This window comes from Dermacentor andersoni, chromosome 11 (genome assembly GCF_023375885.2).
Source record: "Dermacentor andersoni chromosome 11, qqDerAnde1_hic_scaffold, whole genome shotgun sequence".
In the NCBI taxonomy this organism is placed as follows: Eukaryota; Metazoa; Arthropoda; class Arachnida; order Ixodida; family Ixodidae; genus Dermacentor; species Dermacentor andersoni.
The window spans coordinates 82,921,835-83,043,730 of NC_092824.1; the positions used below are offsets into that span (position 1 = coordinate 82,921,835).

Genomic DNA, 121,896 nt, shown 5'->3' on the forward strand with positions numbered 1-121,896 from the left:
CACGTGATCGCATCATGATACTGTGTTAATTAAAAAAATTTCTCCATCTATTGATATGCAATATCCAGTCCTTATCCAGTGGTGCGATTGATAGCACTTCACACGGTTAGAACATACTGTACGTGACAGTGTAACACATGAGCACTGTGGAAGGAATTTTATAATACACTTCGCTAAAAGAAAGATCTGTTGTAATGAAGTATTCATTTGCAGATAACCAGAGGTTGTAGTTCGAAAGATAACGTTGACACTACATAACGTTTGATGTCCTGTTCGGAACAAACGGGCAGAACGGTGCCTACGAAGATATCGGCAAAATGCACACACCTGCGTGAGCCTGTCAACAAACGAAATGTGTCTCGGCGATCAAAAACGCGGAAAGCCAGCTTCCACCCATTGCGACCTCGGCGAACCAGTTCACACCGGTCAGGAGAAGCTGGGAGCAAAGTGATCATTATCACCCCACTCTATCTCGTATCGCGGCACTTCAGGGTAAAAAGAAAACATCAGCAGAGATTGCAAAGGCGTACGCGATCACAGACCGTTCACACCCTGACGTCCTTCTGGTCACGTGTTTCGTTCTTGCCGAAGCTGGGGAGCAACCGCTGCTTCGGACGTCCCACAGAAGATTCCGAAGAGCAGAGCTCTCAACGCCTCCCGAACCTTCTTTTGCTTATCACGGTGGCTTTTTATGCGCAGGTAACAAGTGCTCTTAATGTTCAATAGCTTGGCAAGGGAACAAGAATTCAGGATCACCAGTCAACCTCTATAGAGTCTGTGCATGAGTACGCTATACCTAGGTCAATTACTTACAGGAGACCCTGATTATGAGAAGGAAATTTACAAAAAATAAAAATAAAATGAGTTGGAGTGCATACGGCCGGCATTACTAAATCCTGGCTGGGAACTTACCACTGTCGTTGGAAAGAAAGGTGTGGAATCATTGCCTGATACTGGTACTAACATACGGGGCAGAAACATGGAGGTTAACAAAGAAGCTCGAAAACAAGGACCGCACAAAGAGCATGGAACGAACAATGTTAGGCATAATGTTGAGAGAGGAACAGAGCGGTGTAGATCAGAGAGCAAACGGGGATAGCCGATATTCTAATCGACATTAAGAGAAAAAAAATTGAGCTGGGCACGCCATGTAATGCGTAGAGTGGATAACTGGTGGACCATTAGAATTACAGAATGGGTGCCAATTGAAGACAAGGGAAATCGTGGACGAGAGGAAACTATTTGCGGTGATGAAATTAGGAAATTTGCAGGCGCAAGTTGGAATCGGTTGGCGCGGGACAAGGGTAATTGGAGATCGCGGGGATAGGCTTTCGTCCTAGAACGGACATAATTAGGCTGATGATAATGAACACGGGTTCTCCGCCCTTCTTATCAATGCACAGGCAAATACCGCATTCGACCACTTAGAAGGCGTCTGTCGGGAGCGGTCTGGGTTTGTTGCTAGGTATAACGACCAAGTGGCGTACCAACTATTTCACAAGTGGGGTGGGAGGGGGGGGGGGGGGTGTATATATGCGACCTTGGAGAACTACAACCCAATTTCCAGCGAAGCTGCTTCTTTCGAACAGTTGCAATAAAAATTTCAGTTTCCTGCAATTACATCGCATAGATTAAAAAAGTTGACCGTATATGGCTGTTCCGTTTAAAACCTTGCCCGCATGTAATGCTTCGGAGCACTTCTTCTTGGGAATCTTTAAAAAGTCAATAATTCATCAACACACATGTTACTTCGCCGTGACATTTACCATGGCGTCCTCCCTCCTCTCCGCCTCCCCCCACTCAATTTCCGCTAGATATGGTATCGGTTGAGTTCGCAGTTCTCCCAGGGCAGCGGGATAAATTCTGCTTTGTTCGCGAAACACATTCATAAAGCTCGGGTCGCTTGCATGCGTAATTTACTGCAATTATCATAATTGATCCCCTCTCTTTGAAGTTTACCCACATAGTGCCCAAAGCGCTTCCCCCTTCTCTTTCTTTTGCCACATATAAGCAAAGTGTCTTGTTTAGTTCACCGAGGACATCGCTGAAACCAAGTAGGAGCGTCTTATGACGCATAAAATTAAGGGGAGGGGGGGGGGGGGGGCGGGAAGATGGCTCAGTAATTATTTGCAGCGCATCTAACTGGAATAGCAACTTAAAAATTTTGTTGCAAATTGCACTTACCTTGACACACCTCCCCTTTCTACGAAATATAAACCTGTTCTAGCCTATAGCTATGTCACGACACTGGAAAGCATAGTTGATAGCTGCCGCTTCATACTCTCTAACATCCAAACGCAATTAACTTCGCACAGAGAGTTTGCATAGCGTACCACCAATTTTCGCTAAATTTGGTCTTGGTGTCTACAGTTCTGCCAGGACAGCGGGCTAAATTCTTCCCCGCTCGTTAGACACGCTTATAACGCCACACAGTGCCTGCATACGTACTTTATTGCGAAAGTCTCAATTACCCGTCTATCTTGAAATTTATCTACACGTCACCCATTACCTTATCCTTAGAGTCACCAAACATAGCGAAGCTGCCTCTTCGAGTTCAGTGAGGAAACCAAGCCAACTTAATATGTGATGCATGAAAAAGTGAAAAAGAAAAAAAGAAGAAGACGGTTCAATACCTATTCGTAACCTTCGAAATAAGTCAGAAACGTTAAAACTACGCCAATATAATCGCAACGATCGGCGGCGAGGAGGAGGAGGCGGATGCAAGATGATAAACTGCGCGCGTGGGGACAGTGTGCGCTCGTGTGTGCGAGCAGCGTGCGGGCCACGTGACCACGCATGCCGCTCTCCCCTTTCTCTGGCACATTCGCAGAGAGCAGCACTAGGGTGGCTCCCTAGCAGCACACACCCACGACGAGTTGTCGAAACCGCCACGGACGTAGGGCGGAAGAAACGCGGCAAGGACAAACGCGCCACGGCTGCCGATACTCGCGCCATCGCGCGGTGGAAGTGCGCGACTCATCTCTCACTGCGCGCGCAACGTATTGGCCATGCCCTTTCGCGGCAACGCCGTGGGCGCTGCCACGTTTTATCACGTGGTGACGCGTCCATTGGCTGCCTCAACTGCCTCCCTTGCCTAAGCGTTTACAATGGATGTTTACAATGGATGGAGAGCCCCCCACCCTACACATGTGACGCCGGTGCGACTTCGCAAACCTCGGTTTCGGAAGGTATCGTAGACGATGACTGGATGGAACACACGAAGCTTTGGTCGGAGCTTCAGAGAACGTGTAAAAGAGCTTTCGGAGCCAATTAAGCTATGTCCAAACGGCGTGAGCAGCGTAGTTAGTTGGTGCTTGTTCTAAAAGCGCGGCTAAATATGTGTTCCAAGCTATCCAAACTTCGCTTATGAACTGAATCAGGATCAGCGTGTTTTGCTCTTCGTTCTTTGTTTGGCAAACACTTTGAAGCAGCGGCTTGTCAGCGGCAAAAAGTTCCTCGGTGCTATCGCTGTGATTATTTTCTGCCTAATAGCTCGCGGGTGAGCTCAGTCCCAATAAATTTGTTCCTACTGCGCACAAGGCTTGAAACGTAGCTGTTTTGTGCATTGCAGTATCTTGTAGCAAAGATGTCTTATCGCCAGTAACTCGCTTACTTTCGTGGTCTGTCACGAAACATTCATCTTCCACGATTCGTATGCTCTCAGTGTAGTCCGCCATTAATTGTGAGTATAAGTGCGTATATACAGGGTGTTTCAGCGAACACTTTCAGATGTCAAAGTCAATGTCAAAGCTTGCCTGTGGTAGGTAGCACAATTCTAGTCCATGAGCTCGTCTACTCGAAGAGGCGGACATTAACTGCACAAAAAATTGAAATGCATAATCGACTAATTAAAAAGAATAACGAGTTAAGTTTTCAACTAAACTACCTTATAGCACATGTTGCAATTAACAAATTCTAGCAGGTGAGATTCCAAGGCATATCCAATTGAATATATTTGTGTGGATGACATCATTTACGAAATATGCACCGTCAAACTTGCAGTAAGAATGCAGCGTCGTTCCACTGACTTTCTTAACAAAACGTCGTATGTCGTTTTATGCATTGAAGCACTAAACTGAAACGCCGCTGCATTTCTCCGCAAAGTCCGGGAATTAATATCTCGAAGCTGGTGTCATCTTGAGAACTCGTTCCAAGTGGATCCGCCTTGCGAACTCCCCGGCTAGAATTTGTGAATTGCAATATGTGGCATTAGGTAATTGGTTAAAAACTGATTACCGATTTTTGTTAATTAGTCGATTATGCATTTCAATTTTTGTGCAAGTGATGTCCGCCTCTTCAAGTAGCGCACGTCATGAATTAGAATTGTGCTATCTGAAACACGAAATTTTTTAAAGAATTTGAAAGTTTTCGCTGAAACACCCGGTATTCGAGTGTGCGCCATTTCACTTATTCCTGATGCCTTGGCAACAGAATGGGGATGAGTAAGTATGCGGGCCAGCTGTGGTAGATGTGTGTAGGTAACGTGCGCGAAACCTACTATGACAGGAAGCGGCGCTATACTCCCTTTTTAATTGTTTAACAAGAGATACTCACTCTTGCCGATGTTCCGGTTGAAGTTGAAGTCCTTTCTTCGGAGGATAGCGGTACAGCGCTGGCGAATGAGTGAAGTATTTTACTCTCGGGGAAAGTTTGGCGTCATGAAGGATCGGCAACACTAGGCTGTCCTTATGTAGCAGCGGCCCGTGAGCTTGGTCACAAAGATTTATTCCATTCCTTAATATGCGAGTCACTAATTTCGCAGCCAACTACTGCACACGTCTTCAATCCACCGCTCCAAAATTTTAGCACGACTAGAGCACAGTGCGTTAGAGAAAACACACCTACATTTCCAACAGCTGATCGCACAGAAGCAAGGTAGAAGCGGTAATGCTTTCGTATTCGCGCGCTGTCGCTGAGGCCACGTGTGGCGTGCCGCCGAAAGCGCCATCTCGTTTCTCTAGAACAAACTGATTCTCCGCGAAAAGGGTCGATACTTCCTTGAACGCGCGACTCGCTATCCGGCTATACGCGGGCGTTTAGCGAGAGATTAGATTCAATTGCACCGGGGAGTTTTAAAGCGAAGTTTTCTCATGCGAACACCCCGGGACTTTCATAAACGTAGATGCTACGTGCTTCTGCTGCTGCCTTGCCAAATAGCTTGCACTTGAAAAAAAAAAAGAAAGCTGAATCACGTGTTCGATAGTGGGATCGAACCTCGGTCCCCCAGTACAGCAGCCCGATGCAATCACACGTATACTTCTTCGCGCCAATGGCAACCGACTCTTTGCCATGATCGCCGCGTGTGTCACATGAGTACACGGGTTCGCGAGGGCACGTGCGTGTCCGCGCGCGCCAGTTTTTCTTAAAGTGCAAGAATGATGTATAGGCGAATGTACAGCATTTGATTAACCGCTTCACGAAAGCTTCGCTTCCAAGATGCGCGTTGGATCTGCATAATTTTTTTTTTTTTAAAGAGCGACCTTCGTTTCGAAGGGATCGTTTCAAAGGGCTCAGTGCTCACATAACGTCATTTCTACAGCCACTTGAGCGGCCAACGTCAGCCCGAGTTATGCTAAAAGCGCTAGTGTCTGTTTAAAATTTAATTACACTGAGATCTGGGGTCTTACCCCAGATTAATTTTGACCGCCTGGGATTCCTTAACATGCGCCTAATTCGAATAGGTACAAGAACAATCTTTTTTTCATTTTTTTTTTCATTTGGCCTCCATCTAACGGCGGCGGCCACTGCCGGGTTCGCAGCCACACGACCTCGAACGTATAGCAACACAGCGCTTTGTTCCCTATAAGCTATTACCGCGGCGGGTTATATTTAAGAACATCGGGATTGAATGAAAATGTTGTCGGCAGGTGGGTTGCTCGGGCTTGTGTGGACAGACTCTTTTCTCCTCATACATACCTGTCCTCTTTTCCCCAAAGCGGCGTACTCCTCCGGACAAATAAGCTGATTAATCTCTCTGCCTTTCATATCTTGTTTTCTCTCTCTTTGATATCAACATCGACCAATGTATAATTCAGTATTTTCTGGAGCGGAGATTATATCAAGAAGGTGAAACCTGGGCCGCCATTTTATCTCGATCGACGAAACAACTGTGTCCGCAGACAATTATACACCAATCCAATTACGTACAATTGAAGTATTAGGAAACTCACACGATTAGCGTGTAACGCGAATGTTCGGGCGTTAGCTGCGGCACGGCGCGCTAGCTACCGATCTGGAGCTCGCCGAACCGCTTGGGGGCCCTGCAACCGCCACGACGATTCAGTGTAAATGATATTGTAGGCCCCTGGTTTAAACTACTACGCTCCCCTCCGATGCTAGAGTGCTCGCCGGCATCCTATAAGCGCGCACTTGCGCAGCCGAGCACAAAGCAGCGCGCCGAGCGAGCTCCCGTAAACAACATCTGATAAGTGCGACGCGACGCAAACGTCCCCGCCGCTACCGACTCACGAAGGGAATGGCGAGGCGTGAACGCGCCGCGGCAGAGCTTCTGCGATACTGCGGTCGCAATTGGAGCGGTCCTGCCACCCGTGATGGCGTATAACCACAGTATAACCACTAGAAAAACTAGCGGTACACGGAGAGCAACACCAACCGCTACGTTGTGGAGGAAACCGAGCTTTGCGTCACGTGATCGGCTTCTTATCTACGATTGGTGGAAGCACCTTAATTCTGGCGCGCTGCCACGGTATGCACTAAAGCCCCTTAAACTTCGTAAAGTAGTGCCACGCTTTGAAGGATGCCGCCTCCTCCTCGCGCGCTCTGTCACAGAGAAAGAAAAAAAAGTATTTTTCTTTCTCTATGGCTCTGGCCGAGGCCGACGCCGCGTCGCTATTGGCCTATAGCATCACGTGGGCCCTCGCGCCGTGCATCAGCGCCATTTTTGCTCGAGAAGCGTCTACGGAGTGGCGAGGAGCGCATGTTGGCGCCGTTGCTACGCTCGAGCAGTGTAGGCGGCGCCACGGTCGAGGAAGGAGCGTGAAAGAGAGGAGAAACGAGGAGAAGTGAAGGCGGAGGAGGAGAGTGTCGTTACTTTACGAAGATTAAGGGGTTTTAGTATGCACTGCTCTCTCTCTTTCTCTGCGGACGACGCCTTCACGAAACAGAGGAACGGGTTAGAAAGGCTAACGTGGTGAAATTGGGCAGAAACGATCGCATGATCGTCAAAGTCGAGCGATAGCTTCTCGGTAGACTTGCCGACGTGTGCTGATGAGGGACTTATTGGTTAGATCGATCTGTCGGTCAATGCTGTGTGGGTGCTGTGACGTTGCACTGCCCCCAAAGTCGGCCTGCGTCTCAAGCACCACTGAAACCCTAGCGTGGACACACGTCATGCAATTGGCCCATCAAGTCGCCACCTCATGTCTGTGGGACCGTTCAGCCGCCAGAAAGCCGCATACACTCAAAGCGGAGGGAAGAGACAACGAAAGCTTTGCTTTATAGACGGTCAGTGCCGCTTTGTCGCACTTAAATACTACGTTTGTGACATCATGGAGAGCACGGAGAACATATGTCGGCGCCAAGAGTGAGCTTACTCAGAAACATTGCGGTTTTGCCACAAAATGCTACCCTTTTGGGATCAAATGGAGCGCACGCGAACTGCAGGTGGCCCCAGCTCCTATACCTTCGAAATTCGCGTGACAGACAACAGTAATATTATTCACCATCTGCTTTTGTGCAAGTGATAGCTGACATGGCAAAACAACAAATGCGAGTATTTTATCTCTCAGAAGCACGGTTCTTTTTTTTTTATCTTGTCCCGGACTGGGTATTCTAGAAACAAAGGTGCACTAAAAGCCTCGCAAAGCCCGGCCTCTCCTCATATCACGTCTCACAAGATAACTCTATCTCATCCCAAGGTGGAGGTCCTTTCAGTGTACGTCACGCTCACCTCCGTCTTATTGTCGAGGCTGATGTCCGGCCCTCCGAGTCTTCGACGCCGAATGTGCCTAGTTCCGACACTTGTGATACGAATGCCTCCAAAGCCAGGATATCAGCTATATCAATATAATGCTTCATAAAAACATTCGTTCAGTAAAAGGTTACAGCTGCGAAAAGTGCGATGACCGGGCGTATTTTGGCTTAGGCAACCTGAAGGCGCTGCAATTTAATCATAATTTACTTTGATATTCTGCTCTCAATTGACGTGATGATAAATGACGGACGAAGCTGTGGCGTCTTTAGAATAGCCGTGCCATAATTTCTGTTTTATATCGCTAAAGACAACAGTGCAAATGTTTAGTGTTTTAGAATAGTAAGCAACACTTCTATGTTCCCCTTTGCAAAATCGGTCATTAATTCTGTTATCCGAACAGTGACGCTTACTGCGCTTGCGCAGTTCCGCAGCACTCGTTGATTGCGTTCTCCTAATCACCGGCTTTAACAGATGCTGAGCAATCCACACAGCTGCAGTTGTCTCCCGTCGAGCATGGGCGCCATTATTGTGAAGTTTTGTAAATTTCCTATAGGGGCAACTTAATTATTGCTGAGTAGCTCAATTGCGGTATAATTAAACTCAATGCCGAAATTTATTTATTTATTTAACATACTGGCGCACCAAACGGCTAGCACATGAGTTGGAAGTACAAGATACTGTGCAAAATCAGTGGTCCACAATATATGAAAGGAATTCCAGCAGATGATTAACATTGGACATGACTAGGTAATGCTTCTTCCAGTGCTCAATATAGTTGCCAAAGTAACTGTATTCGTGAAAGGCGTACCTTTGCTTCTAGAATACAGTCTAAGTAAGGCGAATATTCAATGCATGATAGCGTCCAGAGGATGTTCTAGCGGATCTGATGTAGTTGTTGAATAGGGAAAAGCGTGGAGAGTTATACGAAGAAATAGAAATGAACAAAAAGTAATGGCTATTGTTTACCAGAATAAATAATAGTGTGGGAGCTATGGGTCTTGCCTATTTGTTTGATTTCCTTCCGTCTACGTTAACAGCCAGTAGAACGATCAACTATATCTCAGGAGTAACCGATACTCAAATTCATTTTGAATCCACCTAAAGCCCTGCCTCCCGCCACAACAGCCTCCCTTCCCTTGTTGTCCGACCACGACGCATTCCGTTCCAGTCGCTGTTAGTGTGTGTACACAACATCGCAATGTCAACTAGGGCAGTGACTTGACCTTAGAGCACCAAGGGTCGCCCTTATCGAGTCGGAAGCTTCCTGGCACGAGCCCGATAAGACCACTGGCGTCGCCGAACAGCACAAGGGGTTTAGCGTCGCCCTAAACACGATCACGCCACGTTAGGGGAAAGCAACGGTATGAGAACGGAAGGGGGCGGGGGTAAGTAGGGTGCAGGATTGCGCTGGAGAGGGTCAAGACTCGTGATAAAGGCGGGGGGTCTCCGACTACGTGACATCACGGCAAAGGAAGGAAGGAGCGGGGAGCGGCAAAACAAACATCATGGTTGTACCCGCTTCTCCTCACATGCACTTTCGCGCGACGGTGGATATTGCTTGTCTACAAACAACGGGACTCGCATTGCCTCGTCACGCGGTCACACATGCTTGTGACAATGGCCGTGATATTACGTAGTCCAAACATGCGACTTATCGCTGGCCGCCCTTTAAGTGTGTAGGCGTTGCACGTGTTGAGCAAGAAAGGAAATACAACTTTTGAAGTGCGGAATTCCGGGAGCCAAGTCGGGTGACTTTGCTTTACCGTGTTAGTGCAATCATGCACAACATTTTCCGACTACCGATTTCATTTTCCTTTTTTCTTAAAATTCACCACGCTGAGTGGTCGATCTCAGGGACAAAGACGGCACGGCCCCGCGACTTGCGAGTCAATGGTTAAAGGCAATTTCAGAAGGAAAGAAAGAATAACGAACTAAATGGGTCGATATAGAATACCATCCCAGTGTGCTTGGAGCACCTTCCAGCGGATGGCAGAACACAGCAGCGTTGGACGCTTTGCCTTGTGGTTTGCGCTCCTGTGTGTGTGTGCGTGTGTGTGCGTGTGTGCGTGTGTGTGTGTGTGTGTGTGTAAATGGTGTTTTTTAGATGCACCAAATTTTTTAAAAATTGCCTATGGCAGATAGCACAATTCTCAACCTTGATCTAAATTACTCAATGAGGCGGCCATTACTTCTACGAGAAATCAAAATGTTCAATTAAATAGCCAACGTAATTACACAACGCAATCAACGATTGCACTGCCCGCGCCGGACATGTCTTCTTCTCCTTCTTTGTTTCCCTTAAAGACCCTTGACTGGAGGGATATTACATAAGGGGAGGGGTTTGCATACGCCTCGTATGTATGTCAATAGAAGGGACACGCAAATGCGTAGAAATAAATATAAACATAAACTTGCATGAATACACATAAGTACACCATGTAGCCATTAGCTTTTCGTCACGGTAGGTAATTAATGTCCCCGGCATCTGCAAACGCGCATGCGCGCAGGTGATTTCCGCGATGTGACGAGGCAGACCGTACTAGTCCGTAGCTGTTCGAAAAAAACAAAGAGGGTGAAAATGTGACGGAATGGCAGCGTGGTCGGGTGACTTGTCAATGATGTTCTGTGCAGCGTAAAAGATGTGCAGGTGGTGCGCGGAGAAATTGACTGTGATAACAACTTATGGGACAAACAGAAGCTGCCAATTTGGCGACGATAGGACAGCGTGTGTAGGTCGGGTTGTGCTTCTTAAGATGAAACGCTGACATTGCGCACGAGTATGAGGAATGAAGTGAATGAATCTGACTGCACGGTTTTGAACAGATTCAAAGTATTGTGATTAGATATGATCGATGAGGGCTCCATGATGGCCGATCCATATTCAAGTTTGGGACGTGCGAGCGGCTTTGTAGGCTAGCATTTTAACGTGTTCTGGTGCGTGTCGAAGATGTCACTTCAAAAAGCCCCAGTGTTTTGTTATCGGCGGATACGATGTTTGTAATATGTGCTAGCGAGTTTAGATCTTTGGAGAGGGTGACGCCTAAATATTTAAATCACTCGCCTGTTTCAAGAGATGTTTTAGTAATACAGTAAGGAATACTTAAGGGGTTCTGGCGGGGAGAGAAAGTAATTGTTTTACATTTAGTAGGGTTAAGGGTCATAATAAGCCAGTTGTTACGCCAATCTTGTACGTTGTTAAGGTCGAGCTGTAGCTGCTGTTGGTCGGTACTATTGTGGATTGTTCGGTAAATGGCGCAGTAATCTGCGAGCATTCGGATTTGTTAAGACACCTGTAATGCAGTGTCGTTCATCTAGATCAGGAAGAGTCGCGGGCGCAGAACACATCCTTGGGGAACGCCCGGTGTTCATGGAGGAGTGGTTATGGATGTGGACTGGCTCAGAACGATTAGTAAGGAACTGTGCGATCCGTTTTAGCATGTCAGGGTGCAAGCTGTTTGGATAGTTTTAGTAGTAAGCGCTGGTGAGGTACTTTGTCAAACGCTTTAGTAAAATCCAGAAGTATTCCCCAACTCTCAGCAGCCACTTCCTTTGCAAACTCGTGGATCAGCCTGCTAGCATGTGCCGATCGGTGATACGCTTTGTATGCGCTCCGTCGTGCGGCTGACCATGGCCCCCGAGATTTGCCGGCGCGCGCGATATCGGCACGGGTCACGCGCGCTTGCCGCTTTCAGAAGTGCGAAAGCTTCTCAACCAGGCGACCACCGATCGGGAACGCGATCGTGCAACTGTACCTTTCCATCCACCGCGCATCTCCTCCACGTGACCGCGTCGTTTGCTCTCACTTCAGTGCCACATTATCGCGAAACGGTAGCAAAACTCGATCAGATAACCACAAGCCGATACGGCCAATCTAAGGGCCCGGGAGCACTATGGGAGAGATTACCTTCGAAGGTCGAGGTCTCGGTGTTTCTTTTGATATGGAAGCGGGGAGAGGGAGAGGGGGGTGACGGAGATACAGGGACCGCTAGGTAGAGAGAGGCGAAGGTGAAGAGGTTAGAGTGACACAAGGAATGAAGAGCAATCGAGAGTTCGACACCGGGCTGTCCCACGAATGGAGCGGGCCCAGTCGCGTTGCAGTGTCAAAGATAGGCGCACGCGCGCAACACCAACATAGAAACACACACACACACACAAAATAGAACGGCTGCAATGAGCGCAAACAAAGGTAGCGGACAGTGCATGCTGTCCTCTTTTCGAGTGGGAACGCACACAGGAGATCGTTTGTGGCGCAACAAAACCTTTTCTTTTTTTTTGGAAGCCTCTCTCAAGGTCTCACGTGTAAGCACAATTTGCCCCGTTTCGCTATCTGAACGTCTGAGTGTGTAGAAAACACAAAAGGAGTGCCTGCTCGCACAAACAGCGTCCGCGTGGCGGTTCGGGAGCAACATTGATCCCACGTCGTCGAAGCAATCGACCGACACAACCGTTGATAGATGACAAGAGTATCTCATGTGGGAGTCAAGAGAGAGAGAGAGAGAGAGAGAGAGAAACAGCTTTTATTGAAAGAAAGGCAGAGAGGTCGGCCTGAGCGATAGAGTGCTCTAGCCTGCTAATCTGCACAGAGTGAAGAATGGAAAGGGAAAAGAAACAAGGGAATGGGTGACGTTGCGGGCAGATTAGTGGCATGACAGATGCACGATCTTGCAGCATTGCCAATGCCGCGAGCCCACTTGGACTAATTAACGTTAATGCTAATGTTACAAAACATCCCTCCAATGAACTCTTTTCGAATCTTGTCAAGGCGACCCACTGGCGCAAGAATAGGTCCTCGTAAACCTTTGGATGGTTAAAATTCGGATGAGGTGGCGCCACTGTGCATGGGGCAAATAGGTGGATGTTTTCAGAAAATCAAGTTGTTGAAGTTAGCGTATTGTGGTGTCGTCGCCCTTCTGCCCTTGTTCGCTGGCGCTAAATATGCTTTCCAACTCGTATTACCTGTCGGACACCGACACGCATCAAGAGCATAAACTGCTGGCTAGCACTCATTCAAGGCCGCACGAAAGGCTCGTAAAAATCCGAGCTTCGTAAGCTGTTACGGAAGAGCTGCAATGAGCGGCTCCAGTGCGGCTGGCACGTGTACGGCAGATTTAAAATTACGGGGTTTTACGTGCCAAAACCACTTTCTGATTATGAGGCACGCCGTAGTGGAGGTCTCTGGAAATTTTGACCACCTGGGGTTCTTTAACGTGCACCTAAATCTAAGTACACGGGTGTTTTCGCATTTCGCCCTCCGTCGAAATGCGGCAGCCGTGGCCGGGATTCGATCCCGCGACCTCGTGCTCAGCAGCCTAACACCATAGCCACTGGGCAACCACGGCGGGTGTGTACGGCAGATTTAACAGCCAGCGTCTGGAAATCAGAAAGAAGCGCGCGCATGCGTAGAGTTTAGTAGACGTTTCAGCATGGTTCTGAATCTCTTCTTTCTCGATGGTCTCAGTCCCTTTCTGGCTGGGAATGGCTGGAAGCACCAGCTTATTCATCAGCTTGTTTGTTATTCCTCTCGTGCAAAGGAGCGGTGCGGTGTAGGGTGCAGGCATGCAGGTACACCCATGAGATAGGCGTTTGGTGGCCATTTAGAGACAGCTCGCGGAAATTCGAATGCACCAGTGTAACTGAAGGCGATTAAATTGCGCGAAGGTTGTGAAGCAACTTGTTGCCGCTTTCCACAGAACCTTTGTGGGATACAAAGTCTAAAAAGGGTAAAAAATGAACAGAAGAAAGGAAGAAAAAAAAAAACAGAAGACAGAGCGCCTGTATTCACAAATGCATAATCGTCGCCCGTGGTTGGCCATCGGTGAGCCGGTTGTTCTACTGTCACGCTGAACGTTGTCATTAGTGGAAAGCTGTTGAACGCATGCTGCTGACTCTGGAGTTACACAAGACGCGCTTATTACAGCTACACAGCTCATTAAAAGAGGTAAATATTCACTAAGTGCTACAAGTACAGGTGCGAAGATTCGACGACGCACAGTATTCCTTGTTAGACCACTCCTTCACGGCCCATGTCCTGATCGACCACTCAATGGTGGGCGATTTCTTCGGATAATCTCATGATGGGCCACCCTTTGATGGTTCATGCCTTGAGGGTCCATGCATGCCTTGATAGCCGTTCCTTGATGGGCCGCTGAATGGTAAACGATTCCTTGATGGACTTTTCCATGACGGACCACTCTTCCAGGAAACAATTCTTGTTGGGATGTCTTGATGTGCCATTCCTTGATGGACCATACGAGCGCATACCGAAGGCTTCATTAAGAGACATGCACGTACGGAATAGATTTGTCGCTTTGAGACCTTCTACAGTAATTCGCTGTTAAACACCTCATCTTGCGTATCTTCACCTTCGCTGACCCTGCCTAAAAGAAGCCTCCAGAGTAGCTCCTTGCTTCCCTTTAATCAACTTCTCCGGAAGCTTTCCTGCTGTAGTTTGCCGACGGCGAGTTCTCGGGGTTGCACGACTGAAAACGACGCCCTCGAAGAGCGAGATATTGAAGACGATGCCTTAGGCGAGTCCCGTGATTCTTTAAACTTGACGTTATAGGCGGATCACTTGCCGAATCACGAGTATTGGAAGACGGATAGCGCTTGTATCCGTCGTGGGTGCTTGCGGTTACAAGTATCTAATGTCCGCTGGTGGGATAATTAGGACAAAAAAAAAAACACGAAATATATAATAACAGACGTTATGCAGATTTTTGTTTTCCACTGAGAGACACCATGATGCAAGACGCGTTGGGTATGTCACAAGCCTCGACACTCGTCCAGGTCAACGTACGATGCAAGCAGACAAGAGTCGAGATAGGCAGTATACCGACGCGTGAGTGACGCGCCGAAGACCTAGACGACGACCAGACTGGAGGCAGAAGCGCACCAGGATTCTAAAACAAGAGCTCCCCGACGAGGCACTTAAAGCACAGAGGGGACAAACCCGTCGAACGATCTAGGACTTTGAAAAAGAAAAATGAAAGATGGTAAAGGTCCAAAGAAGCGAGTAGCACGTGTAAGAGACACAAGTCGGTGCGGAACCGGGCAAAAGGTGCGTCTTGGACAGACTCCAAATTGGCGGGAAGGCGAACTCTTTAAAGCCGGCTATGAGACGTCGTTTCTCAGCCAAGACGAGCGCCACACAGTCTGGTGAGGAGCCCAGCTAAGACGAGCTAGTTTTGGAGGCTCCTCAAGAAGGCAGCCACGTCCAAGGTAAAGTGCCTTGAAAGTCTCCTTTTTCGTTCGTTTCTTTCTTATCCGAGGAAGAACTTAGTCAATTATTTCGAAGTTGGGACAGCTACCACTTTCCCAGAAGCGATGTCTGTAAAGAGTGTTGCAGATAGCGTGTGAGTATTGAGTAAAAAACTATGTATGTCTGAGCTCACTAAGAGAAAAGAAAGTTATAAAAACGCGATACTTTCGTAAGAGCAGGTAATGGCAAATGTAATTGGCGAACTAAGCCATAGCGAAGGCTTCAACCCACGACAAACACTCCTTTTGGACGAAATGATATGTGAACACAGACTCGTTCGAGTCCAATGTGCGCGTTGCAGCGATATTTGACCCGAATGTTCTTTGAGAGGCTGGCTACAGGGAAAAATACCTCTCCCGTGCACGTGAGTCATAAAAACGCTTGCGAGGCAAAATACACTGCAACGTACACCAGATAGGATATGACGGTCAATAAAAAAGAACTGTATGTGTTCTAACACTTCGTCATACATGTGGCATATGGTATATGAAGGCAGTATTTGAAGGTGATACGGTATTTGAAGGCGACAGACTTGGGTGCCCGTCTGTAGTTGAGCGTTGTCTGCAGTGCGCGTTGTTTATCTGAATTCATGCCTTCTCAGGTGGTCTTAGGAAAACGCGGCGGTTGGTGAAGGAATAGTTCCGTTCAAATTGACTTAATAGTTAACACTTAGATACGGTACCGTGGATGTCAAGCGTGTCCCAATTGAGCATGCTTTCATGGTGGTAATGCTAGTGTTAATCTGGTACGAGTTAGTTACACAGCATTATTACGGATAGCTTCTAGTTTATTATCAAGAGTTACAGACTCAGAATCCCATACTACAGCAGCATATTCCAAGATAGGGAGAACACTAGAAAAATATAACACCTCTTTGGCTTCGCACGATGCTTTCCTCAAGTTTCTTCTCAAAAAGTTAAGTGCGCGGCTAGCTTTTACGGTTACGTCGTTTATATTGTTTCTGTTTCTTCTATATTGTACTCCGGGGAGCTAGGAACTAGTCAAGCTGACTTGTCAGCTTTCTTTCCCGCATCTTCATGAGTGAAATAAAGATTATTATTATTATTATTATTATTATTATTATTATTATTATTATTATTATTATATAGTCGTTCCAAGTTAGGTTCGATGAAAATATTACTCGAAGGTATTTCGCTTTCTCAGTTATTGCTATTTGTTAATCATTTAAATAGTAGCAGTTTCATATGATTTCACGCTTTCTACAAAGCCGGACATGATAGCACGTGGAAATATTTAATGTCATATTCCATTTGCGGCACCACGAAGCTACTTGGTCGAGATCTGCCTGTGGTGTGTACGTGATACTGGATTGAGACTTTTTATCAGTAATTGTAGTACACGCCTTAGCCGCCAATGTTTGCATGATCGTCAGCAGCACAAAAAGTAAGCCATTACAGCTACTGCTGTAAAATTATGCAACATTTGTTGAACAATAAGGTAATTGCAGGCCGGCTGGCAGATATATATATATATATATATATATATATATATATATATATATATATATATATATATATATATAGAGAGAGAGAGAGAGAGAGAGAGAGAGAGAGAGAGAGAGACAGAAGATAGATAGATAGATAGATAGATAGATAGATAGATAGATAGATAGATAGATAGATAGATAGATAGATAGATAGATAGATAGATAGATAGCCCTCGCAAAGTGCACGAAGCGCCCTAAGAATGCCAGCGCATTAATATCTGCGTCGTATGTCACGACAGGCGACGAGTCCGGGCATATTCAAGCCAGATAGGAGCGCGTAAGAGCAGTTCTCCTGAGTTTTCCCACGTAAAATCTGAAGACGCTACCCCCCCCCCCCCCCACACACACACACACACAAACACACACACACAACCCAACCGCACGCGGGCTCCACCGCAGGTACCTTGCAAGCAGAACCAAGGGCGGAAGGACGTACACAACCATGTGAGTCAACGGGGCACCGTCAAGCCACGACGAAAAAACAAAAGAAAACGCAATAAAGATAACGGACCAAATCTCATAAGACGATTTCCGCGAGCTCTCTTTCAATGCAACGCACTCTGCCAGGAGCACCTGATCCATCAATCCTCCCGGCCCGGCGATAAGGGCATTATCACAACTGGTGACTGCCCCACTCCCCCTCCCCATGCATCGCTGTGGGCTGTTCACATGCTGCACGATGGCGCAGCATTCGAACAATGGGAGCTAGTAAGAGATTGATTGTAACCGCCGGCAAAGTTGGTTCTTTAGGTACAGCTGAAGGCGTTAAATTGTAATGCTTAAAAGTGAAGAATCTAACATGAGCTGAAGTGCTCTATTGAACCATGGAGGAACGCACTTTGCGAAACGAGAAAGTGTGTTCATAAGATGTCTCAAATTAACATAAAATGGGTGGTACATGAAAGAGAAGGGAAATAATGCAATTGACATATTAAAAGATATATAAATAAAATAATGATAGACACCGGCTAGCTTGCTTTCTTCGTGTTATCACGACGGTTTTATTTCGCACATTCATGCGTTTCAGTGTGAAGCGGCAGTTTCCCTTCGCCTTTCTGTGGCTGTTTTTCTTTTTTCTTTTTGCAACCGTGTTCCTAGTATTACGACAGTCTTTTACATCCCGAATATATCTTTCGTCAAGGTTCGGAACTCATATGCGTGTTCGATTCACCACCTCGCGAAAGGCTATGTTTGTGTGAACGCTGTCGCCATCGTTTCGAGTCTTATCTAGATCACGCTACCCTGCGTGCCGCGTTGGTTCGTTCGCATCTGTCACACGCTTTCGCACAACGACGCTGTTGTCATCTTGCATCGTCCACATGATGTACAGAACAGCCCCTTCCGCTTATTCCTAAGGCATTCACAAAATCAGTTTTAGGATTATATATTGTATTGCACTAGCAGAAACTAGCAGTTTCTGCTAGTGCAATATGTTACCGTAGTCCCGCGATGACGACTACGGTAACACTTTGGTTGTGATACGGCTAACCGTATAAAGCTGGTAGACAAATAGGCCGTGGAAAACGCATGGTTGTTACTAAATATCGAACCCCACGCTTCCCCTCATTCTTCTGAATCTTCTACATTGAGGTGTACGAGAAAGACCCCTGATAAGCGATGTCGAAAATTCAATCGCAACCGCGGATAATCGCCGTAATACCTCACGGCCCAGAGCTAAGCGAGGGGGTCTGTAATGACTTTAGTTTCTGAAGACATGGCTTCTTTTTGCTTTAGCAGGTCGATAAGTTACAGAGGTAATCAATTCTATTTATGAGGAAGTCCGCTAGCTGGAATCCGCAGAAAATACTCGCCGCCTCACCAACGACTTAGCGGGGAAGGGAACGCCGACTGGCGCGAAATGCGGACTGGTGTATTCCGCCATCTAAAGATGGTAAACATCATGTATACCACTCGCTATAGGAGCAACTGCCCTCGGTGCGGTGGCATACCCACCCTAATACATGTAACCTGGGAGTGCACTAAGCGCCCTCATAGGCCAAACAGCAATGACACAATAGAGTAGCGGGAGGCACAGCTCGCCCGTCCCGATTTGGCGGGACAAAAGTCCTTAATTAGCCAGGTCAGGCAGGCAGCAGAGGCCAGTGGGGCCCTGGACTAAGGAGCTCCGAGCATACCTCCTTAATATATATATAAAGAGAGAGAGAGAGAGAGAGAGGGTAACCAATTCTATTTCTGCGGAAGTCCGTTAGCCGAAGGCACAACTTACCGCAAAGTTGGCGTCTGCGTGGATTACGACATAACAAAAGTGAAAGGTTAGGGAATAGTTAGTCTTGCCAACATTTTGTCGCGTCACTCGGCCAAACTTTCTCGAAACTTCTGAGTGTCGACTGCACTTTTCCTGGTTTGAAGAACTGATGGTTTCCTTGCCGCATATACCTATGGCATTTACTGACTTCTCCGTAATTACGTTTTCTCAACGCGATGACCGTAAGATATCGCGAGCAGAGTTCTATCTTTCGGTCACCCCACCATCAGAGCAATCAGAGAACGTCACGTCTGTTGGAAACCGTAGCTTTAGCATGGGCATTGTTATTTTAATCGCTCCTTCTGTACGGCTCCTAATAATTATAATTTTAAAAAATGAATGAATAAGAGAACATTTGGCTACATCCGCTGCTTCGAGTCGAGCCTCAACTATAGGAGAGCTTCTAGCGCTTTTATCGCACCTTCTCGAGGTAGGCTTATTGGCTAGGGCCCAAGGACACGGTAGGCAGGAGGTAAAAGACTACCATTATCAGGCGTACATACCCCAAGCTACGAGAAGCTAGGTGCGGCCTCTTCAAAGAAAATACTCTTAGCGATGGCGTAATAACCCTCATTCATCGAATGTGTGGTCTCCTGCGAGGGAGCACATCTACAACAGCAGCTTTTCCGGGCAGAAACGTCGAGCAGAAGCGTAGTGGAGAACACGTGGCTAAGAGTCACAATGAAATTGAAAGATACAAAGGTTCTACAACACGCGTTGAGTTCTTTATCAAACGAGATGACAAGGGCCGGAAATCCCATTTAGCAACCTACAGCAAAGCGTCGGCTCGAACGTTGGAGCATCGTCGATACGCCGTGTGCTTTATGCGTTGAAGTAAGCATTTTGACGGCTAGAGAGAGAGAGAGAGAGAGAGAAAGAAAGAGGTACTGCGCGTTTGTGCTGATCACAAGTTCAGGGTGAAGCGGCCTTGTCCCTTAGAGCAACGTCCGTTTCGGCGAGTTAAAAGAAACCAAGAAGAAGCAGTCCGATGACATCGAGCCAACGTGTATCTCGTGTCCGCATGGTAACTACTGCGTCACAATTAACATAACCGTGCCTTTCGCTCGATTCCATATCTCTCTCACCACCCACCGCTTACGACCAGCTTATCTTAGTGCCGAAGCGGTAAAGAATTGGATAAGAATCGTTGTTTCACTCCTGTCCATTTCTCTAACACGCTTGCTTTCGTAGAGCCACGCGCACGTTTAAATTTGGAAGCGATGCATGGCGTCATGCTGACACACTTTTTTATCTCTTTTCTGTGGCCGGATACAAATCGGAGAAGACTTGTGCGACCTTGAAGAACCGCAGCCCAGTTTCCAGCGAACCGAGCCAGGCATTATAACAAGGAAATCTGGTTTACTGATTGTTATTCCGTGAAAAAGAAAAAAAAAATGGAAGCCAGGACACATGGCCGTCTCGACTGGGTCAAATCAGCACTCGACTTTTAATAAAGAAGTCTGGACTGTTCCGCTAAATTTAGTTGGCAACCATTGTTGCTGAAGATGATGCGGCTGAGATATAAGCACCAGTGTGAACTGTACTGCCTTTACATTGTAGGTATATGTGTAAAGTCAGCTGCCTTGGGCCGGGAGACATGCGATTTCTTCGTAATTGTGAGTATATAGTTGAAACTGCACACACGGCTTTGGCAGCCAGGTCCCATAAAAGTGCTTTATGGATCTCGTCATGAATCAACCTGAACGTATCAGTCTCTCGTGACGTAAGCTTGCACTCACGGTTGTCATTCGGGAGCGACAACAAGGAGTGGAAATTATGTCGGGCAAGTATTCGTACAGTATAGGTAGACGCGAAAAGGCTAAAACGACACATGGGCTTTAATGGGGCAAGGCCGTTCTTCCGCTCTTACGCCGTTAGTTGAGGTCCTGCACGGCAGGCTTAAACATGCACAGCTTCCGTGACACTTAACTCGAACACGCCTTAACTATTTCATTAACATCGGAAAAATTGTCCTTTTCTGAAAGTTTTAGTAGTGATATTTAATTGAATATAGCGTCATGGTTACCATAACATGCTAGAAAACAATACAGAGATAAAGAAATGTACCTTTTGAAGATGTAAACTTCAAGAACACACGCTAGGACATAATATATAATTTCTGAAAAACAACGTTTACTGAAAGTATATACATTTTTACAATTACGCTGACAACATTCTTAAAAATCGGTAAAAGAATCCTGAGTACACAAAATGTTTCTACTTTGCTTGCCCACAGTGCGTTAAAAGTTTCGATGTTCAAATTCATAACGAATGATACTTACAAAAGTCGCTTTCAGCCTAGTAAAAAACCGACTATTCCCAGTAGGTGCCCAAAATATTGTGCAAGACTTCACACTCCTTTGTGCTTGCGGCAGCAAACCACCACCGCATGCCGATGAGATACGAAAAATAAGATATATATTATTGAATGTTCAATACATCTCTGGTGACACAAGAAATGTCATTTGTCGACAGGTAGAAAACGAAACTTGGCGCCAAGCAGTTCATGGCAGCACGGGCTAGTTTTGCAAGTCTCCATAGTCCGAATTATAATCTCATGCCATTGTTGCAAGAGCAACAATGGCATGACATTGTCTGCCATCTTCGCAATCACTGGATAACGGAATAATAATAATAATAATAATAATAATAATAATAATAATAATAATAATAATAATAATAATAATAATAATAATAAAGTTTACTCCTTCGTCTGCGCTCTAAATGGCGCAGCGAGACTAGAGCTCTGGGAGCCTTAAAATTGAGCGTAGCGTTCATGGGCCGCATACGACCCACGCACACGTTCAACCATGGGTAAAGCATGACCCATGTCCACGTTCAATGACCGTGGTAAGGAAATATAATGATTTAGGAGATTTTTGCTTGGGGTTCTTGCTTCGAAGCTCTTTGATGTTCGCTCCTTACAGCCTGAATTTGTTAGAACTACGCCGCTAGAGATGTGCCTTGAGTGTGGTTGTGCTCAAGTGTATATAGTGCACGCAGGCAGGAACGGTGCGTGCTTGCGAGCACCAGCATGCCTGCAGAGCGCACGTCACCTGCGAAGATCGAGCATCGGGAAAAGTTCGAGCAGGAAGGATTCAGGAGGGTCCATGCTACATAATAACTGCAACAACGTGGAGACTATGTATTAATCTACCAAGATTGCTCTCCCGTGATGCGATATATCTTGACCAAGATAATCCACGGAAACAACGCCCTCAGATCGTGATGTACTAGAGATATTGCTCTGTCGGCGTGCAGTACCTCTCGCTGGAATCAGGTATCGCTGCTGTGTTAAGTTCCCATTTGCGGAATAGCTAAACTTCCTGTTCGACTGAAATAAATAAATAAATAAATAAATAAATAAATAAATAAATAAATAAATAAATAAATAAATAAATAAATAAATAAACTTGCATTTCTGTACGCAAATATGAATCCAGGAGAGTGAAACTCCAATACAATAAACTGTATTTTAGCTATAGCTGGGTATAGGGGCAGAACCCACCTCACGATGACTATCGACGTTAATGCGACTAGCATTCAAGCAGTGTAGCGACACACAGTATTGTTGAAGATACCTTTATTTAGAATCGGTAGTGGTCATTCTGATATTTCCATTGCTTCGGCTATAAACGATATACACTATCTGCGGGATCGGCCCACTTTCCTATGACGCTCGTTCGCCAGCGTTGGCCATGACCATGACGGCACGAAGAAGAAATGGCAAAAAAAAACTTTATGGGGTCAATGGAACGCCGAAAGCGGTATGATGACAACGGAATGCCGACGAGTGTATAACGATGTCGGCATAACATAAATAGTATGATGGCGCTGGGATGACGGCAATAGAACCACTACGACGGCATCACGGTGACGGTATGACGAGGAATTTACGACGACGACTATAATGACGACGCAGTGATGACGGCGGCCTGACAACGGTGGCACAATCACGATTGAATGACAACATGATCATGATGGAATGACGAAGAAAAAATGACGTCGATGGAACGACGAAAACGGTAAGACGACGATGGCAAGACAATTCCATGACGTTTTCGAAATGATGACGATTGTATGACGTCGGCGCGATATGACGACAGCATGACAAGAGTAGGATGACGATGATGGAACGAACACGACGGCATAACGACCATGAGCAAATACCTTGAGGCCCAAGCCAGTAGATAGCTAGGGTCACTGACTCGGCGTAAGAGGTCAGACAGATACACTCAATGCGCCTCAAGCGGGCAAAACGATGCTAATCGCGTTAGGATGCGATGGATTGCGAAGTCTTTTCCTGGCGAGTGAGTCTTTGCACTTGGGTGCTTCTCGTTCAGCGCTCAAGACAATGACACTAAGGCTGCTTGCATTTCGATGACGTCATCTTTTCATTCTCTCTTTCCCGTCCCCCAGAGCAGGAGCCAACCATACGCATTTCTGGTTAACATCCCTGCCTTCTCGCTTTATTTCCTCTCCTCCTTCTCCTCCTCCTCCTCAGCGATATGCGCAGCGACGCACCTTGAGGGCCGCTGCGCATCTATCAAACGCTTGCACATGCACAGAACCGCGCCTTCGGAATGACTGAGGCGTTGCACGAGAAGTGCTTCGACTATGTATATACACGGCCTAGAAAGATTATAGGAAAGGCCGCCTGTGTATGGCTTCAAGTCTGTAACTGTCACCTCGGCTGCCGTTCGGTGAACGAACGATATCGGAATGACGGCGGTTCCCTATAGCTGCTCCTATAAGGCAGCTCGCTATACAAATCTCATTATTCTATTTATTTATTTTTTTCGCGACACAAAGACATCCCTACTACGGCTGCTTTTTGAGACTACGGGGACGAATAACTGCGCCAAACGGGAGCATTTACAGCTAGTGCAATAACAAAATCTATTTAAAAAAACTTTTTGTAGAAATACCACCTTCTTGGTGATTTATATTTATCTGCGCGCTAAATTACTTCCGTTGGCCGTATTTGTGTAACTGCTCTTGCGATATTTCCATGTATCTTTAACGCATAAACATATTTCTGGCTGTACATATCTCACGCGAATTTCTTCTCAGAATATGTACCAACAACTACGTCACCACAAGCGCGCATCTGAACATCTGCGTTCCCTTACACTGGCGCACCAGAACTTCTATGACGTGTTACGATGTGTACGTTACCCAAGCGCATAGTTATACTGAGTTCATTTGCTTTGGTTATAAAATCATGAGCCCCATGTACTAGAGAGAGAGAGAGAGAGAGAGTAAACTTTAATGAACACCAGCAGTTCTGTCGGCTGGGCCTAGGCCTCCCACGATGGGACGTCTTGGTCTTGCCTCTTCGCCGCTTCGTAGGCCTGCTGGGTCCCTTGTACTAGTATTACTAGTATTATTTTTTTAAGACGAAAACCTTAAGTGGCTCATTGCGATGGCTCATACCCGAAATTAGCGGCGTCTAGTGCAGTGTGACAAAAAATATCATCATCAGGAATGGTTCGTACCCCCGTAAACAAGCAAAGATGCAACGGCTGAATATGAATGAAGAAACGAAAGAACAAGGAAAGAAAAAAAGAAGGAATGAAAGCCGGAAAGAAAGAGAGAACTAAAGAACGAACGATAGTACCTTTAGGAGGAGCATTAGGCGCTCACATGTGTCGTTGAGGAGATCGACCTACAGCGCCATGCGTTTTTTTTTTCTTTTCTTTATTATAGCGCCATGCGTTTACTTCACACTGCGGCTAGTTATGCCTTGCAAGAAGTCTGACCTCTTTATTCGTATAACTTAACAAATACACTACCACGTGTGCAGCAGGCTTTCCCGCCTTCACGTGTTACAGGAGTGTAACATGCTGCCGAACTTTTTTTCTGCAACTATACGTTTGTGCGGAAAAAAACGCACTGGCTCTCTCCCTACCGTGGCGAAAATAGGTGTTTCTTGTAGGTTACGCCAGATCTTTTTTTCTGAAGGAACAACTGCACTCAATATTTTTGTAATATATAAACAAAAAGCAGAATGAGTGCGCTTTTCAAGCATAAAAGTTTTATTAACGAGATGCGTGTCGTAAAAAAGATATAAAATGCCAGAATCAAGATTGTGGGATAAAATTCAACAAAATTTGTAAGGACACGCTTGTATCTACTAAGAAAACGTGTAAGAAAAATTATGAGATATACAAAATGTATTGCCGTCTAATAGGCACTATTATTCACTTCACATTCACATTGTATTCCACTACAAAAATTTAAGTGCAACCACTACGGTTTGGCGTGCCGGACTGTGGCCACCGATGTTCCGGGTTGGCTTGCGTCGTTGTCGCTCTCAGAGTGAAACTCCGACGAAAAGGTAGCATCTTCAGGTTCGCTGCTGCTCGATCCATCGATAAAATCAGCCGCAGACGCAGCGCAATCGCGAGATCTGCGATCTTTCGAAGGGCGCACGCCGCTCCCGGAGGCGGCCATTTTTGCTTCCTACTTTGACGATTGCGAAAGATTGGAGTGCGCCCAGAAATTAACGCCTGGCGGGGAAAAAAGCGAACTGCTTAGAAAACAAGAATATAGTTCTCCTCCTTCATGTCCCATGGCGCAGAGTGTCCGTGAGCAGCGCGGAAGGTCTAGAAAGCGGCGTTTCAGACCATCGATAGCGGGCGGCCATTTTTGCTTTCTGCTTTAACGATCGCGATAAGTTCGGAGCGCGCTCAAAAATCATCGCCTGTGGGAAAAAAATCAAACTGCTTAGCAAGCAAAAATTTAGTTCTCCTCCTTCACGCCCGACAATGCAGTGCGTCCGTGAGCGGCGCGGAAGGTCTCGAAAGCGGCGTTTCAAACCATCGTTAGCGGGCTAACGATGCCCAATGGGCGCGGTACGGAAAGAGTAAAGACCCCCGAGGGTTACGCGGCCCCAGGCCGAACCGCCAGATGATGAACGGGTCACCCCTCTTTCATCTTCCAGTATCACGGATACCTTATCGCATTGTGTGCGGGAAAGAAAGTGGTGCGAGGAGTGCCCATTACGCGTGCCTCAGGCGTGACGCAGTTGATGTGGATTTGGTGCCTACCGGTGGAAAATTGTTTTCGTCCACTTTCATTTCCCTATACGTTACTATAGTTACTATACGTTACTATTATGGCTGGGGTCCTGCGCATTTTTCGTGTCGGCCAACAAATCTGCGTGAGCAAAAACTATCATCACCAGCAGTGGCTCGAGCGTCGTCGCCTTCTTCCACAACTGGCTCCGTTGCTGCTCATCATTCTATAGCGTAGAATTTCACTTCTCATCTGTCGACGTAATGAAAAGGCCGCGTTAAAATTATTTTTTTAATTTACGGAGGCATGAGCCATTGCTTAAGAGGGTATGAGCTATTTATTGCCTTACGTGACGGACAAATTTCTCGTTGGGCAGGCATAGAGATGCTTGCGCATTTAATAACAGATGTTATATGATAATGTGTGTGCGTACCTATCGTCACGATGACCACCGATCAGGACAATAAATATGTTCGTACCTTTGTTCAAAATTCTGTGTCCACTCTGTGTCGTGTGCTAAACAGCTTCACTGGTCATCCACCTTCACAGAGCGGAATGGCTTGATTTTATTTCTACATTTCAATTAAACATAACCATTAACTTCCCCCTTACTTTCTGTGGCTTCATTGTCTGTATAAGCTAAGTCGTATGATTGTGACTATATATATATATATATATATATATATATATATATATATAGGACATGTCCCGCATAACTTTAGCCAAGCTGTTGGACGAAAAAAACATATTGAAAAGCACCATGCAAAGACACAATTTTAAGACCTACGTTGTTCGGTCGTTAAAGGTCTGACGACCGAACATCGCAGGGTTTATAATTGTATGTTGCAACGTGTTTTTTATCTATTTTTTCGTTGAACAGTTCGGCTAAAGTTACCTGCGACAACCTGTACTACATAGGGGAGAAGTGGGGTTGCGTACGAAAAGAAAGCAACTTGCGCGGCCTTCATCAGAGTATTCACACACACACACACACACACACACACACACACACACACACACACACACACACACACACACACACACACACACACACACACACACACACACACACACACACACACACACACACACACACACACACACACACACACACACACACACACACACACACACACACACACACACACACACACACACACATATATATATATATATACGAAATATTCAGGACAAAACGCTTACCTTCCAACAGCTTTTACTCCAAGAAACAGCTATATATATGCGTATATGTGTGTGTGTGCGTGTGCTCCCATAGAGACGTTTGCTCTTACGCGCTTAAAACTGCAAGAGACCGCTAGGTGGCGTATGGAGTCGCAGCGAATCAGCGAATCGAGACTATGCTGCAGTATTGTATTCGATCATAGTCACGCTTTGCAACGAAAAGCGCAAATGAATGGTAAAATTGAAAAAAGAAGGAATGCAAGCGCATCAAAGAGGATTACTCTAGCCTATATCGGAAAATGGGAAAAAAAATAATATTCCGGACAAAAGGCTCAACTTCCAACAGCTTTTACTCCTAGAAACAGATATACATTTACACTCTTCAGTGACGACGCATGACACGCATGCATGCGTCGTCTTCGATGATCACTTAAAACGTGCCACAGTAGAGGTGGTCACGCCGTCTTAACACAATCCCCCACCCCCCCTTCTGTTGTTTTGAGTGACCCAAAGTTGCAATTTCATCGAAGGTGATGTAAGCATGCTTGTCACATGTCGCACGTTACTGAAGTGTTTCAATTGCTGTTCCGATAGAACCCTATATTCCTATAGTTTAGGGTTCTATGTCGACCATCTTTTCTCCTTTCTCTGCGCTATATATACACGATTTCTCATACAGAAACGGCGCACCAGCAAGACCTAATTGTCATGACCATGTAAGCACCTTTGTGCACTGCAGCCTTGTGCGTTTGTATCATGCAGTGTCGCATTAATTTATGCCACCGCTCTGCAACGTTACGCGACGACACCGCCGCACTATGGTAATTCTGGGCGGAGAATGCCAAACGAGAGGCGGGCGGATTCTCCTTGCCGTTTTATTTTTCTCGTCGCACACGGCGAGCTCCGATAGGGCAGGCGCTGTGACGCGAGCCGTCCCCAGCTCCTCCCACGCTAGGCCTAACGGGGCGCGCTTCGCGCGACTGGTGGCGGCGTTGCTTATCGCGCGGAGATCAAGTCCGCCCGCCCCCCCGCGGCGTGTTACAACCTCGAGGTGGACGTCGATAGCGGGCGCGGGAGAGGCAGAAATTCATAACGGCCGAGAGAAGGAAAGACGAGGAAAGAGGTGCACACCCTTCCGTTATCTTGGTTATCTCTCGATGCAGTGCTCTGCCTCCTCCGCACATGTACGCTTACCCGATCGCTCCCCCCCATCACGACCGGAACGCTTCCAACGCGCGAGACTCCGCAACACAGTACAAAAACATTGAGAGGCTCCTATCCGAGTCGCATATCGACGAAAGTGCGCCGCGCAAGCTGCCGCCGCGGTCTCTCGGCCAAGTGGAGCGGATCACGGCGGCGGGTGTATACGGACGACGCAAGTATTTAGTCTGCGCGCGCGCGCGCGCGGAGGAGGCGAATCGTTCACCGCGAGCTTGCGTAGATGCAAATGGTGGTCCGGCGAGCGAACGATTAGCGAACCGTCACGCCTTGCTGCGAGAACGGGGCACACAGTCACACGTGCGTCGAACCCTCCCGGGACAACCGCTCAGCGTGATCGCCAGTGATCGTGCCGAGTCCACGACGAAAACCATTCTGCCAACTCCTCGAAGAGGAAAATCGCGGAGAGCTGGTCGGAGGAACTACACCTAACCCGCGTAGGACGAACTCTCTCCGGCGTGATTGACGGTGAACGGGCGCGCACCGTGCAAGTTTGCTCTTGGAGTGTTCGTTGACGAAGCCAGAGACAACGCAGACGCCCTGCAGGCCGTCCGCAGTTTAAAGCATAGCCGGAGTTGGCGAAGAACTGCCGGAACCTGACGGATCCCCAAATTCGCCCGGTGCAAGGGAACGCTTTCGTTGACCGGTAAGCGGAGTACGAATTGACGTTTTTACTTTCCAAACAGCCGGCGATTATGTACGGCCACAGGTAGCACGGCGCCTCTAAATGGCTTACGTATACTCCAGTCTACCTAAGTACAAACAGCGTCTAACTGGAGCTTCACACTTTTATTGTCGTCACAAGCTTGAGCAAACTTCAGAGGTTGGTAAACACAAATTAGCTCTTATATCTGTATTTTGCTGTCTTAACAATAACTTCGCTAAAACTGGCGTCTCGCGATGCAAAGGACATTGCAGACTCTTTTCTTCATGACGACCACTGAGAAACCAGCTCACTTTTGCATTATACTGTAAACTAATAGGAGTCATGTATCAGAACAGCGTCAGTTGAGAGCGAAGCCCTAAAGGCCCACATGTGCAAGTATACTCCCCATCCCTTACTTCCTCAAGCCAACATAGCTTCCTTACCCATCCCTCATGGAAAAAGGTAAGGGTCGAAGGCGGCGGCGATAGGTGATCATGCGGATTAGTCCCCGAGGAAACTGGCTATGTCGACTGGAGTAAGCAAGACAGGGAGCAGAATCGTTAGTGCGCAATTTATATATCTGGTGCTGAAGTCCTTCAGATCCTTCCAATGCGCGGAGGTTTACACGAAGGCCGTTATTATAAACCTCGATTTACTGATTTACTGGCTGCCGCGGTGCCCTCCAGAACTACCGAGGTCCACTGCCACTTTGGTTACGTTGACCCGAGTGTGCCCATCCGCGATTTCAAGGTTCCCTGCGAATTTGTTATAATTACTTCCTGTATTTGGAATTTTAGCACGAACACCTAAATGAACTCAACAGCGCATGCACAAGTTTCGATCAGCTACCTCAGTTCGCTTGCATGTGCGTGGATTCTTTGAACAATAAGTGCCCCGGCGCCCACCAAGGTCCGAACGGCCATGACAAAGCGTGGATGAGCTGAACTGGCACTGTTAAAAGAAAGTAATTGCTACGTGACGCACTGCGTAGGTTCCCGTCAGACTGTATAGTAAAAGTAATCTACCAGAGCCAACGTATCTCTACGCAACGCAAACTCCCGTGCTGTAGAGTCACGAAGAGCTGTGCGCGCGAACTTGACAAAAAATTATTTGCGCAAGCGCAATTTTCGTGCAAGCCAGACAACACTGGAACGACTAAGTGCAAAGCTCTACTTTAATCTCAGCGTGTCCTCGTGTGTTGGCCTTCGATGTTACAAATGCAAATCGATTGCCCTATGCGATATCCACTTGAAGGAATCGTGTTAGTGGCGCGGAGCATCGACTGGCACTATACTCTAGTCTGCACGTTGACGTTCCCAAAATACAACCAGAAATCCTTGCCTTCGCTAGCTCTATCCTCAAAGGGCAGTCCTGACGTTTGCTCAGCCGGTGCATTCGACTTTAAAGCGACGCTCCAGGAAGACCAGAGATTTAATGCATCGGAAACTGCATGTCCCTGCGACAGTCGCAGGTTATCATCGGTGCTACTCACTAACAGGGGATGCGAGTCACACAGTCTCGAGTTTCACCCATGCTGGGTTAGTCGAAAAATTAAACGCAATACAGGGCTGCAACGGTTTCGGTCATACTATGCGTACTCTATACTACGCCTGACTAGTTGCCTCGTGATTAATGTAACGATGAGCGGCAGCGCAACAGTTGTAAGTGTATTATCAATGCAGAAAATGTACTGCACAAGAATACAGAAACAATACTACGGAAACTACAATTAACAAATTTTCTCTGCAAGCCTTGAAATTTATTGCATTCTGACCCCTAGCCTGTTGTGCTGCCTCCAGGGATTAAAATACTTTTCTTCCTAAACGTTATTGCCTGGGATAGAAACAAAACCTGGAATGCTACAATTCCTTCTGTCCAGTAGGTGCACTGAGCCTCCAAAGAATGGCGCGCCTTGCATGACCTTTTTGCCATTGACGTACTTTGACTTTTTTTGCAGCGCAATTACCACGTGCATGGTGCACGGACATTGTGCATGGCGGTTTAAAAACTTATAGTAAAAGAAGCACACAAAAAGTTATCAGCTCCCTCGTCGACGCGATCGACATTGGACGCTATATGGTTTCAACTACGTGACCGCACCGGGAGACCATAAAAATTTAGCGGATTTGATTGATTGATTGATTGATTGATTGATTGATTGATTGATTGATTGATTGATTGATTGGATTGATTGATCGATCGACATTACGTGGAAAAACTGTAAGCTGACCTATACAGGTATGATAGGGTGAATAAACACTAGAGTACCTTCGTTCCTGTAAGGGAATACATCTACTTAGGGCAGGTAGTGACCACGGATCCGGATCATGAGACTGAAATAATCAGAAGAATAAGAATGGGCTGGGGTGCGTTTGGCAGGCATTCTCAAATCATGAACGGCAGTTGGCCACTATCCCTCAAGAGAAAAGTGTATAACAGCTGTGTCTTACCAGTACTCACGTATGGGGCAGAAACCTGGAGGCTTACGAAAAGGGTTCTGCTTAAATTGAGGACGACGCAACGAGCTACGGAAAGAAGAATGATGGGTGTAACGTTAAGGGATAAGAAAAGAGCAGATTGGGTGAGGGAACAAACGCGGGTTAATGACATCTTAGTTGAAATCAAGAAAAAGAAATGGGCATGGGCAGGACATGTAATGAGGAGGGAAAACCGATGGTCATTAAGGGTTACGGACTGGATTCCAAGGGAAGGGGAGCGTAGCAGGGGGCGGCAGAAAGTTAGGCGGGCGGATGACATTAAGAAGTTTGCAGGGACAACATGGCCACAATTTGTACATTACCGGGGTAGTTGGAGAAGTATGGGAGAGGCCTTTGCCCTGCACTGGGCGTAACCAGGCTGATGATGATGATGACCTTCGTTCCAAGTACAAGAACGTTTAATCATTCTTCCCCATCAGATTAAGATCTCTGAAGCAAGGAATCGTACCCGCGGCTTTGTCAGCAAAATACCGTAGCCTTTATTTGATATCTCATACACTCTGCTCTAGACCAATTACTAGACCTTCCCGTTATAAGTTTTGTCTCTTCCCCCCTTTCACCATCATCGCTCATCTTGTTCCCTGTTCCCTTTCTCCCAGCACAGGGTAGCAAGTTAAAGGAATCTGCCTCTGGGCGACCTCTCTCCCGGTCTTTAAATATTTTTTTCTCTCTCTACCAGAAGCAACTATCCCAACTTTTCACCGTACCAGTGATCAGTATATTGCTTTGAGAATTAAGATGTAACAAAGCGGCGGCGACTACTACTGTTCATTATACGCAACTCGGCTTGCGAGACAACTGGCACAACGTGAAAGGACTGGGGGTTCTGTGCCATTCGGACAAATAGAATACTATACTAACGATGCTTTTATGCATGCGTTTATTTTCTTGAGGCTCGCGAAAACTGATGGCCCCTCGTTGGCTATGGCACCAACGATTACTCCAAGTTTCTGACTCGTTTGGTTTTTCTGATTCAGTGAGACAGAAAACTGTGTAAAAAATTCAGAAGAAATAAAACAGCTTTTAAAGCGAAGCTACGTTTTCTATAACCCCCTAGGGATTTGGCGCGTCGACAACTGTCTCTCCGCGTAAAAGCTGCCGCTAAATTTTAAAAAAATTCACCGACGATCACGATACTATACGAAATTTAAGCGCAACTCTATACGTGTTTTCACTTCGCGATATATTGACTGGCGCGGACAATCTGCCTCGTGCGGCACGTCGCAAACGGAGCGAAGTGTGGCACGACTGCCTCGCTAGTCTGGAGATCGCGAGAGGCAACGCGCGGGTGACGCGTGCGCGCGATCTACTCCGCCAGCAAGTGAGCCACGCGCGCCGTACCTTGAAAACGATTTGCAGATGGCTCATACCTTTGTGCGTGCCGCCTTCTCGCCGCTCAGTCTGCGTTGAAGCGACAGACAGCACGAAGGTGACTTCGCTCGCTACTGCTGCCGCGCTCGCTCACGCCAGCGTTTCGACAGCGGGGGTGCGCGGTCATCGAGTGTGGTGCGTCCATGTCTGCTTGTGCGCGCTGGCACCACGCTGGTTAATTCGGTTAGAAAGCGAATGTTTCCAAGTTTATACAACCGATAATGCTATCCTTGCTTCGTATAGCTGCGTACTAAGTTGCTATCGCAATCGATGCTTCGCGGGCGGAACTGCGACTTTTTTTTTTTGGTGTAATCTGTTTCGCGTGAGATATAGCGAGATTTCTCAGTGGCGGTCCTGGAGGTTACATAACGCGTTAATGAAGCTGGAAGCATTCCACCACACTTATATTGCACACCTTATACATGAACGCGCACAACTAGGACACGTCGTGTAGTTTCGTCTGAAGTCCATGCTTCATCCAAAAAAGCTTTAGTGCGATATGCCGAAGGCGTAGACGCAAACAGCAGCGTTCGTGGCTAAATCTTGACGTTTAGTTCGATCACAATCGATCACAGAAAGGAGTAAAGAATGTCGTCGTGAAGGGTTATGTCGCTGCCGATACCCACATGCAAGCGAATACGTGAACAAGTAGTAAAACTCGCTATAGCTGAGCAATTAAAGCGCCCCGCGATGTCCCCGCCGGCCCTGGTGTTTTTGTCCATGTATCCGAGAATACATGTCAAGCTGAAATTACTGACGTTGACAGATCGAGTGCCGGTGCACAAGTTTTCTTCATTACGCTCCCTTCTGCTGGTTTAGCTTAGATTTAGCCAGCAGGCGTGCCATCTATTCCTAATAATGCGCAAGTTGCCAAAAAGCACGACATTGCAACGATGCGCACGTTCCCACGTGATTTTTGTATATATACGAATGAGCCCTCGAACGTAGTTAGTACGACGACGATAAAAACCACTCCACGAACTTTTTCCGAGGACACGATTGAGTACTAGTATTTCCAGTCAAATCCATATTTTTTTTTTCATCAAGTCAGTCGTCCAGGCCGTCGGAGGAAAGCTTGGCCTTCCACGTTCCAGTGGTGGCATTGATGTGCCTTGAGTTGGGAAGCTCTTGTGCTTCTATGGGGCGCACGTACTTGTTTAAAGTCGTCTTGTGGAGCTTGTGAGGTGGGGTCAGTGGATGTGCCACACAGTGGGCAATCTTGAACCATGTGCTGCAGGGCGCCTCGTCGCCCAGGCCAGAAGGTTCCTGGAATAAAGAATCCTCCCACCTAGCATTACCTGGGTCCTGACTCGGATTACCGTTTCAGAAAATAAAAGTTTATCTTTCTCTTTCTCATCGAGTCCGTCAGTGCACGTGCCTGCTCTTCTTGCCGGCAGATCTAATCAGGACTGATAAGTCAAGATGCAGGTCGTATAGGTGCGATGGCCTGCATCCTTGCCTTCTCCAGGACAACCACGAATTAGATTCATGGTCAACTCATGTCATTTGTCGTTCTTGATGTTGAATGATGCACATGAACTTTGGAATATAGTGCTGCCAGCGCTTCGCGTGCTTGATCTCTCTTAACCGCCAAACTGACCTCGACTGGACAATTTAGTAAGCTCGCAAAGTGTGTTTATGTTGCGCATGAGATGGCACAAACGTCATTTCTTGCTCCATTTGCATATCATTTTGAGGAACATATGCTGGGCATACACGAACAATTATACCAAGGCAATACCTCTTCAGTATTAATCAAAGATCATCTCTCTCTTCATTTGTCTGAGTGAGAACTGTATGCTAGAAGAGTTTATTGTTGGGCCATATCGTTTGAGGGAACGCGCGCAAAAAATAAACAAAAGGAGGATAAGGGCGCACATACGGTGGCTCATGTTACTGCATGTGGGTGTGACGCCCATTTTCTGAGACTACCATTCTGGGCAGGAGCAGCAACGCCTCTTCTATAGACTTGCACTGGAGGCCTTCTTTATCAAGAACAGAGATCGGTGTAGAAGTGAGCCTTCTATCTCATGACTTGATACTGAAGTTGACTTCTTGCGCAACCGCCTTTGATGTACATGTGACCGGTCTTACTGCTCAGTCTGCACATGCGTGACAAGAGAATATATATGCACAATTATTTACTTCCATTAAACAGTTGTGAGTGGCGCTTGTCCTTGTCCACCTTTCTTGTGTACGTGGTTCTTATTGTGCCAACTTACTTGTTCAGTTATACAGAACTGTATGGTTCGAACCTTAGTTGGGGAAACGGAACAGGGTTAAGCGTAGGTCACTATAGTGGAGGACCTCGCTCCATGTGGTCTGTTGGTGTCTCATTGGCAGTGAGCTGCGGCCAAATCCAACGGCTGGATCTTGAACCTGTGCTAGCATTTTAACTACAGTTTTCGACTCCATGTTAGCCGTACCCTGTTCGCTTCGTTTACAAGAATGCAGATTGTCTCATAGGCAAGTGTCTCACTAAGCGACGTCGTTCGCTTTCTTCTGCGCAGGACACACGCACCATGATGACTCGGAAGACAGTCGCCGCGGCGCTACTCTCCACCGCTCTGTTTCTGGCGCTAGCCAGCACTCGCGCGGGTTGCCGCGCCATGCCAGCCCAGCAGTCAGCTGCATCGACGGTGGACACGGGCAACTCGGTGGCCGCCGCAAGCAACTGCACCAAGGACTCGCGTGCCAAGGCCATCTGCGACGAGTGCATCTATGTGACCGGCGCCAGGGAGTCGTACGAGCCGTGCTGCGCCAACCTCAACCGGCTGCAGGAGTATTGCGAGCACTTTTTGCGCTACTCGCCAGACTCCAGTGTAAACGAGACCGCCACCAGAGAGCGCCGCCAGCATTGAACACACCAGGTCACCTCGATAGCAAGGGACTAAATGCTGCGCGGAATGGCCATCGCCGCAGATGCGTTCCACCCGAGTGCAGCAATTGAAGTAGTTGCCGACTTTCGATACAACTCCAAGAAAACTTTTCTAGCTGTGCACTGAGAAAACCCTCGTGCGTTCTCACTATTCCGCATGTTTTCTGCACTGTTCAGGTGCAAAAAGCAGAATGTGCTTGGAATGTGTATCATTTCTGTACAATACGTAAAGCATGGGAAAGAATCCTGAGAACTAATATGGAACCTTTTCTGTAGCGTACAGTCAAATTCCTTGTGGCTGCCTGGCTGCTCTTGGCTGCAGATCGCACTTTTTTGAGCTCTCGCCTCCGTCAGAATATTCGTAGAGTAAGATATCCGTACTGCTTTAGCGACTACAGTCACTCCGAGACAAGCAGGGTGGAACGTACCGATATGGGAGTACAAGAACTGTGGAAAATGAAGTCAAATGTGGGAAGTGCGGTAACTCCCGTAGAAAAGGTGTTCATAGAACTCCTTTCGCAATTAAGGTGGTAACATGCAAAATCACGTGGCCTGCGTTCTGTCGATGAACGCACTGATAAAAAATTACAAGGAATACAAGAAATGTGGGAAATGAAGTCAAATATATATTTAAGAAGCGCAATTACTCCCATAAAAAAAGAGGTGTTTCTAGAACTTCTCTCGTAATTATCGTAGAAACAAGGAAAAGCGCGCGGCCTGGGCTCTGTCATTGACATCGATGAGAATGCAGTTGCACCGGACAATTTGCAAAGTTAAGCCTGTGGTACGCAATTTTCAGCACTGCACCGCCCAACTTGTCTTACAGAGATCACGCAGGATCTATACAAGAATGAGTGGGGTGCCAAAGCTCCCCAGTTAGCTAACGGCGCGGTAAAGCTACTAGATCTGTAATGTAGACCACTGGTAATCCACAACTGCTAAATATCCGGCACAACGGAGATAGGTGAAGCCCATGAAATTCGCAGCATTTGTTCATGGGGACTTGCACTGGTGTCGCCCTACAGTTAAGTTCACAAAGATCTTCAGTGCTAACTCCGCAGTGAAAATACTCCGTGCGAGACACGTAGCATGTATATAGGAATGTAAATAGTATAGTGTTTATACGCGGGACCTGTTTCATTTTGTGTTGTTGTATTTAACTACTGTCATAAAGCACCTTACGAGAAAAGAACTTCTACGCATCAGCAATGTTTGCTGCTGACTGTCTGCATCTGTATAAAAGCCCATGAAAAGTCGCTTTCAACTTGCACATTTAAAAGACAAGCCCCATCACCATGATTTGTCCGCTCACTGATGTACATAATGCACAAAAGTGTTCAAATTGTCCATGTTTTGCAACTTTTTAAACGTGTTGTTGTTATGAATAAAGATGATGCATACCCTGTAGTGAAAGCTAAAGCCTTTGTGTCTCTTGTTCAGCTCTGTCATTGAGATTAACATTTTTTTCTTCAAATAATAAAGCGAAAATAAAACCCTTTTCAAGCTTAATAAGCTATTTTGTAACACTTTCCCAGGCCTATATAGTATGAAGCTCCAAACTCGCACAAGAAACAATGTAGTTTCCCCACTTTCTGGGTGAACAGAAAAATACTCGTACAAGATGAGAAGCGAAAAACTAATAAGGGGAGATTAAACTCTAGACGCTGTATAAGTTTTGTCCACCTAACTTTATTATAAACAAAAATGGCTCTCTTGAGGCATATCTCCTTTTAAGTGACTCGAAATTGAGTTCTCTTACACCGCAACGTAATCACTGCTATCATCGATAAAAAGTGAAGTCCAATGCCACTTGCGTCGCGGTTAAGTGAAAAAGAACTGCGGAAATAATGAGCTTGTTCTCCTGAAGAAGTTCCAGGATTGTCATCATAAAGTTACTTTTGCATGTCTTGAATCGCTCGCACATCTATCTGAATGCAACTTGACCTAACCATGCACCATGAACAAGCCCCGGTGCCTCCACCTGCTGTCTTCGGTACTCGCAAAGTACCCCTGTAAGAACAAGGTCACCTACAAAGGCCTGTTAAATCAATGAGAGATCAAACCACCAGCCCAGCTACTGCGAAATATCAAGCTGAAATCAGCTGCACTATCTTGTCTGAACAAAAACATCACGCAATAGGAAGCCCGTTTCATAGCAACCCCACAGCTTGTATAGTGAGAATATCAGGCCAGCTAAGCTTCAAAAGCCTCGAGAATGTGAACCTGTCACAACTGAACGTCTGTTCATGAATACAGAACTTGGCAAGTTGGGATAAATTAGTGCTGTAAAGTGCAGAAAAGATGCAGACAAGAAAAGACTGGGAAACATACAATCATCTTTCAACTTAAGATTTATTAAAAACATGCGACAGACAAACCAGGTGCAAAAATTGCTGGCAGCAAATAGAACAATTCTAATCCTTTAAATGTATTGCTCAAGGAGGCAAACATTACTTGCACGAGAAATCGAAATTTGATTGAATAACAACACTTTGCTCATTTTAAAACTAATTGTTTACGACTCATATTACATTTTAGAACTTGTGGCCGGTGAAATATGACAATGCATAGCTACTAGGAACAAATTCTGAGGATGATACCAGTTTTGAGATATGCTCCATCAAACTTGCAGTAAAAATTCAGTGTTGTTCCACTTAAGTTTTTAACAAAACACCGTTTTATGCATTGAAGCACCACAACAGCTGGGATGACACTGTATTTCATCGCAAACTTCAGGAATAAATACAGTCAAATGCCTTTATAACTAAGTGCTTGGGACCCCCACAATCCTTTGTTATACATCGCTTTGTTGCAAAGATCATACATCATACCGCCCACCATAGAGCAGACTAAGACCATTCAACAAGAGAAAAACTATACGAGAGACACTTAGTGAACCATGATGTAAATTGTCTGTGCCCACTTCGTCTGAGCGATTTCCACCCTAGCCGTCAAAATTCTTGGTTCGTTTACTTATTACTGCTGCAGCTTTTGTTGACATTCACCCTAAATGACTTAAAAGGGCTCATTGGTCTTGGTTATTACATCATCACGTCGTCAACTGTGATGTATTCGTTAGCCATCTCACCTGCTGCTGTGATAAGCAGTGCACTAATTGAATGATTCCTGGAGCTGTGCAGCAGGGATGTTCTCTCGCTGACATATGTGCGCTCGTCAAGTGCTTTGCTAGTGCTGTCATAACAGAGAGTGCAGCTCATTGGCACATGTGGAAGGCAGTGGCTTCATCGTACCGGCAAATCCGTTGTCTACAACAGATTACTACAATGAATTTGCCTGCACAACAAAGGAATTTAGGTGCTCCCAATGGCTGGTTTGTTGCATTGCAACGAACACACTGCCACTGCCCTTCGCACACACCAATGAGTTGCCCTCTGCACTCCCTAGAAGCATTTTCATCAGCTATTTCCTGTGTAACAAAGACTTTCCATTGGACATGCGCTTGCAGCAACTGTCATTGTGCACAATCGAGAGTAATCAACAGGCCAGCAATGCACCTACGACCGTGAATGCCATGCGCACATGCCATGTGCGATCTGGGAATAAGCTTTCAGCAGGTTCGATTGAGTATAAACTTAAAACCTCAAAGAAAACAAAAACCTGTGCCAACTCACAAAACTCGCTGTGGTTCTTAATCCCTGAGAAAACAGCTTCACAATGTGACCTCAAGATTTGTTTCAGTTTGCAATGAAACATGGCTGAGATGTATAAAAACTGTTTATTTACACAAGAGCTCATGAACAATGACAACACTATGTGCTTTCAACTGCTGGGCTCCGGCAAAGGTGCCAAGCAGTATGTGCCCCTTTGCAGCTCACGGTTTTATAGACAAGTACAGTTTTCCTTTGATGGTCTGCTTTTCAGGGTTCAGTCTTTTCAGAATCTGAGCAATGGTGTTCACAAGCTTTTCACTGCTCATGCCAGTCTTTTTTGACTTGAACTTCTGGAGGAGCTCTGTTGTGGTCATGGGCTTCCGAAGTAGGTAGCGCCTCACAGACTCCTCGGTGATGCCTTCCGTGCTTGATGACCAGCTTGGTGTAAAGGTACAAATGCAATTATGACCAGAAGTCTTCAAACCACATGGAGTATAAATGTTAGATCGTACGCAAGGGCACACTAACACCGCATTCCTCAAAGATATAAATGTCAATTTATACAAGACACTTTGTCATAGCTTTTCTCTACAGAGCAGAAAAGTGTGCACTGATAAATGATGTTACTGTCTTCTAACATTTCTCCTGCTTCACATGCTCCCTCCCATACTTATCAGGCAACACTGCAGAAGCTGCAAAAGTAGTGCAGCAATAGAAGTATCACTCTACATTTCGCAGTGCAGTCGCTCTTAATCTGCCATGCGTTCTAGGAATAATGCTTCAAATGCATAGAACTTCAACATATAACAAATTAGTGGACCCCTATGTGATCCCACCTTTATACAATACCCAACGTGTAACCGTCCGGGCAATAAAGAACCTGTGAATTTAGTGGATATGATGAAGTAAATCAGAAACGCTTCTTACCGATATCGTTGTGTAAAGAACATATAAGCTTATAACGAAAGTATTATTGTGACACTATAATGAAGTTTAGTTGCATTACAACTATAACTTATCAATGCAGGGTTGCATCAGGCTATGTATTATTTGTGCATCTTTGTGCTTCTAGTATGCAAAATACCATGCTTCAGTCGCTGCTCCCATAAACATCTCACTCTGCTCATTTGGTGGTAAACAGCTTCAAATCTGTGATACTCTCTGTTAAAAAAGTAAAAACGAAAGAAAACCTTCACATTTTGCAACGGAAAAGTACGAAACTTAACATTACAACAAACTACATGACACATACCTATGTCTTGCTTTCCCATGCGGCACTATTTTTGGTGATGCACATGCTGCTAATTAGCAGCCTATGCATTATAAAGATACTAATGCTATAGTGCACTATATTTTTTAGAGGTGCCCCATCTCTGCTGCTGCAACACCAGCTTAAAAAGAAAAAAGAATTTCAAGGTCTGCAAAATAACATTTAAAAAGACTACAAGAAAGGAGTAAATTAATATGAGGTCAGGTATGTACACTGCATACAATATATCAGAGAATGCTTGCTCAAAAAAGCCAAAATGTGTGAACTGCATTAGTCAGCAGAAAAATCTGAGAAAGGCACATTCTAGGTGCACTTATCTGGCCGAGCACTACTGACACTTCCTTTTGTTGCCAGCAATACGCGACTAATTGAAATGGAGACACAATGAGTATACCAGAGGTTTGACCCCAACAAAAATCAATGACTGCTGATTTTTCTTGGCTACCATTGGACATAACAGGCAAAAACAAATTGATTACACCAACGTGTACACCATGTCTGATGGGGATCAAGTACAGTTAAACCTCGGTATAACAAACTTCAATATAACAGATTATTTAACTTTTCGTAACTTCTTGTCCATAGAACATTATGTATTTAAACCTCTTTATAACGAAGTGTGTTTGTATGTGATTTCAATACAATAAAATTTCACTGCCACTACAAAGGAATGCCGATACAATAAACAAATTTCTGCGGATGCAGATGGTCAAATTATTGAACTACAAGCGGCTGCTTGCAAACGCACCTATCAAACTGCACGCGCGACAAGAGGGACTGCCGAAGTGGAGCCGCATCATGCTCCATATAAAGTCCAAGTGCATGCTGTTTGCTTTAGGTGCAAGTGAAAGTGCGAGGGTGAGACAAGAAAGATGGTGGCTCCACAAGTGGCGCCTTCCCACATGAGCAAAGGAAAAGGGGAGGGGAGTGAGTTCACGGTAACACGATCAAGCACGCACGAGGGGGCAGAGTGGAGGGTAAGTTGGTGCGCGTTGCGGCCGTGGCTGCGCATGGCTGCAAGCGTGGCTGAGGGCATACGCAGCCGCGCACCCTGGCTTAGAGGCAATTTGCCGCGTGTGCAAAGAGCGTGCCAGGAGGGTGTGGCATCATGTTAGCTGCCTTCCCACACATTTAGTATTAGAGGTTGCGTAATCTCGAGTTTCGTTGACCCATTGGTGCAAAGAGGCAGACGAAGCATTCGCTCCCCACTGCTGGCGCTTTTCTTGATAGCGTCGTCCCAGTGCGGGCGACGCTATCAGCCATGGGGGTGGAGCGCACGAGAAAGCATGGCACCCTTCGCTTAATTCGCACCGCCAATGTGAAGATATCGCCAACGTGGTATGAAACCATATCATTCATAGCCGACTCCCAGATTCATCACAATGAATCGTTTTCTCATTCAAGTTTTCATTTTTCAAATGCCCGATAATTCCAAGGCCCCTTTCCGTGTATGAGAAAACGATTGGCGACTGTACTTATTTGCATAGATGGTCGACTTTCAATACAACGAAATTTTGATATAACGAAGCAAACTGCTGATTTTACTGGCTTCATTATATCGAGGTTTAATTGTACTTTCTTTTCAGCTTGCGCAATAAAAGTCAATGTACATGTTGTCGCAACAAAATCTCAACTAAAGGATTACAAATTGGGCAAGTTCGAAAATGTTCATGATGATCAGCCTGTAAAAAAATGAGGCCAGCGCTTGCTCCATGTTTTCCTATTCTTGGTCTCATCTTTTAATGTGCTGATCAGGGATAAAAACCTCAATGTAGGCTATGTTTAGTACGCCAATACTGCCATTTAGAGAATTTATTCTGTATCACTATTAGCATTTTGCAGTATCAACAGGCACGCAAACTTATCAAATTGGCTTTTGGGACCAATTCCATGTCTTCTTATCTCCCAACCAAAAGGACCATATTTGTTCGATTATACAGCGAGGGTGCTGTTGGGGGACCCAAGAAAAAAATTAGGTATGCACGCTAATATAAGGCAATATAGAGCAGCTGACAGATTATTCGAACTCGGCAGGGGATAGCCCAAAATATTGAATAAGTATCACAGCCAAAGCACAAAATGGTGACCATTAAAAGGAGGGAGGGGGGGGGGGGGGCTTCAACACACAGAACGCCGGTTATATGCAAATTTTGCCCTTAGGTGTGGCTTCATGGCTCTGCAAATTTCACGTTATAATGTGGCTTCACAGCATCGCGGTGCACACTGACATAATGCCTCCCATAAGGCGAAATTCGTGCTGCCCTGCAGCCACACCTAAAGGCAAAATTTGCATATAAGGTGGGGGTGACTTCGAGGCTAAGGATTGTGAGCAAAAACCTCGTCTTATGCAGTAAAACCTCGTTAAACCGTACCCACTTAAACAATAGTTCGTTTTAAAAGTAGTAAAGTCAAATCCCCGACTCAGCGGCCATTGAACATAATGTGTTTTGTATCCGCATAGACCGTACCAGCTTATTGCGTACGCATCGGTTAAAACGTAGCGTTTCAACTTTTCGTCGCGCAAACACAGCGGTGTGTGCCGTCTCCATCGGGCGGCCCGGCAGAACAAGCCTCAGAGATCGGAACAACGGCCTCCAAGCGCCCTGTGCATTTGCGCGTGAAGCCACATCAACATCAACATCATTTCGACGCCGTGCCAGAGAGCCTTATGTCGTCGTGCAAGCGAGGACTCGCGTCGTTCCGAAGCTCGGATAAAAAATACGCCAGGTGCTCAGCATAGCAGAAAAATGAGACATTGTCCGTGCTATCAATCATGACACGAAGAAGTCGGCGCTGGCACGCAACAGGGATCTGCTGTTGAGTACAGTGTGTAGCATTTGGAAAGTGAAGAAGTTGCTTGGCAGCGCTGCTGCGACCGTGAAGACATGTCGGCTACGAGGTTCGACTTTTCGCCATCATTGCCTGTGTTGTTGCCGAAGTGTCGACTAGCGACAGTGATGAGGATGACACGGAAAGCGACAGCACGGGCGATTCAGGCCCGACAGTGGCATAAGCTGCGCGTTACGTCAGCCTCATGAATGCAATCGTCGCAACGAGAACAGGGGCGCGATAACGTAACTCTATTCCAAATGAAAAGTATTCCAAACTCCGGCACCTGGCAATGAAAAAGGCGCCCCCGGGACTTCTGCAGCACTACTGCGCACGTGCATGGAGAATACTTAACGCCAACGAGGAATCGGCCATGCGAGTGTTTGCCGAGAAGAGGGGGCTGGCTGAAAAGCTGGCACGTAGCTTCAGTAAGCTTGAGGCCGCTGTCGTCGTCGTGCTAGGCCGCCGCGGCATCAAACGAGAATAACACTCTTGTCGCGCAAAGTGAATAAATACTGCATGTTTTTTTCCCTTTCATTGCACTCTCTCTGAGTTCCGTTTTCGACAGGTAAGTGGGCGATCTCATGCTATTTCGGTTGAACAGTACTACCGTTTAGTACGTACATTTTCCAAGCTCCGGCCAACTGCGGTTTAACGAGGTTTCACTATTTATTTATTTATTTTCACAATACTGCGGACATCTGTCCAAGCAGGAGGGGGCTACGTGAGCAAATACAAAAAAAAGCATACATACATATATATACAAGGGATACAGTCAACAAGATTCATCAAGTGGGTGGTTGTAACCAGTGGAAATTTCCAGGTAGAGCATTCCAATCAATGATTGTTTTCGAAAAAAATTAGTTTTTGAAAAGGTTTGTTCGTGCAAAGATTGGTTTTAAATACTGGCTGTGCTTGTGGCGGGAAATTTGAGATGTGTCCTTAATAATACTATAGTCACGTGGTTGTACTATTCCTAGTTTCCCGTAATAAAGCTGGCGAAAGAAATTTAATCTGGCAGTTTTTCTTCAATCAATTAGTGGTTCCAAGTTTGCGGCTTCCGGCATAGTCGTTGGGGAATCACGTCGTTTGAAGCGCTTATAAATGAAGCGCGCGGCTGACCTTTGAATTCTTTGTAGTATTTCAATACCTACGGCTGTGTGAGGATCCCAAACGATACTCGAATATTCGAAGAGAGGCTTAATGTATGTTTTATAGGCTCAAATAAATATTCAAATAAATATGGTAATCAGTTTCAAAGCTAAGCGGAGAATAACTACACCTGAATTCTAAAACATAACACACATATCAGAAGCACCCTGCAAGTAACCAAGAGGCTGTAACACGCAACACGCTATGAAGGCGGACGCAATCATGGGGCGAGCGAAACGCCACGTGTCGGGGCAGCGGCGTACATTGCGAGGAGCGGGTCTTCTGTGTTTGCTGCAAGATGGCTCTGCGTGTGCGCAGAGCGCAGAAGAAATGTAGCGGAAATCTACTTCGCTACTCATGTAACTACGACTTCTGTAATTTACGTGCTCATAATTACCGATATACACTGCAGTATAACTTTCTATGGCACATTACTAAGGCAACACCGCATTCACTAGAGGCGCTTTTGTCCCTCTTTGAACTATCGAACTCGTGGCTGAGTGGTAGCGTCTCCGTCTCACACTCCGGAGACCCTGGTTCGATTCCCATCCAGCCCATCTAGCAAATTGTTTATTTATGAAGTGCCTTCCCGGATTTATTGCTCACGGCCAACGCGCGGACGCCGACTTTTCTGCGACACGAGCTCCTTAACGGTATCGCGTTAAAATTTGCTATGGGACCTGGTGAGGGGCCCTTTAACACCAGCAGGGACTGCATGCCATAGAGCGAATTCTAGTTTTCATACATTTAATCTGCTTTTGACGTGCTGCCAGGATTATCTTCTTTTTTTTTTCCTCAGCTATCAAGTGCCTGCGTTCTTGCACAAGATGTGCTTGTAATATCAAGCTATTATCTCGTCACCAGTGGCGAAGCTTCTTGCCCGACAAGCCTGCCATTATCAAACATACAAGGTGCACACGGCACATTTTAGAAATATCACAATGACTGCTAGTTAGTCCAACACACACAATGACATCATGCAAATAGTGGACCATCTCTGCAGGACTGCTGAGCATTTGGCAAATGCAATTTATCTAAAAAAAAATTCTTTGCTCCTTGACTTTGCAGCCATTGCCTTGATAGTGTGTCACCGCCACTTGACAACAACAGGCGAAACTACAAGATGAACTTGAAAATATGACGCCAATTGTGAGACACTAGATGTCAGTTGGGATGGACTGAAGCCCCCGTGTGCTTTGTGGACCCTGGCCACTTAGTAGGCCTGGAACGCTATTACATAAAGCAGTCCAATAGCTCAAAATTGGGAGAAAGAGAAGAGACTTACCTGCTAGGCATGGAAGGTGTGGAAGGAAGGTTTGATTCACTACGCGGACGTTTTGGTGCCGACCCATCTGTTTTTCCAGCAGATGGAGATTCTTCCATGATTTTGCGCTTGAGAGCTTTGCTGCTGCCTGGAAAGACAAACTTTACGGTCACTGTGTGTTCAGCTGATATGGTGGATTCACAAGAAACGCAGCCCGCTGTTGAAAGGTTAGTCCACGTAGTGCTTTATTTCCACAAAATAAGATTTTATTTCTTGCGACGTGTTAAAAAAAAAAAGGTGGTGCATGAGGTGAAGGTATATATTTATATGGGAGGTGAGTGCTCAGACTGGGGTAGCTAGGAGGACTAGGTGGTTTGTTAAGGGCAGATTAGCTAGACTAGTTAGTGAAGGACAGATTTATGAATTTCTAAGTGAACTAGTGCAAATTATTCCACTATACCTAACTCTAGTGGCATCTGAAGTACTAGTTAATGTTGGTTTTATGACTGAACTTACTGTTTCCTGCAATCAGATGCAAATGGTGTGTCTGAAAACTGACCATGGCTGAACTGGATCATGTAGAATCCTATGTCGTTACTTATAGCACTAGTTGTGCAGTTGCATTCCAAACAGCTTGAACTTAGTGCAGATTGTTTTGAGCTCCAAGTTTCTAGCCTACTAATTAGCGAGTCATAATGCATGCTAGAGTTTTGTTATACATTATTTTTTTTATTAACAAACAATTTAAAGTAATAAGTACTACATCATATATAAAGCAGTTAAACTTATGCAAATGATAAGTATGCTATAGAGCACAAATATGTATTTTTATTACTGCCAGTCAAGAAGTAAGCAAAGGCAGGGGTGCAACAGCTGAAATAGGATTAGGAGCAATATCTGGAGCAGGAAAGCATTTTGTAGCACCAAATTCCAAATGTGGAGCAATTCAACAGAGAAGAAATTATGCAGAACCCATCAATGATAATTGTAAATGTAAGCAAATAGCCCAAACGAATGAGCAAGCCCACTTCGCAACTCAGTTGCCGAGAGCACACTCCTTTTCTCTCAGCATGTTCTCTTACCTTCTCTCACTTAAGTTCAGCCACTGTCGTACTACTGATCTACCACGGAAACGGCTGGAAGAGCCAAGGAAGTACGGTCGCTTCAAAAGCTACATTGCAACCAGAAAGCAGCGTTGTAAAATAACTTTCTGGGCGCCCAACACTAAGCGTGCCTGCACTAAATACTCTATTCGCACCTTTTCGTTGCTGCATCTCCTTGACTGGATAGGGTTGGCAACATCTGGCACATGAATTGATGATGGAGAAACTGTAGACTGCCAACATGGCTCTTATCTTCTACTAAATCTAGTGTGACTAAGAACGTTTGCAGCTAAGTCAAGGCATTTTGGTGCACTGTGGCACAACTTCAACAAAGTTGAAGCTTTTCGCGCAGCTTGGCACAGAAATACGCAACTGCATCAAAATGGCGCAATTGGCGCAGCTGTTGCACCCCTGCAAAGGTAACCATGCCTTTCTCAAGACTGGGTTTCGAGTTCCACAGCATGTGCAATTGCTAAATTGTGCAACTTACATTGCTTTACCTAACAAAGGGTGAAAAACAATTGTGCAATTAAATTGTCAAGATACTTATCACTGTCCCATGGTTCTTGGACCACACTCCCATGCCCTATAAATAAGTTGAGAATAGAGATAACAGTTGCTGAGTTGTTAGGCATGCATGCAAATAATGAAATGGTGATTTAAAAACAAAGTTGATAATGATGATAACAAATGAGAGACGGCAGGCAGGCCATAATGGAAGCTCTAAGATAAGTGAGGAAACATTACCTGCAGCCTGCAAAAAGGGGTTGTGTATCATTAGCCGGTCCCCCCCTCCCCCTTCAAACAAAAAAATACATTTAAAAGATCACCAACGTCAGAAGCTCAAGGAAATCCACCTTTATTTTTCTGCGTGCTTCTAAATACTACTAGACATTCACATGTCAATGCGTGTGGTGCAACATGAACGCTCAGACGGCAAGTCAAATGTCTGCTGACAATAGACTTTCTAACCAGGCCCACCATTAGCTTTCACCGAACTAAACACCAAGAGCCCACTTTCACAAAACATTTATTTTTTCCAAACATTTCCAAACATTTTCACAAAACATTTCCCCAAGCGGCCACTATGGCAACTGCATTGCCAATCACTATTACTAGCGGTAGGAGACAGAGCGTCAGTTAATAATACAATAAATGTTGGAGGTATGGGCCCACAGCTGTGTATAGTCCACTAATAGCATTAAGCTTGCATTAAAATATATATTTAAGGAAACGAGACGTGTTCTTTAACAGTGTCAGTACTAATGTCACAACTGGTGATTTTACTCACACTTTCGGATCTTTTTGTCCACTTTCATTTTCCCTTTTCCTCATTATTTTCAACCTTTTTATTTCTACCACGGCTAATTACCTCTAAGGTTTCCTTGGATTCATTGCCTGTTGGCTTTATATGGTCATGATTGACAAAAATCGGAACCTCCATTTCCCTTCTTCTCATTCAAGGAATATGTGCATAGGTTAGAGTACTATCAGCAAATGGAATAGTGATCCCAGCACGTATGAGAGACCCCACACTCAGGTTTGACTGCCCCACAATTCCAGATAAATAGACTCTGCAATCTATGCAAGGACACTGATAAATTTGCCATGTGCACGGAAGAAGAAAGGCAAGAAGGGTGCATTCACATTCACAAACCAAATGAAGTGCCAAAAATTAGGCCATTCACTTTTCCAGTTCTTATGCTAGTAAGTACTATTATACAATGGGTACTGGCCTGCATTAGCTCAGGCACAAAAATTAAGAATCAATTACAAAGTGTACTCTTGTAGGAAAACTTTTAAACACTGTCTCCTAACAGCTCAACTAACTAGGGCAGTTTCAGTCTGCTTTTGCATACCTGTGTTTACACAGTAGTAGATGAAGACACTAAAGCATTAATCAGTTATTTTTGCATTGCGAGTATAAAAATCATGTTATTTATCAGTGCTGAAAGAGAAAAACAAACATGAGTAAATTTAGCTTGCTTTAGAGTTCACCAACCGGTACGTTTTTTGAACAAGCTTGAGATTTGACCAGCTTCACAACAAGCACACTAAGCTCGCTAAATATCCCTGTGAACGAAGCTAACAAAACTGTATCAGTTTCACGATGCATTCACTCAATGCCCCAGAGCTGGCTAGCTTTCAAGAAGGCAAAAGGCGATACAGAAAATGAATATGTCATAACTTGTGTTCCAGAACTTTTTTTTTTTTTTTCCATTACGGATGGATGAGTGGGTGGAGGTGGGGGAGGGTGTGCAAGATTTGGGGGACGTTGGCTTATATTCAGAGTTGACTTGCACATGGCAACATACAGCAATTTATAGTTGAACGTCGCCTTAACCACATTACTTTAACAAAGAGAACAGGGGGATTGGATGTGGCAGGGAAGAGTGGGGACAAAAGGGAACTCCACTTAGGTTACTACATATTGGGAGTAATAGTACTAAAACTTTAGGAGGGGAAGGGGAGAACAGTGAGTGGAAAGTACTTTTCTCCACTTGGCTTGCTCATCCGATAACAATTACAGTCGCCTACCGATAATTCAGACTTCGCGGCGATCGCAAAACAGTCCGAACTATTGAATGTCTGAAAAAATGAATTCGGCAAGAAAACACTTATTTAGCTACTTGTTACAGCACCTGAGCCTCAAAAAAAAGCTGTTCAATCTGTTGTTGAACGGAATTCCGCTTGCGTAGAACCAAATCTGCTTGAATTCGGGCAAGCGTCATGTCCTCACTGAAGCACGACGAAAGCACCTTGATGGCTTGCACAAGGTCCCCATTCGATGGCCCCACAGCACACGGTATGCTCTCCTCAGAGTCAGAGTCGTCTTCCAAGGACGTGAGTAGTCGATTAACAATTTCCTCATCATTAAGTTTGGCACAGGACACTGTGGCACTGTCCACATCAGTGAAGTTTCCAAAGTTCACTGTGGGCAGAATCTGCGCGCTGCTGCGTCGCAGATTTTCAATCACCCACCTCTGCTCACATCCGGCATAGTAGCTGGCAGTTCAGGTGCAGGGTCCTGCACTTCAGCGTCCAACTCAACGCCAGCAGCAAATCCTGTGTGGCGGAAACAGTCGTGGATTGTGCCTGCCAGGCATTTGCAAGAATGTGAACAGCTGATAACAAATCTACACTGTAACTTTTGCCACTGTCGACGCACAGCACCATGCGATGTAGCAGGCGTGATCAGTACAACACTTCCAGATTCTTGATGATGCCCTGATCCATGGGCTGGAGGATGCTCATGGTGTTTGGTGGCAAAAATTCGATTTCGATTGCCTTCAAATTAATGATTAGGCCATGGGGACCGCAGTTGTCAACAAAAAGCAGTACCTTGCGCTTTTATGCCTCAAACCTTTTATCCAGCCTGCACATGTAGCCTTCTAACAACTGTTGTGCACTCCAGGCTTTAGTGTTCACTTCGTACCACACGGGCACACTTCTAATGCCTTTAAAGCATCTTGGGTTTCTGGACTTTCCTATAACCAAAAGCAGTAGCTTTTCAGTTCCGGACATGTTCACACCTCAAAGTATGGTAACCCTTTCCTTGCTATGCTTCCTATCATGGCAAGGATACCCGAAAACAGCAAGAGTCTTCTGTGGCAGAAGCTTAACAGTCTGGTCTCGTCACAGTTGAAGACGTCGTCTGGCAAGTAGCGGCTGCGCAAGGTCTGCAGCTTGTCAGTGCAGTAATTCGTAACTAACGTGTTCTCCACAGCACCACTTTCACCGTAGACATTCTTGAAGACGAGTTCATATAGCTTCTTAAAAGTTGCGGAGCCAGCCGTCACTAAACATGAAGCTTACGATTGCCACCCGTGGCGCGAGGGTCTCAGCCTTTTGCTTCAGCAGGTCACCATATATGGGAATGCGCTGCACAACCATGGTGCCTAGCCAGATATTCAGAGCCTCTTCAAGTTGGGAGTACGAGCCTTGACGGAGGTCTTTCTTCTGGGCTGAAGCACATTTCTCAGTCGCTCCAAAAATCTTAGCTTTGTTCTTAGCCCGAGATAGCCTACTTCGAAATGTCAAATTCCCCGGTTACCTTAACCTGTGACCGGCCGTTCTGTACGAGCTGTACAACAGCCGCTTTCCACGTCATTGTCACTGTCTTGTACTTGCAGCGCTTCGTACTAAGCACTAGCTGCAAAGGTGGAGTAGGTGCCATGTTCCGCTTCTTATAGATACACACGATGTTACCTACTGTCGAAGTTGCATAAGGAAAGCATGAAAAACGGTGATGGAACCGGAAAATGATGGCGATGGCAATGCAATTACCTACTAGCCTCACATATTCTAGCCTGTTTGAAGATCTCTGAGGCTCTAACCTCACTCAACAGTTCGGTGGCCGTACTGGCGTTAGCTGGCAACAGCCCCCAATAACAAAAAGTGTGGCACAGACGGAGTCCCAAAAATCAAATGGCGAGTCCTAGATGGCGTGAAATTTCGGTCATTGTTATGCATAGCGTCTATGGGGAGAATGGCAATGCCGCAAGAAAGCATGAATTACTAAGCATGTCCAAATTTTCGGTCGGCGACAGTATACTGAACCTTACAAATATAGGGTAGTGCTCAAAAGCAAGAACAACCAGCCATTTCACATTAAACATTTGTAGTGAAATGGTGAAATCACTCCAAGTGGCAGCTGGACACTTGCCTATGGCAAAGTGTCAAATGTCCCAAGCTGCACCCACCTCAATACTATCACAGGTATGTTTTGGAATATCACCACATTGTAGTTATGGTAAAAAAGCCAACCAATGCCAAAAGTATGAGCTAAGAATCCAATGGTTTATTGGGTAGACTGATGCGCAGAAAGATGAGCAACACTCAAATTACAATGATAATGGCAAGCATAGCTGTTGGCCATTCAATATAAATCTCCCAGGTCGAGTCATCCACTATTTATAATGTCTTATCACATTCTAATGTCTAATGTCTAAATTCTAGAATGTCCAATGCACATTCTAGAATGTACGACACTATTCATTCACGAGGCGAACATGTGCATGTCTCCTTTGCTATAGGATTGGTGAAAATGTTCAGGAAATTTCTGATACTCTAGGCATGTCTTGCGCTGAGCGACAACTTAATATGCCACAATATGAACAAGCTAAGTGCTTGCACTCACCTTTGCCCTTCTTCTCGTCACTCACGTGCTTGGTAGGTGTGTTTGCACGACTGCTGTTCGCACTCTCGCAGCCATTCTTCTTCTTTGGTTTCTGACGAGCAGAAGACTTCAATCAGAAATGATGCTGTACTTATCACAAAACACACGAGCGGAAAGACGTGGAAACCGGGCTGCCATTACCTGCATGAACATGGCTGACTGGAACTTGGAGTCGTCGAAGTCAGAGTCTGAAGACTCAGAGCTGGATTCACCAGAGGAGTTGCCCTTCGATGCGCTCTTAGAAGAGCCACCTGCAGAATGTTTTGAAGATGGCTTCAGCAAATCTAAAGACAGTTTTGCTAAATCATATCACTGAAAATGATATGTACAGCCAAACTAACACTGATATCATAAATTAACTGATGTGACAATGTGAATCTTAAAGGGGCCATGACGCTAAATTTTTAAGCTTAATACAGTTAAACCTTGATATAACAAACTTCAATATAAGAAAATTCTTGATATAACGAAGTATCTAGCTTTTCATAACTTTTTGTCCGTAGAACACCATGTAATTCGAACCTCAATATAATGAAGTGTGTTTGTACGCGATTTCAATATAACGAAATTTCGCTTTTGTAGCAAAGGTATTCAGAGACAATAAATGGAAACTTCCGCAGACGCAGATGGTCAAGTGATTGAATTAAAAGCAGCTGCTTGCAAATGCACCTCTCAAATCGCACATGGAGTGACAGGGGCTACCACCGAAGTGAAGCCGCATCATGTTCCGTAAAAAGTTAAAGTGTGATAAGATCTTATCGCGCCCCGTGCAGTTTGTGCTTTAGGTGCGAGTGACAGTGTGCGAGGGTAAGAAATATGGTGGCTTCACACACGAATGACGCCTCCCCGGATGAGCAAAGGGAAAGAGGGGAAAGGAAGGGGGTCAGTTGGCGTGCTTCGCGACTTCTGGTGTGCGTCTCGGCCGTGGCTGTGCATACGCAGCCATGCACCCTGCTTCTGAGTTAATCTGCCGCATGTGCAAAGAGCCGGCATGCCGAGATGGCGTGGCATCATGTAAGCTGTCTTCCTGCGCGTTTGGCATTAAAGGTTGCATAATCTCGAGTTTCAGTGACCCGTTGCAGTGAGAAGCCCCCGAATCATTAGCTCCCTGCTGCCGGCACTTTTCATGATAGCATAGTCCCAGTGTGGACGATGCTATAAGCTGCATGGGCGGAGTGAATGCGACAGCGTGGCTGGCTTCGCTTTAATTCGTACTGCCTATGTGAAGATATTGTCAACGTGGCACGAAACCGTATCATTCGTCGCCAACTCCCAAATTCATAGAAATGAATTGTTTTCTCATTCAAATTTGCATTTTTCGATTGCCTGATTATTTGGAAAATTCTACACCCCGTTCCATGTAAGAAAAATCTGCTGGCGACTGTGCTTATTTGCACATGAGGTAGAATTTCAATACAGTGAAATTTCAATATTTTCAAGCAAATTGCCAATTTTACCTATTTTGTTATATCGAGGTTTAACTGTATATACATTGCACAGCAAAGCTTAAGTGCCTCACAGCAAGTTGGCCAAAATTTGAGCGCATTCGGTGCAGTATAAAATTTGTACATAAATTTTTTTTTTTATGTCGCAGTTTTTATGTCATTGCCAGACTGCTTCTAAAGCAGTCTGGCAACACTAGAGATGACAAAATGACCTGGCACCCCCAGAAACGGCTCCCTCAGGTAACAGAAGTCGTCAATTGAGTGCACATCCTGTCGTCTTTCTTGTCCGTGTCAATCCAGCGCTATGACTTCAATTGATGCAACGAACCAACTAGCCCAAAAATCTACACTCCTTGTTACCAGAAGCCAAACTCAAAGGCCATGCTTTTGTATACTGCAAACACCGGAAGTGATATCAAAAATTTGAAATGCATCATGGCAGCCATGCATCACTTTATTTTTGCATGTATGTCTTGACAGGTTCACTGCTGCTTTTTATTGCACAAGTAAAGGAACAGCAGGGATGACTCAACAGCGCTGTTGGGTGCCAGAGCGTGCGCAGCAAGACTATATCAGCCTGACTTTATTCTAAATCCACCATTAGCGCTCCGTGATAGGTCAAAATTGCTCAGCCTCCACCCAAAATGGGCACAGCACCAGCCCATATGGATTCACCAGTTGCCCCCGGTCCATTTTGACCAAAATGTTCGGTCCCATGTAAGAGCCCCACATCGTCAAAATTGTGAAAAAACGTGTGGGCCTAACACGAGTCAATACGGTACTTTACTTTAATGACTGTTCGTTCTCCTGCTATAAAATAATGGCAGGGCCTGACATGATATCGACTGTAGCAAAAAAAAAAAAAAAAAAAAGAATTGCTTGCACGTAGCTCAAAATACCTAATCAAGCACACAAAAATAAAATAAAAAAAGAAAGGGAACATTTACAGAAGTAACTAATAACAGTATGCATTCTCATAAATTTGACTTACGCCTCACTTGCAACCAGTTTATGCAAATCAAGATACTTTTCAACATCGTGTGATATGCCCACTGCTCTCATGAAGTGACTGAGATCACTAATTTGCAATTTCCAAACTGCCAAGTTATAGGGTTAGGGCTCTTTTTGGAAATACGTGCTGCACACTCTTGCAAAATGTAGCGTGTTATGTTCTGGGCTTTCATAATACAGCTGGTAAGGAAAGTGCTAAATTCGCCTCGGCCTACCCAAACCTTGACACGAAGGAAATTAAGAAACTGCACTTTGGTGTTTATGTGGTCTAGCAAACAAACAAAGCTCACCTTGAGCAAGGATTAGGCATGAAAAGAAGTACTGACAAATAGGCTGTAAAAAATACAATTCTTTTGTTTTGTTTGTGTTTCTATATTAGATACGTTTTTATTTCTTTAAGTGCTTCTTCAGGCTTCACTGTGATGCTACCATAAGAGTTGCATAGGCTTGTGATGCACTGTATGCCTTGTGCCATGTCACGCAAGACAATTCCCTTTGTAAATTGTCTTTATTATAAATAGAGAGGAAGCAGCACATGCTTACATAGAGTGCCAGGTGTCTGTCGGCTCAAATCTATGTGGTCACACTAGCTGCAACCAAAAGCACGTACCGACAGCCAAACGTCCCATCAGTGAGTACACTTCCATAATTTCAGGACATATTTACGAACTACATGCATTCCACACGTAATTCTTGTTCTTGGCAAAAGGTCCCCGGCTCAATTTGTAGGAGCACTTAATGATTGCAAGTGTGCGGAAATGCAGTTGTACCCCCGCTGCAACCACACTTACCCTCTTTCTTGTCAGCCTTTGACTTTGGCTTGGGCTCGGCACTTTTCTCGTCCTTGGTGGCTTCCTCCTCTCCCTCGGGCTTCTCCTCCTCCTTCTCGCCTTCCTCCTCTTCGTCTGACTGGTCCGCAGCCCTAAGGGCATCCTCATCTTCAACACCTTTCAGCTCACGGTTCGCCTTCTCGTCTGCAGGTTCCTCTTCCTCCGAGCTACCAAAGTCAAGCAGCATGATGGTCAGGATAAAATTTACTCTTACTGCTCTTTTATTGCGACTTTGTGTAATAATCACATTTGGAAATTCTCAGTTACAAACATCCCCAGACATAAAACCTTGGGCTAAACGAACCTTTACAAGGATAATTGAAATAAACTAAGCACTTACAGTGCAAGCCACTCTATTGGTTGGGTTTAATGCTCCAAAGCAACAATCAGGCTATATACCATAGTGGGAGGCTCTGAATTAATTCTGACCCCTTGTGTTTCTGTAACGGGCACTTTAAATCTAAGTACACGAGTGTTTTGCATTTTGACGCCACTGAGATGCGGCTGCTGTGGCCAAATGAGAAAATGTGATCATTACACCATCATATAAATCCATGTTTATCATACAGTGTTGTACAGGACATGCATAGATAAAACCGGTTACAGTAAAATCTCGTTAATTCGTATTCTGCGGGGATGCTACGAAAATTCAAATTATACAAAATTTGAACTAATGAAAGAGAAAATATATCTCAGTTAAGGCGCATATATAGTCGGACGTAGCGTAAGCGTGTGTGCGCATACGCTATGTCACGTTGGCGAGAACAACGACCATAGTTCGAAGCACCGGCGCAGTCAACGTAAACGGACGTGGCCAATGAGGCCCGACGTGCCCGACGTCGAGATGGTTCTTGCTCCATCCACGCATTCGCCGCGCCGACTGCGCCGACCCACAATGCATGGCACGGAAAAAAGGGAAAAAAAGGTGCCCACGCCGCTTCGCGACGGTCACAGGCAGCCATTCAAAGCGGCGCGTGGGTCAGGGATCATTCTGTGCATGCCCCGAAGAGAACAGGTGACAGCAGGCGCGTCGAAGTCTGGATAGGGGGGACGGCATTTTGGCTGGCGCAGCGCAAGCGCTGTAGTGTGACTGGCAGCACGTGACGCGCGCCGACGCTCACCGCAGGAACTAGAGCTGAGCTCTAAAATGCACTCTCGAAATGCATCACGACCTGCTACAACATTGATCTCCGTTATACTTTCACCGATGCACCGACTGCACACTGTTGAGTTCCACTACACGTATAGGTGGCGCCAAACACGTATCCTAGCAATGCTTTTCTTTGAAAAATTGCCGCGGATCTCAAAGGCTATGCTTGTTGGTACTGCGAGCACCGGTAAACGTCACGGCCGCTGTGTTACAGACATTACCTGGTGGCACGTCTCTGCAGAACGCCTCATAGATAAAGAGAATAGCCTCCAAGATTTCACATTAAAAAAAGAAATAAAAGAAAAAAAAAGGGCATGTTTCGCCCGAAAGGCGAAGCATCCATTGCGTTAGCAAATTAGCAGACAGCCGTATGGAGTAAGGATAGTACCTTTATTGGCTGCATCAACTTGTAAACGTTTACTTGCTAACAAAAATACTAAGCATGACGTCAGCACACACAGCAGACATGAACATATCACACCCAATGACTACGGACACTCGCTGTCAAAACGCTGGCGCGAGGAAATGCGGCAACAGCAGCGAGCAAAGTTACATTCGTGCTGTCTATCGCTTCAGCACGAAAGTGAGCACTGAGAACACACAGCATGCACAGAGCTACCAGCCGCCAATGTAACTAGACTCTGCCCCCAAGGCAGATCACTCCCAAGATACGGTCGCACGCAGCCTCCACATGCGCAGTTGCAGCCGGAGAGAATGCCGCCGCCCCCCCCCATCCCCTCCACACACACCTGGCACCTCGCAACATTGGGTGCCTCGGGCGCGAGAGAAGACGGTGCGCATCCTCTTCGCATTCGTCCCTTTCGCGCGGGCAAGATTGAGCCGCAATCGACGGCTACTCTCGCACGCTTTCACCCACAGATACAGTGTAGGGCGCGCGGCGACGGTGTTATTGCTCTTGGGCTCTATACGAAATCTCGCAGTAACGCCCCTGCCAACGGAAGAAATGAGTTAGGAGTGTCCATATAATTGGTGCCACAATAAATAGATGAATAAATAACATGCAGCGCCGCATCCGCATTCTTAAACTTGGAGGTCTTGAGAAAGGGGGAAGAGCACCGTCCTGCAACAGACGGCCGCAGATGGAAAGAGCAAAGCTGCGCGGCGACGATCGTCGCCAACGTGTTCCCGTGCACTGGTACTCTCCTGATCCACGATGGCAAGGAGTTCGAATTATCAGTGGGAGTGCGGATTTCAGTGTGAATTAGCAGGGTGCATATTAGCGTGATACATATTGCTTTCAATTATCTATACAGTAATATAGTTATATACAGTAATACCTCGTTATAATGAAGTCAGCGGGACGGCGAAAAATTAATTATAAGCGGTGATTCGATATCAGTAACCACTCGAGAAAAGCTAAAGCAGTAGAGCTTTATTCGCTCTAATTTGACCAAGCGCTGCATGAGGCCATGGTCGCCGCCCATGCATTCAAACTTATTTTGCAGCAGGTGTAGGTACTTCCGCATCTGCACCATAGTTGGCACTTCACATGGCTCTTCGTCTGCCGGCTCTTCGTTCTCATCGAGGTCACTAACAGTGTCAACTAGTATCTCCGCATCCGTCGCTGGGGCGATCACGGGAGCAGCAGCATCAGCCAACGTGGATGCCTCGAAGTCGCCTTCTACATCTTGGCCAGCAATTCTATGAACAACGTACAGATTGCTGCAAGTCCGGTCATCGTCAAGCTGGTCATCACCAGGGTAGCTGACGACGGCGAGGAAAAAGCCCGCATGCATAAAGCATTTGGGGGCCTTCGAAAGTGCGAGTTCCTTCCATGAAAAGTGCAGCAAATGAATCGCACCAAGCAAATCAATGTTGTACCTCTTGCTGGCGTCATATACTGTGAGGATGTGCTGTAAAAGACCCCTGCGGTACACCTTCTGGGTGGTTTCAATGATGCCCTGATCCATCGGTTGCAGTACCACGGACAATTGTCAATTATGAAAAGCACTTGCCCATTCTTTGCATCAACCCATCCATCCAGAAGGCGCACGTAGTCTTCAAAAATAGCAATAGCCATTCATGCTCGCTTGTTACTACTGTAGATGCATTCCTTGGGAATAGTTGCATTTCGGAAGCACCGCGGCTTCCTCGCCTTCCCTAGTATCAACAAGGGAAGCTTGTCCTCACCTGCTGCATTGGCACCAAACGGCACCGTAACACGCTCCTTGCTCTGTTTTCCTGTGGATGAGGATCTGTCAGCGGTAGTGAACGTGCGATGCAGTAGCATCTTGTAGAAAAAGGTGGCCTCATCTAGGCTGTAGATGTCTTTGTCTTCATACTTACTTTTCAAGTAGAGCTTGGAGCCAATGTTGGCACCAATGGTCTACAGCGTAATGGTTCATGGCTGCGCTTCTGCCAACGATCGACTTCGAGGTCACGCTGCGTCATTTCCTGAACCGCTAAAGCCAGCAATTCCTGCACTTGAAATCTTTATGGCCCATTTGGAGGGCGAGAGCTTCGGCTCTTGTAGTAAGTGCAGGTCCACGTACGAGGAGACTTGCACTCCTGGCATTCTTCAGCCACTGTAGAAGTGCACCTTCGACTGCAGAGTATTATGAATCCCGATTCCTCTTTCTCTTCGCCGAGAAGCTCTCTTCAAAACCATCCAGCACTGCTTCCTTGTTTTTCAATACAGTTGATAAAGTAAATGCCGGTATGCCGAATTCCTTCGCGATGTCAGTTTTCTGCCGGCCGTCTTTTTCTACTTCTTTAATCAGCAGAACTTTCTGCTCCAAAGTCAGACTATTGCTCGGAAACTGACGGAGCCATTTATCCCTGTACACCACAAAAGCACAAGCAAGGCACACCTAACAAAGCACTCCAAATAACACACAATCATCTGGCCTGCAGCACGGATCTAAACACATGCGCCCTCGGCGCCAAAGTGACTGAATGCGGCGGGCGACGCAGAAGTTACAAGCTTGAAAATGTCGTCAGGGCATCTCGCTTTCCTCGTCAGTATGCGCTGGTGATGACGACAGTTACAATGGTGGGCTTGGCATCGGCTTCACGTGTAGCGGAAGAAAGGTGATCAGAGTTGTGGAGACCAAGAAGCAGGAATCTCAGAAGGGTACCCATTGGTAGAAGAGTGCGTTCGGGAGGGCAGGCTGGAAGAGGGCAGCTTCAGAGGAGCAGCAAAGTCGAAACTGGCAGCGAGGAGTCGACATGAAGGGGAGTGAGAGGAATGACTGGCGTCCAAACGACTGCGAATGAGGAGAGGAAGGCAGTGGGCGCTTTTATAAGGGGGGTGCAGAGGTCACGGAAGACTACGGGAGTATCACACTGGAAAGCGCTGCAAATGCCGTGGCTCGAGTCTGGGGTTGTGTTCGTTGTGCTCAAAAAAAGATTAGCCACTCATTGTGGGTACGCAGTGCGATCATGAAAACTGAATGGTTTTGCAGTAGGGTCTTTGTATGATCACTGGGGAATTTTTTCCTGGGATGTGCGGCCGTGAAGTTTGCAAAACGAGAGCCTTTCGGCGTACCATTGTTGACGACACTGTCCGCGCACCGTCACATTTTTGCCACTGACAAATGTCTAAGAACAAAATTCAATGACCCTACCATACATTTAGACCGTTTATCTAAAGTCGGATGGCGCGAATCGAGCATGACCGGTTCAAGAAAATAGCCAGGGATACACCATATACAGTCGCCGACTGATTTTCCGGACTCCAAAAATTCGGACATGCCCGATTATTCGGTCAGCTTCGCGGCACCGCCATTCTCCCCATAGACCATAATGTATAACAACTGCCGAAAGTTCGGACACCTTGCAACCTCTCGTCCGATTTTTCGGACGCTCCTTGAGCCAACTCGTTCGAAAGCACCATGCACCGACTCTGACCGGTGCGTGGTTCGACTTGCTGAACGCCATTTTTGTTTTGAACGGAGCTTCCGTGCTGCCCCACGAAGTGGCGCTACTGGAAATCCTCGCTCATCATCGTTTCTGCCTGGTTCGATAGAGTGGCTCTGCAGCAGTTCCGGTTTCAGCTTAGTAAGCCATGTCAAGACAATCCAGCAGCTGATTTGTTTCTTCGCGCACAACGCTGCGAGCAAGCCACGTTTTTTCATTTGTGTGACTGGTGTCGGCACGGTGGTGTTTGCTTTGTGTGCAGTGTCGAGGTTTCAGTGATCCAACGCGGCATACGGAAACATCGCGTCAAGTCTCTAATGGCGCCGACAGTGCCCACGCAGACTGCGCTGGGTAATGCCGGCAAGCGGGTGCCGGGAGGCCTAAGATTTATCGCCTTCCAATGTGCTCCCTACTGAAGCGGAAAATATTACTCCGGACACCGTCTCATTTGACAGTTTCACAGGTGCTGACACTGCTGTACTGACATGTGCAGAACTCGACGACGGCGAGATCATTCGTCAGGTTTGTGCTGCACCGCCGGACGATGCCTCTTGAGTCGGAAGATGACGCACCATGTGCTACGCTGCCGTCGCATGCGGAGCGTGTACAGTAAAACCTCGTTAAACCGTACCCGCTTAAACAGTAGTTTCGGTTTAAAAGTAGTAAAGTCAATTCCCCGACTCAGCGGCCATTGAACATAATGTATTTTGTATCCGCATAAACCGTACCAGCTTATTGCGCACGCATCGGTTAAAACGTAGCGTTTCCACTTTTCGTCGCGCATACACGACGGTGCGTCGTCTCCATCGGGCGGCCCAGCAGAACAACGAGCCTCGGAGATCGGTACAACGGCCTCCAAGCGCCCTGTGCGTTTGCACGTGAAGCCGCATCAACATCAACATCATTTCGACGCCGTGCCAGAGAGCGTTGTGGCGTCGTGCAAGCGAGGACTCGCTTCATGCCGAAGCTCGGATAAAGAAGACGCTGGGTGCTCACCATAGAAGAAAAATTAGACATCGTCCGTGCTATCGAACGTGACACGATGAAGTTGGTGCTGGCCCGCCACATGGATCTGCTGCTGACTACAGTGTGTGGCATTTAGAATGCGAAGTTGCTCGGCAGCGCTGCTGCGACCGCGAAGAGATGTCGGCTACGAGGTTCGACTTTTCGCCATCGTTGCCTCTGTTGTTGCCAAAGTGTCGACTAGCGACAGTGATGAGGACGACACGGAAAGCGACAGCACGGGCGATTCAGGCCCGACAGTGGCATAAGCTGCGCGCTACGTCAGCCTCATGAATGCAATCGTTGCAACGAGAACAGGGGCGCGATAACGTAACTATTCCAAACCAAAAGTTTTCCGAACTCCGGCACCCGGCAATGAAAAAGGCGCCCCGGGACTTATGCAGCACTACTGCGCGCGTGCACGGAGAATACGTAACGCCAACGAGGAATCTGCCGTGCGAGTGTTTGTCGAGAGGAGGGGGCTGGCTGAGAAGCTGGCACGCAGCTTCAGTAAGTTTGAGGCCGCTGTCATCGTGCTAGGCCGCCGCGGCATCAAACGAAAATAACATTTTTGTCGCGCGAAGTGAATAAATACTGCATGTTTTTTTTACCCTTTCATCACACTCTCTCTGAGCTCCGTTTTCGACAGGTAAGTGGGCGATCTCATGCTATTTCGGTTAAACAGTACTACCGTTTAGTACGTAGTTTTTCCGAGCTCCGGCCGACTACGGTTTAACGAGGTTTCACTGTACAAGCAGTGACCGTGCTTTCAGCCGCCTATAGTGACCGTACGACCCTCTCCGAGATTCAGACTTATCTGATTGCGCGTAAACGGAACAGCGTGCAACGGCGCATTCACGATTTCTTCAAGCCTACTGCCGAGCCCGAATAAGTGCATGAAAATAAAGGATTTCATTTTTATTTTTTTCTTAATCTGCTTTTTCGGACACCTGTTTATTCGGACATTTCCGCAGTCCCCGTGAGGTCCGAACAAACGGTCGGTGACTGTAATGTTGACCCACTGTGTTGACAGCCCAACTAGCCGCTGGCGATGATCTGATTTTTCGTGTTTTCGGCAAGTTATCGGTCGATTTACTCCGTCAAAAGTGCGACGAAGCTAGGGGTGGAATTTTATTTTGATGCAGGCCGATTATGGCGAGTGGAGAGCAATTTTCTAGATCGGCTTCCCCAGTCATTTTCCCGATTTGTTAACGTAGCTCCTCACGTTGAACATGGCACCTGTAATCGGATGGACACTTCTTTTGTGTTTTTCAGCACATTTCAGCACCAGAAGCGCTCTTTAGAGTGGTAAAACTTTGCTCATTGAGCACACCCCATGGAATGCTACGGTGCAAGTCTGCCTGTGGTCTTTTGGCCATTTTTCAGCATCCAAGAGACCGCAGTTTTCTGACATGGCAAAGAGTCAGGAAAACTTAATTTTCGTGTGGGTTCTAACACGGGAGACACCAGCGATGTGATTGGGATCGAGATTAATGGTTCGGGCCCGCTGAACCATTGAATTTGACAGCTTCCATTCGCTCCGCAGTAAACAGCCAGGAGCACTCGGCACTCGCTTGGTACCCATTACTAGGCGGTCATCGGTCATGGGTTTGGTACTTTCGTGCCTGTTCTGGGTCCTGCATGAGACTACTTTGCCGGCGGTGTTAATTTGACACTGCATGCGCAAAAGTGTCACCGCTGCTTGCCACTTCGCTCTAAGCGGGTCAAGTTCTTCGTGTGCTTCGAGTAATGTGGCTTAAAATGCATGCGTTTGGGTCAGCACCAGAAGAAATTTTAAATAAACCGACATTTCGAGCAAAGCAATTTTGTTATAACGAGGGATTACTGTAGACTCACTGCAACTATACTGTGTTCAGAAATAGTTCGATATACAGGATAGTTTGATATACAGGATAATTCTATCTAAACGGGTTCGATATAGTCGGGTTCGACTGTATATGAATGCTTTGTCTAAAGATGTTTAGCTGGAAAAGCCTGGAGGTCTGAGTGATGCAGCGTGCTCCAAGCATGTTATGTACACCCTGAATGAGATGGAAGTTTTTGCATTTTTACTTCAATGTCATGCTTCATTGAGTATAGTCAATGACGTAAAGTATCAGAAAGGTATACGAAAAATATTGGGATTCTCGGGTGGTGACTACTCAATTCGAAGACGAAATCGAATATTGACTAGTATTCGTTTGGAGGACCAAATCGAATCGAACTCGAATAGAACTATATATTCAATTTGCTATCCGAAAGTTTAAGGTATTTGTACATGCCGTTAAGGAGTGATTATTAAGGAGTGTGCAATAGAAGTCGGTGGTAACTCCGTCAGACAGGATACCAGTAAGCTATCACAGGAGACGAAAGATCTGATCAAGAAATGCCAATGTATGGAAGCCTCTAACCCTACAGCTAGAATAGAACTGGCAGAACTTCCCAAGTTAATGAACAAGCGTAAGACAGCTGACATAAGGAAGTATAATATGGATAGAATTGAACATGCTCTCAGGAACCGAGGAAGCCTAAAAGCAGTGAAGAAGAAACTAGGAATAGGCAAGAATCAGATGTATGCATTAAGAGACAAAGCCGGCAATATCATTACTAATACGGATGAGATATTTAAAGTGGCTGAGAAGTTCGATAGAGATTCATACAGTACCAGTGGCACGCACGACGATAGTGGGAGAGAATGGTCTAGAGGAATTTGAAATTCCACAAGTAATGCCGGAAGAAGTAAAGAAAGCCTTGGGAGCTATGCAAAGGGGGAAGGCAGCTGGGGAGGATCAGGTAACAGCAGAATTGTTGAAGGATGGTGGGCAGATTGTTCTAGAAAAACTGGCCACCCTGTATACGCAATGCCTCATGACCTCGAGCATACCGGAATCTTGGAAGAAGGCCAACATAATCCATAAGAAAGGGGACGCCAAGGACTTGAAAAATTATAGACCGATCAGCTTACTGTCCGTTGCCTACACAGTATATACTACGGTAATCGCAAATAGAATCAGGGACACCTTAGACTTCTGTCAACCAAAGGACCAGGCAGGATTTCGTAAAGGCTACTCAACAATAGACCATTTTCAATCTATCAATCAGGTGATAGAGAAATGTGTGGAATATAACCAACCCTTATATATAGCTTTCATTGATTACGAGAAAGCGTTTCATTCAGTCGAAACCTCAGCAGTCATGGAGGCAATATGGAATCAGGGTGTAGACGAGCCGTACGTAAAAATACTGAAAGATATCTATAGCGGCTCAACCGCCACCGTAGTCCTCTATAAAGAAACCAACAAAATCTCAATAAAGAAAGGAGTCAGGCAAGGAGATATGATCTTTCCAATGCTATTCACAGCGTGAATAGCATTGAATAGCAAGCGTGAATAGCAAGAAATGGGCATGGGCAGGACATGTAATAAGGAGGGAAGATAACCGATGGTCACTAAGGCTTACGGAGTGGATTGCAAGGGAAGGGAAGCATAGCAGGGGGCGACAGAAAGTTAGGTGGGCAGATGAAATTAAGAAGTTTGAAGGGACAACATGGCCACAATTAGTACATGACCGGGGTAGTTGGAGAAGCATGGGAGAGGCCTTTGCCCTGCAGTGGGCGTAACCAGGCTGATGATGATGATGATGAATTAGATGCGCATGTCCACAAAAAGAATAACTCGCCACATAAGCACTGCCCGTCCTTCCATGATCCCTTCATTCAAGCAATGCCCCGCACTAGAGCTAAAGCTGCCAAAAACAGACAAGTCATTTCTGTGGTCGTAATTGACTGGATGATGCGACACTTTAATAAAAGCTTGCACCTTTCGGGGCACACCTTTGGCCAAAAACAATATTCGTCATTTCCTTTGTGTGCTTCTCCTTTCTTTACCACTGAAAGCCCAGTACATCCTGGTCAAGAACGGCAAGCGCGTTGCCAACGTGACACTGCATTCTTGAAACGAAAGTACCGAGCATAGTGTTTTCAAGAAAGTAAATACAAGTAAGAGAAATTACGATTATTGTTTGGGGAAAATATGCATCCCACGAGGTGTAAGCTCTTCTTTAGGGTGGACCTGTAATTCGTGCTGCAGTGCGCAGAGCTGGAGAAACAGAGTGTAGAAATATGGAGCTCTCTCCCTCACCTGGATTCTGACATGTAGTCCACTTCCCTGTCATCAAAGTCTCCCTCATCGCTTTCCTCCATGGCCTCCTCATCGGACTGGTTCTTCTTTTTCTTTTTCTTCTTATCATCTTCTCCAGCTTTACCCTTCTTCTTCTTCTTCTTGCCACCACCATCGTCATCATCTCTCTCGCCGTCCGAGTCGTCGTCGCCCTCGCCGTCCGAGTCACTCAACCAGTCGTCCATTTCGGTGAGTTGCTGGAGCACAAGGAAAACAGTTATCTGTCTGTGCAGCAGACTAAGGCTCACAGCTCTAGTCTGCCACACTATGGTAAACAATGTGCCAATGGGCCACATTTTAAGTGATAAGAACAAGTGCACGATTTGTTGCCTTGCATTTTACTCTGAAGCATGCTGGTCGTTCCAGATAAATATAACTTCATAATTTTTTTTCTCTTTGCCCAATGGTAGTTTATCTCTTTTGCCATCTGTCTGCACTATTTCTCAACCTTGTCGCTCTAATTTTATACAGCAATACTTCTGTAGCTCGACACTGACACTGGTAACCAGAACATTCTTTACTGTTTCATTGACAGTTATAGAGGCAACATGCAAGGACATCAGAAAAAAAACACACACACACACTCTGAAGGATCAACAAGAGCAGCATGTACAGTTGACTCTCTTTACAATGAACGCTGATAATCCGACAAAAAATGCCTGTTTATCAGAAGTCTGTAATATCAGAAATGCCTTACTTCTGAAACTTTGGTCACGATGTGTAGCAACGTTATTGCAAAGAGTGAGTGATGAATGTCCAAAGTAAAAAACAAACAAACAAAAAAGTCACAGTTTCGCCCGAAAGGCGAAGCATCGATTGCGATAGCACATTAGTAGATAGCTATGCGAAGTAAGCTATGCGAAGTTGTAAACATTAGCTTACTAACTAAATTAACAAGCACCATGTCCCGCTCACACAAGTAAACATGAACACATATGGCTCAATGACCGCGAAAAGTCGCTGTCAAAACGGTGGCGTGAGGAAGCGCTCCAGCAACAGAAAGTGAATTGACCTTTACACTCACTATCAATGCTTTGCCTTTCAGACATTCAGGCTTCTCTCCCCCAACATGCATTCGATCACATGAGCTTCCTCTGTCCTCTACCTTTTTCCTCTCACTTATAGGAGATGAGCCGTGCTCCCTGCAGGGTAGCAGTAATAGCACCTCTTTATGCCACCTGTCTCTCTCTCTCTCTCCCCTTCTGAGTGATGTAGCCTGCTCCACTACATAACTTCTCATGTCTTATTCCTATTATGGCCATGAGGATCAAATTTTATGTACTTTTGCTTCCATTTTATGTCTAACTAAGCACGATTGGCAACTTTGAAATATTTGGAAACAAGAAAAATATTTGCATTTACATAGGTGACTATTAGAATCAAAGTCCAAATCAAATAGGGCAATATTTGATTCATTATTTAAAAGTTTCGAATATTCACACACCCCTGATCTATACAACTTTCTGTGGCCATAGGACCAACCTGCCCATTTCATCTGCAGGCTTCATAAACATGCTTTCAGAGGAGCACGCAAAAGGGGCACTCACAAAGTCTCTGTTCTTCTCCTTTTTGCCCTTCTTCCCCTTCTTGCCTTTTTCCTCCTCTCCCTCCTCTTTGGCTCCTTCTTCTTCGAGGGACATCTTCTTGCGAACCATGATGGAGAAGTGGTTCATCACTTTGTCTCTCCTGCGGATGAGGCCCAAGGCAACCAAATGTATTCAGGCAAACAAGAGGACAGCCTTCTTTAAATAAGCAACACAGCTTGTCCCAAAATGCGCACACCTTCAATAAAACATATCTCAAAGAATCTACTGTAAATATCAGTCTTGTCTGAATTAAATGGATTTTGTGCACTATATATTTATAATCATAGGACAATTTTCAATTCATTATTTAAAAGTTCCAAATATCCGTACACTCCTACCAGTTTGTGAAAACATAGTACAGCAGTTGATGCAATGGCATTCACATCATGCAGCCTTTCACGAAGGCAATCGCACCAGTCCACTAGAATAGTGGGCATGGCACGTTGCAACACCAGGCCATTCCTCCACGATCTTGGAACAAGAGTAAGTTGTGGTGACCTTATCCATGAATGGATGCATTTAGAGTACCTCGCTGTTGGTCTCACATGGGAGCCCGCTGCCTCTAAATTGGTCAACAGGAAGCCTTCCTTGTAATGTCAGTCTAGTACTAGTACCTTAACAGTGAAACACTCTCTCACATGTTTTCCAAAACTGTAGGCACCTTTTGAACAGACATTATATTCCTTCGTCAACTAGAGCCACTGTTCGGTGTAGTCTGTTTGCAATGCACTCACCTCTCAAATTCCACTTCTGCTTCTTCAGCAGTGAGTGCCTTAAAGCGGTTCACAGGGTTAAAGTTGTACCACTCCTCAATGGGAAAAGCTTCAAAGACACCGTCGGGGGCCTTACAGAAGACGTAGAAAGACGTATTTTCAGAAACGCCTCCCTCGCGTATGGCCTTGAACCTGCACGTATCAGTCAGCAGAGAAGCTGTCAGTTTCACCAAAAAAAAAGTCACACCAAACACAGACATCACCAATTTTAACATATGTTTTGAATTTCTCTAACGCTGCAATTTTGTTTTAGCAGGCTTTTTATTACCTTGTTCTTTGCCAAGGAGCACAACACTGGTTTCTGAAAATGATCTATACTGAAATTCCTCAAAGGTTCCCATTGAGGGGACGCTCCTGCAATACAGCGCACATTAGAATGAAGTGCAAAATTAACTTTCTGACGAGGTATAAGTGGTCACAAGCCATACATGCAACCGTGCAGAGTCGCACGCAGCTAGCAAGTTTCATTTTAGTCACACCTGTTCTATGCCATTATACACTAGGAAGCAGCCATTTTTGTCTATTAGTAGAATAAATACAGAGCCTTTTGCAAGCGTCGTTTGTTAAAAGCTAAAGATACTACAATAAGTGTGCAACAAGCAAAATTCCTCTAATCTGCTTTTAGTAAGACTCTACATGATAGAAACAGTACCTAAGCTTTGCAGGCTTGCAAGTAGACTTTTTGTTGCATGCTCACCGTGGCAAGCATGTCGCAGGAAAGACAACGTTAACACAACTCTCGATCAAGACAGCCAAAGTCCCTCATTCATAATGGCTTCTCCAAACAAAACACAAGTACACAGAAAGACGGGATACTTGAATGAACTGTGGTTGAACAATGAATGTCTGTCCAAGTTTCTTGTTTGTTCGGGAAATCAATTTCGCAAAAAGGACATGAACAAAAAACGCATATGACAGGATGGGCGCCACCTTTCTTGTACTGATGATTTAAGTATGACTCACCTTCTAGCCGACTTCAGCAAGTAGAGCAAGATTACTGTCATTACAGAACCTTACTGGACTTCCTGCAGGATGCAGGGTTGCATTCCTATTGATAATTTTAAAAGTTCTTTTTTGTTATTATGTTATAAAAGCCCTCCTTGGCAAAAAAAAAAGAAAAGACAAATAGCTCAAACTAAATATCTGTCTCAGGCCCTGACAAAGACGAGTCACCCTGTCGAAACGATTGCTTCAGCCTGACACACACCTTGTTCAACAACTGTTCATCATAATGGCTGCTGATCTATAATCATATTATTCATAATGATGACTGGCCTATGCATGTCCCAACAAACCACAGTTAACACAATCTGCTTTGTGAATGCAGACCCTGGTACCATTTCAAATGGTAGGAAAAATAATGGGGTTCGACATCCTAAAGCTACACAGCAGGAATACTACACAGGAGAGCTAGTGGTTAATTTTGACTGTCTGTGGCTCTTTGAAGGAATACTGACACGATATGTTTAACCTGTCTTTACTTTTTTTTAATGCAAAGTCTTCTTTGGCTCATCCCAGGCCCTTTGCAACAAGAAGGTAGGTCCCTGTCTCCCCTCATTTCATAAAAAGGAAATTCGTGTGCCTGCTGGTGGGATCAAACCTCTGACGCCGAGCACAGCAACCTGATGCTCTAACCTTTAGGCCATGATCTCACGCATGTTCTTGTCATGCCAACACAACCTAGCTCTTTAAGGTGAGTGATTGGGCATCATGTCACACAGAACGAGCACCAGCCAGTGTCTGTGCACTAGCTTCCATTTGGTCACAGTCTTATTCCTCTATTTTCTTTGTGTCATGAGCAGGAGCGTCTCAGTTTCTCTCATTCTCGCCTTGTAGCAGTTAACCCGTTAAGGCACTGTGTTAGACTGTAACATGTAACATCTTCGGGATCAGGCCAGGTCATAGCGAAACAGGTTATAACTTGCCGTATTTACACGATTGTAAGTCGACCACTTTTTTAAAATTTGAAAATCTGAAGTGGGGGTCGACTTACAATCGAAACCGAAACATGGCACCGCCAAAAGAGCTAGACCAACGGGAGCTACAACGTACCTAGTTACAATTTTATGTTTGCTCTATGGCCCGACCCATACCTTTTGGCTATCCCGCATGTTTGTTCGCTTTTCGGAAGAGTTTTTCAACATTTTTGAGAGTGTTACAGTGCACACAACACTCATGAGAGGGTCTCGATAGTTGATGGAAGCGCCGCTGCTCCATTCGCGGCGACACCCTCAGAACAGCGGTGCTTGTGGGGAGCATCGGTAGTTCATGGAAGAGCAGGCACCGCTCGCGGGTTTCTCTTTGCCTGTTGCACTTAGCTTTCTTGACGAAAGGCATTGGTTTGATGCGTTCCACTTGACTGCCGGCTACATGCTACTATTTCTACGCTTCCTCAGTTGTCATGAGTGCTCCGGGCCCACTAATCATTCAGCACTCGTTCCCAGCAGCGTTCAAGAGGGCTGCCATCCTTTACGCTGAAGAAACAAATCGCTGCGCAGCGGGCCGCAAGTTCCATGTTTCTGAACGGGTGTTGCGAGAGTGGCGACTGCAGCGAAGTGAAATTTTCACCTGTGACGTGCCAAAGTCTGGATGCTTTCCGGAGCTGTAGGCTAAGCTTGCTGCGTACGTCGCTGAAATACGCGATCAGTCCCTGCCAGTGAAACGCAAAATCGTCATGAAACAAGCCCGGATCTTCGCCTTTTAAGGACCTGCTCCACCGTGAGTACGAGTGGCTGGCGGCAGAAGACCGCGAAATTACACCAAGCGGACCTGTCAAAAGAGGCTCCCTGGCCGCTGCGTGTGATTGGGTGCATTCAGCGTGGGCTGCTGTTCCACAAGATGTCGTGGTGCGGTCGTTTGCCAAATGTGAAATTTCGCAGGACGACGACGCGCTGTGGGACTGTAGCAACGATGACAATGGCAGCACTAGTGAAGATGAGTAGTCCAGTGACCATGTCAGCTATTAAAAAATTTTCGTTATCGAATGCTCCCTCGAGTATGCGCTTTTTTTTTTTTTTCCCCTGTCGCACGATATGGGGGGATCGACTTGCATTCGAGTCGACTTACAATCGTGTAAATACGGTAGTTCCCAGAGTAAAAAAAAATTCTGTCACCACCATACTACCGTTGTCTTGCTTCTGTCATAACACATAAGCTCATGTCAAACATAACTGCTTGCTTTAAACAAACACGTTGATCCATGTGGTAACTCTTCGAAGAACATCAAATGGTGCTGAATGGCCAGCTACCTGCAAAATGCTTAGCACAACATCAATTTGCACAGAGCATGGGATCTGCATAATTTTTATTTCTTGCATTAAATGAAGGTCCACATCCTCTAAGCCATGGAAGAATTGCAGGAAGGCATCAGAGTACCCTAAATAATTTAGTACAATGCTCTTTCTTATGAACCAGTTTTGGTTTTCGTATCCAAAAGGTGGAGGTGTCATGGTGTTATGGTAAGCTGAATCACTCCGTTTATGCAATCGCTGCGGCTTCTGCACACAAGTGCAGCCAGCGGAAATGCGTACAGTATTAAGCACGAAATACTTTTAGCTCCTGTTGTCGGCGGCCTTCAAGTGACCTTGAGCCAAAAGCCAAAGCCATTATCCGGGCACCCAAACGAGAATATCAGCGCAAGTTGTGAGAACAAAACAAGATCCCCCTACCCTTTGTACAGGATGCATTACATACGTTAGTTACTACGCAATAATTTACAAAACATATTGCTTCTCAGTTCTTCCTAATGTTTGTTTACAATATCACTCAAGCTGTAACTTCCAGTACGTTGACGTTTTATTTGTCATTTCCAATAGCAACCTTCAAAAGGCATCATCTCTAAGTATCTCCTAGTATCACCTCCAACCAATCTGCTTTGTCGGTTGTCATTTCACACTTACATTTACTCTCAATTACGGGACAGCCAGCAATTTTGTTTTGTTTATTTTGTTATAAGCAACATTGTCGAACCTAGCCCTGATGCTACATGCAAACTTTGCTCTGTTTCATATGTCACAATACTGTCGATGACGCCATTTCTCGTATTTCGAGACCAACATTGGCATCCAAATAATTTATATATGTGTTTACAGCCTACATACTCGCAAAGTGTTGTCCTATTATATACAAAAAGTGTGCGGTAAACTTTCTACAACTCCTAAATTAATCCAGAGAAAGCGGTGCAGCAACAAGACCAAAAAAATACAAAACACAGTGCTAATTTCTTCACAGGCAAGACTTGCATACATGGCAGAAAGGTAAGAAAGATCGCCAGCTTCACATCTGGCATGTCAACAAAGAAAGGCGGCAGTTGATAGTGAGTGTCTGTGTTGCTTCGCCTTTCATTGGTCCTGTTGCTGCGCTGTTTTTCTTGGAACGCTCAGCAACCAACTAGCATGACTTTGTGCTCTTGTTAGAAAATTTGCTGTCATGCCCCGAACTCAACGACCAAACCCTGGCCGTCCAGTGTGCCTGCGATCGGGCCGTGAAGCTCGGCTTGGCTGTCCTTACGTGGGACTAGCCGGGTGGCGCGGGGTCTCCCCTGTGTCTTCTCTGGACCGAAATAAAGTTACTTCACTCACGCACTCATTCCTTGAATGTGCACCCAAACCATGACACATGAGCATTTTGCATTCAGCCTCCATTAAAATATCGGAATCGACAGGGAGTGAAACCTACGACCTTGTACTCAGTAGCAGAACATCACAGCCACTGTGACACCTGGTTAGGGGACAGGCAGAAGCCAGCATCCACTCACCTTTTTCCTCCCTTGCCACCAACCCTGAGCAGCCAAGGTTGGTCATCGGGGTTGTACTTCTTCATGATGATACCATATTTCTTGCGCCGGGCTTCTTCCTTCTGGTCCCGGCCAAACTCGCTGCCCGCCCCAAATTTCGGCATGTCGTCCTCAAGCTTGAACTCCTTCATGTTATTCTCCCTCTCCATGCGAACCTGAAGGTGAAATATAGTGAACGTTATCTGAAATGACTTACACCACAGTCTACAGAACACTGTTGTAATGACCACCACCTTGCATAGTATACTGCTAGAAACAATGACATTTTTCTGTTTCCCAAGTGAAGAAGAGTCCTCTTTCATCAAAAGCAAGATCACGTTCCAGCACATCTTTGGCAACCAGGAGACAAAACCACTTCAGTCGGTACATGTGCTGTCATGTGCAAATGTAACTCCCCCCCCCCCCGCCTCCCGCCCCTTCATCAAGACCTTTCAAGAACTGCAACAGGGCATCACTTCACTGAATGGTTGCTCTTAATTCTTGTTTAAAGGGACACTAAAGGCAAACACTAAGCCAATCTAAATTGACAGATTAGTGCTCGAGAATCTCTAAGGCGTCAATAGTATCGCGAACAGAGCCTTAATAATCGAGAAATCGAGGTAAATGCAGGACATGATTAGAGAGTCCCCTGGGACATTCAAGCACTTGCCCGATGATGAAAGTACTCCTCAGTTAAATTCTGTCATTAGTACTCAACCACTCGTTCCAAAAATAAAAAACATCATTGTGTTATATTACAAGATGAAATAAAATGCTACTTATCCAGTTCTATTTCATCTTTAGGAAAAAGACCTCATTGAAATTACCTTTGGCAAGACACGGGTGGTCAAAAGGTTTCATTTGCGCTCGACTCTGCGCCGCCCACGCTTTCGCACTTCAATACTTTCCTGATCGCGTAGTGCTGCACTGGTTTTGCGGGCTCGCGAAACTCGCACATACTGCAAGTAGTAGTGACTTCAACTTCCATGTGATGTCGCGGGATGCCCGAATGGTCTACGCCCCTTGACCGAAAAGCAGCTGCAGTGGTGAATCCGCGGCTCTGTCCAGGCTCGGTGCCGCCAGCTGTCGGGCGCCATTTTACTCACCGACGGCAGCAAAGGGTTGGCGAATGCAACATCACCACTCCCCCGGTTGGGTGGCGGGAGATTCGAATTTCGATAAAAGGTATTCGGACCCTTCAGATGCAATTTTCTCTAAGTCTTTTCTTGGCACGAAACAAGTGTTGCGAGGTTTCTGGAGTGGTGCTCCATCTATCTCTCTTCATACCCATAACCCTTCCTCCAGTGCAGGGTAGCGAACCGGACGTGCATCTGGTTAACCTCCCTGCCTTTCCTATCTTCTATTTCACTCTCTCTCTCTGAAGTCAAAACAACAGAGAACAAGGTGGAGGGGGGGGGGGGGAGGATTTGTTCCTTTTGATCACGAGGGTACATTTTAGTAAAAAATGAACATGACAAGCACAGACTACAAAGGCTTAGTAGCGATAATGTTCTGGCTCCCACAGAGGAGCCTTGCTCGCGGTACGCTTTCAAACAGCTTGCAAGTCACCACTTCAGCTCATTATGGAGCCACAACATAAGCTATACTAAATCTCTTGCGGTCAGTATCTGTTTTCTCCATACAACATGTTTCAACAAGACACAAGGGGATATCATCCAGCTCTTGATTCCATGTATACTTTAGCATTAGTATTAGCGGAATACTGGAACATAGATGCAAACAGCAGCTCTGAAGACAAAATCTTGCGATTCTGTTCTCAAAAAGCTGTGGATGTACATTCAAACCCACTGGTGTAAACAATTTGACACGATTGTAAATTTATTATTGTAACAAAATAATTTATGCCGATACTTTACACTGTGCAATGTGCCACACGGCATTGGTAGCTCCTATGTACTTTCCGTTGCATAGCTATCACATGACACTTAATTTACAGAGAATGATAATCTTTATCTTGACACAATTTACACACCTAGAGGCAGAGCACATACGTAATGCAACAAGTAGGTTATTGCATTAACATTTCACAGCAATGAAATGCATTACCATTCATTTAAAGGGAAGTTATTTCTTATTATCTTTAATTTCTAAATGTAACAGAGTTGTCATAACTACTACATGACTACAATTTGATGACTACTACGACTACTACAATTTTGATGAGGTGCAGGCCTTACACAGGACAACCATAAGATTCAGTCCCATGTATGGGCCACTACTACTAGATGGTGGCCCTTACTACTACTACTTCTACTAGATGCTGCTGCTAGATGGCGGCATAAATACGCAACAGGAGAAAATTTGCCAATGCGCATGAGCAGTATCGGGGCACCGAATGCAATTGTTTCTTTGTTAGAAATTTCTTTATACGAATTTTGGATTGCCAAGTTGGGGGCACGGCCTTTAAACTAGTCTATACGTATGTTGTATTGCAATAGGGCCATGTATCGTACGGAGGCCTAAACGTGGCTCTTTCTGCGGTGATGGCCTGGGGTGCTGAAGCACACTGGTCTACTGCAGCGCCACCTGTCACTGTAGCCTGGAGTCACTGTAGGCAAGTGGAGTCATATACATGCAGCACAGGACCTCCGAGACAGGCAGTTGTCACGGAGGCTGGGCTTGTCCATGCAGAGCTCACCAATTCTTTGTTACCGTATTTCCTGCGGCCTTCACACATTTTTTTTTTTTTTTTTTATGAGCAAGGCAGGCTAAGTATTTGCAAAATTTATCTTTCTTGTGTATAATGGTTCCTGCAGAACAATTAGAATGACCTCGAGCTTGTTCGGACTGGGCACATCGTGCACATTGGCTGTATTCCTGGCTTTCAGCGACCTTTTATGAAGCAAAATGTCCGAATAACGGTGGTGGCATTTGTTCGAGCATTACATTTTTTCTTTACTGAAGCCTGGTGGGTGCTTTTCAGGCTGATGCATGTGACTGATGCATGTGATTTTATGCTTAAGTGCCCTTCCTGCAAGAACCGATGTATGGTCTGCAGTATGTTATAAATAAAGAAATAAGTAAAATAAATAAGTGCTTACGCAGCCCACCTGGCACAGCGCAGGTGTTCCTTCCGGGCTGTCTCCTCACGGGTTTTGAACTTTCGTCATACAAATTTAAAGTATGCAGATAACAAAACCTCCCGTGCATACAAACAGAATGAGAAGAAGAGCATTTGTTTGTCTTTTGCAACCAATACATTAAGCAAACGTCCGGGGACACTGACCTGTTATTGGAAATGTGTAAGCTTAGACAGTGTAGAAGCAGCTTGATCTATTTCAATACTGTATCCTAAGAGTTTGTTTAATTCAATTTTTGCTAATTAAATTATTTCAAATGTGTTTTGACACCGCTTTAGTTTATAAATGCAGGAAAGTTTCACACTACATATTTAAATTTTGCGCTCTAAGCACACCAGTCTGGTGGAGTTATCGCAAAAATGACTGCAGTTCTCCCATTGTTTTGCTGTGTGGGCGGCACACTGCCCAATTCGAGTATACCATAACATGGTTATGTCTCCAATAGACAGCTAAGCCTCCAGTAGATGACTTGCACCAATGTCATTCTAGCCACCATGTTGGAGGACCAACATGGTGATAACCCACTTCCAGGATGTCAAGTGCAAGCACTTCGAATAAATCTCAAGCAAATTTATTCTCAACTTAAATGTAAATTATTAATCACAAAGGTATGGAAAAAAAATTGCCACAATGTTAAAGCGATCTCGATAAGCCAAATTGCAGACCAAATTTTTCACATAAATATGTTGCACTTAAACATGCCTAATGCCTTTCAGAATAGAAAAAATCTTTCCTCGCTCTCAAGGACGAGAAAAAAAAAAAAGAACTTTTGTCATTTTCCGCAAGGGACACAGTTTTCAAAAGGCGCGCGTTCAGAACCACCCGCGTATGACGTCACATACAGGGGGTCGTTCCACTCCCAGTAGATAGCCAACGTGGACTTTGGTTTTCGTACAACACAACAATACCCCGGTAGCCAAATACGCCGCAGCATGTTGATGCGCATGCATGCATCTCACCTGCGTCCACTTGGATATGTCTTGTTTGTGCGCAGCATTGAATCGCATGACATGATACCGTTTCTTGGTTTGCCTGGGTGAAACGGCACAATACTGCACGTGAAAAAGACATCAAGACGTGTAACGAGAGAGGATGTCAAGAGATCGACTGCGCGACAAGGATGATTTATCGCAGTACAATCAACACAAACGCAGACGCTTCACTTACTTTGGTATCCGGACTATGAACTCTTGTCCCTGGCTGCTGCTGCTACTGCTGCTGGAGCTCTGCTGTCATGGCAGAAAATGAGCAAAGTTAGAACAAACACGAATAAAGAAAAATTATTACATCGGCCAGAACACAAAAGCTAGCATAAATACATCATGGCAAATCAACAAGAAATCTTCTAAAATCATATGGCCTGCACCGACAAGCTGTTTAAACGCTCGCGGCCTCATTAAAGAACGCCCCAACCAAAAACTACTAACCACTAAGAACCAATACAGCGCTACACAAATTGTAGATCACTCAGTGGAAGAGTAGCACCCTTCAGATCGCGGGGCGATTAATAAAACGAGCTTAGCGAAAGGAAATTTGTGCACACTTACTGAGCCACTACTTGCTGTCGCAGCCGCCATTGACAAGCTGCAACAGCTGCTTGACGCGCCATCACACAAGCAACGCAATCGTACAGAAAAATAAGTATTTAGTTTAAAGGTTAAGTTTTCTACACCTAAATAAACGCTTGGTTTTTAATAAAATTTACACTATATGCTTAAAATACGTTATGTAAATTAAAACAAAGATGCATGTTTATTACTAGGACTGTTTACTAGCACGCCATCTGAGTGCCTGCATTATCGCACGCTGTACCTGCCTAGCCGGCCTGTGCGGCATTTCCAGCGCGCGCGCGTTGGATACATGTTAACTTTTCAAAACAAAACCCTTCACAATGCTTGAAGGCAACAAATACGTCAAGTTTGTCGAAGTTCCATTGCGCGAGACCTCGCCGCCGAAATGGAAGGAGTTGACCATCAACACGGGCGCGGCGCAGAGCACGCTCGAGGACATCAAACTCACCGAGCGAGCCGGCGGGTATGCTTACCGAGAGGACCCGGCATCGGCCAACGCGACACGGAACCGATTTATCTACTGGAAAACCAACCACAATGTTCTGGAACTAACTGAGGAATCGTTAGACGTGGACCTAGTTGGAAACAAGCTGCGTCTGCGCTTCCAGCACACGCCTCTGCTGGAAGGAGTGTCCATCTTCGAGACCAGGAACAACCTCGTTGTCCTCGCGGCGACCATAGCGAGCGTCCACCGTCTCTCATTCCCACACCCTCGGTTACTCAGCCCGGACCCCGGATCCCAGTTTCCCTCTACGTACAGCATCCGCTCCGTCTTCTTCGACGCCTCGGCTACATTGCTTCGAGACTACCACGTCCTGAATCACGCGGGACTTGGCACCACACTGTCCCACAACTCGTGCAGCTGGCTCGGAGCGAATGGCGAAGCCATCTTCGTGCTCGGCACTAACACTTCCACGCTCTTCGTGGTGTCCATTGACCCGCAGGAAGTGGGCGGCCAGGTATCGACCATGGAGATTCGAAAGAGCGCCAGCGTGACTCGCTTTCTGAGTGGCATTCTTCCCGCCTCGATGCGAAGCGACGAGGCGTCGCTGAGCCTTGTGTGTCATCAAGCCGACGACGACATTTTCATCTTCGCTCTGTCCAGGGATCTCCGCATCCGACAGTGGTCGTACAGGAGCCAGGACTTGCTCTCCATGTGCTCTGTGCTGGACCATTGGCCGGCCTCAAAGTCAGCGTCGGGGCTCGGCGGCCGCCAGTCGTGCATGGTTAAGGCGACCGATAGCTCTGGCGTCGACGTGTACCTCGGCGTCTACGCGTGCTTTCCAGAGGGGAACCACTTCTTCGTATTCCAGCCTATTCAGCCTCAGGGCGGTGGCCACAAGATGGTTCTGATAACAAACATAAGAGCCCCAGGGAACGACCTCGTCGACTTTTGTTTGTTGGACTCTACCCTGTGGACACTCTGGGTCCAACAAAATGATGAGCCACTCATCTGCACGTTGTGTATCGATGCGCTTGACAGTCCCAGTGGCAGTTGGGCTGGTGTCCATCTGCAGCCTAGTGTTCCACCAGAGAAAATCACCGTGCCTGCCACTCTGGATGCGCGAGAATTCTACCTCGAGAAAATAATTGGACAAAATGCTTTTTCCTTCAACACCCTTTACAAAGTACTAGGCACATACGGCCGGCGTGGAGAGCTATCTGCTGATCATGGCCGCCGTAATCTAAAAGAGGACATTGTGAGCACTGTTGAATCAGAAATTCATGCCAATGCTGTGGAGGTTGAGCTTGGTGATCAGGAGTATGTGAACCTGGCCCTACAGTGCTGGGGAAAATTTTATTATGCCTGCACAGAGTATCACGCTGTTGGCCTGAAGCCACTTGGCTTGTTTGTGGACCCAAGCACAGGGATGGCAGCCCTCATTCGGCGTGACCACGTATCCTTGCTGAGGCCATGCGAGTGGCAAGAAAGCTGTATACTTTCCGAAGAACTTCCACCGTGGTGCAGTGATGTGGCAGATGAAGGCGTACAGGCACTTGCATCCTGCCTAAAAATGATTAATTCATGTTTGACTCCAGACTTGTTGGTTGAGTTTTCACAAGGCCTGTACTTCATGGAAGACTTTCAAAGCCTGATTGAAAAAGTGGTTGCCCACCTGTTGGGCCCAGAGTACAGCATTGTGGTGAATAAGATTATTGACACAGTTCACACTAACCTGCCATCACTGAAGAAGCTTATTGATTCTATGGACCTTTCACTAGTGAACCCATGCACGACACCTCGAGGTCTCCACTTCAATGTGTGGAGCCTTCTGTTCGGCAGTACGGCTGGCTGTGATTTCATGGCTGCATGTCTGCACCAAGTGATGCAGTTTCGTTTCACATTCTGCCAAAACTTGCTACTGCTCCAAGGTCTCATAGTTGCTGCAGGGCATAACAGGGATGCTTTAGACCGCCTCATCAGCAGAAAGCTTATTCCTGAGACACAGAGACTTGTGCGGGCATACTATGCAGCTCTGTGGGCCACAGAAGCAGAAGGTGCACCTTTAGCAAATACTCTCGAAGGAGGCATGAAAGGGATGGCTATAAGTAGCAGCTCTGATGGATTTGGCATCATCAGCCAGAATGCAGAACAGTATGGCCTTGTTTGGGTTTTTCTGAGGAATGGAGGTGGAGAGGCAGTTAGGCGGCAACTCTCTGAGAAGTATGAACTTGAGCCAAGCCAAATCTGGACAGCGATTCTTCCATCATTTATATCCATTGCAGCAGAGTTGATATGGCCATTCTCGGATAACTGTACCTTCCCGAGGTCCTTGCTCGAGCTAAATCAGCACCTCCAGCTGCAAGAGTATGTCCGACTGCTAACGGACTGGTGCTCCAACAACTGGGAGACAAGAACATACCTCCTAGCCACCAGCTTTCTTGTGTGCCACGAGTATCACAAGGCTTGCATGCTTTATCAAAAACTTGCATACGAACGTGTTCCCACCGAGCCTTACATAATGCAGCAGATTGGGAGGATGAGAAGCATCGACTCATCATCTGAACTATCTTTGCTGCCCCTGTACTTTCTGAAAGTAATCGATGCATTCACAGATGCCCCTGATTGTGTAATCAGTCTAGCTGAAGCAGCTCTGAAGTGCACGCCTAAGGATGACCCTAATGTCCCGGGGTTGTGGTCACTGCTGTTCAAGCACCAACTGCAGCTGGGTCACATCACCGAAGCATATCATGCCATGATACAGAATCCAAATGGTGACCACCGCAGCGTCTGTCTGAACCAGTTAGTGGTTGTGCTATGCGAAAGGCGTCAGCTCTCAACATTTGTCACATTCCCATTCAAAGGGGTTGAAACTGATGTCGTCCACATCCTGGAGGGACGTGCAAGAGCAACCGATGTTGCAGAACAGCATTACTATGATGTCCTCTATTGCATGCATGTCAATTCGAAAAAGTATCGGAGAGCTGCATCAGCAATGTATGAGCACGCCTTCCGCCTTCAACAGGAAGCTACCGGATCAGAGAGCCTTAAGAAACAAGAACTGTGCCTCCTTGCTGCTATCAACTGCCTGCTGCTTGTGAAGCCTGAAGATGCGTGGGTTGCCATGCCTCTACCCATTGGCAGACAGCTGGACAGGTCAGCAAAGCGTGACAACACAGGTGAAGAGATTCCACAGGCACTACCAGGAAAATTGGAGGTGATCCAAGTTGAGGACGTCCGCCGCAAGCTGAGTCTGGTACGTGCATGGCTTCAGCTCGTTGAATCTAGCCAAGACAGCATCCGCATGCCGCTCACTCCCGAAGAAACTGTTCTTCTTCTGGTGGGCTGTGGCCACTTCAACATTGCCATTCGTATTTGCAAGCAGTTTTCCATGAACCTGAATCCTGTATTCGAGGGCGTTGTCCAGCAGTGCATAAAGAGCTTGCCTGCTCAAACAATCCGGAGTGCTCGGACCATCAACCCACAGTGGATCATCGAGAATCCAAAGGCAGTGCTGGACATCCCTGGACAGGCGTGGCTCCTTCTTCATCACTACCTGGAACAGCATGAGAGAGAGCCAGGAACCACTCGTTATCACCGCCTAATTACAAGCAAGCTTTTGTGCAATGGCTACTCGCTTCCACCTTGGCTGACTGAATCGTACAAGAAGCGTGATGCACCAGAGCTTTTGCGGCTTCTGATCGCATATTCACGTCTCGAAGAGGCAACAGACATATCGATCGAATATGTTGATGCTGTGCTGGGAAAAGGAAAAGAGTACTTTGGTTTGACCTCAGCATTGCATGCGAACTTGCCTCCCGTCTGGTTGCCCCACACAACTTTTGACCGCCTTCTTGTGGCACTGAAGAGCTCACCCAAAATGGAAAGCCAACATCAGAAACTGAGCCAAAAGTTGAAGGACTACTTCAAGACTCTTGAACGTGTGTCTTTTGCCATGCGAAGATAATGTCCCATGAACGTGTGCTTTTGCTTTTAAGTTATGTCAAATAGTGTCACATAAGATGTTTCGCGAAAGTGTATTTTCATTTAATAAATCATTCAATTTCCCTGTTAATTTCTAAACCCTGCATTCTAGTGTCATATACAGGGTGTTTCAGGTTGCACGAAACGTTAAGAAATGGAGGTATGCACTATGGGAATGCAACCAGCTTATTATTGCTCATTGTCCTATAATCAACTGAAAGTATCTTGTACTAAGAGCTTAAATGATTAACAAGAGTTTTTAATGTACTGATTTAAATGCAAGAGCTTCAACGGAGAAATTGTTGAGTCTATTGAATATGGATATAATTTCTTTATATGAACAATGCTATTGCAGTGTTAATTTTTCAGGGCTTGAAACAAGATGTGAAAAAAAACACGAGTCTAGGCACTTGTGCACAGCAACATTGGTGTCCTAAATCATGCAACCAACAGATGATTGATGTTAAGCAGAGGCAGAGTTTCAAGGACTCGCCCAAATCTTTCTAGAAAGCTTGTAGGGTGGAAGTAGTTCAGTTACCGCTTCTGGTTTGTGCAGTTTTACAGCATTAGGCCAACTGCTTCAGCTAAGCCAAAATTTTGCTTCAAATAAACTGGTTATAAATGAGTATAGTATGCACTATTAAAGCAATCGCAGCAGAACTGTGGGGCTGGTAGTTGTATAATTTCACCGCAAAGTTGCTTATCTAACGGACCTGTGTGAATGAGCCATATGCATGGTCTTGTAGGGGGGTATCGTGGCTGGGAAACCTCCGTAAAGTTAACAAAAACGATGGGTGGTGCGAGCACCGAATAGGGGTAACGAACAATAGTATAGCAGAGAAGAAAGGACACATTATTTCACCACGTGCCACACCTGCAGAGTGGGTTGCACCGTTGCTGCTGGCTGCGTCTGCTGTCATCTGCCCTACAGTGCAGCAGTTGTGGCAGGAGAACACTGGGATGTATGCCACGGTAGCCACCGCAGAGTCTAAGAATGGGACTGTGCATTGCAGAGGTAGACCATTGCAAGAGTTGGAACAAAAACGGGAAACAAGGGAACACCACGCACTGTGTGCACAGCCGAAGAACGAGCCGTGTACAAGAAGAGGCGTCGACAGCAGAGACGCGACTATAACGACAACGTGCCCATGCGAAAGTGGAGAATGCGGCCAGTGGCTTTGTCTCCATAAACGTCGGCAAGTGCAGATGCGCAAGTCGGCGTCGAGCGCAAGCCTACCAATGAAGATTGCGCACTGGAGGCCGCTTGTAAGCGTCAAGCTAGGTCGTTTGAGTCTGCGTCCAAGCAGCAGAAGCGCTAGTTTCCACCTCCTTCGAGTTTAACCAGGGCCAATTCCAAATTCAAAAGAATGTTTCTGGACACGGAGTTTGGCTTGCTCAGAACATCTTCACTGGCTAAACCACCACCATATGAAAAGTTCAGCTGGAAATCTTTTTATTATTGGGAGCCTTTATTACTGGCAACAGTTCTCTTGTCTCTAATAATTATGAAAACTACTTTGGTAATATGCTCCCTAAACAGTGCGTTTGCAACTTCCGCTGTTAATTGTAATTTTCAGTAGGGCCTGTTGAGGGACCATTAAGAAGCAATCTTTTTCTTCTTTTTTTTTTGCAGCTAGAGAGAATCATGTGACAAAAGAGTGCTTAGAATTGTTGAACACACTGTCTCAAAGTGTTGGCACATAGAAGCCTCAGCCTCAATAATGATGTCGCAAGAGCAGCTCTTTAAGACTACGCAATTCAGTTTCAATCATCAATAGGAAAAAGACCAAGCTTAAGAAATGTACAGCAAGACGAGGACAGCACTTTATCCTGTTGTTTTCTTTGTCCTCATACATTTTCCAGGCTCGTTTTTCTGCAGCGAAGCTTTCTTTGCAACCCATCCGGAACTTTTCTGACCACGCCTGGTGGGTTCTGCTGCCTTGCTGAATAGCTCATGTTTTACAGACATAATTGAATTAGGTACCTGATGGTGGGAATCGAACATCGGTCTTCCAGAAGAGCAGCCCAATGCTCTAACCATTAGGCCACAATCACACGTACACTTTCTCCGAGCCAGTGCCAACCAGCTCTTTGACTTGATCGCTGCTTGTACTGCATTTCGTAGCATCAGTGTGCGAGAGCATGTGCGTGCACCAGTTTTCACCGATGACGCAGGAACGAAACGGGCAAACACAACAGTTTTATTAACCGCTTCACATATATTCCAAGTGTATGTTGGATCTGCATTCTTATATTCATGAACGTGTATCAACTAGCCAAACTTGGCTTGCTTTTTGATTTTGACGTGATTTCTTGTTCTCTCAAACTTAATTCTATGTTTTTATACAAGTTGAACAGAATAGGTGTACCAGTAGGCAGAGAGAAATGTAAGGCTGCTGATAGGAACGGCTTCAACAGAATACCTGCAACTATTCTCAAGCTGTGCGAAGCTGCACAACAGTAGTATGTAGATCCACTTGTTCTGACTCTGGATGCTTTAGTGTAGCTGTGATGGAAGGACAGCTCTGATAACTGTTTAACTGCAATGTCAATGTTGTCCTGCACAACAGCACGGCTCAGCAGTAGCAGCAGCAGTCTACCGCATTCAGTGATTGGTAGACTTTCCAAGAAAATGCAGGAAATTTGGTTGATTGCAATTAGTGACAGCAGCAATACTGAACAGGAAGGCAAATACTCTTCAAACCACTGCAGCGTGTAGCCTAAAAATATTAACACAAATAAAGAAATTATAACCAGGACATGAATTATCTCACGTTACCGAAAAGCCCTGAAACACTCGGAAATCTAAATTCAAATCTTAGTTCAATCATAACCACTGCTGATATGCAAGCATTCCAGCACAGCAACATCTTTACAAATCAACTATTCATTTGCATAAATCTAGGAGAGCGGTTGGAACAGAAGTTTCGCACGTCATTAAAACGAACAGTGAAGATGATTTTACACATCTCGTTTCCTTCCAAAAAAATATTAAAATATTTATCTTCATTTCTTGCACCGTGCTTCTTGGGTTCTATGCTTATGCTTATTAGTACTTCTTGAATCAACCAATGATGTAAGAATATTAGCCAATCACAAATCACATTCTTAGAATCAGTGCAGAAGACTACAGCAACACTAAAATAGGAAGGACACAGGAAGAGCACCCTGATGAACATCACAAATGACGTGCCGGAGATATTAATTACACTACATATTATCAGAATTGCTTGACGCCTTCTCTCAGCTTGGCTTCATAAACATGACTTATCTAGCCTATGCCGCCCCAAACGAAGATGCTTGCATGCCAAGCACTCTATACATAACTGAGGTTTTTAGTGCACGAAAAGGGACGAGAGACAGGGCAAGACGCGGACACAGCGCTAACTTCCAACAATTGTTTTATTCCACGAAGCGGTACACATATATATGCGAAGCAGTACACTCTCTATACATGCTCCCTTCCTTGAGCCAAGTCTTCTTGATGCACACTGGAGGCTGGCATTGAAAATGAAGCGCCATTTTGAATGCCAATTTCGTGCGTATGACTGCAGTCTTTCATATGGCTCTCTTAATGCCAGGGCCCGCCACACTGTTTTGACTAAACTTTTCATTGATGATTATAAGTAAATTCCTCTTTGGGACTATGGGGTAGCACGAGGGGGAAAATTATTATCCACCGAACTGTAGCACGAAACTACAGAGGAAACCAATGTAGGTTTCTGAGTTTCTAAGAAAGAAGGCTTCGTAGCTGAAGAAAAATTTGCCCTGATACAGCAATCAACCTCAGGTCTAACACCTTTCAAGGGCAGTCGCTCTAGCATGCGAGCTAACCCAGAAAGGCTGTTGGTCCCAGGTTCAATCACCAGATCAGAACAAATGTTTCTTCAGTTGCGAAGCTTTCTTTCTGGGAAAACCATATGGCTTTCCTCTGTAGCCTCATGCTATCCAGTCGAGTGGATGACAATGCGCATTCCATGAACCTTCCTCACCTTGCGGTCTTCCACAGAATTTATTTGCAATGTTATATGGTGACATGTGCCATTGCATTAAGAATCTTTACCCTTCAAGTTATGCTGAAAGACTAGTAGAAATGTCCAAGTTTATATGCTTACTTTGAATATTAGGTCTATTTTCGTGTCATTTGGTTCTAATCTTTTGGTTCTATGCCTTTTCTTTTGCTTTACTTACCGAAAAATTTTGTCCGAATGATTTCCTCGAATTTTACTATACAGGGTATTAACGACTTTTACATGATCGAAGAAATTATGAAGACCAACCTAACTGCTCTGTCTATCATAGGACAAGAGTTGCGAGACTTCGAAATCCACTCCCAGAAAACCATTAATCAGAGCACAACTTTAATGTCATTATATATTTATTCTGGTGTTTCATCATCATCATCATCAGCCTGATTACGCCCACTGCAGGGCAAAGGCCTCTCCCATACTTCTCCAACTACCCCAGTCATGTACGAATTGTGGCCATGTTGACCCTCCGAACTTCCTAATCTCATCTGCCCACCTAACTTTCTGTCGCCCCCTGCTACGCTTCCCTTCCCTCGGAATCCAGTCCGTAACCCTTAATGACCATCGGTTATCTTCCCTCCTCATTACATGTCCTGCCCATGCCCATTTCTTTTTCTTGATTTCAACTAAGATGTCATTAACGCGCGTTTGTTCCCTCACCCAATCTGCTCTTTTCTTATCCCTTAACGTTACACCTATCATTTTTCTTTCCATAGCTCGTTGCGTCGTCCTCAATTTAAGTAGAACCCTTTTCGTAAGCCTCCAGGTTTCTGCCCCGTACGTGAGCACTGGTAAGACACAGCTGTTATACACTTTTCTCTTGAGGGATAATGGCAACCTGCTGTTCATGATCTGCGAATGCCTGCCAAACGCACCCCAGCCCATTCTTATTCTTCTGATTATTTCACTCTCATGATCTGGATCAGCAGTCACTACCTGTCCTAAGTAGATGTATTCTCTTACCACTTCCAGTGCCTCGCTACCTATCGTAAACTGCTGTTCCCTTCCGAGACTGTTAAACATTACTTTACTTTTCTGCAGATTCATTTTTAGTCCCACCCTTCTGCTCTGCCTCTCCAGATCAGTGAGCATGCATTGCAGTTGGTCCCCTGAGTTACTAAGCAAGGCAATATCATCAGCGAAGCGCAAGTTACTAAGGTATTCTCCATTTACTCTTATCCCCAATTCTTCCCAATCCAGGTCTCTGAATACCTCCTGTAAACACGCTGTGAATAGCATTGGAGAGATCGTATCTCCCTGCCTGACGCCTTTCTTTATTGGGATTTTGTTGCTTTCTTTATGGAGGAGTACAGTGGCTGTGGAGCCGCTATAGATATATTTCAGTATTTTTACATACGGCTCGTCTACACCCTGATTCCGCAATGCCTCCATGACTGCTGAGGTTTCGACTGAATCAAACGCTTTCTCGTAATCAATGAAAGCTATATATAATGGTTGGTTATATTCCGCACATTTCTCTATCACCTGATTGATAGTGTGAATATGATCTATTGTTGAGTAGCCTTTACGGAATCCTGCCTGGTCCTTTGGTTGACGGAAGTCTAAGGTGTTCCGGATTCTATTTGCAATTACCTTAGTAAATACTTTGTAGGCAACGGACAGTAAGCTGATCGGTCTATAATTTTTCAAGTCTTTGGCGTCGCCTTTCTTATGGATTAGGATTATGTTAGCGTTCTTCCAAGATTCCGGTACGCTCGAGGTCTTGAGGCATTGCGTATAGAGGCTGGCCAGTTTTTCTAGAACAATCTGCCCACCATCCTTCAGCAAATCTGCTGTTACCTGATCCTCCCCAGCTGCCTTCCCCCTTTGTATAGCTCCCAAGGCTTTCTTTACTTCTTCCGGCGTTACTTCTGGGATATCGAATTCCTCTAGATTATTCTCTCTTCCATTATCATCGTGGGTGCCACTCGTACTGTATAAATCTCTATAGAACTCCTCAGCCACTTGAACTATCTCATCCATATTAGTAATGATATTGCCGGCTTTGTCTCTTAACGCATACATCTGATTCTTGCCAATTCCTAGTTTCTTCTTCACTGCTTTTAGGCTTCCTCCGTTCCTGAGAGCTTGTTCAATTCTATCCATGTTATACTTCCTTATGTCAGCTGTCTTACGCTTGTTGATTAACTTCGAAAGTTCTGCCAGTTCTATTCTAGCTGTAGGGTTAGAGGCTTTCATACATTGGCGTTTCTTGATCAGATCTTTCGTCTCCTGCGATAGCTTACTGGTATCCTGTCTAACGGAGTTACCACCGACTTCTATTGCACACTCCTTAATGATGCCCACAAGATTGTCGTTCATTGCTTCAACACTAAGATCCTCTTCGTGACTTAAAGCCGAATACCTGTTCTGTAGCTTGATCTGGAATTCCTCTATTTTCCCTCTTAGCGCTAACTCATTGATCGGCTTCTTATGTACCAGTTTCCTCCGTTCCCTCCTCAGGTCTAGGCTAATTCGAGTTCTTACCATCCTGTGGTCACTGCAGCGCACCTTACCGAGCACGTCCACATCTTGTATGATGCCAGGGTTAGCGCAGAGTATGAAATCTATTTCATTTCTAGTCTCGCCGTTCGGGCTCCTCCATGTCCACTTTCGGTTATTCCGCTTGCGGAAGAAGGTATTCATTATCCTCATATTATTCTGTTCTGCAAACTCTACTAATACCTCCCCCCTGCTATTCCTAGTGCCTATGCCATATTCCCCCACTGCCTTGTCTCCAGCATGCTTCTTGCCTACCTTGGCATTGAAATCGCCCATCAGTATAGTGTATTTTGTTTTCACTCTACCCATCGCCGATTCCACGTCTTCGTAGAAGCTTTCGACTTCCTGGTCATCATGACTGGATGTAGGGGCGTAGACCTGTACAACCTTCATTTTGTACCTCTTATTAAGTTTCACAACAAGACATGCCACCCTCTCGTTAATGCTATAGAATTCCTGTATGTTACCAGCTATATTCTTATTAATCAGGAATCCGACTCCTAGTTCTCGTCTCTCCGCTAAGCCCCGGTAGCACAGGACGTGCCCGCTCCTTAACACTGTATATGCTTCTTTTGGCCTCCTAACTTCACTGAGCCCTATTATATCCCATTTACTGCCCTCTAATTCTTCCAATAGCACTGCTAGACTCGCCTCACTAGATAATGTTCTTGCGTTAAACGTTGCCAGGTTCATATTCCAATGGCGGCCTGTCCGGAGCCAGGGATTCTTAGCACCCTCTGCAGCGTCGCAGGTCTGACCGCCGCCGTGGTCAGTTGCTTCGCAGCTGCTGGGGACTGAGGGCCGGGGTTTGATTGTTGTGTTCATATAGGAGGTTGTGGCCAAGTACTGCACCAGGGTGGCCAATCCTGCTCTGGTGAGGGAGTGTGTTACCGGTTCTGGTCACCGGCATCAGGCCACACTCCAGGCCTGTGTATGCAATTTTATCAACACGCGGATTTTTTTTTTTTTTTTTTTTTAATCCGGTGGAAAATTGCGCGGCACCGGGATTCGAACCACGGACCTCTTGCACGCGAGGCGGGTGTTCTACCTCTACGCCACCGCTGCAGCTAGTAGTAGGTGTAGTAGTAGTAGTAGTAGGTCTGGTGTTTAGTAGCAGAAAAACACAATGGACAGTAGAGGGGACATGCATAAGTGCTGTCCTGTACATTGTTTTCTTAAATTTCTACACTACGCACAAGAAAAGATGTACCAACAAGGCCAAAAGTCCACGCTTGCAAAAGTCATCATATGTTTTAATTTTAGCTCCTTGCTGTCTAATAAGCACATGATTGCACATTCCTGCAGCGATGTATCAACTTTTATTCGACATCAATTTGGTTCTTCTCTACCTATGCAGCACACAGCTTCTGATATCCCTTGCTTAATGTCACCATGCCAATGCTTACCTTCTTATTACTGCCTTTAAACCTGAGAGCTTTGTGGACCTAACACCAAATCGAGGATACCACGCCACAGGAGACCGTATTGAAAGAAATCTCGGTAAAGTTTAGCAAAGAGCCGTTGATCAATGTGCCACATGAAAAGTCTGGTTTTCACAACTTGCAGACGTCTGCGTTTTTGAGAAGCTTCACAGATAACACTTTCTATGAGTGTGGAACGAAACATGACTGCATCAAGTTTTGGCGCATCAATGACAACACTCTTGTTGACAGTTGACAGGCGAGCAGTGGTGAAGACTTAAGTTTGTTGGGTAAACTTATTCCCACATAGAAAGTAAAGCAAAACAACTCGACACTGGCTATAACAGCAACTGCACTCAGTGGTCGTCAAATGCCAGTGCTCGCACCTGGCCACATTTATAGTTGCTTCACTGAATTTTCGAGATATTCTTGTGGTGACAATGCAAATTCTAGAAAGTACCACGATAATCCTCCAGTGCACCTACAAACCAATCGACAGGCTCGTCGATCTGGAAAGAATGGCGACATTCGAGAAGCATATGCTATCCGATATTGCGAGTGCATTCTCACGCGACAACTGAAACGCAGTAACTAAGACTCGCTGTGTAAGCGACTGAATGAAACACGCATGGCAAAACGAAAGCATCAAACAACCCCATGTTATTGGTTTCCAGCACTATTATTATTGTTTAATGCCTTTTACAAAACTCTAAACCACAGCATAATGGTGCAATATTGATGTAATAGTCTACAACAAGCTTATAAAATAAAATATTCACTTTCAAGTTGCCAAAGGAAAATATTAAGCCGAGTTATATCGATATAGATTATTCACCTCGAACTCTATCACCATTTTCTGAGGGCCAATACACATGACTTCATTGCAGAATAAATTGCCACCACCCTGTTGCAGCTCAATTTGGATCGCCGTGCCAAAACGGACAAGTTGACGTAATCCCCACACGATCTCCCGCTCTGCCGCTTTTTTGTGAATTAGCCAGTGGTCAGGTCAGACGAGATGTAACACAGCCCAAAATGCGTAGCGCCACTCCAATTTTCAATTTTCTTGCTTATTAAAAGCTTTGTTCTCGCTACAAATTAACAATACATTATTGTAGAAGAAAAATCTTTTAATTTAGATTAACCTAATATTTTTCTTTAGTATCCCTTTAGGTGAAACTGTCACCTCCAAATAAATTTTTTTGTTGGCTGTTGTTACGCCTACAGTGGACATCTTGAAAGGCTATGTTATTTTACACATGGAGCAGTAGCAATACTGACAATTACATAGGTTTTTAACTATTTAGGCTATAATTTTAGAAAGCTAATAACTGGAACTGAAAAAAAAATGCATTTGCAATTGGTATTATTATCTTTAGACAATACCCCCGGTTGCAGTCCAAGGTGAGAGTGACTGCCTAGAACTATGAGCAAATGCACCCATTTGCATCCAACAAGAGGAACATGGCGCAATCTCTGAACAGATCTTAGTTCAGGAGTCAGGTATGCAGCATTTACACAGCTTTATTATTTACAGAAGGATGTTCATCATCAAGCAACCCCGCATACACAGTCAGTGAAGTATGTACATATCACAGTAACTTTTTGTGTGTGAAGCAAAAATTAAAAAAGAAAATTATGACCAAACCTGAGATGAACTTTTTTTTAGGTGCAAGCCTTATTGCGAAACAGCTCATTCCAGAATATAGCAGTCTGGCTCACAAAATAAGTAATGGGTGAAGACACAAAATACAAACAATCTTTACATTACATATACGCAACCAAATTGAAATTATAGTATAACAAAAAGATCAAGAAACGCTGGTTTGCCAATAATTACTGCACCTCTGTGGCATGGCACTTAAGGTGTCTGCGTCCTTTCAACAGACCAGTACTCGCTCGGGAAGAACCAGGAAAGAACAAATGGCCAAAGAGCTCCAACTATGTCTGTACATTGGCCTTCTTTGTTTCCTAATGTTCACTAGTCTGCTGAAAGAATAGAAACAGACACCCCAAGCGATGTACCTGTTTCTCTCCCTCACTTTTTGTTGTCTGCACTGTAGAAAAATTTACACTGCCTTCCTCCCAAACTGTGGAAAAAGAAAGAAAGATAAGTAATGATACAATGAATTATATGATGACCAATGTGGGAGGTTAACATCAGGTTCCTTGTCAGTTGGCTTGCTCGGAACGCACTACTTCGTCGTACACTGATGCCCAGTGCTCTGGACGTGTCCCTTGGCCCATAACCTGGACAAACAAGACCCCATCACATAATCAGGACAAACAGGCACGCTCAAAATGTTTATCCCTTAAAAGGGTATGAATGTGAGCATGCGTGAATGAAGTGGAAGTTAGCAACCCCTCCCCCCTTTTTCACAGAAATATGTGCACAATAAACCCTAGTAGTTGGCAGTCAGTGTTCGTCCTGTGTTCCTCCCTTGTCCGTGTTTATTTTGCGCTGTTTTCTCCCATGGTCCAGGTTGAAATGTGAATGACACAAGTGTGTTGCTGGAATAAGCAATGCATTTTTCAACTGCGCAGCACAACATACTTAATGGATGTAGCTTTCATCACAAATGTATGTGTATTTAGGTATAATATGAAGAAAAATGAGTAAGCAGCCCACCTGAGATCCAGCTATCATAAACACTCTGCTAATAATGCAACACTACACATGGAATAAAAAAAAAGAAAAATGAAAACTATGAAAACATTTAATATGCCTGCTCAAAGCCTCCAAGATCAATACCCTAGGGTTTTACGGTGATCACATTGACGAATGGCTCAACAACGACTGCATGAGTTAATGCAATCGGTCAACCAACACCAAGAAATTGGCGCACATCGCATTTTATTTGACTGGTGTTGCAAAAACGTGGTATTTCAAGCATGAATCCAACATCGCAGATTAGTCAACATTTACCACCAAGCTGCGGCAAATCTTCGCTTTCTCGTCTGGCCATGCAGAAGTTGCCAAACAGAAGCTAGATACCTGCCTCCAACTTTAGCACGAGTCTTACACCTCATACAGAGAGGATGTCTTGGCTCTGTGCCGCCATGCAAACCCTAGCATGACTGAAGCCGAACGCATTCGACAGATAATTAAAGGCATTGGAACTGTCGCATTCAACGCCTCAATCATGCGAAATCCAGCGTCCATCCACAACATAACTTCCACTTATCAGTGCCTAGATGAGCTGCAGTCTCTTTGTCTTCAAAAGGACAGCAGCGATTCTCAGGTCCCCCATTCTTTTGATCTCCATGCTCTCATCCAAACTATCATCCGTGAAGAGCTTTAAGCACAAGACCTGGGGCGTTCTCCTGCTGCCTGTGTCACAACCCCAACTTTCGACTTGCGCGAGGTCGTCAATCAAGAGTTGTCAGTGATGACTACATCCACAACACTTCTTACTCCGGTAGCGTGCTCAATAGATACGTACACGGGTGTTGCTTCTCTACCAACCCTTACCGTGACATCTGTGCGTACTGAAGTTACTTATGGCCATTTGGCTTCGATGGGCACCCAGGCACTTGCTGCGCCATCCTACCCTCAGTGGCATACACCTCGTCCACTATGGCCATTTGGCTTCGATGGGCACCCGGGCACTTGCTGCGCCATCCTACCCTCAGTGGCATACACCTCGTCCAGTTTGTTTTTACTGCAGAATACGCAGCCACATATCTCGCTTCTGCCGCCATCACCAACAGAATAAAAGACGTGGCTATGCTGAGTACGAGAGAGACCACACCTGCCGACCTGACAACTACTACCTCCGCCGTACTCGTTTCCTCAGCACCGTTCTCCATCTCCTCCAGTTGCCCTCAATCTACCTTAGTTCCTGTTCGGCCAGACATCGTTCTCCTTTACCCTACCGGCGCTCTACGTTATCGCTTTGCCCTGCTTCCCATCTTTCAGCCCAGCACCCAGAAAACTAACTGAAGTTTTTGGAGGGAAAACTGCTTCCTATCTGTCTTCACAAATTCCTCCTGTTTGCTCAGCCAACATGCTTTCTGTAACTGCTGAAGGCGCTCCCGTGTTGAAGCCATTCCCGTGTCAACTCTCGTCGATACCGGTACCGCCGTGTCTGTTCTTCATAGTGATTTGTCCTCGTGGCTCTGAAACACGTTATCTTCTACCTATCTTGCACGGTGCTAATAATGCATTAATTCACCCTGATTGGCAGCGTACTGCTCGTATTCTCATCGGCGGCATTCAGCACCACGTTGTGTTTATTGTGCTTCCTTCATGTATTCATGAACTTATCCTGGGCTGGGACTTTCTACATTCTGCTTCAGGCATCCTTTCATGTAGAGAGAAAGTTGTACATATCATGGATACAGCGCTTGCACCTATTACGGACTCGTCATCTTCATACTTCAATTTGGCTGTTGCTGTAGACTACGTCCTGCATCCTAGTCACAAAGACATTGTAGCCGTCAAATTCAGTCAGATCGCCAACAGAGACGCTCAAGTCGCCCCTTCTCCCTGCTGTATTTCTCACGGAATTCTCATCACCGCTTGCCTTGTCCGATTTTCATGTGGCTGTGCTTTTCTGTCTGCCTGCAACACAACCCCAGATCTTGTGATGTTGCCCAAAGGGATGACTGTGGTGACCCTCACCGACTTTCAGCCCATCCCTATCGTAAAACTTTGCCCTTCATCGCCAGCACCAACTTCAGGTTGGGATGATTCTTTCCCTCTCCCAGCTGTCATCGATTCTGACCTAACAGCTGCTCAATCTGAAGCCTTACTGGCTCTCTTGGCGAAGCACAAGGCCTGGTTCGATAGCTATTCCCCTGTGTTGGGCCAAACTTCTGTGGCCACACACCACATCGAAAACAATGGTTCTGCTTCATACGACGACGGCCTTACCATGTATCATTGTCTGAACGAAAGATCATTGAAGAACAGGTTGCTGACATGCTTGCGTGAAACATAACGTGTCTTATATCTAGCTCCTGGGCTTCTCCTGTGGTTCTGGTCAAGAAGAAAGATGGCTCCATTGGCTTTTGCGTCGATTATCGAGCACTAAATAAGATCACACGCAAGGATGTTTATCCCCTACCTCGAATTGACGACGCTTTGGACACACTACAGGGGACGGAGTATTTCTCCCACCTTGATCTTCGATCAGGCTATTGGCGAATTTCGATGAATGAGACTGACAAAGAAAAAACCGTGTTCACTACACCGGATGGACTTTATGAATTTAATGTGATGTCTTTTGGCCTTTGTAATGCTCCAGCCATATCTGAGCATGCGATAGACAATGTTCTTCGCGCAGTAAAATGGAAGACCTGCCTCTGTTACCTGGATGATATTGTCACCTTCTCCTCTAACTTCAGCCAACATCTTCAACGATTAGCTGAAGTTCTCAAGTGCCTTGCGAATGCCGGTCTCCAGATCAACACAAAAAAATTCACATTTGCAAGCAAAAGTATAAAAGTATTAGGCCACGTCGTCTCAAAGGGTGACATCCAGCCAGACCCCGAAAAGATTACTGCTGTTCTCCAGTTTCCTCGTCCACAGCAGCGGAAAGATTTACATAGTTTCCTCGGCTTGGCGTCCAATTTTCGTCGATTAATCCGCAACTAGGCTGCAATAGTGGCTCCTCTACACAAGCTACTGGTTACCGGTGGCTCCTTCATGTGGACTGAAGACTGTGAGTCGGCTTTTCAAGCTCTCAAGCAACACCTTTCTTCCAGACCAGTGCTTCGCCACTTTGACGAAAGAGCCCCCACCATACTCCATACTGACAGAAGCACACAAGGTATTGGAGCAGTACTTCTGCAACGTAATGCAGCCTCTAAAGAGCAAGTGTTAGCATACACCAGCTGAACACTCTCTCCAGCTGAGCGGAACTACACCATTACAGGGCAAAGAGAGTCTGGCTACTGTTTGGTCGGTTCAGAAATTTCGCCCCTACCGTTAGCCCGTACCGCTACGGCCGCCACTTCACAATTGTCACTGACCACCATGCTCTGTGTTTTCTGTCATCAATGAAAAACATATCAGGGCGCTTAGGACGCTGGATACTCTGCTTGCAGGAATATGACTTTACAATAACGTACAAGTCTGGCAAAAGTCATCACGATGCAGACACATTGTCTCGCTGCCCACTCTCACTCTCTCCCAGTAATGCGCCGTCGTCTTCCCCATCATGTCGTTCCAACGCTACATCTGCCTCACACTAGCTCTCGTTAAGGCCCCTGGACCAAGTTATGCTTTCAACACGCTTTAATTTCCTCGTGCTTCAGCGGGCCGACTCCTGCTGCCGAACTTTCATGGATCGCCTTAGTGGGGTCACCGAGCCACCCAACAGTCACTTGCGACGCCAGCTATGACCATTCCGTCTTCAAGATGGTGTGCTACACCACTACGTTTGCCACCCAACAGGTAACCGGTGGGTCCCAGTCCTGCCCCGCTGCCTTCGCCTTCACGTATTAGAGGCATTTCAGGACGACGTATCAGCTGGCCACTTAGGCTTCCACAAGACCTACGACTGCATCAAGACCTGCTGCTTCTGAGCTATCTACAATGGTGGCCAAATACGTTGCCTCTTGTGCGTCATGTCAACACCGCAAACGCTCGACATCCCCTCCTGCCAGTTTACTACAACCTTTCCCTTGCCCGGACACACCTTTTCAATTTGGTGGTAATGATTTATGTGGTCCCTTGCCTTTGACACCTTCTGGTCACCGCTGGACTGTCGCTTCGGTCAACCACTTAACAAGATGTGCTGAGACTGCACCTCTTCAATCCGATACCCATTCTGAGGTCGCTGACTTTTTCTTGTGCTCAATTGTCTTGCACCACAGGGCTCCTCACATTATTCTGAGTGATTGTGGCAAGGCACTTATTTCCCAAATTCTCGAGGAAATTCTTTGGGCCACTGATACTGTGCAAAAATCTACTTGTACCTATCATCCACAAACCAACGTCCTTACTGAGCCTTACACTGCCTGACATGATTTCTATGTACGTCCGTCCTGACCACACTGACTAGGATAAAATTCTTCCTTTTGTGACATTCACATATAACACTACTATTCAATGGGCAACCGGCTACAGCTCCTTTTTCCTTGTGTATAGGTGATCGCCTTCCTTCGTATTCAACAAAGAATTTCTTTTTTCACCTTTTTTGCCTAACGTGTCCCTTCCAGAAGACTTTGCTGCCCGAGTTGCAAATTGCCATCAAATTGCTCGGTGAAGAATAGAAGGTACCCAAGTTGAGAAGAAACGTGGCTGTGACAACAAACACCTAGACATCAGTTTTCACCCTGGAGACCAAGTCCTGCTTTGGACTCCATTCCGAACTCCAGGGCTCTGTAAGAAGTTCCTTCTATGCTACATTGACCCCTACACCATTGCGCAACAAACTTCTGCAGTGAACTACCTCGTCATCCCAGTGCACCCTTTCACTGACCGCCATCGCTGGAATGCAGAAATTGTCCAAGCCTCGCGGATGAAGCCCTTCACTCCCCGCTTAGATTTTCTCTAAGCTGGGGCCAGGCTGGCCGCTTCCATGCCGGGGGGTAGTTAGTGTAAGCACTATTAATGTACTTCATCATTTCTATATGTACATAGCCATCATCATCCCTAATCTCCTCCTCCTTCGCTCTTGAGCTGGAGCATTTCCTTTTTGGAATAAAAAGTGTTTGGCAGCTTAGTGGGTCTCGGCCTCATAATATTTATATGTAATAATCGACTTGTACTCACAATACTGAACATTCGAGTGCCCCTAATTTTTGGGAGCAAAGATTTTTGCTTTCTTCGTGGATGCATTTTTTGGTAGTCAGCACCTGTTCTTGTTATTTTTCTTATTTTTGATACCTATCCTTTCTTTTTTTTTTTTTTTTTTAGCACCTACTGTTTTTGGTCATGTAACATTTAAGCATGACACATTCAATACACATGCAAACCAACAAGTCCAATTCAGGGTGCAGAGAATATCACAGAACAGTGCTGCAACAATGCTTCGATATCACTGGCCAGTTTAGCTCCATTATGCTTGTTAATGAGACTAAAAGTACCTTGCAGACTATTTCGAGGACAGAACGCTTCGAGAATTCCTTCTTTGCACGCACGCCCCACCGGTACTGATTCAATGGTGGATCAGACCCAAGAACCACGGACTGCTCAAGGTACGCTTGCTTGACAAGCTCTACGCAGATCAGCTTCCTCATGTCACCAAAAGCAGAATCCGACAAGCTGAAAAAAATCAAGAAGAAAGGCATACGCATGTGCAGAGGATTAGCACGCACAAGCACAACTTACCAAAATAGCTGAGCATTTCACAAACACTTGCATTTTAGAGCAATAAATGGTTGATAGGTGAGCAGTTAAAGAATGCTGTGGTACACACACTGGTTTTTTCATTGTCTCGTCATCTTCCTTGTTGAGGTTGAAAACACTGATTCAATGTTGATATGGTAACTGAACCACAGTTGTTTCCCCGATTGGTTATGCCAGCCACCTTGAGTGAGCTGATTCATCCCACTTTTAAAGTACTTGGCCAAGCACAGTTTCATATGCCTCAGAATAAGCTTTACAAAACCACACTCTTCCTCACTGGTGTTGCAAAAGTTTATAGAGAGCTCACAGTTTGGGACGCTAATCAATGACACTAACTATTTCCACGGCTGCTACAGTTACGATTCATTCCAGAGTGCAATGAAAATGCATGTGCAATCACAAGGAGGATCAGCACAGAAATTTGCAAATTACCAGCCTCCAATTAATATAGTAGCTTGATCAATACATAACAAACAAACTAGGAGGCATTTCTTTGTGAACATATTTTAGGGCTGTGAAAAAACCTCGAAGCCAATGGCATTGCAGGTATCACTCCAAACGCAAACAAAAATCATAGTGTAAGGAACGTCACAACAGTTTTATAACATACCAACTGCTAACCTATCAAATGGAAAGGCATCACTGAACAAAATAATGCAACTGGTGCAAACCAACAAGCACAGACCCTTTGAACCAGCTTTGAAGTAAACCATTTCCCACAGGTACTAGAAGTATAAGGGCAAACTCACTTCGGGTCAAGGCTATAGGGCTTCAGCATTTTCCAAAGTGAATCTGCAGGGAATACAAACAAAGCCAAGATTCACAAATCAAGCCTTCATGCCATGTGCGTGCATGTTTGTGTGTGTTCTGCATTTGAGCAATAAGATGTGCGGCGCACATCTAAGCACTCAGCTCAAACATACAGCCATCCTCAACATCATCTGAATACCCACTGCAGGCTGGATGCCTCTCCCAGCAACCTCCAATTACCCCTGCTTTGTGCCAGCTGATCCACTTGTATGCCTGCAAATTTCCCAATTTAATCAAACCACCCAGTTAGTTCTCTGCTGTCCCTGACAGCACTTAGTACCCATTCTTAGCACCCATTCTGTAACTTGTGGGGGTCTCATATCTCACAGGAGTACCGGCCACCGTGGGTTTGGGCTTAGCTGGCCACAGGGCTGCTTCTGTCATCACCTCTCGTACTCTAGCATGTGTGCTCAGGCCGCAAAAGGGGGGGCTACTAAACACTGCGGCCACATGCAAACCCACAGTATTGCCCCAAGTTAGCAGAAACCATATATTAAGGCAAAAGCCTTAGACGGCTCACGGGACGAATCCGATGTCCGCCATTATGGCACAGTTAATTAAGGTAGAGTTAATTAAGAGACTCAAACCCATGACCTTTTGTTATAGAAAACTGTACAAGTAATGCATTCAAATGAAAACAACAAGTAATGTAATAAATGTCTCGTGAGCACGCAGGCTCTTGCCTTCATCTTCTTTAGCGTGTGCTGAAGTGACTGTCAACTTTTTTGTCTCTGGTGACACCCAACGCTGCACAAATACCCGGTCCCAGGCAGACGCGGAAGTCAAAGGGGTCCAGCGCCTAGACCAAAAATACGGACAGAAGCACCGCTAGCAGATCACTGCAAGAGGATGGCTCCCCACAGCATCCCAGTTGAAAAAGTCCCCACAACTATGCTGCTTGCTCTTGCGATAACCAATGGGCCATCTCATGAGAGCTTAGGCAATCTCCGTTGGCTTGGCCCTTCGATAAGTGAGGCTCAGTGCAATATGATTCCGCACGAGCACTAGGCTTAGCATTCGGAAAAAGATCAACACAGGGTACGCACTCACCGCAGGTGCAAAGGAATCGTAGACGAGCTCAAGAGGCCCTAACAAAGGGGCCGGCAGATGAGAGGAAAACATGCATGTAACCAGTCCTGTCCTGAAGAGATCTCCCTCACGCTCACTCTACCTATCGCATTGGCCGTGCCACCAAAGCCATCACAGTCGGCCATGTGAAGTGCCACCGCCAAAAATCAGTTTGTGGCAAAGGCCGCCATCGAGAACCATACAGGCATAGGAACAACAGAACAGGTGAATGCCCACACAAAGGCGTCGAGGCATACCTCAATCCCCGCAAAATCTAATGAACCACCGGTTATTTGCCCCATGCATTACGTCTCCAACCTATGAATTTCAATACAGCGCATATTTCAGAATAACGCACATAGTTAATTTTCCCTTTTATAACCGAATTTTGTTACGAACATTAGTATTACGAAGGTTGGCTACCCACACAAGGTTAACCCTTGCCACACGGAAAATTGCAAGTAAAAGGAAGCGAGTAGAAGATGGGAAAGATTAAAAGTGAAAGAGAAAGACGAATACTGAAGAGGAGGACAGGAAAAGGCGACTGATGATTTCCTCCAGATGGGCCAGTCCGCAGGTGCCGTCTACGTGAGGCAGAGGCCAAAGAGGTGTGCGCTGCCTCTGCCAGAGGGCCTTAAAGGTCTGTACACCTGGCATCGGCTCAACTTCCAGGATCCCCCTTTCCCCAGACACAACTAAGCTGCGCACGGCTACACGTGGGAGGGTCCAAACCTGATGTGCTTGGGTACGTGGTGTCGCAGTACACCAAACGCCTGCTGACGCAGACTCCCCTGTGGAGTTCAATCCATTTTTAAAGGAAACAGATGAACGTAGAACATTAGCAAATAGTCCTGTCAGGCAAGCATCCAGCTTTGCAGCCGATAACTTGTGGTTGGTGGAGTTGACACCTTTCTACATCCCTGTGCTGTGCAATGACATAGATTCAGCCAACAAATGCAGCTGGGGTGCCAGCAAAGTGACAGCCACACATTGGTGTGTTCCCTTTACTAGTGGAACACACTGCATGAAAAAGCCACGCAGAGCTCTTCATCCTGGCCTTATTCCATATGCAATGATTTTGATCAGTGCAACATATCACATGCAATGTTGCAGTGATGCGTCGTCCCATTCATCGCACAGTGGTATTACCCAATATCGTGCAGGGGTATTAACTTGTCAATGCTTAAGTCATAACATTGCAACTACATACCATGGGTAATTCAATTCCAGGAAGTGGCAGCAGGTGCCACATTTGCCATTCATCAGAATGAACTTTGCATTAATTATGCAAATAGCAGAGCCATATTCCGTTAACTGGACCCAGATGGGAAGTAAAAAAACTAAGTCCGAGTTAATCAGTGTTCAAATTCAATGAACGTGCATAGACACCTTCTAGGAATGTCAAATATGGTCAAACAAACTAACTTGACGTGCACTGTCTATTCTTGGACATAGATATTTTTGATAAGCGTAAAAAAGACACAGTAAGTGCTTACACCTTTACACGCATAAGGACATATGACCAAGAAAAATGAAAATAAAGAAACCACATACCTTCGCGAATGACTCCATCATTCATGAGAATAAGAGCCAAGACAAGCGTTATGAGACCTTGTCTTGCAAGGTCTTTATCACTTCTGAAATTTTAGAGATGATAAAGTGAGTAATTAATTGCATAAACTGTGTAATTCTGCACTTCACCCATGCAGCTGATGCACACAGTGTTTCGCAGAGGAAAATTCAAGTTTAGCGCCATTCTTCAAATATGAAGAAAATGGCTCACTGACACTGAAAAATACATACAGTAATAGTTCGTTAATTCACAACTCATTAATTCGAAATTTCGGATAATTCGAAGTAGCCGCCGTGGTCCGTCTAGCAATGTATCCTGTTAATTCACATTGAAATCCACACCACCACCGATAATTCAAACTCCACGCCATTGTGGATGGAGAGAGTGCTAGTGTGTGGGAGCACGTTGACGACGCTGGCTACGCTGGCGTCGCCACAGTGGCCGCGCAGCTTTGCTTTTTCCATCCGTGGCCCATTCTTTAGGCCTCACTGGAGAGCGATGCGTTTGTCGCTGGCCAGGCATGGACCACACCTCTGTTGCAGGTCGCTTCTCTCCCGTGAAGTTCCGTATAAAGCTCACGGGTGATAAAATTGTTGCCGTGCACCGTATACTGTATGTGCAAGCGAAAGCATGCAAGGGTGAGCCGGCGAACGCAGCTCCATCTCGCTTGCGCGAGCGACGAAGGTGGGACAGATGCACACCTTCTCCTTTCGCGCACAAGGCATGGGAGTGAGGCGAAGGGAGGGAGGGAAAGAGGGGGGGACTAGAGTGTACTAAAATACAGTTGAGTGGGACGAGCGGCTTGGGCAGCACATGATTTACAGTGAGGCGTGCGATGATGAAAAATACTGTGGCTGCGCTGCTATCAAAACGGATTAGGCCGCATCAAGGTCGTGCCGTTGGAAATTGCTGGCAATACTTCTCGGAAGGGTCATTCGTACTACTTCGCACGCTAGTATACGTGGTCAGACCACTCAGACGGTGTTTATAATTGGCTATGACATGTATTTATGCCTGAGCAATGGATTCCTTCTCTTCTTTATTTCATTTTATCTTTTTTTTTAAATGCCGCTCGGTGATTGTAAGTGCATTGCGGCCGCTGTGTCGATTTTCATTCTAATATGTGATTGCACGGTTCCCTTTGGAGAACAAATATTTTCTTATTCTTCAAGCAGCCTGCACACATGTATTTTTGCACATATAGTTTTCCATCAGTAGGTCTCATGAAACGTAGACAGAAAAACATATCTAAGCTTCCTGCTTACCGCTTCAAACAAATAAAAAATAATTGCCCCATCTGGCACCCTGTACTCAGATTTACAGGCAGTATACTTATATAAAAACAGTGCAACATCCAATTCATGTTTCTGTGTTCCTCGCGTAATACAATGCGAAGTAATTGGTGTGGGTTCTTTTATTGCGGTTGCACCTCGGGAGCTGAAAATAGTTATAGATAGCCATTATAAATGCTAATCCTTGGCGCGTAAGCCATGTGAAATATTTTCTCCAATCCATGCTTAACAACAACAACGAAAAAAACAAAAAAAAACAAGAGAAACATGGGCCCGGTAGCCAAATTAGTGGCTACATAGATGATATGATGTTGAGCTGCTAAACTCAAGCTCATGGGTTCAAATCAGGTCGCAGAATTCAATGGGAACAATATGGAAAAACACTCGTGTACTTCTGTTTAGGTGCACGTTAAAGAACCCCAGGTGGTAAGAACGGAATACGGTGCCTTATAATCATATCGCCAGACGTAAAACGCCAGAATTTGTTTAATTTAAAAAAAAGAAGGTAGCTGCGTTCTTCAGCTTTTTTTCTAGGGGTCAAATGAAACAATTTGTGAGTCTGATTTCTGAGAAAAACATGTTACCCTTATATTTCATTACTAAACTTAATGCCATTCCCGGCTGTACGTCTGCTCAACTAAGCAGCTTCTGTATTATAAACATCTTTCAGTTATCTGGTGCGCTATCATAAGAACAATAATGAAGCAATTAAACGAACCGCATGCCTCACACACACTGAGAGATAGCTGTAGATCTGCTGTGTTTGTTGAAGAAGGTAAGTATGGTACCACATTGGGCACCCATTGGGTTGCCGACATGACTGTCAAAAAAATGTTTTCCTTGCCTGAATCAAGTTAGCAGACTTACAGGCTACCCCAAAACGGGGCGTTTATATTGAATGACAGCTGCGAAGTTGTTCAGAACTGATTCTCACCCGTGCTTTAATTCTCTCAGGAGCTGGTGGGCCTCTGCGCAACAGCTACGGCTCTCCAGCAGTACAATCATTCGGAATAAGATTCCTCACTTGCATCGGCCCCCAACCTTCGAGACTTCAAAATTGGTGTAAAGGGTTACCTTCGTAGGGAAGCGGCTGTTCGATAATTTTTAATGGTGAATTCTGAAGTAGAATACAATCTGAATGGCAAATACTATTTGATTAGACTATATGTTTCTACTTCATTTCGCCTGTTGGCCCCTTGAGGGAGATCACCAGACAAGCCACGCAGACTACATTGGTAAGGACTTCCCGGTCTCCCCGATTCAGTCTGAGTACATAGGCAATATCTTTTCCCTAACACTGCTGTTCATATTAACGTTCAATAATTGCCTTGATTCCTTTTCTTGGAAAGCCAATTGGTTCACCCGGCGCCGGTGCAGCTTTTAAAAGAAATATGCTTATTCCGGCCGGGAGCTTTCGCTTTTTGAATCAGTGCATTTAGAATATTTGATAAGTTTTCTCTTACATGTATGTTTTTGATATATATGTCTATGTACCCTGGCCATCTGCACCTCTTCGCACGACGCAGTCAGTAAAGTTGGCTTATTTCACTATAATATTGTTTTCTTTGATCATTGTCGCTGATTGACATTAAATTAATAAATAAAGCACGTAAAATGACACGATATCAATAAAATTTCATTCCGTAGCTTCATGTTATAGATAAGCGGCTTCTGTGGCAGAAATTACGCATTACTTTTAGAAAACAGTGTTAAAAATAGCAGTTCACCTAGCTGAAACTAGATTTGGTACTGGCCTACAAGAGTCGCGGGCGCACCAAAGCAAGTAAAACCATAAAACATTTTACTGCACAAACTTTCTGCGAGAAAAACTGGGTGTCCGGCAGCATCCGCACAACAGACGCACGCTTGCTAGCAGATGACACACTTGACAACAACAGAAAAATTGAAGACGTCATGTTGTACAACCCATGCGTCAAACATGTATACGTAGCAAAAAGGTGTCAATATAAATTTGCAGTTGAAATAAAGCACCATTATCAGAGCGTATGCGCGCAATCGGTCTCAGCGCCCACAGTGAAATTACGTTGAAAATGCCATGAAGCATGTTGCCACCCCAATCCAGTTCGTCCGCAGCGCCCTCGCACAATTTTTCCACACGGCGCCTCAGCGGGAGAGCACTGTTCGCCCCACGCAACCATAGTCTAGTACACTCTAGAGGGACGTTCTCCGGCAGCTGCTGCTTACGGCTCCGCCATGCGGGCACCACATCTTGAAAACGATCTGCGAGGTGGCCAAAGTGCACACCCGCGTGGGCCTCATCTTCAACACGAACTGCGACGTTTGCAGAGTGCACGTAGTCCCGGTAGCTCCGTATCCGATGTGCTTTCTACGTTTTGTTCGCATTGAAGCAACAGCTGTATGAAGGTCAATTCGCTCGCTGCTACTGCCAAAATTCCTCACTCCAGCATTTTTCAAAGAATTTCTGCAGTCATCAAGCGAGATGTATTCATGTTTACCTGTGCATGCGTGACATCATACGTGTTAATTAAATAGTAGGCGAATTTTTACAAGTCTACACGGCCGATAAAAGTACTATCATTACTTCATATTGCTATCTACTAATTTGCTATCACAATCGATGCTTCGCTTTTCGGGCAAAACAGCAACATTTCTTTTTCCGAGCCAGTCAGTGCAACAAACGCGTGGATGGTGCAAGAGCCACCTCGACGTCGGGAACATCGGCCCACGTTGGCCGCGTCCAGTTACAACTGTTGGCTACACCAGTGCTTCAAAGTACAGACATTGTTCCCGCCAACGTGACGCAGCGTGTGTGTGCGTGTGCTCACGCCCTGTAGGACTGTATACGCACCTTAACTGAGCAATTTTTCCTGACTTTCATTAGTTCGAATCTTCTATAATTAGAATTTTTGTAGCATCCCCGTGGAATTCAAATTAAAGAGCTTTTACTGTGTTTCATTCAAGGATACAATCGAAACCCGTGACAATAAAAACATTTTCGTATCCCCGGCGAATGCCCACAGCATTCAATGCATTTTGTACCCCTCACCAACGAAATGTCATTGTACTACAATCTCGCATCAACAAAATTCGCCGGAACATAACCCCACATATTGCCTACTTGCGCAAGGCTAGCAGGCTCCAAGATGTGCTCAAATGTGATTGCTTTGCACTAAAATTGCGTAAAGTACCACCACATTACCGCCACCACACATGCCACCATTTTTGTTTACAAAAACAACCAAGCACCAGAAACAATCGCACCGTAAACACATCATATACACCATCTTGTTTACCGAACACCTGTTTGGAGCAGCACGTATGTTACTACCGACATGTGTCGACTTTTTTTTATACCTAATACAGTACATAATGTGTGCCACAGCAAGAAAAACGCAGCAACAAGAAGGGAATCCACGTCCCAGCAATGTGGAATGTCTATGGCATTTGCGCTGGCAGACGCAGCATGGAGTGGCACGCGTTGGGCCATGATTGAGCAATCATCCGGGAATACGCATTCCTTACTTCACGAATGCTGACGGGCATCGCGTGCAGGTTCGGCTCCAGACGTTGATTTGCGTAAAGGGGCTGTAACCTTAATTGACTACCTTTGGGCATACGAAATACTATCACTTTCGTACTTGGTACCAGATGCGTCAGCGCCTGCACGCGACAGCATGCGATGGAGAAACGCTGCTGCATGCATGGAGCACTGTTGCTCTGCGTCTGGTTCCGAGTTACGCGAAATCTCGCAAAAGTGATCGTATCTCCAAAATCAATTGACCGAGAATACTGCTCCACGGCAATGCTGCCACTGGTGATCGACGCACGTGGTGCATTTTGTACTGTTGGCAATGACGTTCTATGTCCTCAATCAAGCTTGCCAAAGTAGGCTAACGAAATTTCAACAGCAATGTTTTGTTCCACGATGTATTACCTATCTGTGCTGTCTCATTTCACAACAACGAAATTCTTGCAAAAGCAAATTTTTTTGTGTTCCCCACCGATTTCGTACCTTTTTTAATAAAAGGTGCATTCAAATTTGCATGTATGTTACAGTCGTAACTAATTCTATTCAAAATCAAAAACAAAATTGATTCTTACTAAAATATAAAATAAAAAGCTCAATGCATCGCAAGGTGGGTTCATGATTTGCCGAATGCCCTCCTGCAGACAATGGTTGCGTGAGCCTCCAGAAGCGTGACATTTCTAATGCATCAAAAGGAAGTAAAGATGAATTTCTGCAGTCAGTAGACAGTGAAAAGGATGTGTCATCAGACTCTGATAGCAACCAGCTATCAGAGTCTGATTCAGATGTGTGCATGTTTGTGTGCCTTTCTGTGTTTGATTTCTGTGTTCCAATATGGTATATGCAGTGTTGCATACAAAAATTCTGCAAAATCGTTTTTTTTTCTCAATCACTTCATTTTTGTGAACAGGCACTCTACCAAAATTCAGGAACATGCATTAATTCTGAGCAAAGAGTCCTAACAGACTACACAGCAAATGAGAGCTTTTGTTCTACAGGAGTGCTCCCAACTTACAACTTTTTGGGGTCTCAAATGCTCCATGGAACAAACGGCACAGTACAGTAATGCTAACAAAACAGAAGGGCATTTATTGCGCCTTCTATACACCAATGCTAGCTAGCCAGATTACATAACAAATGGAACATGCCAATGGAATGAGCTGAGGAATCGAAGTTCTATTCACAACGTAAAGATACCGAGCGAATATTTTCGCCCCATGCCAGACACCAACACCTAAACAGTTTGCATAATGGAGATGCATTTGAAAAATCGAGAAGGCTCCCGTGGGCAAGTCCGGCGGAGCACACGTACAAGCGTGCAGTCAGTCTGTACACACTATCGGCCGACAGTCAAAAAGAAGGAAGCTAGTTTTTCTTGTGCCTAATTATCCACTCCTTTAGGTGGCGCTAGTGTCAGACACTCGCACCATCTCTTACACTAGTGTGCAACTTCAGCAACTTTCTTCACTGCATGTGCTATGTGAAGAAACCAGATTACATAAGATGCGAGAGATACGCAGGAAAAATAACATTAGGGCATACAAGAGAGTCGAGCACCCCCACAACTCTCAAAATGAGTCTGTGTCCGATCTGCACCGTAGTGCATGCTCAAAAAGCTGAAGCCCTCAAAATCTCAGTTGGAGTAGGCCTCAAGATCCATGAAAAATAGTAAGCTGATGAGCAAAGAACAGGACACACCTCACAAATATTAATTATGAACATGAACACAACAGTGCCTGCACCACAAACTCAACCTTCAGTTCAAAGCTGCTTTGTTTTTCCTATTGCCGCCATTGAGAAATATGTTGCACTTCTAGCAAGGTCCGGCTTATATGAAAATGAATATACCATATCTCACCAAAGCAATGCGATATAGCTAGCAAATAAAAATGTCAGCAGCTCCTTCAGGAATACAGAAACCTAAAAACAATATACACTGCAAATTTTGAAAGTGAACAAGCCATAGGTTGAGCAAACCAGTTTATACCTGGTTGCCTATCTATGCAAACATTGAGTAAACAATTTTCTGATATGATAGAATAATGATTTTAATAAATATGCTGGGCCCATAATAACAGAAATGTCGAGAGCAATTTCCTCATAACTTATTAGCATCCAAAATGAAATTTTCTCAAGCAAGTGTTAGGGATATTTCTGGTGCCTAACCTGCAGCAAGAGGAGAAAGTATGCTTACCTTTTCAGGAATTGACTAAACTCGGAAAGGTCAACTTTTCTGACAAGTATGACAGAGCCTTGTTTGTCATCAAGCTCTACCAATTCAAAGCCAAACACCTGAGAAAAAGCAAAAATTAAAAAGTCATTTACAAATAGGTCCTCCTGTAAAATGCAAAAAAGGCAACAGCCATTGTCAAGAATACAAAGTATAGTCGAGTCATGAAGGGCGAGAGTATAACCCACTACCTTTGTTGTTAATTAAGGCAAAGTAAATTTATACCTGTGCCACATGGGCAAGGTTAATGCCATTAAAAGTTTAAGACCTTAAGTTTCTTAATGTCATTATATTTTGATTGCTGCTACAGGTGCATACCTAATGACATTAAATGTTGCAATGGCAATAGCTGCAGTGAAATCATTAAGTTTGCCTGCCAATCGTAATACAATAAAAATAGAACAGTTATCTAGAAAGCAGATGTTTAAGAAATGGCGTGAGAAACATTAATAGGCGTATTGTATGTAGTTTACTTCGGGAATGTCATTGTTGCACCCAGCCGTAAACTGTTTGAAGCGAAAGCTAGCTCAACGGCCAATCCATAGCGTAGCCAAAGCATTGAAATTGGGAAAATTGCGCTCACAGCTTCAAAGCTCTCAAGCAGTGATCCTGAAGAATTTGACCGTGTGCTCCAGTTTGTTCTGGCGTATGTGCTTCTTCGAGCCAAACATCATCAAGAAATTGGAAGGCCAGTATGAGGCCTACAAGGCATGGAGCCGCCGCCTTGCAATCAAACAGCTTCTCCTGGCTAATGCGCTCACAATTAGTGCTCTAGCCGTGCATAGCGGCAAGATCGCCTGCTGATCTCTACGAAAATAAAGAGCTCCTTTTAAAAAAGTGAAGAATATATTTGTTGTTCTTATCTAAAAGTTAGCTTAATCTCGTCAGAATATGGTCACCATAGCCACGGTGGGGACATTGGAAACGAGAGTACGCCTTCGACTGCCAAGTGAGTTGTAATAATTGTAAGAACGCACTACGCCGCGAGAAAGAGCAACTTTTTAAAGAAAGTGAAGAATATATTGATTATTCACTAAGAATCCGTTCAGTCTCGTCAGAATGTGGAGACATTGGGAACGAGAGTATGTATTTGATGGCCAAGTGAGTTACGAGAATGCACTACGTCGCGAATGGCATTGAGCTTTAATGCCATTAAACATGTCCTTGTGGCACCCCGCGAATGACATTAAAGTTTAAGGCATTAATGTCAGTTAATGTCATTTTCTGTGCCCGGGTGGGAGGGATATAGGCACAGTTAAATAAGATAAAGTTAATTAGGGCACTCAAACCCACAACCTTTGATGGGAGTCAACCCACTTGGAGATATGGGTAAATCAGCCATATCTTTAAGTTGGATTCCAATTGACATTGTGATGGTCGAGAGTTGAACCCACAACTTTTGGTGTTAATTATGGCGAAGTTAATGTGGGCACTCGAACCCACGACCCAATATGGCAATATAGGCCAACCGGCCATATTTTCAAGCTGGATTCCAATAGACGTTGTGGAGGTTGAAAGTTGAACCCACTACCTCTGGTGTTAAGTCAATGTTAATTAAGGCACTCAGTACAGTAATTAAGGCACTCAATGCAGAATTAAGGCCCTGCAATGCTACTGCAAATGTTTTGCCAAAAGCAGTTATTTTGACATAAGTGCCGAAAGCTTCTTCAGTGAAAACAAGTAGGGGGTACATGAAAACTCAGTATGCCTCATAGTTAGCAGATAGTTTTGAAGTGCACCTCTTCACAGTTACTTACAGCGTAAATACATTCGCTATATGCTGTTTTTTGTTGACACAATAGTACCTACCAGTGTGGAGAGAACTGAAAATTGTTGTTGAGTGCTTGATAGCACAAAGCAGTAAACAAGCAATGCTGCCATTTGCAAGTAGCCTGATTGCACAACTTACACTGAGCTGCTTCACGACAATCACACCTGACCTTGTCCTGTTCTCTGCATTCCGTTCAAACCAGGTTTTTGCCAGTCAACACGTTTGCACTTAAGCTGCTCACAAGGATATGGTGTAACTATTCAATTCATATCAGACAAAACTACTTCAAACTGCAGTGGAAACATATTGGTTGCTTTTAAGACACTTTCAGCCATTGCCATTGAAATCAAGCCTGCTGTCAGGCACTCAAAGTGGTTTGTGCAAGTACGCATAAGAAAGAAAAGTACTTCAAGTTTCCAAGAACACTCTTGTACCACGCACTTGATAACTGGTTTATGTAATGCCTGTCATGTGGTCTCTGAAAACTGGCTCTTTCAGCAGTAAAAGAAAAATGCTGCAGTCAACCATTTCAAAGCAATGTTTACAAAAGAACAGTGCTGCGCTATTTACGGTCATTAGCGACTACTCGCATTTCAAACTTACATCCTGGAGTTTCTCCTTCGCTGAAGCCAGCACAGTGCGCATTACTTTTCCACTGTTGTTCAGAACATGCTTCTGTATGTCTGCAATAAGCAAGCATACACCAGCTGCTCAAATTCCTACCATAAGAGCAATACAAAATTATAACACATTTACACTTGTGCACCGAATACAAAAAAGTTATTCAACATCATGATTACCTATACTAAGGAGTGTGGATTGCACACTCTTACCCACAGATTTTGTTGAGTATACCCTGCAGATGCAACTACAGCCCTACAAGGGTGCCTCTAGTGGCAGCATGAGTTTAACTTGAGATTAGCACCAGTAGTATACATATATAATTATATTGGCAGCAGCAGCCAACTTTTTTAAAACATTGGCAGTGGCAATGTAACTATGCATGTTTGTTTTGTTCTGGATCATTTACATTTCAACCGAAAACCAAGGTCCTAAACGTTAACTGCAATAAGTCCGCATCCAAACTGCGATACCTACTGTGTTGTGGAGTACAAGGTTGTTGACAGCATTGCTCCAGGTACAAAGAGTTTTGCCAGCACGGATATCTGAGAAGTGACAGCCTTAACGTTGTACCAAGCTGGTTCAGCGAAGTCGCATATGTGTCTTGCAGGCTGCCATCCCGTTGTACATATCCTTCCTTAAATATTGTTTACGGCATTAAGAGTTCACATTCCAAAGTATGTGTCCTTGATAATCTGCCAAGAAGATACTTGCACACATTATGAACTACCGCGCGTTGCAAAGCAACAGCCGATGTTTTGGGACAGCTAAGATGGTGCGTGTCAAAGTGACGAATGTGCTTTAGTATGTTTCAACCCTGTACAAACCTGTAATGAGGTGAAAAATATTGACTGGACAAAGGCAAGCTTGGCACATAGGGTTACCACCCCTGTGATGGCTGTCAAAAAGTCATCCAGAACAGAAAATTAACCAAACCATACAAACTACTTCGCTTTGGATGAGAATGTTGACATCGTCGTTGCTCCTACTTGTCGGGCAAAAAAATTTCAAACTGTGTTTTGTCTTTTTCCCATTCAGAAAGCAGCACTTTCTCATTGTAGACAGGATCAGGTAATGCTAGTTAAAAGTTTGTTCGTTTCTGCAAGGAGCATATACAACTAATGGGTATTCGATGTCCCCCAAACCTAAAGAACCTGGCCCCACCACACCAGAGTGAACACTAGTCACTTGAATTCTTTGGCCGTTAACCTGAAAACAAGAACCTGATGTGCACACTGCAGCGACTAAGTTCTATAACAAGTTTCTGTCTGGTCACTGTGTTGATTATAGTCTGAGGAATGCATGTGCTGATTTTGAAACTGCCTGCAATATCCACCTCCTCGACTTCACAGACGTGGCTTGTCGTAAATGTTAGCTTTTCCAAAAACATGGCCGTTTGGTGGTGCTTTTCAATGGCCTATGGTGGCGCCACCTAACATGTGCAGTGTGCCTATAGTCAGCTGTTGCATAGTTATGGAAGTTAACACCAACAACGAAAACTAATGCAGTTCTTGCAAGATATTTCTCTCCTAAGCAGGTCTAATCTGTCAGCATTTACAGGTGTTTAAAATTTATTTTATTTTTCTCTCTCTCTTCGTTATAGTAACTTTCCACACAACTAAACATGTTTATTCTGCACAAGGGAATTCCGTGCGATTGTTACTTGTTATTCATTCATTACTTAAAACAGGAACTACATCGTGTCGATGTTGGTGTATTATGTGCACCAGCATGTGACACAAAGTCAGTACCATTATCAACAGTGGTCGAACAAGGAATGCCGCTGCATTCCATCATACTGCAGCTCTTTAGGTTACCAATGCTAAGCCTAAAGCTGAAAAAAAGCACTTGCGTTGTCCCTCAATTTTCTTGTTTGAGCTATTTGGGCACAGTAATATGAACATATATATCACAGATAGGCCAGTTATCTCTCCATCCTTGAGATGTGTAAATGCACACGTTTGAGGCCATCCTACGCAAACTGCATTTCGGTTCTGAACTAGTTTCTTTTTCCTAATGCCGCAGCAAGTATGTGTGTTATTCGCGACCGCTTTCTAGAATGCAACAACCGTGTGCACTGTAGTCAAACTACGAGGCAATGAACGTACGCTCACCTTTCCTTTTGATGGCCTCCTTGTGCTGGTCGGAGATCAAGAGGTAGTACACAGTGTCATTGACCTTAAACGGGCGAAAAATGTGACATTTATGTTCAAGAACGTTTAACATCTCGTTGCCAGTTGCGCAGCCATTTGACGAAGATGTACGGTTTACTGCACGCTCCTTACCAAGCGTTCAAGGTCTTCCGCCGATATACTGGTTCCGCCTTTCTCGGGATCTCCACGCTTCTGAAGAATTAAGCAGAATTTACAGAGACGCGATTCGTTTAAAACAAGCAATACTCCAGGCAATGTCATGTGCATTAGGTAAAATAGCTCTAGGTGGCTTACCGCAGGTGATCGTGAAGGCTGGGAGAAGTTGAGTTTAGACTGAGTTAGTCTGGCTCGTTTCCTGGATTCTGCCATTTCCAACGAACAAGACAAAACACTACGCCGGACACTGGCTCGAGCTGCAGGCTCTTACACACTCGCAAACGTTGTACTCGTACAAGCCTTCTCTGTCCACAGAGGCTTGCTTGGTGCTCACATTGGCGCGCCAATGATTTGGATTAGCTTTGGAAGCGGCTACGCTAGGCTAGCATGTGACAGGAGGTTGTATCGCACGGCCACTTTCGATCAGTATAGTAACTCTATGCTTTCGATCGCGATCATGCCCGATCCGGATCGAAATTCTCGACTGCGATTCATAGAGTTTCATAGATTCAAGGCAGATGAAGATTATCGTTGTGTGACAGAGATACACTCCAAAGGGTGCAAACTTTTTTTAGAGTGAGCTTTGGCTCCTTGAAAAATGGTCTCCTTCCTCCGAATCACTCTGCCTATGTACTAGGGAGGAGGTTTCGTGTTGTATACGTTTGTCCCCTAGACATGCCGGCGTTGCGGAGTGCGGTTGAGTCAGTTCTCACCGCCACTGGCTGCCCGCGCGGTGAGGCAGTAGGCACGAAAGTCCCATTTGGCGATCGCTGTGTCTGAAGGGGCAAGGTTCTGACTGGTGTTGTAAAAGTAGCGGGTCGCTGTTTTCGTCGCCACGATAGATTGGATTTTTTACAAGCACTGCTCCAGGAGGGCACATGTAACCGGCAAACGGAGGCCTCTGGAGAGCGCCTGAGGTTATAATAAAGCAGGTGGCGCAGGATCTCCGGGGCACCCAAGGAGTAGCGGGGGGATCAAAGCTGGAAGCAAGGCGGCCCGTGGATTGGGGCCGCGGAGGCCGAAGCGTGCCAGGGACAAGATAAGCCCCAAAGGGTGTAAACGATTTTCGAGTGTACAGTGTGCACCCTTAAATATATACACCCTTTGGGGTGTATATTTGCCACATAATAATCTTCATCTGTCTCGCTTGCCTGTCATGCTGATAACGCGCCTGTGGTTCGTGACTTGGAAGTACCGGGCATCGCGGCGTTAACGAAAGGAAATGCGGACGAGACAGATGACGTCATGCGAAAAGGTCGCATGACGGAGATTTTGTTCGCTTCAGTGATTGGCTGGCGGAGCAACGCATCCCTGCGCGGTCCACTCCCGACCAAGCACACCTGACCTTTAAAGGTGGCATCGTACGAAGACTGGGTCGCACCTCAAGCATATGCCACCAGAAGAATCAACGCTTTGCTCTCCTTTGCGAAGGAGGCGGCATCCTTCCCTTCACCTGACCGCCACCCCTATCTTAGGCCATGGGCCATCCCTTCTAATAAAAGTTTCAATCAATCAATGGCATTAGCGCGTTTGCGTGATTGGCGCCGATAATTTTTGAACAATCCTTAAAAAAGTTGTACAAAGCCTTTTTTTTTCAAAAACATCTGTTCTTACCCTTGGGACCTCTTTGGGTCCCACGTGTAACAAGGGTATTTTAAGGGCGTGTTACAAGTCCCCTAGCCCACAGGAGTATGTGCCATTGAGATTGGACCCTTTCTGCACTATTGCCATAATCGGCCCACATGATGATCTGTTTTTTGTCAACATGTCTGGGACAGATATTTTTCCAGATCCTTGCCATAGGCAGCTCCGCTGTAAAAAGAGATGTAAGGTCTTCCCGCGTGCTAAATCGTGGCTTAAACCGTGTGTAGCAGAGCGTGTTGGTACGAACACATGTTTCAGCAAACAGCGCAAAAACAGGACACAGAAAAGAGGCACACGACACAGACGCTCTCTGTGTCGCTGTCTTGGAACAACGACAAGTCTTCCGTTGTCTTCGAACAACCCTTGTCACGACGGGTTCTATACTCCCTCTATACTCCCAAGTGTACTCTTTCTGTGCTTTCAACGCAGTCCTTTAACTTGGGCAAGTCCCAGGTATACTCCTTTTGTGTTTTCAGTGCACTCCTGTAACTTGGGCAAAAAAGAACATTTGCATACCTATCGTGCCATCAATGGAGAGGTAATTTAAACACACAAAGGAGTTGTAAGTTAAATTGCTGACTGCAGGTTCAGCTTTCAGTGCTCTGTCGCTATGCTTCGGCAGAGAGATAGAGAAGGAGATTTAATAAGAGGAAAAGCGGAGAGGTTGGCCGGTCGAGTGCCTCTGGATGCAACTCCGCACGGTGGTAAAACAAAACGAAAAGGGGGGGGGAGGGGGCGACAGGAAAGTAGATGAGGATGAGGAGTGATGACGGAAAGATACTACGTGATAAGCACCCGCTGTGCAGTCAGTCCAACTGGATCAGTATCCCTAACAACAGCACAAGAAGGCAAGTACTCTGAACCACTGTGACTGGTTTGTCCGCTATTTCGCAGTTAAAGAAATTGATGAAGTGGTGATTAATTATTATTCGGACCTGCCGCAGTGGCTTAGCTGCTATGGTACGTTGCTAAGCACGGCGTCGCGGGTTCGAATCCCGGCAGCGGTGGCCGCATTTCGACGGGGCGAAATACAAAAACGATCGTGTCCCATGCATAGGGGCCACATTAAAGATACCCAGGTGGTCAAAATTAATCCGGAGTTTCCCACTACGCCGTGCCTCATAACCAAATCGTGCTTTTGCACGTAAAATCACAGCATTCAATCCAATAATTTTCAATCGGAAGATACCGACGACGACTGAGAACCAGTTACCATGTAGCGTGAAATAACCGTTGAACCAACGCACAAGAAAAAAAACTAATAAAGAAAAACAACCGACCGGGGCTGAGAATTGTAAGGGCAGCTATGGCTAAAGTGTGTTAGAACTCTAGATAGGACCACTGTGGCAGGTCCGCATTTTCTAATTTGACAGACAAAGGAATTTACAAGCTTTTCGCAAATACAGAAATGGGACAAGGCGACAGCAAAAATTCAGGGCCCGATTTCACAAAAAAAAGCAATCTTGATACTTGATATATTATTAGCGAAGGTGATCAGCCAACGGGAAAGAGCACCTACTAACAAAACGCATTGTGAGTTCTGCCCCAGCTTCTTTGTAGCATGAAATATCCACTGAATAATCAACACGCGAAAAGAAAGAAAGAAAGAAAGAAAGAAAGAAAGAAAGAAAGAAAGAAAGAAAAACATGTTGAGGAGCAGTCCAAAAAGAAAAAGAAAAAAGACCTGGCAGTCAAATTAAGTGTAGTCGCTTGACCGCTAGCCTCAGAATCGTAAGGGCACACGATCGATTCCACCTCATGCGACCTTATTTAGTTCTTTATACATAACGGCCCTTAATATTGCGATGGAAACATCTTCGGTTATGCACCCCCACACAAAAATATTCCCAATAAAAAAAAAAAAGTAAAGCGTGCTTCTCCGTAAAATTTCTCTTATTGTCAAGAAGCCAGCTTTCAGGAACACCTCTTAACGAGTTACGCACGCATGTAGGGGCAGTTTCTCAGTTGCGCCGCATAATTACCTCATGCAGACTGTCACAATTACAAGGCGCCCATATTAACAGTCCGAGGAAATGGCTTCGAAACAAATTTTGTATTGCGGAAGGCAAACGTTATTCCCGCCATCATCCTCATCGACTTCACCAATACCAGGTCAAGAAAGCGGGCTTTCCTGCATTCCTGACTTTTTTTTTTTTTTTCAGGAAAGAAACCATTTTTTTTATCTATTTCGTGATTCATCATTAGTACAGAAGGAGGTCCCGGAGTTACAAGAACTGTCAGGGGGACCTCCTATTAGTAATTTAACATTGCATGAATTAATACATTTTGGCAACATAGCAGCGACAGACATCAGAAAACGCGAAGTTAATGAAAAAATAAACAATTACAAAAGGTTGCTTACAATAACTGAAGTTCAAAACAAGCAAATGAAAACGATACAGCGTATGAATAAATAAATATGTAGTATATATGTAGTATTTGACACGTTATGGAACATAGGAATGGCACATGTCAAAGAACACGGGGTTAATGTAACAGATAATTAGAAATAAATATATGCTTACAATACGCAAAGTACAAATGTTATATAGACTATGCGACAAAAAATTTGAAATGACTAAGAAAGGAGAAAAAAGAAGACAAAGGAACATATAGAATAACCAATAAATAAAGGCTGTCGATACAATAGGTAAGTACAGAACCATTGAAAACTGGGAAATAGATTTGTACACAATATATACTGACAATATATATACAATATATATATATATATATACAATATATATACAATATATATACAATATATACAATATATACAATATATATACTTGTAACTGATTGTCGTCCAATAAAAAGAAAAAAAAAGTGAAACGCTATATATACTTCCATCGTCCCTCCGCTCTTTAAAAAATAGTTTACGAATGCCACCGGCACAAAAAGGAGGTGTCAGGGTTACTCAGCAGCAATGAGCACCAACGTGGTCACGTGCTCAACATGCGGCGAGAAGACGAAATCACCAGGTTTGATCCCGAAGTGGAACACTCACAGCACAAGCGTGGCGTTTGAAGAGCGATCAGAATAAGAATTTACTTGACCGTCTGTTTGAAGTACCTCCTCGTCCACCAAACACTCAAAACTTCGTCACATCGTACGTTCGTGCCGCGCGCGGTACACCAATTACAGGTCGCGATTACAGCGTTGGCATTACGCGGCATAACGTGGTATAGCCTGGTCATGAAATGAAGATTTCGGGTGTCATGAAATAAACACGGCTGCCCCGAGCCGCAGACACGCGAATTACAGCGCCGTTCAGTTCTATATAAGGAATTGAACGGTTAGTAAGCTTATATAGTACGCGTGCAACTATTACGCCTCAGATTTCAGAAGAAGGCCTGTGGAGTCAATGTTTGTGGCGCACCATATCAGCCTTCGTTTCCAAAATAAGGTTATGAACTTAGATATAGCGAACACTGAAGAAATGTTCTCTTGTTTCCTCTAGGAGCGGGCTTCACTGTACGTACGTCTTGCGTATCGAAGCCATTCATAGGCGTCTGCTGGCTCTCACGTTTTCAAGCGTTTTCCTCGAAACTCGATGGCGTCATCGCCTTGAAGTTCCCGCGTCATTCTCATATGGCGTAATGAATTATGTGAGCATCTGCCCAAACTTAGTTAATTTCTTATCGGTAAAGACGAACTGCTCGTATTCTAAACGAGCTAAATACTGAACTTGGCAAGTTTCGAGAACTAATTCACTGCACCATCAGCTATCCAAGTAAGAGAAAATACGTTGAAATACGAGACGTCACACAGACATACCTACCGTGCACTGATGTTGCGGCGCGAAATTTAAGAAAATAAATTGAAGTTTTGGTGACCGTTTTGTCTTCTGGTAAACAACTTCTTACTGCGAAATTAACTAAAAAAAAAAACTAAAATAATGCTTCGTCATGCTATATTAATGTAGTGTCCCCGAACATTGCGTCGCGACGCAGAGCGAGCTTTGTTTCGCAGCCGTGCATCTCGACGGCACTGTAGTTCAGTGCCAACATCAACAACAAAGGATCCGTCTTTCTCTAATTTCGGACACAGACACTTAACCGCCGTCTTCGCCAAGAAGCAGTGCGACATTTCTAGGCTTCGCCTCAGCGCGCGTACAACTGGCGAGAGATGCCGAGCATGCCGGCAAAGCCTGCACGCTCGCTGCAGGTTGATCCTACCTGACTGCGCAGTGCGCTTACGAGACAGCAAGGGAATCAGGGTGCGCAGCTACATCCGGGAACTTGATAGAGCGACAGCAGAAAAGAAACAGAAACAAAGCGGATCGGCTAAATGAAAGGGGGCCCGTAAGAAGGAGACAAAGCGACGCGAATGCCGACAGGCGCTAGGAAAGTGCTGGTGAAACCCATGGCGTCATCAGCGAAGGCATCCCGCGCACCTAGGGAGTAAACAAAAGCCGCTGAGACCGGTGAGGCTCGAGGCACGACGGAAATGGCTTGCAAAGAGGGGAGGGAGGAGAAAATATAGCAACACGGCGGCCGAGACGAAGTGCGCGGGCATGTAGGTACAGGTACACAAGGCGAGGCCTCCTGAATGAAAGCAACAAGGTGTAATCAACGAAGCACACAATGAGGCAAGGTTTGTGCTGTCACACGCTTGGTACATATACGCTACTCTCTAAATGAGAAGGGGTGAAGGAATGAGTGACATACGATCGCGCAATGTGCGTGCATGAAGCTACACCTAGAATGACTCCGACAATTGAAACACTGTAACGTATACATAGTATGCACGTGACGTCACATCCGCTGTTGTCGTCTGCTTCCGCTACCTTTCGCCATCATGGGGAACCTTATCAACAGGCGCGTGCATAGGCCTATAGGTTCCCCAAGATGGCACCGCCGTAAACCAGAAGTCGCGGAGTATCCTTCAATGACGTACGTGCATGCTATGCATACGCTCTCGGCGCTAAACTGCACAGAATGATTGAAAGTCGGAGGCACGTGACTTGCGCGGGGGTACGCAAGCGACGTCCCTCATGTCGTGGATTCAGTGGACGCTTTAGCAGGCACACGCGGGAGGTGCGAAGGGTTACCAAGCGTATGTTACGGTATGCACATATCCACCTGTATGCGCCTAATCACAGGTATGATTTTAGCACTTCCGCATAACAAAATCTTTCGCCCACGTCTACATGACGAGCTTCAGACCGAGAATATGAGAATGCTATGTTTTTCGCAATTGCTCCGCGTGAATGTGTCTGTGCTATATGGTTCCTTGTGTTCGTGTGGGCATGCCGAACTTCCCTTTTGTACCCTTTCTTTCTCACACCCCTCTCTACCCCGTGCATCCCTCTCTCTCACCGTAGGGTAGCAAACCAGGAAGCTCTCCTACTAACATTCATACCTAGCTATGTACGAAATGAGTAAATTGGGGATAAAACTATTTAAATAAAGACAGGGAAGCGTCTTGGCGATCTCCAACATGAATTGGTTAGCGGAGGAAACATAACTTTCGACGGGGTGCAGTACTGATAGCCCATACGCCTAATCTCTTAAGCCAAACTTCATCGCCTTTCCTTTAGGGTTTCGCCTATCATTCGTTGGTGTGTCAATCGCCTCAAGTATGCGCTGTGTATATGGCACGAATATTTGACCATCAACTGCGCAATAAAACTATAAATCACGGCATAAAACTCTTACATTTAATGTCGACTCATAGTCGTCTCTAAACCACATACAAACTCCCGTTAACGGAAGGGCGCATGATACTCAACGACTTCTTTTTATTTCCTTAATTTCCTTATACTTGGGCTGTACTATTCTTCAGTCGGTGGCTATGTGCCCATTCTTTATTCAGGTTCCTGCGGTCTACGGGGCTTCACGATAGACTTCAAGAACGCCGCCCCCTACCGCTCTGTATTGCACGTGGTTTGTTTGTGTTCGTCTCTCTTTCTCTTTATCTCCCCCTTCCACTCTCTTTCTCTTTTTATCCCCTTAACCCTTCCCACGTGCAGGGTAGCCAACCGGAACTACCTCTGGTTGAACTCCCTGCCTTTCTATGCATCCTTTTTTCTCTCTCTCTCTCTCTTGGTCGATGCATGAAGAATTGGACACAAAGGGCATAGAATTCATAAATGTAGTATCTAATTAGATATCTGTTGTCATTCCATGCAAACACCTTTTCATCACTATTCTTCCCTATTTCGCAGCTTCCAATTATATGACCCCTTTAACAATTACAAAGGTCTGAAACAGAGTTGCCAAGTGTCCCAGGTTTTGCAGATCTGTCCCGGGCTTGAGAAAGTTCCCGAGTCCCGACTTAACGCAGTCGCGAAGGAAATTTGCCAAGGAAGTACGTTTTGCGAGACACGTGGAACCCGATATTCCCTAGAATGGCGAATGTACGCCGCAATAGTGACGCTGATGACTTCTGTTGGCATCCCCTTCGAAAGAGGGCGGCGACAAATATTCGCCTAGCCTGCTTGAGCTAATAAGATGTTACTACATCTATTTCTTTCACGCTTTTATTTTTGTCACCGCTATTCTTTTTGTATCTACTTCCCCTTTCCCTTCCCCTAGCTCAGGGGAGCAAACCGGAGGTTTTAACTCTGGTTAACCTCCCTGCCTTTCTCTCATTTGCATCGATCTCTCTGTCTCTCTCCGTCTCTCTCTCTCTCTCTACTATATCTATTGCAGTCTAGCAGTTTGATTATCTTTCCTTGATATTTCTCTCTTTAATAAAATCTCTATTTCTATATTGTACAGTTACCCACGCCTGTAACGACTCCGGTTAGATCGATCCCTCGTCTGCCTTTTTTTTTTTTTTTTCAATCGATACTCTAAATGTCTATTGCTTATCTAGACTGCTGACGAGGTAATGCTTGCATCCGCTTTTAGTTCCAGCGCTTCTGGAAGGTGGACCTTCCCCGCGGATCTTGTTGGATGAAAA

The 121,896-nt window shown here is 45.4% G+C and overlaps 3 protein-coding genes and 1 long non-coding RNA gene across 9 annotated transcripts; 2 read left to right on the plus strand and 2 right to left on the minus strand.

The window, feature by feature from the left end:
* Positions 1-28,268: 28,268 nt before the first annotated feature.
* Positions 28,269-37,184, plus strand: LOC126517956 (uncharacterized). The gene is made up of 2 exons (XR_007596314.3): positions 28,269-29,030; positions 35,410-37,184. It is a non-coding gene; the product is annotated as an uncharacterized lncRNA (long non-coding RNA).
* Positions 37,185-39,494: 2,310 nt separating this feature from the next.
* Positions 39,495-77,511, minus strand: LOC126517944 (general transcription factor IIF subunit 1-like). Of its 6 annotated transcripts, XM_055064214.2 has the most exons (14): positions 77,462-77,511; positions 77,082-77,143; positions 76,874-76,946; positions 72,796-72,989; positions 68,001-68,171; positions 67,228-67,366; positions 65,642-65,877; positions 55,433-55,638; positions 52,327-52,436; positions 52,147-52,252; positions 47,557-47,592; positions 45,925-46,051; positions 40,473-40,549; positions 39,697-39,826 (listed from the first exon to the last, which is right to left on the minus strand). In XM_055064214.2, the coding sequence occupies exons 1-14, from the start codon at positions 77,489-77,491 to the stop codon at positions 39,786-39,788; spliced, it is 1,608 nt and encodes a 535-aa protein (XP_054920189.2). In that variant the 5' UTR covers positions 77,492-77,511; the 3' UTR covers positions 39,697-39,785. The 6 variants fall into 6 exon arrangements, with proteins under 6 accessions (XP_050023727.2, XP_050023724.2, XP_054920186.2 ...); XM_050167770.3 differs by lacking the exon at positions 40,473-40,549 and having other exon boundaries at positions 39,495-39,826; positions 52,147-52,237; XM_050167767.3 differs by lacking the exon at positions 40,473-40,549 and having other exon boundaries at positions 39,495-39,826.
* A 214-nt stretch (positions 77,512-77,725) lies between these two features.
* Positions 77,726-82,002, plus strand: Nup160 (nuclear pore complex protein Nup160). Its single transcript, XM_050167761.3, has one exon. The coding sequence runs from the start codon at positions 77,806-77,808 to the stop codon at positions 81,892-81,894; it is 4,089 nt and encodes a 1,362-aa protein (XP_050023718.2). The 5' UTR covers positions 77,726-77,805; the 3' UTR covers positions 81,895-82,002.
* A 9,366-nt stretch (positions 82,003-91,368) lies between these two features.
* Positions 91,369-113,704, minus strand: MAGE (necdin, MAGE family member). The gene is made up of 9 exons (XM_050167783.3): positions 113,482-113,704; positions 113,320-113,379; positions 113,149-113,212; positions 111,017-111,096; positions 108,607-108,704; positions 101,594-101,676; positions 98,911-98,953; positions 97,900-98,077; positions 91,369-92,112 (listed from the first exon to the last, which is right to left on the minus strand). The coding sequence occupies exons 1-9, from the start codon at positions 113,554-113,556 to the stop codon at positions 92,035-92,037; spliced, it is 759 nt and encodes a 252-aa protein (XP_050023740.2). The 5' UTR covers positions 113,557-113,704; the 3' UTR covers positions 91,369-92,034.
* Between the last annotated feature and the right edge of the window lie 8,192 nt (positions 113,705-121,896).

Coding starts and splice junctions, on each gene's coding strand:
- LOC126517944 (XM_050167767.3), bottom strand. CDS start 77,491: ATGGCGGCTGCGACAGCAAGTAGTGGCTCA. Junction 77,144..77,461: donor CGACAGCAAGTAGTGGCTCA/GTAAGTGTGCAC, acceptor CTGCCATGACAG/CAGAGCTCCAGCAGCAGTAG. Junction 72,990..76,873: donor ACATATCCAAGTGGACGCAG/GTGAGATGCATG, acceptor TTTCACCTTCAG/GTTCGCATGGAGAGGGAGAA.
- MAGE (XM_050167783.3), bottom strand. CDS start 113,556: ATGGCAGAATCCAGGAAACGAGCCAGACTAACTCAGTCTAAACTCAAC. Junction 111,097..113,148: donor GGAGGCCATCAAAAGGAAAG/GTGAGCGTACGT, acceptor TGCTTATTGCAG/ACATACAGAAGCATGTTCTG. Junction 101,677..108,606: donor TTTAGTCAATTCCTGAAAAG/GTAAGCATACTT, acceptor CTAAAATTTCAG/AAGTGATAAAGACCTTGCAA.
- Nup160 (XM_050167761.3), top strand. CDS start 77,806: ATGCTTGAAGGCAACAAATACGTCAAGTTTGTCGAAGTTCCATTGCGC.